Source organism: Dipodomys spectabilis, unplaced genomic scaffold, assembly GCF_019054845.1.
Source record: "Dipodomys spectabilis isolate Male_0828 unplaced genomic scaffold, ASM1905484v1 ptg000132l, whole genome shotgun sequence".
Lineage (NCBI taxonomy): Eukaryota > Metazoa > Chordata > Mammalia > Rodentia > Heteromyidae > Dipodomys > Dipodomys spectabilis.
In genome coordinates, this window is record NW_024870809.1 from 1120138 (window position 1) to 1264316 (window position 144179).

The 144179-nt window shown below is 37.9% G+C and overlaps 1 protein-coding gene across 5 annotated transcripts; it reads left to right on the forward strand.

The window, feature by feature from the left end:
• Window positions 1–5060: 5060 nt before the first annotated feature.
• On the forward strand, window positions 5061–87812 carry Amot (angiomotin). 5 transcript variants are annotated; one of them, XR_006148954.1, is made up of 16 exons: window positions 5061–5119; window positions 15452–15520; window positions 22192–22340; window positions 24136–25069; window positions 31035–31491; window positions 35112–35256; window positions 36358–36450; window positions 40665–40810; window positions 54565–54714; window positions 55940–56130; window positions 63428–63550; window positions 64295–64527; window positions 65621–66343; window positions 66819–67442; window positions 76869–76874; window positions 87802–87812. XR_006148954.1 is itself a non-coding variant. In XM_042690067.1 (15 exons), exons 5-15 carry the CDS (start codon window positions 24198–24200, stop codon window positions 66914–66916), a joined length of 3231 nt encoding a protein of 1076 aa, XP_042546001.1. In that variant the 5' UTR covers window positions 5712–6080; window positions 10053–10134; window positions 15452–15520; window positions 22192–22340; window positions 24136–24197; the 3' UTR covers window positions 66917–68331. The 5 variants fall into 5 exon arrangements, 4 of the variants coding, with proteins under 4 accessions (XP_042545999.1, XP_042546001.1, XP_042546000.1 ...); XM_042690067.1 differs by lacking the exons at window positions 5061–5119; window positions 76869–76874; window positions 87802–87812 and adding exons at window positions 5712–6080; window positions 10053–10134 and having other exon boundaries at window positions 66819–68331; XM_042690065.1 differs by lacking the exons at window positions 76869–76874; window positions 87802–87812 and having other exon boundaries at window positions 66819–68331.
• Window positions 87813–144179: the final 56367 nt, after the last annotated feature.

The following is a 144179-nucleotide window of genomic DNA, read 5'->3' on the forward strand; positions in this document are numbered from 1 at the left end:
GGGAAGGTGGCTCAGTGGTAGAGGTCTTGCCTTTCATGCCTGAGGCCCTGGGTTCAATTCCTCAGCACCACATAAGCAAAAAGAAAAAAGCCGGAAGTGGCGCTGTGGCTCAACTGGTAGAGAGCTAGCCTTGAGCTGAAGAGCTGAGGGACAGCGCCCAGGCCCAGAGTTCGGGCCCCACAACCGGACCCCCACCCCCCCAAAAAAATAAATAATTGGAAGAGTGGCAGAAGGGAGTGAAGAGATTTGAAAAGAACATTCAACTCAGTGCTTAGATTGAATATATGTACCTTTGTTTCTTTCTTATAGCTGTTCTTTTCTCATCTGCTGGCTTCTCATGTACAGGGCTGGTGTACTTAGGAATAAATAGGAATCTGTCTTCAGAAAGTGTCCCAGAGAAAGTATATCTTCAGCTTATTTTTGACCTATCTGCAGGGTGTTTGAGGTGGGGGAGAAGAGGAGAAAGTTATATGTGGAGACATAAATCCTTAAGATTTATTTTTCCCAGTGTATGTGCTTGCTTTTGTTCCTAAATGCATTTAAGTGATTTAGTTGTTCACAAGGCAATTAGAGGAAGATGTGCTCATTTCACACTCCCAGTTGACTATTCAGTGGGTGGGTGGGTGAATGTCATTCAGAGCAAAGCAGTACAGTTTCATAGTCTTTTCTTCAAGAGGAATCTACCAGGAATTTGAAGAATAGACTATAAGTTGCCCTCTTCTACCTGCTTCTCCTGTTCATAGGAAAATTTGGAGATGAAGGGCAGATTTCTTTTCTTTAAGACGTTTAGTAATTGCCAAAATTTAAAACTAGAAGATGTCACATTAAATGTATTTGATTTCTAGTTTCTCTTTTAAAAATAGAAGTTTTGCAACTGATAGTGTTACTGGATACCTAATATAGAATACCTAATATACTAGAATTATACAATAGCTCATATACTGGAATTATAGAATACCTCATGTATTGGATAAGCCAATATGCTCATGGTCAATACAAGATATTCCTAACTTACCTAAAAATCTAAATTATGTCATTTTTGTAAAAAAAGAAAAGGTGAATTTCAGTTTTTGCTAAAATACCAAGTTTTGTGTGGTGAGAGTAGCTATAATTTTTAATTTTAGCTTACATGTGTTTTGTTTTCACAATAAAGTTTTGTAATATTGAACAAAAAAAAAGAATAGAAGTTTTGGTTGCATGGGCCTGTGTTACCCTATGGTGATGATCAGGTTGTTCCTCTTCCCAGGGGTCTTGTCTTCAATTTATTGGTAGTTTTCATCAGTGGTATTGACTTTAATTACATTTACAATGTCGTGCAACCATCACTATTATGTTTACAAAGTTTTTCATCATCTCAAACAGAAATTGTTCTTAGCCAGGAGCCAGTTGTTCTTCCCTATAATCCTAGCTACTCAAGAGACTGTGATTTGAAGATAACACTTTGAAGTCAGGCCAGGCAGGAAAATCCATAAGACTCTTACCACCAAAAGGCCAGAAGTGGAGCTGTGATTCAAGTGGTAGATCATGAGCCTTCAGTAGAAAAACTAAGAAACAGTACCCAGGCCCTGAATTCAAATCCAATACTGGCACAAAAGGAAAAAAAGAAACTAACCCTATTAAAAACTATCTTCCATTCTCCTTCTCCCAACCTTAGATCTTATAAACTGTACTTTCTGTCTCTAAGAATGTCCCTCATAAGTGAAATCATATATTTGTCCTTTTGAGTCATGTTTTTTTACATGTAAAAAGCAGACATTTGTTTTTAAAAAGTAGACTTTTTAGAGAGAAGACATTGATTTTTATTATTTTATGATAAAGGATCAAACAAGACAGGTAGTCTAAGAGAATCTTGAGTTCTAAGCTGAAAATGATCCCTTTTTTCATATAGTTATATGGGGAATATTAACATGCAGTACTTAGGTATCCCACTGTCTTTACACAGGTGTTTTGCAGCTAGTGGTTAATTCTCCTGGTATCCCCCAGAGGGCTTTCCATATTTTATAGTCAGGACGTGAAGACATAGGGATGCTGTGGGGATTAGTTAAATGTGTGTGGCATATTTTGTTGTACAAACTCACGCTCTGGAACTAGTTTTCACTCCTTGCTCTTAACTTCCACAGCTTTTACTGTCAATACCATTCATTTAGCACTTAGAATATGCTTGTTAGTTGTCTTTTTATGTATATATCCTGGAAGGCAAGAGCCAAGTCTCTTACTTCTTTGTTGTTTCAGTCCTGTCCATAATAGCAGTTCAGTGATGTTTGTTGATGTTAGCCACCCCCTCCCACTCCTGCCCTTTTAACTAGTGTAGGCAACGCATAGCTTTAAATTGAAACTCAGTTAAACAAACTGAGAGGTTTTCAAGGTAAAAACACAGGAAGTCTAGCATGGCAGGAGAGAAGGAATGTCTAAGACACTTGAAAGACTAGGAAAAAAATTGGGGCACCCAAAAATCTATTGTTTGCTACAGACTAAGAAGTGATTCACACAGCCTGGTTCTGTATCAAAATTTGCATGTGCTAAAGCAGCATGCCTCTAGGCAGTGTTTGAGAAAGGGATGGTGAAAAAGTTGACTTTAGGGGTTTTCATAGTAGACTCCTATGGGAAAGGGATATAGGAAAGTCTTTTGCGAGAACCTAATTTAAAGCTAAGGGTAGGCATATTACTGACATAATTAAAAGCCCTTTGCTACCAGATTTTTGCTGGCATCTCCTGTAGTGACATATGATGAGAAATAGCCTAAATATCCTCTTAAGGAGAAAATGAGTAAAATAATTTTTGTTCATCTTTGCAATGAAATCCTGACTTAACATGAAAAAGAGGTAGCTATATGGAGCTGGAAGAACATTAAGATACACTTTAGAGTAAATCGAATGCATGTGCTGGTTATAAGGCACCAAAAGGCAAGTAGAATGGTGGGGAGAAGCTTGATTCTGTACTTTTAGTACAGTTCTAATGTTGCTTTACCATGTGCATATTTTACCAATTTCATTTTAACAGCATTATTGATTTTAACAACCCATCCCAATCTCAGTGATTCTCGAAACTATTACTACCATCTCTAGGTCTCCTCGTGTGTGTGTGTGTGTGTGTGTGTGTGTGTGTGTGTGTGTATGTGTGTTGAACGTGTGCCTCCCTGTCGTGGAACTTGGACTTAGGACCTGGGTGCTGTCCCTTAGTTTTTTTTTTCTATTTTTTTTTTTGCTCAAGGCTAACAGTCTACCACTTGAGCCACAACTTCACTTCTGGCTTCTTTTTAATTGTTAATTGGATTTTCCTTCCCAGGACTGGCTTTGAACCACACTGAGATCTCAACCTCCTAAGTAGGATTACAGGCATGAGCCACCAGTGCCTGGCTATCTCATTCCCGTGTCTCCAAATAACAAGCCTGGAATAATCTTGCTTCATAAATCAGATGTGTCCATGTCCTAAATATTGAAAAATTCAGGAAAAATTCACCTTCCTTATGAAAACTCACCCAGATACCATCACCTTATGAAAACTCACCCAGATAGCCTCATTTCATACATAAAGCAACTCATATTCCAAATCCAATTTCCAACGTTCTACTTCTGAATCAGCAGCACCTAGCTAGAGTATACTGTGCACTCCATAAGAAGCCATCCACCCACCATGCTTCCTGTATTATTCTGAGACTCTGCTCTCCATAGATGCTGTTTCATTTGGGCACCCTTCCTCTAGCATGCCTTGATTCCTCGGAAGGCTCCATGTTTGGTAGGCTTGAGATGGATTACTCTTCCACTGACTTGAATTCATGATAATAGCTCTGTTGACAAGGCCTTTACATTTAGTCTTGCTTCAAACTGTTTTCTAGGGAATACAGATCTGTAGAGAATGGTAGTTTCCATGGAAAATGTTCCTTCATATTTGTTTTCTCAAGTTCACTTTGGAAATATGCTGCATGATTTCCTCTTTCACTACCAGTACCACAATAGATTTAGATCGTGGCACAATTGCAGAGCCATATGAAAAAGAAAAACCTCACCCACCATGGTTAGAAAAGGAGTAATTTATTATTCTAAAATCCTGGACCCAATTTTATAACTCCCCCCCCCCCAAAAAAAAACTTGAGGCAAAGTGTTGACATTAAAAAAAGAAAGCCAGAAACCCTACACAATCTTGGATATAAATGTTTAAAACAGATGAGTGGAATATTTTGATTCTCAAACACATGAAACTATGCACTGTGTGTCACACACAAGTAGAACAGATAGATGTATGGACTGTTTTGTGGTTTACAGTTTACACGTTTCCTTTTATTTCCACACCAGTGTCATTAAGTTAATATGGCATGTCTTATAGCATTTATTTACAGATAGGAAAATTAGAGCTGAGAAGTCAAGCCACTTAAAAGTCGCACAGTTAGCTAATAAGTGCCAGGGCCCACAATGAATTCTTCCTTTGGTTCCAAATTCCATGTTATTTTGTTACCCCTACACTGCTTCCTTGTGCTTTCGTTTTTACAAATGTAAAATGGTAGATTTTTCTGTGTCCCAGGATGCTGTTCTACTCAAACTTCCGTGTTTTTAAGCAACATCAATTTTTTGGCAGACAGGAAATGTGGGCACTTCGTGCACTTTTCCCCTCCTGGTTTTACAAATTTAGAGGGAAAAGTTACCTATTCCCAAAGGGCTGGACAGTGTTACAAAAGTAAAGGTGTACCAGAGTCTCCGACACACTGTCTCACTCTTTTACGAGTCTAAGAAATCAAGCGTCTCATCTTTCTATTCCCAGCAGCAGCTTGGGGAGAACAGAGAGCTAGACAATAGTCTCTTGTTTAGTTTTATTAATTTTGAAGGCGGGTGGGACAAAAGAATCGTATTGGCGACCCAAGGGACCAATCGCAGGCGAACTCCAGGCTAGCACTGGCCAATTCCTAGTCGCAATTAAAAAAAAAAAAAAACCCAGAAAGAAAGAAAAGAAAATGTGGGTGGGGCTTATACTGCTGAGCTCGCTCCGCCCAGCCAAACACTTCCAACCCTCCAAGAAGGAGGAGCGTCTTGCATGAAGCTCCGCCCGCCTCCCACCCCCGTCCGCGAGGCCTGCCAGCAGGAGGTGGGCTAGAGCCCTGGGTTGACTGGAGGAGGGCAAAGAAGGGGTAAGAAAGGGGGGGGGGGGGGGCTGGGGCAGCAAAGGAAGAAAGGAGGGTGTCACGCAGAGCTGTGACCTGGGTGGGGGCCTGCTGGTAAAAGGAAGCAAGAGGGGAAGGAAAAAGGAGCACTGCTCCTTCCTGAATTATTTAAAGCAGGATTTGGTCGAAGCTGCTTTTCAGCATTTCTATTTGTTTTTCTTCCTCTCGCCGCAGGGCGGTTGGCTTCACAGGCTCTCCCACGCAACTTGGCTACGCAGTTGCTGTCGATTATTCTTGTAGTCTTTGCAAACCCTCTTCCTTTTTCCAGGCGAGTGCCTAGGTAAGACTCTGGGCTGCTATAATCAGGTCGTGTCTTACTAGTGGGAGGATAAGAGCTAGCGCCGTTCAATTGTTTGAAACTTCCCCGCCCCCGAGCCCCGCCTTTCTTCCGCGCCCGCCCCCCTCCCTTCCAGGGTCGGGGCAGGCTGCCGCCCTTCTTTCCCCGCCCTCTTCTCGCTCCACCTCCCTCCATAGTCCACCCCTTTTTCTGGGCGGTCCTAGCTGCTCACCGCAAGAAGAAAAGCCACTCATTCCTCCCCCTCCCCTACCTCTCATCCTTTGCTCTGGAGCTGCCTTCTTCGCAGTCACGCCCCTTCCTTCCTAGGAGCTTTCGGGCTGCTTACACTGGTAGATCCCTGAGTTAACTTCTCCTTCTCCGCTCTCTCTCTTTCGCCTTCTCTGAGGTCTTATCCCCCGCCCCACTACCACCACCTCTCGTCTGTCTCTCCTCTCACCACCCGCTCGCTGCTCCACCCTCTGGCCCCATTGTCAGCCTGTCCGCTGCCACCAAGGAGAACCCGGACAGAGCAGCGAGGAGGTAGCAGCCGGGAGCTGGGGCTCTCCCCACTGCCCATCCCTGGCCGCTGGCTCGGAACCACAGCCACTTGAGCGAGCACAGTCTGGCACCTTGTCTTCGTTGCCTTCAGGGGTAGGAGACGCGTGGTTACTTTTTGCGGGGAAGTGGGGCAGGGATCCGTGGTGCTGGTGCGAACTTGATCGTACACTTGGCGTGACTGAACTGGTCTAGATGCATGTGGGTTGGATGCCCGTGAGTTATACTTTCTTTGCAGCCGGCCGTGCGTTTTCCGGGATGTGCAGCGAATTAAATCTGTTAAAAGAGTATGCGCTGCTCTTCAGTCTCACTTGGAGAGACGCTAGACCAAACCACTACGGTGGTATTTTCTTACCTCCAGGGGTCCTTCTAGGTCTCTATATATTACTTGAACTAAAGACGAAAGGGAAGCCGGTGTCTACCTAGCCCCTAGGTATGGCTACTTATCTAACAGCTTTCTCTTAAGAATGCACGTACTGAGGTGGGAGCTCACTCTCTTTCACCCCGAGGCCGTGAATTCTTGAAGTTTTAAAGTCTGAGATTAGTCTACAATGCTACAACCCTTGTACGTACTTGTGTGGTGGTAGGGCTGCCTTATTTGCATTATAAAACCCGACGATGTGAGACCCTTTGGAAGATCACGCAGGTGTCTTGAGAGTTCAAGCACTTGTTGCTGCTTTTAACAGTAACACAGACTTCATGGATCTATGAAAATGAAGGAAAGAAAACTGGGATAGAAGCTGACAATCTTTACAGACTGTGAGTAGTCCTTGGTGAATTGCCATTAATAATAAACTAATAATTTGCAGGAAGATACTAAATTAACTAGGGGATGGAGGAGAGCGTGCACGGGAGAGGTTGCTCAAAGGAAAATTGTGAGAAAGCATTTTCAAATTCCCACATGTATTTTGGCAAGAATATTCTGACTTGAGGGGTTTAGTTCAGTCCTTGTCTTTTCCTTCCCATAAGGAGTGGACATTGGGAACAGTTTAAAACTTTTATGAATATAACCTCCCATTCAGAGAACCTAATTGCTCACCATAATCTTCAGTGATGAAGGGCTAAGGGTATTTAAGTCTCCTTGAGCTAGGCTTTGTGAGAAGTTCCTTCCCAGGCCAGCTTTTGTGAGGCCTCCTAAGTTAGACCTTTCAGTACCCTCATTTAGCAGCTAAGAATAGTCCAAAGTGCCATTTTGAACATGGGATACATTTCTACCCATCTCCCACATATCTTCAATTGGATAAATGCCTCAAGCTTGTTAGAATGATGGTGTTCAAAGATCTATTGCTGAGATTACTCTCCCCCTAACCCTTTACGTTTCTTAAGGAACAAATTATGTACTTATATTTTCAAATAATTTCTTTAGTTTATATTTAATAGGGAAAGAGAAAGCAGAAAGGTAGAAAAGGAACAATATATGGTGAAAAATTTAAAGGCTATCATGTTTTAGATCAGCTGGGAGTGAAAATATGGCCTGACCAAACTACATTTTAAAACTGGCCTGGGACATTTTAATAGCCAGGTGGTTGTAGAGTAGTCGCATCTATTTACAGATGATAACTCAGGTTCCAGCTATTCTGTATGGGTTTACCCGGGTGTCATTTACAGACACTTTCTGGCCCTACATCATACTTAATTTTAAGTTACTTCTTTCTTTGGAAACATTTATGTCTCTAAAATTCGATGTACTTTTCTTTTCTTTACACTCTAGATGTGAAGTAAACCCGTTACCATTCTTATATATAGAGTAACTTTTGTGTGGACATTGTGGATCTGTTTATGAAAACAGTAAGAGAAAGGGAATATAAAAAATGTATATTCAATACTGTTTGGAATTTGGACCTTAAAATCTAATTTTTTAATTTATGAAGTAGTTTTTATTAGCCTAAGGCATAGAGTATTTTGGAGAATTGTTTTTCCTGGAGATTTGTAAAGAATGAAGCATGCTTTTCAAGAATGTTTTAAGAATCTTCTAATAGCAAGGGAAGGTAGAGGGATGGATGCTGTGACTTTGAGGTCCCATCTAGTACCAGAATTCTAAGTGGGTACATCTGCTTCTGGGCCTCTCCTAAGAGCCCTCTCCCAGGGCCTGTGTCTCTTTTAAAAGGGTGTCTTTGTAATTAAGCAGCTTGTCTTCCCCATCCCCCTTTCTTCCTTTGATCCAGCTTTTAAGGCCTTGTTTTCCATTTGGAAACAGGAGTTTCTCACACTCTCCTGGTTCCTTCTTAACATTTATTTTCCTTTACCCCAGAAAATTTCCCCAAAGTCCTCAGGATGGTTAGAAATTTTGTTTTATTTAGGGTAACAGAGTGTGGGGGAGTATTACCCATGAAGACTATATTTCCACTTGGGAAATGCTTGTGGCCAGGTAGCCTCTTCCATGGAGACTGAACATTTGAAATGCATGAGAACGGTTTATTCTTTGAGACTGCCTTGGTAGAAATTGTCCTTTGCACCCATTAAGGCCAGCTTAAACCCCCTGAAAGGGGTGGAGAGAGGTGTGTGTGGTTGTGGCTGAGTCTTTTAGGATAGTAAATGGCTAAATGTTTCCAAATCTCCTATTACATCATCTCTTTCTCCTATAGATTCAGTGCATTTAAAGATTGGCTTGACAAGTTAATTAGCTGAGGACTAAACCAATTTGTTTAGAATTGTGATCTATTGATTTCCTGTCCCCAGGAATTTTTGTTGGTGTTTTACTATGATGTGTTGTCTTTAGTCTTACTTACTTTTCATTCATTGCTGCCTTTTGTGGACTTTGGTCCAAGTCAAAGGTTAGAGTCTGGTCCCAGAAACTAAGAGGACATTAAAGAAACTGACCATACTGCATGACTCTCCTCCATAGTGGGCTTTTGACTCTTTTTAACCCAGAGAAAGGAGGGAAGTTGCCAGCTCCACATACAACACACACAATCTAAACAAAAAAAAAAGTAAGAAAAAGAGAAAAGATAAAGAAAATAGGTTATTTGCTTTATAAAAGAATCTGCAACAGGTCTGTCTCAAAGAACTAGTTTTTCTAGTTCGAGCCTTTAATCTGACTTAATTAAAATTTTTTTGAACTGGGCTTTTTCAGGAACACATTTATTGAAAGAATTCTATTGCAAAAATAGAATGTATTGCCATGATTATTGCTTGAATTAAATGAGGCCATTATTTGGCTTTTAATGTTTTTTTGTTACATGGGATAGAGTTAATTGTCTTAATCAGTTCTGGCTTATAATAATACTGGCAATGTTTGCCTTGGCTCACAAGTACTTGTAGGAGGGAGCTGGTATTAGTTTTTAAGAGAATAAATGTAAGGACAGGAGTACCTACCTAAATTTAGGTAAAGTGTTTTATTTCTAGTTATTATAGTTGACTAACCCAAGGATCCAGAAAATTTTGTTTAGTAAATAATGACAACTGGTGCTATTTTAAATCTAAGAATCTATGATAAGTTTTCTGAGTGGGCCTGTTGGTGAAAGGAACCTGGGCTATAGGCCCAGCTCTAACTTGGTTTACCACACTTGGCAAAGTTCCTTCCTATATAAATTGTGCAGGTTGGGCAGGGTGATTTTGAGAGCCTGTTCTCAAAAGTTTATGCTTCTCTTTCTAAGCTTTGATATCTGGTACGAATATGAATGATTACTACTAGAATAAGGTACGTTGGTGGTTAGAAATACAAACATGTAGTTATCCTGTACAGAGCCTGTAAGGATATATGAATAGAAATGTGTTATGTTTTATATTTTAGTATCAAAATAAAAAAGCTAAGATTGTTGGAAACCCCGTAAAAAATTTCATTCATGTTTTCTAGTTTCTTTCATTAAAAAATGTGTGCATTTACCAGTATTGGGGATTGAACTCAGGGCTTTGCACACTTACTTGGCTTTTAAAATCAAGGCTAAGGCACTACTGCTTGAGCCACACCTACACTTTGACTTAAAAAATGTTTTTTAATCTTCAAAGCATTGTACAAGGGGGTTACAATTTAATGTGTCCATTTACACACTGTGCATGTGTCCATTTATGTACCATCAGAGTGACACCTTTGGCCTTTTGATGGTTAATTAGACTTTTCTGTTCCAGACATTACTGCCCCCATCTGCCCCTGGCTTGCTCAGACCTGGGACCCTCAGATCTCAGCCTCTTGAATAGCTGGGATTTACAGGTGTGTGAATGTTGGTTCCTGTAACAATGTGAATTTTACATAGTATATATGACATATATAAATATGCATATAAGAATTTTAAAACATGCTATATTTTAAATAACAACTCACCTAAGACATAACTTTGTAGACTAGTATGGAGGAATGAAGGCAGAACTTAATCAAGATTGTATGAAGGATCCCATAGATTTTGTTTCTTAAACACAAAGAGTATTAGATTTAAAGACTTTAAGTAATCCCTAAACACTTTGTTATTTATGTATCTTTACATGCAAAAAGAAAAAAATTCAAAAACTAGTTCTGTTTATTTTGTCTAAATTAGTGGAAATGATTTTTATGTAACTGTATCATGATATCCTATCAGGAACATATAAATTTGTATGGATTGTGAAATTTCTAGAATGAGAACAGAGAAGCAGGAAGGTAATAAATTTGTTTTAGAGTTTCATAAAGAATATGTATAAATCAGACTGCAAAAACTGTAAGATGACCAAGGTTTGGAGTCAATTAAATATAAAACATGTAAAAGTCCTAATGGTCCACACAAATAGGTTCTTCATTTGAGAGATTGAACAAGTTGTTAAGATAAAGTTCTATATACCTTCAGTTTTCCTTTGATAAAGATGTAGATGACATGTAATTTTCAATTTTGATGGATTCTTTTCTCAAAGCAGTGGATCTTTGTAGGAATGGTTTTTGTTTTGTTTTGGTCGGTCATGGTGCTTGAACTCGGGTTAGGTACTATCCCTGAGCATTTTTTACTCAAGGCTAGTACTCTACCACTTGAGCCACAACTCTAACTCTGGCTTTTTGGGTGGTTAATTGGAGATAAGAGTCTCTTACAGACTTGCTCAGGTCAGGCTGGCTTCAAACCCTCATCATCATATCTCAGCCTTCTGAGTAGCTAGTATTAAATATGTGAGCCACTGGTGGCCAGCTGTTAATATTTCTTATAGTATGTGCTCATGGTAAAAATGCAGGTGAATTTATTTGCTGATAGTAAGAGGCTATTCTTTTTATGAGAATGGTATGTATCAAGTATGTCTATTTAAGGTTAAGCAAGATTCATTTTTAGTAAGAAAACCAAAGTCATTTAGGTTAAGAAATTGATCATTTTAATGTATCAAAATTAAAAAATTCCATCTCAAAGATATTTTGAAAAATTTTATAGATAAAATACTTCAATTTATAGAAAAAATCCTATAATTCAATATATATTAAGATAATCCGAAGAAACATGGACAGGAAAGATTTTTTATATGTTATATATTATATATAAGTATTATATATAAGTATATATAGTATATATAATATATTATATATAAATAAACAGAAGAAAGAGGGCAACAAGGTTTTTTAATAATCATATAAAAAACTTACGGGCTGGGAAGGTGGCTCAGTGGTAGAGCGCTTGCCTTGCATAAATGAGGCCTTGGGTTCAATTCCTCAGTACCATATAAGCAAAAAAGAAAAAAGCCGGAAGTGGCGCTGTGGCTCAAGAGTGGTAGAGCACTAGCCTTGAGCTGAAGAACTGAGGGACAGTGCCCAGGCCCAGAGTTCAGGTCCCATGACCGGACCACAAAGCAAAAACAAAAACAAAAACTTGCTGGGTGGGTGCTGGTGGCTCATGCCTTTAATCCTAGCTACTCAGGAGGCTGAGATCTGAGGATTGCAGTTCAAAGCCAGCCTGGGCTGGAAAGTCCATGAGACTCTTTTTTTAAATATGTTTTTTATTGTAAAAATACTGTACAGAGGGGTTACAGTTACATGATTAAGGTAATGAGTACATTTCCTATTGAGCATTTTGTTACCTCCTCCTTTGTTTTTCCCTTCCCCTTCCTTCCCTCCCCACCTCCCAACTCCTCCCTCCCTGCCCCCAAAAGCTGTAAAGTTCATTTTCAACATAGTGTCTTGTACATCTCATTGTTACAATGGGTCAACCTGTATCCTTATTTAAGCATTTTGTTATTTCCCTTTCCCTCTCCAAATTATAAAAATGCATATACAAGATGCAGGGCACTGGAATCAAATACAGTGACAACAGGGGTTATAACGTGGGGGAGGAACATACAAGAGAAACAAAAAAAAACATCGCATAGTACATTATAAGTATGTTAAAAACAATAGCAAGAAAGAAAAAATCACTTGTGCCTCCAATTAACCACCAGAAAACTATAAGTGGCACTGTGGCTCAAGTGGCAGAGTGCTTGCCTTGAGCTGAAGAGCTGAGGGACAGTGCCCAGGCCCAGAGTTCAAGCCCTATGACTGACAAAAAAATCCAAAAAACCTTGCTGCCCATATATATAGATATATAAAGATAGATATATCTATATCTATATATAATGAGTTTACAGATGGGAAAATATAGGTGGCCATACCAATGTGCTTTCCCAAAGGCAATTCTTGCAAAAACAAAAACAAAAACCTACCATTTCAAAAACTTTACAAACTTTTTTTGACATTTGTAAAGTCACTTTCACTCTTGACTCAGCTCCATTAGATGGCATTAGACTGTGTGACTTGAAGCCAGGAGCTGGATTCCTTTGCCCAGCCCCTCTCTGACTTGCCATGTGACCAAGGGTAGCTGAATTAGCTGCTCTAAGCTTCAGTTACCCTTCTGGGAAGCAAGGATATTAATACTTTGCAGAGGTGTTTCGGCATGCTTCATATTGAACACATGCTTTGAGGTCATTGGATGAAAGGTGTTTGCATGATGGCAGATCAGGCTTATTATAGGGTCCTGAGCAGGTGTTCACTTTTAATGAGCTTTACTTGCTTATAACATACAATGCCCTATGGTGCCCATTGCCTTACTGACTATAATTAATATTGACCCTACATTTGCATTATTGACCCACTCAGCTTTTTGAAATAAAATAAACTTTTTTCATATTTTGTGATGAGTTATAACTGATAGAATTCTAGCGACTTCCAGGGTGATTAAAAGTAACTTTAAAAAGAAACCTCAGCTGTAATCAGTGAAGTTAATGCTACTGAGTCAAGCAAATTTCTATGTCCACATTTTAAGGGAGAAAGTTTTAAGTAGTATTTGCTTGTGACAAATACTGACAATAACTGAAACTTGGCCATTGTAATGTTTTTTGCACAGCTGGTTTCTATTAATGATGAGATATTTATGCTTGCTGCACAATTCATGGCTCATTTCCATGCATATGTCAGAACTTAAATACCCCCCAAGGCAACATTAAGATAACATTAAATATAAATGTGGCCTTGCTAGAAAGGGTGAACTGGGCCAGGGGTGGGGAGGGGAGGGGAGGGGAGAAGAGATCCTTTTATTTTTATTGACATTTCTTCAGATCAAATATCTGCCCCCCCCTTCATCATTGATGCTGATCTGGTTTTCCCTTATAATATCCCATAACAAACTTTACATTTTGATCCTTTTGATAGGGACAAATGATGGGCTCCTCCTTTATAATTCAGATGAAACTGATGTATGTGTTTTTTAAGAGCATATTTTCCTTGCACATGCTTCTCATTATCCAAGAGGCCTGGGCTCAATCAGTAAAGGAGCAGAGAAACCACATAATTGAAAGGAGAATGACGGTGGTGCATACTTGGAATATTTGTGGGAAGGGGATTGCTGACATCAGAAAATGTAGTGGCCTGAGTGTTAACAGTTTTGAAAAGAAATCAGTTTTCTGTGTTTCTCTTTACTGCGAATAATTTTTAAGGAATAAAAATATGAGCCAGGTTTGATATCCTTATATGAAGTTGCCCTGGAAACTTTGATGAAGATTGTTATAGAGTAGTTCAATTAAAACCATCTGCATTAAGAAGCTAATTAGTGTATCCCTTATTCATTTTGGTTGTTTTTTTAAAGGGCACGGGCTTGCGAAGAATTAGTGACATTTTTTTTCTATGTGATAGCAATTATGACCAAAATCACAAATGGGGAAAATTATTTTGAAGAAATCTAATTTCCTGTTTATATACATTTAAATTTTCTATTTCCTTTATATACAATAATCATATTTTCATTTACTTGCCAGTTTTCTTTTCTACATCATGAGCTATAAACTATAGTACACTGATTTGCATTTTCCTTGTGAATTGGAGAAATAGTGAATCATAATAAGCCATTTTATTAAGATAATATTTGACTTTCTTTTTATATTTTCCCATCGCTCTGAGGTGTGGCTATGGATGGATGGATTGAGGAGGTCTATCGTTTTTTTAAAGTAAATAATTTGGGAAGCTAAGAAAATATTGATGACTCCTTGACCTCCTTTGCCTCCAAGTGCATTTCTTTTTCTGCCCTAGGCTCCCAGTTAGGCTTAAGTTAAAGAAACGTCATGGGTTTTCTGACCTGGTGCCTTTTTTATGAACAGGCTAAACTCTTCTCCCTTGTTAGTCCGAAAGAGGAGATATGCTGGGAGTATTGCACAAGCTTCTAAGCATGTTTTTTATATTGTATTCCATCATTTTAGGAGGATGAAGACTCGCTTTTGATGTTTCAGAGATGTAGTAGAATAGATGTTCTGCCACAGCATATAAATGTGGGCCTGCAGAAATCCTCCTTTTTTCTGTAACTAATTATACGGATGGACAATCTGTATAATCCTATTCCTTGATGCTATCCCCTTGCATGCCTGAAGTTTCTGCAAGTGGGCAAGTTGGCGGGGTGATAGGATTTATGGCTTAGCCAACATCACCCTGGTCCTCTGTGGTAAGACAGGGTCTAGATTCAGTTATGTAATGGTAACTTAGTCAAATCAGGCTACCGTACTTGCAAATAGACCAGCAGCAGCAGGAGGGGATGTTTCTGCCTTGGAAGAATGACTCAGACTCTTTGGCATGAAGATATAAAATGCTGGCTTCTGTCCATGCACCTGCTGGATGCCACACCTGCAGTCAGCACCTGAGCTACTCTCAGACACAAAACTGGAGTGGAGGCAGAAAGGCTTACTTCAAAAGGGTTACGGGAGCTACAAATTGTTAGTGGAAGTCCCTGTAGCTTTCTGACCAGTGTTGGCTTGGAGAAATGACAGGTATTTTCTTTTAAGTTATACTGCGCCCACTTGCTCAAGGTACTGTTGCAGTGCTGAGAGAGGGTTTGGCTTTTTGGGCAAAGTCCTCTTGTGAACTGACTTCATAAAAATCAGAGAGATAATTTGTGGAGGGTTTTGTATTACAGTAAAACACAGGGTAGAAAGTCACAAGACCTGGGCTTTGATGCTGGTCCTACCGGAGAGCAATAAGTGAAAGTGAACAAATTAGTTAATGTTAGCTATCTGTTCCGGACTTGAACTTCTCTAGTTATAAAATGGAATTAACCGTATCTTTATTTCAGCACACAACTGCTGAGAGGGATAACAGAAGTGAAAGAGCTTTTGACTCCTTGGAAGGCTGAGAAATAAAGGTAATTATTATTATTATTATTATTTTATGTCTTCAATTTTTTTCTTTCTGCTGTTGCCCCTAGCAAAATCTCTGAGAAGTTATTCTCTCATTAGGCAGTTGTTAAGTACCTTGTATGTACCAGTAAGCATTTTAAGTGTTGGGACACACACAGTGAAAAAAGTCATACACCCAGCCCATAATCTCTATGATCATAGTCCAGCAATTTCCACTTGCATTTCAAATTTAACTCAATTTCTTCCTGACCCTTAGAATTGTAAATGAGAGAATTAGCTTCTTTTATTCTCTGCCTTGTGGATGAGTATCCATCTCTGGAGCAAGATCTATATTGAAGCTATATGGGGGATAAGCAATGCAATAAATGGAATTTCTTTCACCTGCACATTTCCAAAGTGCCTGGTCAATGAATGGTCAATTTTTTCGGTGGTTCTTCCTTAGTTTCATGCATGGTTGTGGTCCGTCTTTACTAATTGTATGTCTTTTGACCTCAGCTGGTACACATATGCTAATGAGCTCATTCTGTCTGTTACATTAGATTGGTCATTAAATTCCAGTTCTAAGCTCAGAGGTTTTTTGGGGGGATGAACAGTACTCATTGTTACCACAGATATCTGTTCATCATACATGTGTTTTCTCATTAAATTGCACCAACGAGGCTTGCCCAGGAGCTACTTGAAGGACTGGCCTGTTTTCTTTGTTGTTTTTTTCCTCCCTCAGGGCTTACCTAGCACAGTGTTTGGATACAGTTAGTGCTCACTAAATGTCTGTAGAAAATATGCTGTGATCAGTATAGTAATGAAGATATGTATAAAGCCTCGTTCCCTATTGAGTATAGTGGTTCATGCAGAAGCATTAGAGAAAAAACATCAAGGGGTATGTGGAAAACAGAACTGTACTTTTCTGAGAGCTCTTGAAATGAAATGAAGGAAAGAAATGCCCCTCATATTTGCTCTTACTAACCCAAGGGCAACTCTGGCCTGCAGCCTTCCCTGACTCAGGAGTAGATGCCTTTAATTGTCTAGTCTGCAAATAAATCTCTGTAATACATTTTAAGATAGGCAACACTTATTAATAAACAGGACTAACCTTAAAGTGTCACCTTAAATGAGACTTCAAATACAGGTAAGCATGCAGGCTTATTGCTCATGTGTATTTGGTTCTACACAGCAAAAATGCCCTTTAGGACATATTGAAGTTTGAGATCTGAAAACTAACAAATTTGGTTCTCAGAATGTAACAGCTTGGGTCACTAGAACTGAATGTCTTCACGCTGACTGTCAGATCTTTCCAAGGGCAAAAATGAAAGATGATATAAGCTATTACAGGCCATGAACCTGTTCTCACCCACCTGATGCCTTTACTAATTAGCTTCTTGGCCATGTAGCAATTTGGGGCAAGTGCATGCAAGCTAGATTCACAGGGGAGCCTACATTCCACTCTGCCATTTCGCAAGTCACTAGGATACTACACTGACTGCTTCTCTGGCTTCTCTCCATCCTCTGAGCCCTGCTCAGCCCTGGTGGAATATGGGAGCATGGGAACTTTTAACGACATGAGAGATAGATTTCTTGGAGCTTTGGCGTTAGTTTTATTTTTGGTAGCTTTCAAAAATATTCATATTGCTTGAACAATTACTTTTAGTTGTTGGATTCTATCACTATGAAACAATTCAAAATAGTGAAAAAGATAAATCATCAAATCACAAAGACATTTTAAAAATATTTGAAGACTATTTAGACTAGAACAAGGTTGGAAGCTGCTTTAATGCTTTAATAAAACAGGTAAGTAAAATTTGACACATTTCTTTTAGTGGGCTATTATAACCATTGCACTGTTTGTTATGGATTTTATGCCACAAAATGGAGAAGATGCTTATAATAAATATAATGCTTCATCCTAAATTATGTGTGCATTAGTATTTCATTGCTTGGTAAAAATCACATGGAGCTGGGTGCTGGTGGCTCACATCTGTAATCCTAACTACTCAGGAGATTGAGATCTGAGGATTGTGGTTCAAAACCAGCCCAGGCAGGAAAAGTCTATGAGAGTCTTATCTCCAATAAACCACCAGAAAATCAGAAGTGGTAGAGTGCTCGCCTTGAGCTGAAAAGCTGAGGGACAGCGCCCAGGCGCAGAGTTCAAGCCCCACGACTGACAATAATAATAATAATAATAATAATAAAAATCACATGGAAATAATTGAGGAGAATATTCTGTGATATTAACAATGCTTGAGTTGATGTGTTGGGATTATAAAAATTTATTTTCTTATAAATATTTACATGCTGTGCTTATTTTACTTATAAATGAGAATAAAAATGAGTAGTATGTCATAGGAGTCAGAAGGCTAGGTAAACAATTGTCAAACTCTTAAACTTTCCTCTTTTATGATCAATTTGATTTTATAAGTCCTTTATATTTTTTCTGATGCTATACATAATGGAATGTGATAGCATGCTCTAGTCTTCTTTGGAAATGTATGGTGTGCCAGAGGATGAAGTAGAGGGGTAACTCACATCCACTTCCAAGTGGATTACTTTTGTTACCTATTAATATGTTCAAGTTAATTCCTTCAGCACACAGTAAAAGTAAAACTGACACCAAAAAATGACCAAGCCTTTGAGTTACTATCTTTGATCTCTGACAGTGATGATCACTTATTCAGAAATGCCAAAGTCTTACTGTGGTTCTTGAAATAGAATTTGAGCTTAATGTAAGTAAAGGTAAAGTTAGGAGCAAAGTGTTTGGCAACTCTTTTAAATTTTCTCCTTAATCTAGTACAGACAGACTTAAGTAAAAGCAATTGCTAAGCTTGTGTGATGGTCAGAAAACTTAGAATAGGGCCCTGGAAATACTGACCAGTAGGACGTTCCTATTTATCCCAGACTGATTTGTACATCATGGCTTAAAGAAAATATTTTGGAAGGACCTCATGACATACTTCTATATATTTCTATCACCATCAGCAGTCTATTTCCAACATGTCTGGGAAGTTGGTGTTTGCAACAGGTTGATAGTTTCTTAAAACCAGGGTTTCTCAGGTACCAGTGGCTCATGCCTATAATCTAGCTGCTCAGGAGGCTGAGATTTGTGTATCATGGTTCCAAGCCAGCTTTGCCAAGAAAGTCTGTGAGACCCTTATCTCCAATTAATCACAGAAAAAGCCGGAAATGTTGCTGTGGCTCAAGTGGTAGATTGCTAGTTTTGAGCAAAAGTTGCTTAGGGACAGCCCAGGACCAGAGTTCAAGCCACAGGACTGGCAAAAAAAAAAAAGAATCCAGGACCAATTCACTTTAATAAATGTCTTCAATGTGGAAGCTTAATAGTGTTATATATCTTATTTAATGGAAAGGCCCTTGACTTAGAAGTTATAATACTTAAATTCTGGTCTTTTCTTTGACCTCTTTCAAGCTTTCATATCTCCATCTGAGTATGAACACCACCAAGGGTTCCTCAATAGTTTTTTTTCCCTCCTCTCAATTCTTTTGATGGTCAGAAAGTTGTCTTACAAATAAGTTTAAAAAAATTTTTTTTACTTCATGAAATTGCCTCTACATCTTAGAGAAAATACTATTTTGAAATAATAATTATAAGAATAGCTAAATTTTATTGACCCCTTACCATGGACTAAGCTATATACTTAGCACTTTACATGGAATATGTCCTCTTAATCTCTTTAAAAATCGTAAGAGACAGGTACAAGGCCAGTTAATAGGCCATAGATACAGGACTTGAGCATCTGGAAAGTGACTCCAGGCCTTTTAACCATGATACTTTTACAGCATCCCTATTATTCATAGAAAGTTTAGAGAAACATGTATAAGAATGTATTGTATGTCACCCAAAGGAAGTGAATGTGTATCCTGGGTTGCAAGTTTTCTGTAAATGGTACTGTCTAGGACACCTTAAGCCACAATATGGACAAACCTGAGTATGAGAATTCACTGGGCCCTCTCCACGTTTTTTTGGTGTTTGTAAGAAAAAGTATGCTTGAGAGAGAGAGGTGGGGGGAAGTGAGAGAGAGGTTATATACAAATACATGGGCATGATTGCAACGAAATCCTTTTTTGTGTGCAGGTTCTGAGGCTTCAACTCAGGGCCCAAGTTCTTTTGCTCAGGCTAGCTCTCTACCACTTAAGCTACAGCTTCACTTCTGACTTTTTTGGTAGTTACTTGGAAATGAGTCTCAGAATGCCCATTCTGGCTTTAAACCATGATCCTAAGATCTTAGCCTCCTGGGTAGTTAGGATTACAGGCATGAGCCACTGACACTTGGCTACAATAAAAAATGTTAAAGTAGCTGCATCTTATTTGCTGGGCATAAAATTGTATGCAACAAATTGTCTAAGATTCAATAGATCTAATTTAAAATTTTCTAAATGTTAAGGCAAAATAGGAGGAACATACATAAAGATCTAAAGCATATTACAAAATTTGTTTGAAGAGTGGAAATTTGATTTTTCCTGGCCATCTTGTAATGTTGACTTTTGGGGAACTTGACTTGGGACCCAGCTAGTTGCTCACTAATGTGTTTGGCTTAACCTCTTACGTATACTGGGATTGGCCAGTAATGGAGTAAGAATTTAGCTTGGCTTTGCTGTCATCTTGTCATAGAAGATCTGAATAGATAGATTCATATTTGTTCTTTTAAAGTAGAACTACAGATATCCATTCTGTTCTTATCAAACTTCCTAAAGGAAAGCATGTTTGGCCAGGAGCAACAGGGTTATTTTATTGATTGAAGATGATGTCAGATCCCTGGAAGTGGCATGATATTAAAGCTGTGAACAGATTAAAAGTTGCAGAATTCATTCTATTTTAGTTCTTGTGCATGACACAAATCTTTACCTTTCTCTAGTAAATAAATCGAGTAATGTTTTCCTTCTTATGTGACTCCTCACATGTACATTAACATAAAATCTTTTAAGAAAAATAACAACAAACTGGACAGTACTTTGCAAAGGTTTATCTTGGTCTGATTTATTTTCTCCTGTGAAATACAAATCAAAAATGGCCTGGAATGAGTATGGGAGAATCGTCTATTTAGATGACATAACGTGAATTGAGTTTTGAAAAGGATGTGAAGAACAGACAAAAATTAAGTATAGATAGTGAGACTTTGGGACAAGTTGAGTTTTCCCAGTCTGGTTGTCAGAGAAAAGACAGTCACAATTATCATGGAGAATCTAAGTAATTCTGGAAAAGTATTGTGCATTGGTTTCTCTCCAGGGCTCAAATTTATAAGCCTTGGGTATTTTCTGGTGTTTCAGTTAAAAAACAGACAAATGTTCTGTTCAGAAGTGGGCAGTAGGACAGTAGTTATTGACCATAGCTTTGTTTATAATTCAGCTTTGATTACAATTTGAAGTTATTCCTTTACTTTGAAATTAGAGGAGGGACCCCTAAAATAATCACCTTGCAGATCAGAGGCAATTTTGCTCTTGATCATGCTTATCAATTGGTCAAAATAAGTTGGAAAGACAAGATTTCTGGGCTTGTTAAAATATCTTCTCACATTATTTTTGGCAAGATTACAAGGAAATAATGTTAAATTGATCACTGTGTGGTTTTGTAGATTTATTTTAACTTGAAAAATGTGGGCAAGCTCCCCAAATATAAAAGTGCTCTTGTGCTTCCTTTGCATTGCCTTGATCCTCTGATGGAAACTCTGGTGTGGATGACATCCTTTCCTTTACATGGTATTTATGAGTCAAGGCTTGGCCATGACACGAATCATGTACATCTACCTAAAACACAAACTTCCACATTTTATAACAATTTAGTTGGACCTAGAGGACTTTTCAGTGGTTCAAAGTAGAAATTGTATATGAAGATTGTCTCAAATCTATATTCTGTGGGGCATTTACACCTAATCTTCATAAATAAAAATCTTGTAGATTCCTTTTGCTCAAACCCTGGGGCCAAGGAAGAGCTGAGAAAGCAAGTTAAACATCTTCTGTTTGGTGGTTGGATTGAGAAGGGCAGTCAACTTTCCTACTCCACCAAGAATGGATGGGCCATTAATCAGTTTAAGAGATTGTAAGCCCCATGAGGGCAGAAAGTGTATCTTGTGTGTCTCTATATTCCTCATGATGTCTAGAATGAGGCTGACAAATGTGTGGAATAGTCAATATGCAATAAATACTTAATGACCTGGCTGAAGTTTTGTTTTTCTTCTGCCCATTTGAGGCTGAGGCAGTCAAATTGGGAGTTTGGCAGTGCTTTCCCTTTGACCAAAAACCTACCTTATGATGACTGCTACCCTTTGTGGAATGTGAGTTGGTAAGCCTTATGAACTTGCCCCACAACCAACAACAATTTGTGGTTGTACCCTAAGGTAACAGTAGGTACAGTTTTTGTCATCACCCGGTATTCTTACAGAGATGGTTTTCCTGAGTCCTGAGGCTAGGACAGAAAGATCCTTTCCAGTGTCAGAGCTCAGCTTTTTCGTCACCTGGAATCTGACATGACCTCCTGAACACAGCTGCAGGAGAGTGAGGTTTCCTTCCAGCCCTAGTGGAGATGGACTCTGCCACTCACTTAAAAGCCAAGCATCACGATACAAGTCATTCATTCCATCGGAAGGAGTGGTTTGGTTAACTGCTGGCTGTTGGTGGCACCATAGAAACGACATTTTTATTTCTCCTTCCCTCCCCCTCCTGAACATTTCAGAGTGACCAGTGATTGGACTCTTGGCGGTGCTTACCCTGAACCTGAGTGTTAGGGGAGAGGGAATCTGCTGCTGCGGTTTCTGGAGCTGTTCATAAGCAAGAATTCCCTATCCTGATCAAGGCTTTAAGCCTAAAAGAAAGCAGAAATAGGTATGGATCATCAGTGTTTGTGTGTGCATGTGCATGTGTGTGTGTACAAACCTGTGTGTTTGCCCACCTGAGTGCCCTATGTGCGTACTGGATGGGGTGGGTTTGGCAGGGGAGGGGGTGGCATCCTCTTCCGGGTCTACAGCAACTCATTGTCTACATTTCTCTGCCTTGCAGCTGAAGGTTGGAAGGGGGTTTTGGCTAGAAGAAAAATAGTGTCATAGTCACCTCTTAAGTGCTAGGCATCAAGAGTTGCATGTTATGCTTGCTAGCCTATCACAAAGTCCCAATTTGGGAATTCAAGTACAGAAACATCAGGGAATCATTAGGGATGAAGGATAAGGGAAGGGAAAAAGGGACTACAGATCGAGTTGCTCAGTCTACTAGTTCTTGGCATACACTACTCAAAAGAATAGGGGTATTTTGGTATGCCTACCTAGCTTGTGTGAAGCCTTGGTTGCATCCTGAGTACTGCTAAATAAATAATAAGTAAATGAACAAATCTAAATAAATAAATAGCAAAACACTAGTTGAAGGTTGAGGGACCAAAATGCTCAATAAAACAATTGTAAACTGAAGAAGATGACCACCTCCATGTATTCTGGGTTATACTCTTGTACCACTAAGGAGATTGGTTTGTATTTCCAGAGAGTTTGGAGACTAATTAATATAGAACTAAGTATTTGTCAGAAGTGATTGAGGATTCTAGGGTTTTCATCTAGAAACCTAGGGCTGGTTAGGTTGACCTTCATTGACTTTCTATGATATCATATCCATTCTTACCAAATTACTTCAGCTTCTTAGAGTGAAAGTTTTCAGAATGTAATATTAGTATTGAATTTCAGTACTTTCCATGGCAGATTACAAAGAATTTTTGTTGCCAATGAATGTACTATGTATGTACTATATATCACTGATAGGAAAGGAAGTACATTATCGCCTACCATTCATTTTTTCAGAAAAGAAAATATTAGTCTAGGAAAGAGGAATTACTTGTTTAGGTTACTAGCACACCATAGTTTGATTAAACTTTGAAAGGATGACCTTTTTATTTTTCAAATTCTTAATGTCCTCAGAGGCACACTTCACTTGAAAGTGGTGTTTCTTTATGCCCCTCCTACCTTATAATAACAATAAAGTACTTTCATGGCTTTGATGACTTAAGAAATATTTGCAACTACTCTCTGACCCAAGCTATTCTTGTATTAAGCCATGGAGCATCCAAAATGGACTTTGAAAAAAAATCTTTCTTTTTAATACAAAAGATACATCTTATAATCTATGAAATCTGAGACAAGCATTTGCATCTATGCAGGGATCATTTCTATTTGGTGTAAACTAAGCTTTCCTCCATCACATGCTAAACTCCTTTACAAATACTGTTTATAGAGTAACTTTCCCCAATTGCCTCTTCTTCCCACATAGCCACAAGACTGGGATGTTTTAGTCTAAATTGTGCCTAGAAATGAACCTTATATATAAGGACCTTGGAAAATTAACCTATTCTGATCATCTTATTTGACCATTCCAGGTGTCCTCAGTCCTCCTAAGGAGGAAGTAAATCATGACTGGATATTTAACTCCTACTAAAAAGGAGAGGAAAAAGCTCTACAACCCCAAGTTTCTCACTGTATTGGTATTACAGGCAGTAATCCCGGCAATTGATTGATTATTTTTTCAAGTTCAATACTCTGTTTCTGCAGTAGAAAAATCCCTCCAAAACAGCTATATTTATCCCTTTAAGAGGATTGATTTATCCATCAACATGGGTGTTAAGCTTCCTGTTTCCCCTTCCCAGGTCAAGGGCAGCCCAAGTGCCCAGTTTCTCTCTCTCTTCACAAGGCACCACCTGCGATAGAGATGAGAAATTCTGATGAACAGCCAAGTGGAGGAACCACAGTATTGCAGCGTTTGCTACAAGAGCAACTGCGCTATGGCAATCCTAGTGAGAATCGCAATCTGCTTGCCATACACCAGCAAGCCACAGGGAACGCCCCTCATTTCTCCACTGGCAATGGGAACCCAAGCCCTCAGAATGATGTGTTGAGTCCCCAAGACCACCACCAACAGCTTGTGGCACACCCTGCTCGACAGGAACCCCAGGGCCAGGAAATCCAATCAGAAAATCTTATCATGGAGAAACAGCTGTCCTCTAGAATGCAGAATAATGAAGAACTCCCTACCTATGAAGAAGCCAAGGTGCAGTCTCAGTATTTTCGTGGCCAACAGCATGCCAGTGTTGGAGCTGCCTTCTATGTCACTGGGGTCACTAACCAGAAGATGAGGACCGAAGGACGCCCATCTGTTCAGCGGCTCAATCCTGGAAAGATGCATCAGGATGAAGGACTAAGAGACCTTAAGCAAGGGCATGTCCGCTCCCTGAGTGAACGCTTAATGCAGATGTCACTAGCCACCAGTGGAGTTAAAGCCCATCCTCCTGTTACCAGCACTCCCCTCTCCCCACCACAACCCAATGACCTCTACAAGAATCCTACAAGTGCCAGTGAATTCTACAAGTCCCAAGGGCTACCTCCCAACCAGCATAGCCTGAAGGGCATGGAACACCGTGGGCCCCCACCAGAGTATCCTTTCAAGGGCATGCCATCCCAGTCTGTAGTGTGCAAGCCCCAAGAGCCAGGGCACTTCTATAGTGAGCACCGCCTGAACCAGCCAGGGAGAACAGAGGGGCAACTGATGAGGTATCAGCACCCCCCTGAGTATGGGGCAGCCAGGTAAGATAGTTCTCTTTCTGTCATTTCCTGACTTCATCCCCAACCAGCTTCTGACGCTGTGTGTTGGGAATCTTAAGGGAAGGAATGAGCAGGTGTATGGTATAACAAACTCTGCAATGCATGGCTCCCACTCAGCTGAGCAAATTGCTTGTCACTCCTAATTTCTAGTGTCATCAGCTATAGTTAGCACTCTATTAAACATTCCCTTGACTTTATAGGTTGGACATGGCCTCGACTACCTAGAAGTGTAAAGGCAGTCTTGATTTTAGCAGCTACTGGCTCTTTTCTCCTAGGATATTGAAAGAAAGATGAATGTTTCTCATCTGAGTTATTAAACATTTTCTTGGGAAGCAGTAACAAATTTATCTTAGACTTTAGTTTGTAGCATCCCATTACTTCCAAGCATTCCCCTCCATACATATCTTATCACTTATTTTTACAAGCAAATCTGTTTCAATTAGTTGTGCTTTTTCAGATATTGTGATTCTTTTGTACATTAAATAGCCACATACTATGGAGGAATTATGTACATGGGCAGGTTCAGAATATGACTCACCTTGTCTTTCTTGAGGTTCTTATAGTCTAGACTGCTTTGTCTTTCTTCTGTAGAGTTTGGTCAATATAGTTTATATCATGGGGCAGAAGACTTAAACCATGGGCAGTGATGGCAGTTATGGTTGTTGTTTGTGCTCTCTGCAAGGGTAATGATTGTTAGTCATAATATTTGAAGGCCTAGGTGACCCATGGAATAGGTCTATGATGTCTTTGATGTTCATCTCCTCTCCTTACTCTTTTGGGATAGAAGGTCTTGGTTTGAAGTCACGGGATGGAGTAGGGTGGAAGTCAGAGAAGTCACCTGACATATCCTGATAATTCATTCTTCCTGATACAGATCCTGTTTTTTAACCAGAGGCAATTGACTTTGGGCTCCTCCTCTAACTTTGCTGATCTAGGATTTTTTTTCTTGCTTAACCATGTTGATCTTCTAACCCTTTAAAGGCAGCTTTCAAAGAGCCCAAGCCCTAAGTTGTGATAAGTGTGTTAGAACAGGAAATGACATAAGCAGAGAGGCCATTCATATTTAAACTAGAGCAAGAACTCCATTCCCATCTGCCCAAAGAAACTGAAGACACAGGGAGGGAGTGCTCTGTTGGACTGAAAACTTCAGAGGAAACTCATTCAAGCCAGAAAAATATCAAAGAATCTGGGGGATTTTGTTTTGCTTTTCAGATCAGTATGGAAGAGTCTGTGGGACTCCCTCTCATACTGGGATGGGCTTATGGTTTGTTGCCTTGTGGGAGGGGCATGTGTTGGCTGAGATGTGGAGCAGAAGCCAAAGCCTGGCTCAGCATATGGCCCGCCTTCCCAGGAAAGCTATTTTCAGAACTCATTCACCAGTATTGTTTGAGATCTGAAATGACTCCCACAGTGTTTGAAGCTAGATGGAAAAGCCCTTTGATCTGCCTAAATAAATAATGAGACAAAGAGCTTTTCTTTTTCTTCCCATACTGATTAAGTCACCAGAGAAATTTAGTTTACATATTTTTTTTCTAGGAAGGTATTATAATTATTCTTCTTTTATAGATTATTATTTAAATTATTTGGATTTTTAGATTATCATTCTCCTGTCCCCTGAAGTGACAGAAACTATGCTGACCTGTCCTTTTTTAAAAGGTGCTGAGAATCTAATCAAGGGCCTCAAGCATGCTAAGCAAGTACTCTACCAGTACACTAAATCCCCAGCTCTTGTTCAGTATTTTAACATACAAGTATGATCTAATAGTTCTTTTTTTATGGGACAGTAGCTGTGTGATTGGTATGCTTAGTGAATAATGAAACAGCCCAAATCCGTGTATAGTTGGCTTGAAATTTTGGTCTAAATCAAGCAACTGATGGTTGTAAGTTTTTTTGCATATACTGTATGAGGGAGTGGTACCTATTGACAGATTCCTGGCCAGAGGTAGTAGTTGAGCAGCTTTCCAGAAGTGTACTACTTTTAGGTGGTGACACAGTTTTCCTTTCTTTTCTTTAACAGATTAGCTATACAGCTTGGTTTGTGAATACCTTTGCAAGTAACTACTGCTAGCTGAAAAGAATTCAAAGGCTAACTTCTTAATCTACAAACTTTTTGAACTGATAATTTAAAATAAAACCTTGTTTGCCTTTAGGCATGCAATGCTGGAGGTTTGCTCTTAAAATGAACAAAATGTTATAAACAATCCTTTGATTACTTCATCTTCCCTATGTCCTCCTTCCTACTTAAAAAAATATCTTGAATGTGTGGAGCTCCAGATGAAAAACAAGGCCAAGCCATCTGAAGAATTTTTAACTTTTTGATTCTTTGTCTTTCTAAGTGGTAAGGCTTTTGTGGATTGTGGTTTATATATTTATCAACTGCTTTAAAAAATTAAGTCATTTCTGTTTATAAAGCAGCCACCTCTTTTCAGTTGTTGAAATCATGCCCAGATCTGAGGTTTCTTGAAATCCTTGTTGAGTGGAATCTCAGGGTGACCTAAGTTTGTGGTTCAGAGCAGAGCTGGTTGTGCAAGACGAACCATCCAGAATTTGCAGTCCTCTCCAGGATTCACAGATTCACCAACTCAGAGCCTGGAACAGGCACAGTTTTTTTCTTTTTTAGTGGTGAGAACTTGGCTTCGGGCTGTTAATGGTATTTGTTTTAATGAGAATGTGTCTGTGGGGGGGGGGCAGTGTTTCATACATGTGGACAGCTGTGTATGTGTGTGTATGTGTTTTCTCTGTGTGTTTGGGAGTGGAGGTGTGAAGGCTTCCAGGCAAAGAGGTGGTAGCAGGGTAGAAGGTGCTGTGTCAGCTGGGTTGAGTGGATTTGACTTTCTCTTTGTCTTTACCAGCTGTCTCTAGAAGAGTGTTTCCCCAACCCATCCCCCACACACTCTACTCCCTTGGCTTTAAGGACATTGATTTTTCCCAGTGATCTCTGTCTTGTATTAATGTCTATTCCCTTATTTTCTACAGAACACCAGTGCAGTGGCCCAGGTAGTCTTAGTAAGGAGCAGGTTGCAGGGTGGGGAAGTATATGAGGAAGCAGATCGGATCTTCCCTGATATCATATGATTCTGTGGTTCTTTTGTGGGGATCATTTCCAGCTGCTGTGTTATGGAAGGACCTGAAGAGTGTGCTGCTCAAGTGGCTACTACTTTTATTTTTACTGTCATTTCTCTTTCTGTTATTATTTTTAAATTCTCGAGTGTATTTTTACTTCCTCTGACATCCTCTAGAATTCTCTCCCTATTTCTTCAGCCCCCTTTTCTCAGAGGGGAATTCATTATACCATTAAGACTGTCCTGCTTTCCAACTGATAGTGGGTGGATGCTGAAGCCCAGATGGAATTCTTTGCTGGAGAGATTTTTCTTTTGTGACGGCCAAAGCCTTTGCTTGTTTGCAAACCTGCCAGTGATGAACTTCCTTGGGTTTTCCAACAGCACAGTGCATTGAGATATACTTCCTTTTCCAGCTTGGGGAACTGAGAAGGGCTGCATCTGCCTCATCTCTGATTATCTTCATACTGGGCTTATCTAATCCAGAACCACTCATCCAGGAAACCTTGTAGTCTCCTCCTTTCCTATGCTCCTAGGAGACTGTATACCGTCCAGGGCCTGGAAAGGTCTTTCAGCCTCCAGGCAGGAGGAAGACCAGTGGCCGACTCTAAGAAAAAGTCATGGTTTGCTCTATGGGATCCAGGGGAGCTGAGTAGAAGCCCAGTCCAGAACTGGGTCTTTAGTCTTTAAAAGTGAATACTTCCCGAGCATTTGCTTTTCAAATTCTGAGAATAAGGATGAAAGTTAATACACTAATTTTTCTTAAATTTTCAAAGTAGATCAAGCAACATGAAATTTAAGCCCTCAGTTTCTACTTAGGAGATGCAAAACCTCTAGCAAATCCCAGCACATTATGTTTGAACTCTAGGGATACCTATAAAATTATAATAGCTCTTACTTCAAGAGAACAGAGCACAGAGTCCATTTTAAATCTGAGAAAATTGAAGGCCCATAGAATTGAAAATGGGACCTATTCTTCAACTACATTTATAAACAGTCCCCAGGCTTTTAAGGGGACTGAGTGTTTTGAGCTCTTGGAAAGAAAGATTAGGCATGGCAGAAAGTTTCCAGTTATAATCATGTCAATTCTATGTCAATTCTTCTATACTCAAGTAGCCTTCATGTCTTCTCCAAAATTCAGCAATTATTTTAGTGACATATATATATGAAGTTGGGAGAATTCGGGTACAATGGAAGCAAACAGGGGCCAAGGAACAAAACTGAGGGTATGAGCAGGATCAATAATTTTGTGACCATCTAGGTTATAGAGTGCCCATAGCAAGTGTTTGGAATCATTTTGTAGCTGTAAAAAGCCCTTAATAGTCAGGAGCTCTTGTGGAGAAAAAAATGATCTACAATTGTATTTGGAGTACATGGGGAAGGGATGTGTTTTAGCATCTGGAATGCCATTTAAAAAGTTAATTGGTCCTGGTAATTTGTCCTAGTTCCACCATCAATTTTAAGCAAATTAGCATAAAGAATAACACATAAGTAAAATGCTAACAAGGTCAAACTATCACTGGTGAGAGTCAAAATTACTATTGCACTAAAAAATATGAAGAACCTAGTATTTTTAGTTTATGTGTATCCTCAGGAAATAGGCTCATGCAGATTAAGTAATTTGAACAAGGTTGAACAACTAGTGAACAGTAGAAAAAGTCTCTAAACTCTCCCCGTCAGGATCCAAATCCATGCTCTTAGCCATCTGTCCTCATTGGATTGAGAAGTGTCAACTGCAGGACAAGCATCCACAGGATATGGGAGCAAATGAGGTTAGCTGGGCATTGGCTGGAGGGGATGAACAAGCTTTTTGTCTTCAATAATCATAGATAGTTATTCGTGGTAGTGGTCATGGTAGAACTTTGTCAACGGTAGGTTGAAGATCTAAGATTCAGCATATAGAAATCACTGCATTGTATCTCAAAAGACTAGAGAATGGCAACTGGGAAAGCACTACTACTAATTCTATCTAATACTTAGAAGGTTGGTTACCTGTTCTAGGTCTTATTTTCCCCCTGTCCAATGATAGAATTTGAATAAATAAGTTTTAAAGGCTTTGTTAGTCCTTATATTTTACAATTTAGAACAAGAAGAATAGTATGCTTTTCCAAATTGTAATATTATTACTGCTAATGGGCTTCATAAAAAGATCAATAACCACAAAATATTTACTAAAAACAGTAAGTATTTGATGTCAGGTGTATATCTTTGAAGGCCCATAGAATGGAAACCTCTTCTTCAACTACATTTTTTATGAATGTATGATTTTTCACAGGTAGTTGTTGTTGGTTTGGTCGGTTGCAGGGCTTGAACTCTGGGCCTGGGCACTTCAGCTCAAGGTGAGCACTCTAACACTTGAACCATAGTGCCACTTCTGGTTTTCTGGTAGTTAACTGGACATAAGAGTCTCACGAACATTCCTGTTCAGACTGGAGTTGAACTGTGATCCTCGGATCTCAGCCACCTGAGTAGCTAGGATTACATTCGTGAGCCACAGGCACCCAGCTGTAGGGTGTTTTTTGATGGTTTGTTGAATTTGAATATTTATGTATGCTGGACAGCATATAAAATGTTATTTCTAACAGATTTATTTAAAACAATGAGGTGAAAATCACTTTGTTGAGGAATCTTTGAGAATGCCTAAGCAATGAGTATAGAGACATACATACATCTTTTAGATTTTTACCAAGTGATCTCAGGGATCATCTGGTTCTATGCGCCAAGAGATCACATGTCTGTTTGTCAAGCAGAGTCATAAAAAGTTGGGCTGGGAATGTCTAACTCTTGTCTATTCCTCATTTTTCAGGTGGCCTCGTGGTGCTTCCTCATGTAACATTCTTGGGCCTCAGGACAGAACTTAACCAAAGTTTGCCCTTTGTGTTTTTCAGGCCAACACAGGACATCTCGTTGTCATTGTCAGCCAGGAACTCTCAGCCTCACAGCCCTACTTCTTCTCTGACATCTGGGAGTTCCTTGCCCTTGCTGCAGTCTCCTCCATCTACTAGATTGTCTCCTGCCCAACACACCTTGGTCCCAAACCAAGGTGACCACTCAGCTCACCTACCTAGGTCACAGCAGCATTTTCTTTCTAGTCAGGCTCACCAGGGGGATCATTACCGTCTCTCCCAGCCAGGCCTGACTTCAGCACAGCAGCAGCAACAGCCAGGAGAAGCCTACTCAGCCATGCCTCGGGCTCAGCAGTCTGCTTCCTATCAGCCTATGCCAGCTGACCCTTTTGCCATTGTCTCACGAGCTCAGCAGATGGTTGAGATCCTCTCAGATGAAAACCGGAACTTAAGGCAGGAGTTGGAAGGATGCTATGAGAAGGTGGCAAGACTGCAGAAGGTGAGGCTCCCATTGTGGGACATTAAGGGCCTCCTTTAAATTTTATAAATTAGTAGAACTTAATATTCCTACATTACTTAGAGGGTTGGGGAGATTTTATATCTAATGGGGTCCAACTTTGAAACAATCCTCTGACTATAGGAAAATTATATTTTATAATTATATTAGAAGGAAAAATTACATAGCTTCTTCAGAACCCACTTCCCCAAACAAGATATAACTGATTGTTCTACAGTTTTCAAAAGCAGCAATGGTACTTCTTCATACTGGTGAATCTATGTCTTGGGAGAATTTGGCAGCATTTGAAACACTTATGTATTGATTCTGTTTTCCCCCATTTAAATATAAAACCATAGTTCATAATTTCTAGAAAAATTTCCCCAGTTGAAGTTGGTGCCTGGCCTGCCTTGTTTAGGAAAGGGTTCAGTGAACACTTCCTAGTGGGAGTTCTTGGTATGCTTTTTCAACACAGGACCTCCTCCCTCCTTTTGCTTTGGTTCTTCTCCATAGCTTCAATTTAACATCTGCTGTCTTTTTTTTCTACTGTGTGTGGGGGGTCAAGAAGGACTTAGCACCACAGCTGGGTGACAGGTGACGGCCCTAAGCTAAGGAAATAGAAAAAAGAGTGTGTGTCCCCAGTTCACATTCTTCCTGGCCCCTTCTTGTCTTCTGCAGCTGGGAATTTAACTCTTACATGCCCCAAGCTAGGAACTTTAGGTCTTCGCCTCTAGTGACTGTTGGTGAAAAGAGGCTTTGTCTTTGGCAGCTTTTTTTTTTTACAGCTTTGCCATTATGGAGTGGCATGATCTCCCTGCAATGTACACTGTTGAAGGAGGTAAGACTCTAAAGATGGAGGAGAGAAGGGCAATTGCCTTTGTATTAGTCAAGAGCACAGTCATTACAAGACACCAGAAGTGGCAATTTCATGGGCCTAAATGATGCTTTGAATTTGCCAGTACCACATCTGTGCCCTAAAGTAGAAAAAGGCTTGTAATCAGCAAAGTAGTTCTATGTGGCAAAACTGCATCTTCTCATTTTTTTCATATCTAGATGGAAGCTATGGGGGAGGGGTGCAAAAAGAGTGGTTTCTTTTTGTTCTTCTGAATTTAACTCTACCATTGTCCCATATTATATTTGCACAAGAAATTCTATCCACATGTACAAGAAATGTATGAGTGACTAGATTTATATAGTTAACATCCTTCTCTATAGTCTTAGTTCAAGGTTACCTTGGCCCCATCTTTGATGTAATTAATGATGGCTCTTTACCAAAGAATCTATTTGGTCATTTTAGGGACTAGAGTGGGAGACAAGGAAGAGGATAAGAATAGCTTTTCATCGTTTTTTGTTTGCTCGATGTGGAAAGTTGATACAAATAAGTACCATTGGCACTGTGTTTAAGTGTCAGGAGAAATGGGAATCTGGGCCAACTCTGAAGTGGAAGGCAAGTACAGGTAATGGCAAAGAGGAAAAAGAAAGTGGGAGCATAAGGTAGACACTAGATGGTTTTTGAAATATATTACAGTACCTGATGTTCATGATGGTAATAAGTAAACAATGTAAGTCTACCCTGCCCTGCAGTTTCCCAGGCCAAGCTAGTGGTTCTGTCACCCTACGAGTTTTTTTTCCTGGAACACCATATTGATTCATGTGTGGCTTGCCCTGCCCTTCTGAAAGGGATAGTATCTTCACAAAGATAGAGAGAAATGAGTACCAGGTCTTGGTGTAGTAGTCTGAGTACCTTGGTAAAGGAACTGTCTTCCAGATGTGGCATGTGTGAAGAAATAGGACACAAGGAAGTGGGAAGCCTTCATCATTATCTCAAGACTATGTAGAGCAATGAGCATCAAGCTTACTTTTTGAAATGAAAATATTTATTTTCTCCACCTAGCACTTGAATTTTATGCCAAAGCTTCATCAGGCACAGGCATGATAGATCTGGCTCTAAAGGTCATTCACCAATTTTCACCTTTGTGCTGCTATTATGGTGCCATATGCAAGGAGCAAAACACTTTCAAGTCTGCTTTTTTCAATGATAATAAGACTCATTTGTTTGAAGGCACTGGCAGGATTTTGGAGATGGGGACAGGCTGAACCTGAGTTGTTTGGTAACCTTACCTTTCTCTCCAATTTCTCACTGGGTACCTGGTATTTCTCCCCACAAAGCACCCTGAGCTTTGTATAAAGATGATAGTAGAAAACTGAGAAGAAATGTAGAATGGTTGCAGGAGTCAATCTTAATTTGAAAATTGCTTAATAGGCCAACGGTTTATTTGTCTTATACAAATTATATGCAAATAATCTTTGATTTTTATGTGTGCAGTGGAGCTCTACTGATTAGAGAGACTCTGGAGTCTAATTTCTTGTTTTCTAGCTGATTTTAACAGGACCTTTTATCTTAAATTTTATCTTTTATTTGACAAGATCTACAGGAGTGTCATAAAACACAAATCTAATCATGAATTTCAGCTAAAAAAGTTCACATGCCTCACATGAAAACCTTTTAATGATCTGACTCCATCTATCTTGATCGCCATATTTCTCTAGCTTCCCTCTGCCTACACCACAGTGTCCAGCAAAATGAGACTACTAGTCATTCTGGGAATGTATTTGCTCACTCAGAATAGAATATCCTTCCCCTCACCTCTGTCCATTGAAATCTGACCCAACATTGAGGATGACTCTAAATGCCACCTCTCCCTGAAATCATTTTACTTTCCTTCTCCAACCATGAATAACATTTATTCATTCTTGGTGATTTATAGCACTATTAGTTCTTTTTATGATTTTTATAAGCATACACTAATTGTAAAGGAAGGGTTTATTGTGTCATTTCCATACATTCGTACAACGTATCCAGATCAAACTCACCTTCCTCTATCACACTCCCTTATGCTACTTTTTGCAATGTCAACAGGTCTGGATAAACAATTTGGACCATCTTAAAGGTATATCTTGACCTCTGTTCTTTGATTTGAATATATTCAAAGCTCCTTAAGCTTGAGGATAATGTGACTATAATCATTCATATTTCTACATCCCAGTTAACCAGTTTTTAACTGGGTTCTTGATTAAATGTCCCTTAAATTGAATGAAATTATACTTCATGACACTAAAGTTTCGGGTTTTTAAGGGTTATCTCTGCCTCTAACTTGCTCTTGGGAAAGGCAATTTTACTTTCACTTCGTTGCCTAGGCAGATGTCAGGGTAACTTGAAATGAGCATGTGAAAACTCTTAGAATGCTCTGAAATTTTTGCATACAGTATACATTGTTATTAACATTTTCAAAGTTGATAAATTTGTTTTCAGAAATCATTTATAATCCTATTTGTGAAGTTTATACTATCTTATCACTTTCTTTGAAAGTGGAAACTATTTAAATAGGTAGAGCAGGATAGTTATAGCAATAGCCTTTTCTGAAGAAATCTCATGAAATAGTGAGTTAATTTGCTGAGCTTGTGGTTGAACTTGGAAAGTCATCTTTGAAATCTTTACTTCTGTCTGTGTTATGCTTGAGGCCTGGCCATTTGTAAGCCCTGGCAGAAAGTGTCACTGAGATTTTGCATGTTTCCAGACTATCTTCTCCATCATCATCACCATCTTTCTTTATTATGTTAAGGTGGAGACAGAAATCCAGCGTGTCTCGGAGGCATATGAGAACCTTGTGAAGTCTTCCTCTAAAAGAGAAGCTCTGGAGAAAGCCATGAGGAATAAGCTGGAAGGCGAGATTCGGAGAATGCATGACTTCAATAGGGATCTGAGAGGTAAGAGAACAAAGGGGCTTTACTTTGTAGTTCTTTTGTGTAGACTAGGCTGTCCTCAAACTCATGGTCTTCTTGCTCCAAATCCTGTGTTCTGAAGTTACCGACAGACCTCCATACCAAGCTTTTGGCTTTATGTTTCTGAGATAGTTACAAAGTAGTGATAGAAAGGGCTGAGGAAGGAGTCAGTCTATTTGGGTTTGTCCAACCCATTGGTAGGGTCAGAAAAATTATAAGACCTATACCAGGATGGTGTGTGTGTGTGTGGTGTGTGAATGAAATAATAGTTTGAAGATGGCTGATCTAAGTGACAGTTAGTCATGACTAGGGAAGTTTGAACCCATTTGTCCACTCCCATGATTTGGTTCAGCATTTCTTCCTTTATAGATCTATCAGGTGTGCCTTTTGCTTGTACAAGCTTTAAAATAGCAATGCTGTCTGTTATTTTTAGGCCTTATTTCTCCCTTTTTATGTTTGTCCTCACTTGATACTGAAGAATCTGGGAAATATTTCCGCTTTAAGCCATCATCAACACTGACCTTGGGAATATTTTCTATCTTAAATTTTAATTAGCTATAAAATCAAAGGGCTTGGTCTAGATGCTGCCATGATCCCTAACTTGATGATATGATTTTAAGAACTTCTTTTTTATATTAACATATTTTATTGTAAAGATACTGTACAGAGGGGTTACAGTTATATGAGTAAGGTAATGAGTGCATTTCCAATCAAGCACTGTTGCCCCCTACTTTATTTTTCCCCTACCATCCCTTCCTTCCTCACCTCCCCAACTCCTTAATAATAGTGATATTCTTTTCCTTGGTTAATGTGATGTATGTTTATATATAGTCAGGAGTGGACTATTTTGTTGAAACTTAAAGTTCTGTACTTAGGACTAACAATGTTAAGTAGTACTTCCTTGATCCCTGCCATATTCTATTATTGTTTTGAGATTCACATTTGTAAATCTAAGTTTGTGTCATTCACTTTCGTTTGACAAGAAGATACTGGCTTGTTTTGTGAAAGGTCAGTATTTAGAGGGCAAACATCATGTGCTTGGAAGTTTTTATTTGAGGCCCTGTTGATTGTCTCCAAATTCCACAGAACGTCTAGAGACTGCCAACAAGCAGCTTGCAGAGAAAGAGTATGAGGGATCAGAGGACACAAGAAAAACCATTTCTCAACTCTTTGCAAAAAGTAAGTCTAAAAGCTCCCATAACTGGTATGAATATCTGATGGCAATGAGGTATGTTAAAAGGTTACACAGTTCTCTAGCTTTTAAGGACAACCAGAACAGAATAAATGTCATTTAGATTTTTCCCATTATTCATGCATGAAATTGGAAGCTTCTGTTCTTTTCCTCATAGGTCAAGGGGCCAGCTTGTGGCAACATCTAGCTATATCAAATGGTTCTCTCTGTATTAAGTCCGAGAAACCCCTTAGAATTCTTGCTGTTATCATGGCTAGCTGAAGACAAGATATTAGTCCACATGGGTTCCCTCAGCAATGAAGGAATTTCCTTAGTTGGTTACATATGCTAGCTCTGGTAGACATGGGATGAATATACAAGCCTGTTGATTTGTGTTTGGAATCTCCAACCTGTAGCCAGGGCTGCCTTAGTTAAGTCCTTAGTTATATGATATCATTATGCATTGGCAGACTGCAAGAGTGGGGTGGGTAGTACACTTCTGTGTCCTGAATTAGTGATTCTGATTGTAGAGTTGCATGGTATGGAGCAGAGCAGAGCTGTGTCTTCCTCATTATAGTGTTTCCTTTGTCTGAAAATACATCTAGGACTGTAACAATGAATTAATTCTTTTCTTTATCGGTCCCTAATGGACTCCACCCAGCTAGACAATGCCCAATTCTTTCCAATTGCTGTAATAAAAGCAGCAATAAAAACTTCATAGTGTATTGAGTCCACAGGGAGAATGAGTTAGGGGAAACAGATGAACTGCTCTCATTTCTCCAATGCCTGAAGTTGATTTCCCTTGCCCCCAGCCTTCCTCACTGTGCCTCTTGCTGTGTAGTCTTGCTTGGAAGGGACTTGTCTTCCATTTTTGCTGGGCTGCCCAATGACCCTTTCAAGTCATTTCATGCAGTTTTCAGGTAGCTTTTACAAGTTTGTTTGATCTTCTGTTACAGTATTTGCCTCTCTGCCTGGGTTTCTGTATTGTGCTTTCATTCCAGAACTGATTTTTTTTCTTCCTCTTTGCACTAAGCCTTCTGCCTTTTTCGGTAGTCTTAGATTAGAGTAAAAAAATGTTGTTTTCTGTCTCATCAGTACCTTGGGTGAATTGTTGTAAAGTTGCATTTGTGGTGTGGCAGTTGCCCCAGAAGCAGAATGAGGGTAGCAGTTTCCCAGAACCAAGCAAAACATAGGGATTCTTGCCTTGAATCTGCTAGCTTTTACTCTTCTCTGTGTACAGAGGGTATTTCAGGTGGCCTAGGAGCTCTATCATGGGCTTTTAAAATGTGGTGATTTACTACATCAAACTATGTGAAGATGGTCTGTTAATAGTCATAGAACTAAGTGGTGAAGAGAGCATGACAAGGCCCTGCAAGGTCCCAAATCTGGCAGAAGGAAAGAAAAAACTGTTGAAAAGCTTTCTTGTAGAGTAAGCTTCTGCAATTCCAGAGAACACTAGCAACTCAACCCAGAATGCGGTTGAGTATAATAGAATGAGTTTTGTATAAACCACATTTAATTATGGACTCTACTCCTTAATTACCAATTGTGGGACCTTATGCAACTTAGTCATATGTGTGTTTTCTTATACACAAAATAAAGAAGAAAATTATAACTGCCTTGTGGTTGTTCTGAGGATTAACTTAGTACAATACTTGGTATATGGTAAGTATTCAACAAATGTTCAGTTCTTTCCAAGATACATCTGTTCAGATAGATGTACATGAAGTCAAGGTGAGAAGAAAAACAGAACTGCCTCATTGAAGGTTCTTCTACAACCTTAAGGTTTAAGGTCTTGAAGTAATGTGCTAAACCTCCAAACTTATATCCAAACTACTCATCTTCCCATTTGAGTTTTTAGTGTGAGGTTTTATGTAGTAAGAGGAAAAAAAACTAGAATGGCATGAGATATACATACACAATGGTCCTTTGTAGCTACAATGTGATATTTGATACATTAAAAATACAGAATTGCTACTCTTAAAGGTCTGGAGAGTCACCTTCTCATTCTAAAAATCAGTATAAAAACCTGTCACAGCTGGGCTCTGGTGGCTCATGCCTGTAATCCTAGCTGCTCAGGAGGCTGAGATCTGAGGATCATGGTTCTAAGCCAGCCTGGGTAAGAAAGTCCATGAGACTCTTTATCTCCAATTAACCACCAGTAAACTGGAAGTGGTGCTGTGGCTCAAGTGGTAGAGTGCTAGCCTTCAGCTGAAGAGCTGAGGGACACCATCCAGGCCCAGAGTTTAAGCCCCATGACCGACTCCCCCCCAAAAAAACCTGTCACATTTCAATGAAAGGCTTCTTATGAAGCTGTACATTGTCATTAATCATGGTGAAGATAATTATCCTTTATATAATAAGTTCCTTTAGTGTTTCATCATATTTTCTAATGTTTCTTTTATTTAAGCAAATTTATTATCTTATTTTGGTTCTTAAAATATTATGTGTTAAATAAGAGGATTTAGTGCCTGAGTTATAATTTTCGCCACTAAAAAATTCTGTTTTTTTAGAAATTTCTTAGAATTCCACATCTCTATGTATACTACTCACTCATCTGTTCTTACATGCTATTTTTACAATGAAAACTCTTAACATGCTAATTGTGATCATTTTGAATTGATCATCTAAGGTTCTGATACTTGCTTTGTCTATTCAGATTGTGTATTTTACATTGCCTTATTTTGTCATTAATGAGTTATAGGCATGATGTATAATAGGGTAAGCGGAACTGTGAATATAGGTATTTGAGTAATATCTGCTTTTTATGTTTGTTCAGAACATAGTTTACCTCTGCAGTATGGTCTGTGATCTAACAATGTGGGGCAGGAAGGGAGAAAGCCATGTACTATGATTAGGTCTCAATCTTTCAGAGGTCTTAGGCATCTGGATTGTGACTTTCACCGATATTTCTCAGTTTTTCCTCCCAGTGGGTAGTATAGGATGATCAGAAAGTGGTTAGATTTGAATTTTCTTTTTCCCACATGACAGGTTTGAACAGGCTGGAGTTGGGTATTACCCTTCCCCCAAACTAGTTAAGAGCTGAAAAAAATTCAAAAGTTTAGGTTCTGGTTAAATAGTTTCTCTTGGGGCATGTCTTGTCAAGAACAGAATGCTGTGGTATCTTTCTTAATGGTTACTTTATCCTCCCTCCCTCCTGCTGATAACAGGGCCATTTTTCTCTGATTATCACTGTGAGCTCCTGGAGGCTAAACTCAGCAAAGCACAAAGTTCTACCATCACTGGATGGACTTATCTCTCAGGCTTGCCCACACTGAGCCTCCAACAATTCATTAATTATAGTTCAGGTTCAAGCCTGTTGCTGGTTTCCCTAGTTTCTGTTCATGGGAATCTAATCACCTAAATTGTGATTCTCCCTGTCTACCTGTCTATTTCTCCAATTTTGAGTACAGAGGTTTGCCTTCTGAAATCACTTTGATGATGAATCTAAGTAGAGTTGTCTTTTTCAGTTCATCTTTTTGGTCATTGTTAGGATAGACATTTAAACCCTAAAGTCTTTCTTCCAGATCAGAAACCAGAGGTCCTATTATTCAGTATTAAAACCGAGGAAAGGTGGTACTTGGGATAATGTGGAAGTCAACAAAGTCAAAGCAGGGCAGGTATTAAAGTCAAAGTCCTTTTTAAACTTTTTAGAACAGATTCAGACTATAATATTTATTTAACCATCTTGGTATATCATCCCATACAAACATTGACACACTGTATATTCTCATAAAAGAAATACCACTTCAATCAAGTGCTTGATTTTTATCTGAACAGAACAGAGTTTTGCAATGAATTATTTTAGAACTCTTTAATTTTCTCTGCTTTGTTGGGTCTTTTCTCTTTCTCCAATATATTTATAGAATGAGGAAAAATCGGGAACTTTTTATTGGTTTTGATTGCTCTTTTTCCAGTGCAAAGACATTTTGAATAAATAAAGTTGAAGAAAGGAGCTTAGTTCTCTATTTAAGCATTTTATTTTTTCCCTTCTCCTCCCCAAAGTAGAGAAGTGTATATACAAGATGCAGGGCACCAACACCAAATACAGTGAAAACAGGGGTTATACTGTGGAGGAGGAACATACAAAGAAAAAAAATCCTCTTCTGATTTGTTTGTATATAGAACAGTAGGCTATCAAATAATATGTTCATCAGTTTTGCTCAGTTAAGGCTTTGAGCCAGTTCCAAGATGACAGTATTGACATTACATGTTCTGACAGATAAAGAAAGCCTGCGGGAGAAGGAGAAGCTGGAGGTGGAACTGGCCACTGCCCGTTCTACAAATGAGGACCAAAGACGGCACATTGAAATCCGAGACCAGGCACTGAGTAATGCCCAGGCCAAGGTGGTGAAGCTGGAAGAAGAGGTATGGTTTTTTTTCAGATAGCCTAAGGGTCAATGAGCTAGGTAATGAAGAGGACTGTGATTCCCATGTTGGTGAATTTGCAGATTATATGCTCTTTCAAGTAGGAAAGTACCATCTTTTACTCCAGTTATAGTTGTGCTGATGTGAGTGAACTCCCGATTTCAATTTTTCCTCTCTGAAAGTTCCTTTATTTTGCTCTAGAATAGAAAATCTCCACAATCAGGACAATTTCCATTTGCTCATTTGTATAATCTAAGTACTCTCAAATTCTTCCTAGAACGTAGCCCTGCCTTAAGTCTGTGACAGGTAAGTAGGTAGGTAGGTAGGAACAGACAGGCAGATAAACAGAATGTCTATCATTTAAAGCTTTATTTTGGAAGAATTAGAAAATGAGTCCAGATATTTTAAAGTGCTGCAAGTATCTTGTAATTAGAATGGTGCTTGTCTCCCATGCTCAGTGGGAAGTTAGTCTCATAATAGGTCAAATATGCATCTTTATGGCCACACCTTTTCCTTTTGGATTTGGCAGATTCATTTGGGAATAAAAGCACTCTTGGGAAGTCTGGAACAAGATATTACCCAATTCACAGTTACAACAAGAGAATACAATGGCCAAGATCATTGCTGTGGCTCAAAGACTAGTTTTTAGAACATAATTATGTGGTGGGGGAGAACTTGTCGAGTATTAGTGTATCAGAACGGAGCCTTCCCTTGACAAATACAAGAGCCCTCAAACTATTAAGCTTACAATTAAATATGAATCTGATTAGTCTCCATGTAGTTGTTACTCAATTGCAACACTAAACTGTATTCATGTGAAATAGAGGGAACTTTATTGCTGGGTGTGATTAATTAATCTTGCATGTCAGTTGTCATCATAATGAAGTACAACCAACTCTTAGAAGTTTTGAACATCTGGGAATGGGTGTACTCTAGCAAATGTTGATGCTAAAGTGTAACTTGGTTAAAACAGTCACACCATACTAAATTCTACTTTAAAATTTGAGTTATTTTAAGGGAAACGAGCCTCTATTTTAGCAAGTCAAAAGTTTTATGAACCTGAGACCAAATACAAGTGTTAATCCCAAATGGCTATTGTATGTAAGGTATCTTTCCTGCTCTTATTAGTTTTCTGATTCCTGTCCCCAAGTAAAAATAGTCCTATTTTTCAGATCTCCTGACTTACGAGTTCCCTCTGCTTTCCTTTTAAGTGCTGAAAAGCTTATTGGAGTTGGGTTATGGGCTCATAATTTACCAGGAGGAGTGCCATGTAACCCATGATATCCTTTAGCCTGATTTGCATAAATGTTAACTTCAGGTTGTTTAACCTAAAGTATTAATATCAGGCAATGTCTTGCATCTTCACTTTACTATCTCAGAAATAAGTAGGTTGCTTCATTGAAAAAGGAAGCCTTGTATCTGTATGATGTCTTTAGATACCTTATACATTAAAGTCTTATTCTTTGCAAGAAAATTATACCTACATTAAAAGTGTGTGTGTGTGTGTGTGTGTGTGTGTGTGTGTGTGTGTGTGTGTGTGTGTGTGTGTGTTTAGAGCTAAGGGACTAAGAGATCTGTTGGTAATTACATGGCCACTGTTGGGTAGAGCCAGGAATAAAACTGGTATCTCATGACTCTTTTTTTCTTGGGCCCTGCTGCCTGTCTGCAGGTCTGAATCATCCTTTGGTTCAATTCCCAAGAAGCAAATGTGGGCCCCTGTTCAAATTTAGAAACCTCTGTATCTTTTTACATTATTCTTTATTGGCAGATAATAGTTTCACATTTTTACAGGGTGCAGTGTGATGTTGTGATATATTTTATATATTATGTATTGATCAACTTAGTATACTTAGGTTAGCCATCATCTGAAAGATTTAGCATTTCCTTGTGATGAGAACATTCAGCATCAACTCTTCTATTTTAAATTATGTAATATAGTGTTAACAATTTCTTCTCTGGTTTGGATGTGACCTAGTACCCAGTATATCTCTATACTCTGTATCCTGGCCTTTGGGAGTTTGAGTTTCTACCTTTACTATTGCTGTCTTAAGCTGGATGTTCTCTGCAATCACAATGCCCTAAGCTATAGGCAGAAATGTTTCATCAGGTGCACAGAAAACTTTTCTTCTGACATCAACTCTTTCAGGTTCTTTGCAGATGCTTTCTTGGTCCCTACTTAGCTGATGTACATGGAGGTATCTTGTTTAGGGTGGGATGGTTCATAACTAGACCTATTTTCTTGGTGAGTCACTGTGATCCATGTCTCAACACCCATCAACAGTTTATTAGAAACTAACTAGTAACAAAGTCTGCAGCCTTCTTGTCATGTGTGTCTGAGGATACATTATAGGAGATAATTGGTTATTAACCATGGAAATAAAATACATGTAAGAAGAAGAGATTCATCTGTAGCTCTTAGTGAACATTACTTGTTAAAAGTTACCTGATGTTTCAGTCCTCTGATGCTTTACTGAGCATTCATTGAAGAGATTTTTAGTTGTTTCTCAGGGCTTTCCCAGAAAACATGTAGCTTTACTATTTTAACAAGTTCTAAATAATTGAATGGATTCCAGTGAATTGTGTCTATTGGCTAGATATCCCACATGAGCCTTTCAATTATTGTTGTTTTTCATTTACTTCAAACTTTCACATGGAATCAGACAATTCTGAGTTGCTATTGCTAAAAGAGGTAGAAACATTGCTTAGGAGAGCAAGATAAAATCTTCTCTATACAGCAGAGTGTCACAAGACTCATAATGTCTTCCATTCTGAACCCAAATCAGTTCTCACATAAAGGTTATGGCATTGTATCTCAGAAAAAATAAACCAATTCTTTTTCTTTTCAGAAAACTTTTTTCCTACTATCAGAGCTGGATTGACTTGTTCACGGGTAGTATTTATCCTATCTCTCCTATCCTGTTCAAAGGAAAACTTTCTGTTCTTGAGCTTTGTTTGACTCATCCCCATTACATCCCAATCATTTGGGGGTAAAAATGTCTAAGTATAAAACATTAGGTATTGATAGCGCTCAAACAGATATGGTAAGCATTGTTCAGTGGTTTCTTCATAATATTTATGAACACTTCCAATCCAAGAAAAGTGTTCATAAGTAGACAAGTTGTCTTGAGAGGGAGATGGCTGAAGGAAGTCTAGACTTGAAGACAGAGGGATATGCTGCATAATCTCCTCTTGTCATGTGTATACATTACAGTGGCTACAGCTCAGAAATATGTTCATGGCCTTTCCTTTTACCTCAGGAGTAATGTTCTTCCAGGGCAAACATCATTAGTATACTTAGTAAATCCTAATTAGAGGACATTTCAGCTTTCTAAGTTCAGGATCAGTCAGGTAATATTCTCTTAGTCAAGGAAAGATTATAGTACTTTAATGTTACAAGAGCTTGGGCATTCATGTATATTGTCTTCCTTCAGATGCATACCATGAAATTCATCTCATCTTTTGCTCTCATTAACTATCTTGTCTGAGGTTCTCTGCAATCACTGTGCCCTAAGCTCTAGGCAGAAATGTTTAATCAGGTGCACAGAAAACTTTTCTCCTGAAATAAACCCTTTCAGATTCTTTGCAGATGCTTTCTTGGTCCCTTCTTAGCTGATATATGTGGAGGTATCTTGTTTGGGGTGGGATGGTTGATAACTAGACCTATTTTCTTGGTGAGTCACTGTGATCCATGCCTCGACACCCATCAACAACCTGTGCAACAGGCAGCCAGATGAGGTAAATGGTGCCGCTCTGTCCTCCTTGTTCTTGTTTTGCAGGACACGTAGGTCCTGTTGAAGTGGAGGCTCATTAAGCTCCAAGTCAAAAGAATTATGCCCTACAGCAACCATGGTATTCTCTCATTCAGAACTTCCTGACCCCCTACCAATTTAACCTCACTGGAGAGTTTCCACTGATGCCTGGCATATTCTCTCACAAGGCTGAGGGCAGCACAGACTTCTGACTGGCTGCAGTCTCATGAGAATCCAGCATTGAAGCCATCACTTGGGTAATTCTTTCAAGAATGGTGGGAAAATGGGCTTGGCAAGATCAAAGAGGGAAGATGCTGCGGGTGGGCTGCTAGTGAGTTGAGTGCACTGGAAGCAACAGACCAGGAAGAAAGAGTACTGGCAGAAAGGTCTAGTGAGCCTTGTTTTTTGGTTTTAGGATAGAATGGGACATATTTAGATTCAGGAAGAAGGGTCATAAGTGTTAAGTGTTAAACTTTACTGAATTGCAGTGGCAATGGTAGTGAGGGTGATGATTTAGACATAGCATAGGTAACTCTTCTTGAAGTACTTAATGTATTTTCCAAAGCTCTGTGGCTAATACATTGAATTCTCTAATTTTGTTCTGTTTTACTTCATTTCTACTATTCTGATGTTTTTCTGTCTTTCCAGTTCCTTTGGTCATTTGTTTATTTGAGCTTTCCTTCCTTCCTTGCCTCTTTCCTTCCTTCCTTCCAAGCACAAATTTATACCAAATACCATAATCATTCTTCTGATTCTCAGTATTAGAGGAAGATGTCTTAGACATAAACCTTTATGTCTAATAGTCCAAAATAGTCTTCAAATAACAATGAGGACTTTAGTGGTAAAGATACAACTTAAGCAGTGGTTATTAGAATGGATTATAGATCTGGATGGAGGTCAGAGTATGAAGGATGTGCATGTTTAGAGGATTGATAGGATATAAATAAAGTTTATATTCACTGGGTGAATATATACTTCCAGGGCGTTCCACTGATGAAATGTTCATATTGTTGCAGGGTATTTCATCAAAAGATGATTTTTCTCATATTTATAGCTACATGTTTTCTTTATAGTAGTTGTTGCTTTATCTAATGTGTTAAAAATAGAATGAGTGGGAGGAAAGTGATGGTAGGGGAAAACAAAGGAGGAGGCAACAATGCTTGATAAGAAATGTACTCATTACCTTGCTCATGTGATTGTAACCCCTCTGTTCAGTATTTTCACAATAAAAACTTATGTAAAATAATAATAATAGTAATGAAGTATTAGTGATAACCAAAAAAAAAAAAAGAACAAGTAACCTCTCCAAGCTCAGTTCTTTCCATCTTTCTATGTTTCTGGCTTTTAAAATCCCCAAGTTGGAGACTTTGATTTCTCTTTAATCATCTTCATAAATTGACTTCCAGTCCTGAGGTAGGTAGCAAGTTCTCAGAGGTAGTTTTTTACTGTTCAGTTCTTATAATATCCACGAGTGGACCAAAGCCTCTTGGCAATGGACAGAGACAGCCTGCTAATACCAGGGTAGTGTTACCAACTTGCTTCAGCATGAACCCTTACTTGGAGCCAGGGGCATTTAGGTAAGGTTAAATCAAGTCAAACTAGAAATCACCATGTAGTTAGTTGTATGAGAGAGAAGAGCAAAGAAAGTATACTATAGTTGTGACATTTATAAAATAGCATTCACAGTTGGGAGTAATAGAAGGGAACAGAAAAATAAGACATAATGAGGGCAGTGGACTTAGTTCTTCATTATTGGCATCATTCATGTTGAGAAAAGTATTTTTATATTTGGTGTATATGTGGCTAGTGTGCTTGCTCTTCCCTCTATGAATCCTTTGGAGTTTTTAACCTTTTAAAATATTTACAGATACACTGTTTTATCCCCTAGAAATCCTGCAAGTGTTATCTTTTCACAGATTAGGGCATTTAAATGAAGATGGATTAGGTTATACAGTTAGTGATAAGTCTAAAAAAACACAAGATATGTAACCCTATACTTTTTCTACTAGTGAATAAATGGGAAAGTTAATAAGTCACTTCCTTGCAAATGTTTGAGATAAATAGTTATCTAGAAGTAATTTGTGAGTTTGAAAGACACTCACAGTTGTTGGATTGAAGGAAAAGATGCCATCACGTGGTATTCACTTGCAGGGATCAGATTTTCCTGAGTCAGAAGGGGAATAAGGGATCTGCCAAATGCTTGGGAATGGGTTCAAATTATTGCAGAAGGGTAATGGGAAAGTGTGATTGATTGGAATAAAGAGAATTTATCTTATTCATGAATCAGGTGCTTTCCTTTAGTTCTTTCTCTCAATTTTGATCCCTTTTTAGAAAATTTACCTAGAATATGAATGATTTGAAACTGTTATCTTGAGTTTACCAAGTGAAATAAATACATTCATGAGGGTATTTTATATTTGTAGCATTTTAGCTATAGTACACCATTTTTATTTTTGTTATTGCATGTAACAGTTGTTATTTAGTATTATAAGGTCATCAAGGACATAGTGTCCAGTGAACTAGGACTAGACTATAAGAGCATTACTAAGGAAAATAAAGTCTGTCCATTAAATGACTTAAGGGATACTGGCCTCAAATGAAGTAGGGGCTTTGGTTTGCTCCACACTATATTACTCCTGCTCTCAGTTGTAGAATAAGGTTTGGCACATAATGAATATTCTGAAAATATATGGTGAATGGATTCACGAATCCATTCATACATAAAATATCACAAAGTGATTGTAGTGTCTACATGGTGAGAAACAGCAGAAGAATCAGCAGTCAGGATGAGGTAAGACCATTCAAGGACAAGCTATTGGAGCGTTTAGTGATTTATTTGAGGAAGTATAAATAAAGTATCAGAATAATACAAACTTTGATCATTCTCGTAGTAGACATCATGGAGTTTTAAGGCAGTAGCAACATAGGACACTGGAAAAGGTATTTTTAAGAGCCATGCCTAATCTGAACAAGGTGACAATGTGAGACTAAACTGAGTGCTAAACTCACACATTCAGTGGTTTGAGGTCTGAAAGACAGCAGCAGTGGTCTCTAAAGAAGGGGTGAGAAGGTATAAATGAGCCTTACATCTAGTTGATGCTCTAATGGAATGGATTGCTGGCAGTAAACAATACAGTGCCAAGATGTGTTCTTACAAAAAGTCTGTAGCAGCTGTCCATAGATGGAAAAATTGTGTATGCACAAGTGCGACTGCAATATGTACATAGAAAAGAACAACATCTTAAAAATCATTTAGGGTATTATTATGACAATTTATGGTAAAAATAACTTAATTACCTTGGTTATGAAAAGATAAGAGAATGAGACATGAGAGATGGTAGTTAGAGATGGTGGACAGAAGAAAGACTGAAGAACAATAATTCCATGATCTTCAGTCTGGAAAAATGGGAGTAAGTGATGCTTCTGACTAGACTATCAAAAAGATGACATGTGGCAGAAAGATGAAACCATATCAAATATGAAAATGAGGAATCTTGTAGTACTCTAAAAGTTTGTGTCTAAAGACACTGTAACAGCATCAAAATATGAATGTAAGTAGTTGTTAAAATTGTGGCATGAGGGAAATATGCAGTACTGCTTAAATGTTGAGCATGGTTTCTCAACCTTAACATAATAGATATATTGGACTAGATAAATCTTTGGTGATAGTAGGTAAGGGCTGTCCTGTATATTTATAGGATGTCTACTAACTCTCAGCTGTACAATCAGAATGTCTGTACACAGTGCTAAATATCCCCTGAGGAAAGGAAACCTCAGTTGAAAACTGTTAGTAAGAAGTATGTATAAAGGAACTTATCGTAGACTGGACCTTTAGGATACAATAGGGTTGGGTCAGGGAAGAAGGTAGAAAATGCATTTAAAAATCAAGACAAATAGCAAGAATGGTTTAAGAAACACAAATTGAAAGAACATAAACTTGAGGAATGCAAAGGCAGGGAATATTTGACAAGCTTTTAAAATTTGGCATTTTTGTATCTTTTTTTCTTTTTGTTGGTTATGGGGCTTGAACTTAGGGCTTGAGTACTGTCCCTGAGATTTTTCGCTCAAGGCTAGCACTCTACTACTTGAGCCACAGCACCACTCCTAAAATTTGGCATTTTTTTAAGAATAGTTAAATAGAATTATTTCCTCCATTCACTGAATAGCTAGGGGGAATTTGGTTGAAAGGTTTGATTTACTTGGCTTCTTCTAAGGGATCATGAGGACTTGTCTTGATTAGAAACTCAGAGTGAATAATCCATGCTTCAGAAAACTCATTTTCCACATGAAGACTTGAGACACTACTGTGGCTTTGGAAACTTTTCAAATGAACCTTCCCTTTGTTGAATACTAAAGACATGGAACCTTCCCTTCATTGAGTACTAAAGACATGGAAAAATAAATAATTTATGACCCTGTGGAGAACATACATATGTGTTTTAGCTAATCTATTTATCTACATACTTATCTACACATAGAATTCATATGTGTATATATATGTATATACATAAAAACTAAACAAGTCTGCTTATACATACTTATAGGACTCGATTTTGCTTAGCTCTCTTGGATAGTGGTCAATGTTGAAACTAAAATAGGGACTTCCAAAAATCACAAAATGTTTAGAAGTTCAAAGACCTTTAGAGGTCATCTAAAAATCATCTGTTTACCCTAGAGGGTTTTTTTTAACTTCTTAAAACCTCCTGACACAAGGCATTCCTGTGAGACAGAATATTATGTCCAAAGGCAATGAGGGATGAAATATCAAAGGTTACTTAGAAACTTTTAAGTTATTTAATCATAATAATGTATAAATAATGAAAAAAGATAGTTAGCTAGGTATGGAGCATATACCTGTTACCACAGCATGGAGAGTCCGAGGAAAGATGATTGAAAATTGAGGTGAGCCTGGGTTATACACTAAGAGTTAGTCTCAAAACAACAATAAAGAGATGAATAAGGTAAGGTGGTAGCCCATGGGTGGGGGTGGGGTGGGGGAAGAGATCCATGCTTTAGAAAAACAACACAAGAATGAATAATATGAATATACAGAGCTGTAGCAATCATGTTTTCAAAGCTTTGTACAGAAGTATGATACATAGTGGTAGAGTTATTCAACCCATCTAACATAATGGCCCCTTAACTTTCTTCATGAAACAATAAGACATTGAAACTCAGTTTCAAGACCTCCAGGGGTTGAATTTTTTTTCTGTAAAGGATCAGATAGATATTTCTGATTCATTATTTCATGGGCCACATAGTTTCTTTTGCAACTGCTATGTCTCCACTCTGACATTTTGTCTGGTAAACATCCATTAACATGATAGAAATCAATGAGCTTGGCTACATCTGGTCTGCTTCAGGCCATATTTGTTTGCTGATTCCTGAAAACCTTTGGTTTTTTTAACAGATGGAGACTGAAGCTAACAACAGGGAAACAAGTAACCATTAATAGCAGATCTTGAATTGGAACCCAGGTTTTTTTGTTGCTACCTTACTTCTTTACCTTTCATTGAGATGTTTGATATGTATGTGTGAGCGAGACAGGAAAGGGAAAAGGAAAGATGGGAGAGGAAATATTGACAGAAGGAAAAAGGGAGAAAAAGAGGGTAGGAAAATGTTTCTCCACAAGCCTTTAAAACCTTTGAGGACAGGTAGAGTAGAAGAATCCCCTAACATGTTATTTTTGAGAGAATATGGTGTCTTTCTAGCTACTCAACTTCTGATTTTTTGCCTATATTGTATCACCAGTGAATCTCTTTGTTGTACAATGCTATTAGAGCTCCATTGCATGAACTATTTGAGGCCTAGATTTTCCTCAGGCCTAGTGTTTTCTCTAGTTAAAAGGATTAGAACTTTGTCTGACTAGTTGTTCATTTTTTTCTCAAAAGGGGAAAAAGACCTCTGAGTAATTTTTGTATCACACTTATTACTAAGGACAGTATGTGTTATCTCATTTGATCTTAAAATCGGTATATCATATATCACATTATCATCGTATCCTTGTTAATGATGAATGAGTAAGTTCAACCTTTGGGGAGAAGTAGGCTCAGAGAGATCTAAGTAGCTTCTTTCAAGCTGCATAGCTAGTGAAGGAGAAAGGATTTGGACTTGTGCGTTCAGAGTCTAGAACTCAGGACCTTAACCAATTTAATATATAGTCCTTTTTTCACACAAGAAAGAGCCACTGACATTTCTAATACCACTGCTAAGTTGGGGACTTGGGTGCTATAAGAACTGACTTCTGTAAGTGCTTGGGGTAAGTAATTTGGAGACTTGGGTGTGGCAAGTACTGATAGTACTCAAGAAAATGAGCACTATAGATAAATTTATAGAAGAGAGGCAAAGAAGAAAAGGGAATTTATCACAATAAAGGTAGACATGAAGCTTATAAAATACAGGATAGTAGTGGAGTTACACCATCTAGATATTTGTCCTTTTCTATATATAGATGAGTGTGGAATTTAGAAAATGGCTGACATTGTTGATGACATCTATAAAGTATTCAAGAATTGTTTTCTATTCTAACATATCCAGGGATTAAGCATTTACAAAGAGATCATTTTGAATATATGATTGGTGTGTGTGTGTGTGTGTGTGTGTGTGTGTGTGTGTATGTGTGTGTATGTGTGTATCTGTGTCCTGAATCTTGAACGCAATGAGGGCCTAGGCTTTGTCCCTGAGCATTTTTGCTGAAGGCTAGCACTCTAACATTTGAGCCACAGCTTCACTTCTGGCTCAAGAGTCTCAGGGCCTTTCCTACATGGGCTATCAAACACAAACCTCAGATCTCAGCATCTTGAATGGCTGATTACAAGTGTGAGCACTGGTGCCCAGCTGATCTGTACTTCTTTTTAAAGGGGTAGGAGATTGATGCTAGCAGCAATGATCTTAGTACCTTGTAGAAAAATTATCTCAGTAGGAAAGTCTAATTTTTGTTTCTTCATAGTCTCCTTTGTGGAATTTTTCTTACTTGCACGTCTATCCCCAGCCAACTCAGAGACTTCCTTGGGCCTTTATTCTTTTTCTCTTGAAGAAGGTAGACTTGGTGACTCTTTCGCTGGAAGATTTTTTGCTAAGATATTTACATTTCCTTTTGTATAGACAAATATACATAGTCATGGACTGTTCATTTTTCAATTTCCTTAGCTTACATTGCAGTATTTCACCATCAAGGCAAGAACTGCATACTATCTAAGTTTAATTGCCTGTAGGTATTACTGCTGTAAGTTTTCATAATTATAATTAACATTCACTGCATTAACATTTCACTGTTCCCTTAGGGTTTCCAGAGCAATTCACAAATACATTTGACTTTAAAAAGCTTACAAGGATTATAGAACCCCAAAGGTGAAGGATAGAGAGTATTTCCTGCTCTTCAATAATTCAAAACTTAGTAAATAGAAGAAAGTTTTGGTTACCTTAGCCATTGTATTACAAATAGTTATGTGCCCTAAGAAAGAAAAGTTTAAACTTGAGAGAAAGAGGTAGGGCGATAGTTTTTGTATGTTTCATTTCCTTAGAAAATATTTAAAGGGTAAAAACACTTAGGATTAGAACTCCTCTTCACTGGTTTACATGGTTAAATTGAATAAGGCCTAGAATTAAAGGAAAAGCTTAAGAAAAGTATCCAAAAATATTTTGTTTGTGTTTCCCAATCACATAGGTTAAACATTGTGTTTTCCCATCACAAAAGGTCTGGTTGGGAAATACAAAATAGATTTCCTTCCACCAGAAGAAAGTTCAACAATTCCAATTGAGTGGAATAGACAGTTTTTAGACAAGCATTATCTCCCTAGCAATGCATGCCAGTGCTACTTACCTGGAAATTCTAGAGTAGTGATTGGACTATGTGAAGGAATTACCTGGTTTCTGCAGTGGGAGAGTTAGATTGGCCATGTTGGCTTAGCCTCAACTAAAATGCTGTCAGCAATGATGACATTGCAATTGACTCTGCATAGGTAACTCAAGAACTTAAGAGATTTTAGACTTCCATGAAAACAGCAATGACAGTTTGTGCCCTTATTGGAAGAATTTTTGCTTTATAAGGAGACCACTGCTTGATTTATTATGTCAAGGGTGCCACAAAAGTACAATGAGAGACGGAATCTTTCCTTTTGCTAGCAAACTGGGAAGACTGTCCTTTCTCCTATTTTCTTGGCCGTCCAGAATATCTTCTTGAAGATTCATTCTCTTAGGACCTCATTTCTTCATTGCTAGAGAGGCATGAGTTAGCTTCAATTAGAAGGATATACCAGTAGAATCAATAGTCTCCATTGCCTCTGCTTTTTTTTTTAATGTTTTTTATTGTAAAAATACTGTATAGAGGGGTTACAGTTACGTGAACAAGGTAATGAGTACATTTCCTATCAAGCATTGTTGCCTCCTCCTTTGTTTTTCCCCTACCATCCCTTTCCTCCCACCTCCACAACTACACTCCCCACCCCCCCACCCCTGCCTAAATTGTAAAGTTCGTTTTTCAACCTAGTGTCTTGTACATCTCATTGTTACAATGGGTCAATCTGTATCCCTACTTAAACATTTTGTTTTTTCCCCTCCCCTCCCCAAATTAGAATGACATCAAATACAGTGAAAACTGTATTTGGGGTTATAAGTGGAGGAGGAACATACAAAGCAACAAAAAGATCACATAGTACATTATAAATACGTTAGAAACAATAGCAAGAAAGAAAAAACCACTTATGGCCCTATTTTACTTTGGGATATGGCATATACACCTGCAAAGAGGATGAATTAGTTTTTACTCACATGGCTTTAAATGTGATCAATTCTTCTGAGTCCTTACAGATCTTTCAATTTACCAAAGCACAATTTGAGAAACTACAGTCATCACTGTGGGCTTGTGAAATAGAAGTCACCAATAATATATGGCCTTTTTCTAAAGGACAAGTAGAACAGTACTGGCTAACAAGAAAACTAAAGATACTGTGTGCTGATGGCTCACGTCTATAATCCTGACAACTCAAAGGCTGAGATTTGAGGATCACATTTTGAAACCAACCCCCGAAGCCAAATCAAGAAGCTCTTATCTTCAATTAACCATGAAAAAGCCAGAAGTGGCTCAAGTGTTAGAATACCAGCCTTGAGTGAACAAGCCAAGCAAGCAGTGTGAGGCCCTGAGTTCTAGTTCCAGTACTGGCACAAAACTAAAAGAAAATTAAAGACATTTGATGCATGGCAGATTCATTAAAAAAAAACTTTCCAGGAGAGTGATAGGTTACATTGGGTAATTACCAGGAACAGACTTCAAAAAGACAATTCTGTCCTCCTTGTACCTTCAGTGCCTACTCTTTTCCCCACATATAAAGACAGTACATAAAAGGAGATATACCTGGGGTTGGGAAGGTGGCTCAGTGGTAGAGTGCTTGCCTTGCATGCACTGGGTTCGATTCCTCAGCACAACATAAGAAAAAAGAAAAAAGCCGGAAGTGGCGTAGTTGCTCAAGTGGTAGAGCTCTAGTCTTGAGCTGAAGAGCTGAGGGACAGCGCCTAGGCCCAGAGTTCAGGCCCCATGACTGGACCAAAAAAAAAAAAAAAAAGGAGATATACCAAGTTAAACTTTCTCCCCTGAGAACCTCCTCTGCCTCCTCTTTTTTTCTCTTTCCTATTGTAAGGAATAAAATATGACATACTCTGCTCGAGAATATTTTTGTTTAGACTGGAGAAGAAGAGAAATGAGAACATCTGTACATGAAAAATTTACCCTTTATGACACTATATTGAGGAAAATAGACGGGGAAGGGGAGCACATAGAAGTGGGGGTAGGAGGAAGTAACTCAAAAGGTCCTCAATCTCTATCCCTCATCATAGTGTTTATATAAGAAACAAAAGGCAACTTGTGGCTCATCACATCTTACTGTTCATTCTTTTCGGATTTGGACTCGGAGACAGGAAGAGATCTAAACATCAGGCTGGATTTGGGGGTCAAATAGCTGACTGTTGTCTTTCCTTCCATCTTGCAAAAATCCCAACCTGAACTTCTAGCTGAAAAAGAAGCAAGTGTACGTAGACAAGGTGGAGAAAATGCAACAGGCCCTCGTGCAGCTCCAGGCAGCATGTGAGAAACGGGAGCAGCTGGAGCACCGACTCCGGACACGACTGGAGAGGGAATTGGAAGCCCTTCGGATTCAGCAGGTATGGAGAATGTAAGGGAAGTAAGAAAAGAGAAAGAGGCAGAGGAAAGGAAGGAGGAAGGAAGTTAACAAAGAATGGAGGTAAAGTTATTATTCCCAGTTACTTATTTAGCATTTAGTATGAACACAAAAAAGCTAATGCTTCTCTTTACAATTTTTGTCCTCCCTGATCTTTCTCTGAATTATTTCTCCATTGTAAATGTGAAGTCCACTTCCTTGTTTAGCTCATCACAGAAATGCCCTTAATATTGAAGATCTTACACCTATTTTTAGATAAAGTTTTTTATTGTGAAAATACTGTACAGAGGTGTGGTTACAGTTATATAACCAAGGTAGTGAGTACATTTCTTATCCCGCATTGTTGTCTCCTCCTTTGTTTTTCCCCTACCATCCTTTCCCTCCCGTCTTACACCTTTTATTTTTCCACATGAACCCAAACAGAAACTCTATAAGAAGTGAAGCTGCTATACAAATGGACTCTTAGTATTATAGTATTGGGAATCATACTTAGAAATCTTCTAGCCTTGGGTTTATAGGAGATGAAATCAAAGAAGGTTTCATGATACACTAAAGATCACAGAAATTAGGGAAAGCCAGGAACCAAATCATAGATTTCTAAATTCCATTTCTCTTATATCCCATGCTTGCAGGTAAGGGTGGCATATTGTACACCATTGAATCACTTTCCAAACAGTATGATAGTTTGATATGGTAGGGTATTTTTTTTTTACCTGTACTGGGTCTTGAACCTGCACAGGGCCTGAGGACTGTCCCTGAGCTTCTTTTGCCCAAGGCTAACACTCTACCACTTGAGCCATTGTGCCACTTCCAGCTTTTTCTATTTATGAAGTACTGAGGAATCAAATCCAGGGCTTCATGCAGGCTAGGCAAGCACTGTACCATTAAGCTACATTCCCAGCCTGGTAGGGTTTTTTTCTGACTAAGAAGTCTTGTATCTTGAGGAGAATATCTGAATTCCCTTCTTCTTCCAGAATCAATATCCAAATTATGGTTTAAGGATGTAGCTCAGTGGTAGAGCACTTGCCAGCATGCTTGAAACACTAGTCCCATCCTCAGCACTACAAAAACAGATAAACCAAACCAAACCCACCCACTCCCCCCAAAAAATCCAATGTAAAGTAATTTGAACAGTAATTCCTTCAAATGAGACCCTGACTATGATTACATTCTCATTAATGGAGGGGTCTCGGTATATCCTTCAATAGCGCCAAGGCAGCTCTCAGCCCACCAATGTTTCTGAATACAATGCTGCTGCGCTGATGGAGCTCCTTCGGGAAAAGGAGGAGAGGATTCTAGCCCTGGAAGCTGATATGACTAAGTGGGAACAGAAGTATTTGGAGGAGAACGTGATGAGACATTTTGCTCTAGATGCTGCTGCAACTGTGGCTGCTCAGAGGTAAGCAGATGGCAGAAGGACCACTACTTGAATAGTGGGAGTGAGGATACCAGATGGGTAACTGATTCCTTGGTTTCCAAGAGCTTGGTTTTCTTGAATATTCAATTGCTATTATTTTCCACACCTCCTTCCCTAGAGTCTTAGGTCCTTTCAACCCTATGTGCACATTGTTTAAGCCCAAAACTGGAGTGAAAAGCCTCCCTGGAAAATTGCCACTCAGAAAGCAAATGTCACTTGAGTGCCTGCTGCCATTTGATAGCTCTGGCTCATTCTGGGCATGTCAAAAGCTGTGCTGAACATGAATCCATTGCTGCCCTTTGAGAAGGTCTATATTTGAAGGGTGCATTCTCTGTGTAAGCAGTTCCATTCCATCTGGTATGAAAGAGAAAGTGGCAGGAACAATTTTGTTTGGGGTTTCTTATTTGTTCTTTACATATTACAAAAATGAATGGTTAGTCTTTGGAGGAAACAATTGCTTGTGCATAGTTTGTCTTACTGCTGCTCATAACTATCAGTTGAGAGAAAAAGAAGGATAGAGAGGAAGAGGGAAAGAGAGAGGAAGGGAAGGGAGGAAATCTCTCAAGTCAGTTGATGATGTTGAGTTGTTAACTATAATGGATAGAGACTTGGTCTGGTATTGGGTATGAAGGAAGATTATGGATTATTTCACCCAGATAGGTTTCTCTCCAGAAGGTTCCTAAAACATCTATGTTGTTTCTAACATTCTCCCACATATAGTAAATGAGTAGAGCCTAGAATCATTTTCTATATTTTGTGGTTTAGGGTATGGATATGTGGACAGGGTGATGGTACATTTACTTTGGAGTCCTTGTAGTAAATTAACTAGAGGGATATAACTGCTTAAGAGCAGGATTGATTCTTTCTAAACTTGCTCCTGTTTGTTCAGGAAAGGATCTTTCACCTCTAATATGATCATCCTGACTCCTGATAGCCTTTACACCTTTAATACACTGAAGTTGCCTATGATTTGATTTTGATATCTTCCTTGTCTAAAGCTTCTTCCAATTTATTTCCTGAGAAAGGCCTGCTAAGTGCATACCAGTGTGGTAGTAAAGTGCACAGAAACCCAACCTATGCCAGAAGATGGTCATAAGATTCAGAGGCAGATTTGAAGTGTCATGTTGCCTCCAAATTTCCATGGAAGCACCTGTGCCCAGCACTTGTTCAGAAGTTATTCTGAACAATAGTGAAAACTACTTGTTTTAATGAGAACGAGGGAGACACAGGCTAATTGTTTTCATTGGGAAAGATTAGAATGATAGAATTCCTAAGGCTGAAAAGTTTAGAAAACAGAAGTTCTTGGTGCTGACCTTCAACATAGATTCCAAGGCAAAAAGTAGGAAAGCAAGGAAAGGGCTTTGTATACCATCCTGCATTCCTTTTTTTTCAAGCCATTAGCTATCCGAAGACTACCTATTTTAATTAATTTCCTTTAAATTCTGTTACAAAGTTTCATGTAATTGCTGTTTTTAGTAAAATATTCATTCTTATGATTTAATATGATTAAAACACAGTCTGTTCCCACTCATAGGAACATCTTCTACCACTAGTAAATATTTAGATCTAGACTGTGCCTTTTTCCTATACCACTAATTCAACTCCCAGGACAGATCAAGAAATAGGTTATGTATTCAATTCCTATGAAATGAGAGTTAGACCAAGTGATTCCTCTAGGCACTTCTATAGGATGGTACTGTATTTCCAATGATCATATCCTGCATACATGGCATGAAGATTGATTTCCTTTTCTTCTTTTCTTCACAAGATTAGATATTGGGGAGGTAACATTAAAAAATTCACTTCAGATGGAGGCATAGAATTCCATTGTGTATATATACCACAGTTTCTTGATCCCTTCATCTACTGAGGGGCATCTGGGTTGGTTCCATATCTTAGCTATGGTAAATAATGCTGCAATAAACATAGTCGTGCTGGTAGCTTTAGTATGGTATTGTTTGTGATCATTTGGGTAAATGCCCAAAAGTGGGATTGCTGGGTCATACGGGAGCTCTATGTGGAGTCTTTTGAGGAACCTCCATACTGCTTTCCAAAGTGGTTGAACAATTTTACATTCCCACCAACAATGCAGTAAGGTTCCCTTCTGTCCACATACCCTCCAGCATCTGTTGTTATTAGAGTTCTTGCTTCTAGCCATTCTAACTGGGGTGAGGTGGTATCTCAACGTTGTTTTGATTTGTGTTGCTTTTATGGCTAGAGAGGTTGAGCATTTCTTCATGTGTCTATTGGCCATCCTTCTTTCCTCAGAACTTGTGAGCTCTTCTGCCTTATTCATTTGTTAACCTCTTATTCTTCTTAACTTTAAGTGCAAGTATTAACCAAGTCTGTGTTTTTTATTTTGAAAATAATTTTGAAGTTCCTAGAATTATTGACTACCAAAGGAAATACTCAAAATTTATTTGGGGAAGGAAGGAAAAAATAAAGGTTAAAGAAAAAAGTGAAAGAAATAGATGATAATTTCTGAATGTATAACTTAGAGTCCTAAATTTAGGGCCACATTTTAATGTCCCACTAGGTTTATATGTGTTGTTTTAGTGTCTTAATTTGTGTACAATACATGAGGTATACAATAGATAGCTCACAGGTTTCATAGTTGGGGAATATTACTTGATACACAAAAATGGAGTTTATAGATTTATTTCAATTAAAGTGTTAATTCTATATTAGGAATTGCCAACTGTTAATGTACAGTTTGATGAATGAATTGAATGCAACAGTGTATTACAACCATATTCAAGATAGAGCACAAATTCTAAAGTTTCCTTGTAACCCTTAAATTTGATCTCTTCTTTTCCAGGCAATGACTGTTATTTTTTGTATCATAAACTTTAATTTTGTTTCCTAGAATGTCAATATTAAAAGAGCCATATTGTATTTGCTCTTTTTGTTTGACTTCTTATGCTCATCATAATTATTTTGAGGTCCATCCAAGTTGATGCATGTATTAATAGTTCATACTGCTTTGTGACTGAATCCTGTGCCATGGAATGGATGTAGCACATTTTTATCCATTCACTTGATGATGGATATTTGGATTGTTTCCAGTTTGGGCCATTGTGAATAACAATATGCACATTTATATGAGAAGACATACAAGATGACATATCAGGTGGACTTTATAACCCTTTCAGTACTTAGATTTTCCAAACTGCATCTTAGTGATGGATTAATTCCACACAAGAACAGAGGAAGAAAAATTAGACATGGCTTTAAACTTTACAGCAATAGGTATTTAGTTCATTTGGAAAGTGTCATTATTGCCTTTCATTCTGACATGCACCTAAGTATTAGATACACTAACTCTTTAATATTGGTCAGTTGTATGCATGGAATCTTTGCCTTATAAAAAAAGCTAACAAGGTGGGGGAGGAGAGTAAACTCTGTTTGACTTCCTTAAATTTAGTATTTGAGATAAGCATGGTGGTATCTACCTATGACCCCAGCACTCAGGAAGAGGAAATAGGAGGTTCCTAAGTTGAAGGCTAATCTGGGCTACACAGCAAAATCCTTTCTCAAAATATGAGACAAAATAAAATAAAATCACTATTTGAATCTGGGTTCTAATAGCTGATAAGACTGAGATCCTAAGGATTACAGTTTTGAAGCCATTCTAGGCAGAAAAGTCTATAAGACTCCATATTCAAAAAAAAACAAGAAAAAGGAAAGAAAAAGTTGGGCTGGAGTTGTGGCTCAAGTGGGATAATGTCAGCCAAGCAAGCAAGCAAGCCAAGAAAGAAGGCAATAACGAAGAGGAGAGCAGGCAGAAGTTCTTCACAAATAATCATGCATGGCTATCTGTTCCTTTCATGTTGTCTCTGTTTTCTTCTCATTCTACAATGTCTATTTACCTTTTTCTCTACTGTGGTTTCTCTGTAAATAATAGAAATTAGCATCTCTATGATGAAAGAATATCCAACTACTACTTGGATATTATTGTTATGTGGCTGTTCTCATGAAACTTTGACTCCAGTGTCCTTAAAATAAAAGATGATGAGAGTGCTCCTTTGTTTGCAATGACAACAAATGATATGCCATCATTTGAATCAGAAATAACAAAGTTTATTCTTTCTTCTCCATAACACCCACATTGAAATAGCCTTCAACTTCTAACTATTCTACTTCCTACTGTCTGTTTTAATTTCCCTTGCCATTTAACCACTTCATGTTTTCATTATCTCTTACTGAGATTATTGCAATCATCCAACTACTCTGCTTGATTCCAGTCTCTTTCCCATCATCTCTGCATCACATTCTAGTGAGAGATAATGCTGTCTTCCTAAAGCTTGTGGCAAGTTTCTCATTCCCTTTGTAAAACTTTAGTAATTTTCAGTGTCTGTTGGAATAAAGTCCAAACTCGTTCTTGTAGTGGTTAATTATTTACTCTTTGTGTTCCTTGCAAATTTTCTGAAGCCAGGACTTAATCGTTCTCTTTTTCCCATCTTCAGCTTCCTAATTACTCTAAACACAGTGCTCCACTTATAGTAAAATTTATATATTAAGTTCATGAGAGGATGCTGCTCCTATTAAATAGGGATACAGGTTGACCCATTGTAACAATTATATGTACAAGACATTATGTTGAAAACGAACTTTACAACTTGTGGCAGGGAGGGGGGGAGGTGTTAGGAAGGAGGGGAGGGAAAGGATGGTAGAGGAAAAACAAAGGAGGAGGTAACAATGCTCCATAGGAAATGTACCCATTACCTTACTCATGTAACTGTAACCCCTATATACACTATTTTTGCAATAAAAAACGTATTTTTAAAAAAGAAAGTTATGGGTGACATTTTTGAGAGGAATTTAAACACTATGATAGTTAATCAAAGAAAGGAAGAAGAGGGGAGATGCTGACAAAACTTGTTTACTTAAGAATTTGAGTTAGGGAATCAAATTCAGGGATATGTACTTCCAGATTTGCAAGCTGAGTTGTCAGAATGTAGCCAGCATTTCTCTCTTGCTTTTCTCAGGGACAGTGTCAGAGTATTGGAAATTGTTCCTTCGAACACTGCATGCTTGCTTTTTCCTAAATTCTTGGTTTCATAGCTTAAGATTGATGTTCAGTGTAGTCCTGGTGGCCCTGTAGGAATTCACCAAGTGTCCCACATTTTAAGGCTTCATTCCTGAGGAGTTCACAGCGTCCATATCAATTAGCTGGCAAAGTCCTGTGTACCCAGAGAGGTCTTTTATGCAGTGAAAGTGGATTTTTGCCAGCCACAGTTCCCCCAGTGAGAAACCATATGTTCAAATCCCATATCCGTGGATACCGTGTACTTTTCAAGAGGCCTGACTCTAAGCCTTCATCTATCATTTCATATTGGCCTGGTGTAGAACAAGGAGGCTGCCAGGATTATACTAAATGCTGGGATTTTTCAACCTATAGACTTCCTCCATTTGATACATACAACTCTTTATTTTATTTTATTTTATTTTGGTATAGGGCTTGAACTTGGGGCCTGGGCACTGTCCCTGAGCTCTTTTTGCTCAAGGGTAGCACTCTACCATTTGGAGCCACAGGTGCCCTTCTGGTTTTCTGGTTTTTAACTGAAGATAAGAGTCCCACACACTTTCCTGCCCAGCCTGGATTTGAACTGCTATCCTCAAATCTCAGCCTCCTGAGTAGCTAGGATTACAGGCATGAGCCACCATGTCTAGCTAGTTCTTTCTGTTTAAATAACTTCATTGAATGCTTTTACAGTGCCTAATGATGTATGATTTACATGCATAATTTTACTTTTATCTTCAATAAGATGAAATCTTCATCTTTATGGTTTCCATTTCATATGAGGTAAGTCAGGCTTTGAGCAATTAATTGATTAATTTATTTGTTTTAATATATATTTTTATTGTAAAGATAATATACAGAGGGGTTTGAGTTACATGAGTAAGATAATGAGTATATTTCCTGTCAAGCATTGTTACCCCCTCCTTTGTTTTTCCCCTACCATCCCTTCCCTCCTCACCTCCCCAACTTCTCCCTCCCTACCCCAGCTGTAAAGTTCATTTGCAACATAGTGTCTTGTACATCTCATTGAGTAACTGATTTATTTTGAAGTCAGAAAGGTTATTAGTGGCAGAGTACTTGGAGAGATGAGCTAAGTGTTCAAAATAGTCAAATACATAGTCCTAAGCATTATGCAGTGATGTTTATCTCAACGTATCCACTTGAACCACAAACAAGTGAATGAAACTAGAGGAAGCATAGATCTTAAAATATAAAATATTTCAAATTTATCAAATGATGACATCTCTAGTTATTTCAGCACTCCAACAAGTTCAAAGTTGAAACTACTTATTAGATTTGCGTATAAGCCATAAGCAATGGTTTTGTAGAGGCTCGCCCCCACCTTCCTCAACATTAATGTACACTTTCCATGTAGTCATTCCCTTTCCACTTCACCCCCATCTTCATGGGTCAAAGTGACAAGTCAGGAGAACATAGCTAGCTGCCAGTAGAAAATGTACCTGGAGTTCCTTTACACTTTCTCATTCTGGTAGAAAGGGCAGTGAAACAGGGCCAATTCAATATTCTTCAGCCTCTCTGACTAATATAATTCAATCACTGTTCTCTTTAATCTTAGCTCTCTCTGTCTCTCACTCCTCTTTTCATCTGTCTCTTCCCACATTTTCCTTGTTAATTCGTCTTGACCTAGTGACAGAATACACTTTGAAATGCAACATGATGATCCTTTATGCAGTTGAAATTCTGTCAAGAGGACAATCACTTATAGGATAAACTAAATGATTTGGTACTAGAGTGTTACAAATGTAGATTAGATACAGAAGTGAGTGGCACTAAGACAAAATATCTCTTTGTCAGCTCCAATGCTCTACCAGATCTTAACTGTTGATATGTTTTCTAACCCTCACAGTAAACTGTGTAAACATCCTCTGATTCCCTTCGATACCTACTTTTTCTCTTGTAGGACTATCAGAAGACAAAGTAAAATATATTCATATTTTTGTTACTTGGTACAATTTTAAAGCCAAAAGTTTTAGGAAGGATGCCTGTCTCGTCCTGAAAACAATTATGGGACATTTCATATAATGCCAGAGACTTTGGCAGCCATGCCCCTAACACCAACTTCTTTTTCCTAGTTTTTGAGACTTTTACCAATAAATCATCCAGAAACCAGTCATTCCTAATAAGAATGATTTCATCTTAAGGTTTTCCAACAAACCCTCCTTTGGCTTAAGACAGAAGTAGCATTTATCGATTTTTCTACATTCCCATCATCATCACACTTATTTTTCTCATCAGGGATACAACAGTCATCAGCCACTCTCCTAACACCAGCTATGACACAGCTCTAGAAGCTCGTATCCAGAAGGAGGAAGAAGAAATCTTGATGGCCAACAAGCGTTGCCTGGATATGGAGGGCAGGTAAAATGTTGATCTGGACTTGTCTAGATCTAAGAAGTTGGAATAAAGGCCAGTTGGGTCAGCAGGGAAGGAAAAACATCTGAAAAAAATCATGTAGCCTCCCTCCTCCCACTTACACCCCTGTCATCCCTGCCATCCTTGTCATCCCATTAGGGTATGAGATGAGATGACTGTTACTTTGTTCACTCCCACTAATTGTTGGATTCCTCATAGGATTGTTGTACTCTGGATTTTCTAATTTCTTTTCATCCATTTGCCATAGCTGAATTTATATTTTCACTCTGGGGTATTCCTTCTAGAACTACACCTCAATTCTATGACATAACAGACTTCTTGGGAAAACAACTTCTATTCAAACAGGGAGGTAGAGCTTAGGATCATTTACTTATTACCTGAAGATTATTCATAGACTTCATTTTCTCAATTGTTTTCATTTACTCAGTTTCTTCATGGCAGCACCCACTATGTTGATTCTCTCATACATACTTTGTTTTGTCAATACTTCGACATTCCAAGGTGTAAGAAACAGTTCCTAGATTCATTCTGATACTCAATTTGGTATGCAGAAATATGTACTTTTTATTTTAAAACTGTAGCATACCAACCCCTGTTTGCCAATGCAGAACTAACAAGACTTAAGTTTGTCAAAGAAAATGGGAATTGAAGTCCATGTAGGCAGCAAGACCAGTAATCAGAGGTAGTAATGGCTTTTCTTTGTATCTTTTCTTTGTCTTTGACTCCTAGGATTAAGACTCTCCATGCCCAGATTATTGAGAAAGATGCCATGATCAAAGTGCTCCAGCAGCGCTCCCGGAAGGAACAGAGTAAGACAGAGCAGCTATCATCCATGCGGCCAGCAAAGTCCCTGATGTCCATTTCAAATGCTGGATCAGGCTTGCTTTCCCACTCATCCACCTTGACTGGTACCCCCATAATGGAGGAGAAGCGAGATGACAAGAATTGGAAGGGGAGCCTAGGTAATAATAGTGAATAAGAAAGAAGATAGTGACATGGTTAAAGATAGCCCTGACCAAGTGCCTCACACACCAAAGTAAAGGGGCAACAGATCAGGTTCTAGGAAAAGAGGTGTGCCCAACTAGGTTTTTTTTTTCCCTCCTATGGGGCTCCTACATATCCAAGAGGAACTCCACACATGGCAGTCTCATGGAGAGAACATTGGGGAATAAAATGTTCTTTTTGAATGACATTTAATTTCATCTAAAAATTCCTCAGACTTAGCCTTTGCCATGTGGGAAGTTTGATTTATCCAAAGCCAATGTGGCCATCAACTCATAAAAAAACCTCTGACATTCAACATTTCTATATTCTTTCCTCAATTACAATAAGAAGGCCCAGAGTTCTCATTAAGCTAAATGGAGCTGGGTGGCAAATTTTGGTTACCAGAGTGTTTTGAAGAGAGAACAGAATGTACCTTTTCAATCCACTCCTGTTTATTCCTTCTTGTCTAATCAAAACACCAGAGTACTGTAAATACCAAGGAGCACATTTTTAGAGCCTGGGGGTCAAATACACACATATATTAGTATGTATATATTAGCTCTTTTTGTTGTTTTTCATGCCTTCTTGTTGTTTTTCATGGCCTCTGACACTTGCTGTGTTCTTTTACTAACAAGTAACAGTCTTGGAACTCTGGTCATGCTCAGAACCTTAGGCCATATGATTATTAACACCTTCATGTGGCTTTCTGCAGGACTGTTTCAGCATTATGGTAACAAGTGGTAGGGGTTATAACTGGAATGTAGTAGAATTGCTCAATTACCAGTGGGAAAAAAAATAAATCAGAACCAATAACCAGGGCACTTAAAAGTTTACTATATTGTGCAGGGAGTTTACTATCAGTGACCAAAGGGGATCTCTCAAACTACAAAGCAACTTTTAGCCATGTAGGAAATGCTTGATTCCAAAGGTTTGTTAGAGGCAAAAATAATGGAACTTACTTACTTAGATCCATTCATGTTTCTCCTCAAATACAAGGGAGAACTGCTAAACAAATGCTTGGACAGAAATTACTTAACTGTTCTCTGATTTCTTTCCCTGCTTCATTTGTAGGTATTCTCCTGGGTGGAGACTACCGTGCTGAGTCCATCCCATCCACACCCTCACCGGTGCCCCCCTCCACTCCTCTGCTGTCAGCTCACTCCAAGACTGGCAGCCGAGACTGCAGCACCCAAACCGAACGTGGAACGGAACCGAACAAAACTGCAACTGTCGCTCCCATCTCTGTTCCTGCTCCAGTTGCCGTTGTTGCCACTGCTGCCACCATCACTGCCACTGCTACCACCAACACTGCCACTGCTGCCACCAACACCACCATCATGGTAGCTGCTGCTCCAGTTGCTGTTGCTGCTTCTGCTCCAGCTGCTGCTGCTGCTGCTGCTGCTGCTGCTATTGCCCCATCTGCAGCAACTGCTCCTGTTCTTGCTGCTGTTTCTCCAGCTGCTGCTACTCAGCTTCCAGTTGCTGTATCTGCTGTTGCTCCTGTTCCTGCTCCTGCTCCTGCTTCTGCTTCTGCTGCTTTTGCTGCTGTTCAGGTTGCTCCAGCTGCTCCGGCTCCGGTTCCAGCTCCAGTTCCGGTTCCAGCACCAGCAGTGGCTCAGGCTTCTGCTCCGGGTCAGACTCAGGCACCAACTCCAGCTCCGGCTATGGCTGCTAATCCAGCTCCAGCTCCAGCTCCAGCTCTGGCTCAGGTTGAGGCTCCTGCAAGTCCAGCCACCAGTTCTGGATCACATCGTCTGTCTACATCAAATTTGACCTACAGTCCAGACAAGACAGGTAATGCTAATTTTCTGTAGCAGGTAGCTTTCCCCCCACCCCCTCATATACAGATATATTTGTTGGTGCCTGACGCTTATAGCTTGATGACTTAGATTGAGATATTCATGTTCCAGGTGGGATTCAGTAAAAGAGAGAAGAAAGTCTATAAATGACTTTTCTTCTTCATGGAGATGGGAATGGGCCAGGAGTGAAACCCATTATTCTCCCAGTAAAGTAAATGAGGTGGGTGGAAGGGAAGTCATACTTTGTCATAAGATTCATGTCAGCTCTCCAATCATGTCTTTTGAAAATAGGGTTTGCATTGTGTCCCTAAATGTTTTCTTGTTTGTTTTTCGTTAACTGGATTTTTTGTCTTTTCTTTTTTGGTACTGGGGATCAAACCCAGGACATTGCACTTGCTAGGCAAGCACTTTGCCACTGAGCTACATCCCAGCCCTCCCTGAACGTTTTCTAATGCTTTATTTCCATTCAGATGGCCTGGTTTTCCACTCCAGTACTCTGGAAAGGAAAGCTCCCATTCAGATCCTGGGACAAGAGCCTGATGCAGAGATGGTGGAGTATCTCATCTAAATCAAGAGCTGCAGTTTATCAGCAAAAATGCTTTTAATCATTTTCCCTTTTGGTTGTTCATATTCTGAGGGTGGAGATAAGGGTTGGGGGAGGGGATTTTTTAAAGGGTCATCTTTTTGGAACAATTTAAGGTTTGCCATGTGAATTCCAACCAAATATATTCTGGTATACTTAAGGAGTACTTCTAAAAGGCAGATTAATCAATCAGAATGTGCTCTAAGGTTTATTGTTGGAATGTGTATGAGTACTAGGACTATTCACAGGTAGATGATACACGTGGATGTTTGGGATGTACTTAAATTTGTTTAAACTTTCCATATTCCAGATCTTGTTTTTTATTGAAGAGCACAGTATGTGTGGAAGACAGTATGTAACATGTAGTTCAGAAGTGAGAAGCCAGAGAATTTGAGTTTTGCTGCTTTGTCTGGTGACTAGACAACAGCCACAGAAAGCTCATGCCTCTAGCTCATGAAAGGGAATTTTCTTATGAGATATACAAGCTGGAGAAAAGGTAGGGAGTATTGGGGTACTGGTGCTAATCTTTCCTCCCAGTTGCCAGCTACCTTGCCCTAGCAGATAGTTTATCTTCATTTCAATGGTGCTTTGGAAATGGATTCTTTTTTTCCCTCCTGGAGGTTCAGACATTCATACACACACACACACACACACACACACACACACACACACACACACACACACACACACACTCTGGAGTAATTTATGCATTTGGATAATTAATATATTGCTATATTGCTTTCAGATGCTAGAGAAAGTAAATGAACTGGTTGATGCACAACTTCTCTCACAAGGAGTTAGACACAAGAGGACTTGATACAGCATTGTGTGAGAAGTTGCATGAAGACTTTTGTGGTTTGGGTGTAGCCATGAGCATAGCTTGCTTACTTTTTATAAGATCTGTTTAGTATGTGTTTCCTCCATAACTCAGATTCATTGGCTAGGTCACCACCAGTCTCCAATAGCCAGTCATTTACAGAATGAGGAAGCATTTTGGGGATGACAGTTTGAATTCTTTGCATATCTGGTGACTACTTTCTAATAACTAGGTTTGTTTCTCCAGACTCTTAATGTATGTCTTTGAAGGCATATGTATTTGTTACCTCCAAGGGAATAGCATCAGAAGTCATAAGTACCAGACTGCATTCAGGGGTAGGTTGATTGTAACCATCCCGTTAACTACCTCTTCTCACCACCAGTGACTCTATCTTGGACTCCTTTTGGGAAGTGGTGAGAAATGTGTATGTAGGCAGGAAACAAAAGAAGGCTACAGCAGTAACTGTTGCAATAATGCTGCCTCCAAGGACACAGAGGAATGCCAGTTTTCGCAGGTCCCTGCCCTTCTTGAGGTGACAAATCTGAAGAGAGTGTCATTAACATCAGGGGTTTAGGGAGGGCGAAGGGAGTGGGAGGGTGTTAGGTAAGGGAGGGGGGTTTAGAGGTTTGAGGATATGTTAGTTAGAAACCAGATTAATAGAAGAGTAGCTGGATAATATTATATCATGAGCCATAGTGGCAGGGAAGAACTTTAGCAATATATAGCCCTGCTCTCTAACTTTAGTGTTGAGGAATCTGAGATTTGGACAAGTTCAGTGACTTGTAATATCACACAGCACATCTGTCTACTCTGCCAATTACCATGCCTAATTTGAGAAACACTTATATACAAAATTGAAAACTATTTTTAAGAAAATCTGTATTATTGGTGCAGGTTATAAATGTAAAATGTCTCCAGTTTGAGTAGATTATCCAGGATTCTGAAATGTTATCTTGCTTCTCATGCAGTGCCTTGTATAAGGTTTTGCCTTTTTTGATTTTCATTTCTATATTGAGTCACATGAAATAAAAAATCAGCTCCACTTTTCTTGCTATGAGAATGGCTGTCATTTTACAGGGTTCTTCTGTGAATGTAGGAATACGTTTATCCGTATTCCTTTGTGGTTCTTGGCTATTTTCTAAAGTAATTATTTTGTATGGGTGGGAAGAGACACAAGATTGAAGGCAATGTAATTTTCAGCCAGTCTTCTCACATTTTCAATAATGAAGTGATCATCCCACATATCAGTCTTCAGTTATAAAGTAAATTCCAAGTAGAAATTAAATGTCCAGTTGTGTTAGTACTCATTCATACTACCCTTTAGTGATAAGGGGGAGAAAAGCCATCATATTGCAAACATTAAGAGAGTTATTTTCTGTCCAAGTAAATAACAAAAATAAAAATAAACCTTCGATATCATTTCATGGCGATAACATTTTGACAGAATTTTTGCTGGCTCTGGGAGTCATAATTATAATTGCATTCTGTAAGGTGATAAATGTCGTACATTCCACACTGTGTGGCAGCCATCTCTTTGATTCATGTGTTTTGGGGAAAAGGAGAAAGTTCTGTTCTTGCCTAAGTACTGTTTTGAACTTTCCAGAGTTTCTCTTCCAACTTACACCAGAGGCAGTCCAGATCCACATTGTTTTCAGACCCAAGTAATTTGCTTCAATATCATTGTACAGCTAAGAGATGGAAAAAGACCATGTTAATGTATCTTGTTTATGGGGAATATAAATTAAATGTTTTCAGAAAGGTATTATCTTAAAAATCAGGCTTATGGGGAAAATTTCAAGTTAGCCACATTTTTGTACTTGTGTGAATGTAACATTTGGGATAATCTTTTTGGACTTCCACCTATCTATGCATTTTACTGGCTCCTCGTGATAGGAAGGTGACCTTATTGTCTTAACTTGTACTGCCTGGTAGTCTATGGGGACCTTCTGATTCAGTTGTACCCCAATGTTCCATGTACAAGAAAACTTCATTAGAATAAACATTACTTGGTATAAAACTCCTATTACCAATGTTTGAAAATTAAAAGTAGATGGAACTTTCTTTTAAAATCATGTATCTTGATTGTTGTCTTAATGAAGGATTTAATCTCAATGCTGCTTTTGATCTTCAAGATGATGGGACAACAGGAACCTGAAATGTCTGCCATCATTTGCTGTGGGAAACATACCAAGAGACCTATTATGTTCTGTTTATGTTGTTACATTGTTGGGTAGAATGATTAGCAAATGAACAAAATAATTTGTAAATTGATTACAAATTGAACAAACTGATTTGCAAACTGCTTTTCATGAAGAGCCCAAGTAATGTGGCAGCTCTACGTGCATACATGTGCACTAACTTTGGTATATTATAGTCTCATCTGTTAATCATAAAATCTGGTTATCTCATGCTCATTCATATATGAACATATTTAAAATGTGTGCCTTCTTACTGGAAATGCTCTGTTTTTAAAGAAAGACCATTGCCAGCAATTTCAGCCTGCCATGTTCCTTGAAAATACATCTTCCAAGTTCCATCCATCATCAGTAGAACAAGTGTCAGAGTTTGTTTATTTTCTCCTGGTAGCAACGATAGGCTACACGGAACTAGCAAAACTCCTTCTGACCTCCCTTGTGATTAACAGCATGCGTTTGTAAAATGGATAGCTGGGGTTGGCAGATGGCTAGACAATTGCCTTTGGTTTAAATTGTATGTTGACCCATAATGATTATGATCTTACTCTGTAATCAACAGATCTAGTTTCAATAAAGTTTCAGCAGATTTAAATCCACTGTGTGCCTATCCTCTCACTGATAATAAAGTTAGCTATTTTAAAATGCAGTATTGTGTGGAAAATGCTTTGCTGTTTACCCAACATATGCTTAGTTTTTACTCTATCAGTGACTACTTTCAAATCAGTATACAGTGAAAGCACCTTTCAATGGCAGTGTGTAATGGAATTTGCATTTGTTTGAAGTATGCAATGTAACTATAGATTGTAAAGTATTAAGACAACACCATAGGCCACATAAGCTAATAGGTTTCTTTGTATACTCAGGCAGCATATATTAAGAACTTTGCATCCTATATCTCTTGGTTCAGCGAGGTAAAATAAATGATGGTCACCCAAAGCAGAGCAGTCATTCACCCAATGCTTAGCATTTTGGAAAGCCCTTTGATATCACTTTTGAACCCTTGTTTCTATGCCAATCCATCAGTTTTACTTGGAAGAGCTTATTATAAGCAAAGCAAAACCACAAACAAGTTGGCTCTCCACTAAAAATGTTAATACTGCCTTTACACTGCCCTTGCTGGATCTCTTGCTTACCAGTGAGTTTCAAACCTAACTGGGAATGAAAGGATCCCCAAGGACATTCAAATGACACTTTTTTTTTTTAACAGTGAAATTGACTAGATGGGCCTTGCAAAAGGGATGGAGCAGGAGTAGAGTTCATTCAATTATGATTATTTTTCAGGTAGACTTGATTGACTCTATATTATGAATTATGTGAAAACTACTGATGACCACCCATCCCTCTTTTTGCTTAAAAAAAAAAAGCTGAGCTGGGAAGGTGGCTCAGTGGTAGAGTGCTTGCTTTGCATGCATGAGGCCCTGGGTTCGATTCCTCATCACCGAATAAGCAAAAAGAAAAAAACCCGGAAGTTGCGCTATAGCTCAAGTGGTAGAGCGCTAGCCTTGAGCTGAAGAGCTGAGGGGCAATACCCAGGCCCAGAGTTCAGGCCTCATGATTGGAACCCCCCCCCCCCCAAAAAAAAACAACCCAGAAAGCTGGTACTGAGACAACTACACCTAATTACAAAACATTGTAAACCATTCTTGTCAGGAATATCTTGTGCCAGAATTTTATTTATTACAAAGGTGGTGCACAGAGGGGTTACAGTTATATAACTCAGGTAAATAATACATTTTTTGAATAATGTCATCCTTTCCCTCACTCTCCCAGTTTTTCCCCCTTCCCAGAAGTTGCATAGTTCATTTTCAACATAATATCTAGTGAGTACCACTGCTGCATTTGTTCACCCTTTATCCCTCAATTTCTGTACCCTACCTTGCTTTCCCAAAGACATGTAAACAAGAGAACAAAAAGCAGCAACAAAGGAAAAAAACTCTTGGTTCCATTTTCTGGAGTTCATTTTGATAAATATTATTTTATATGATCTTGTGCCAGAATTTTAACAAGCAGTTACTCATGAGATGAGAAAGCAAGGATTCTTTCAAAATGAGGGATAATCACATTGTAAAGCATTTCAACATATCAAGTATGATAACTTGGACCTGGTATCTTTGTAGTACTTCAGTTGTCACCCTTCTGTGCCATCCACTATGCATTACATAGTGGCAGAAATATTTTCTGCTACTCAATTCCACTGCCATCATACTCTACAGGGAAATTCTCACTCCTCAAAAACTGACCAAACCAAGGACATCTATTGCCTGATTATCAATGGATTTAGGCCTGTTTGAGTGACTGGGTATATACTTACTAGATGTTGTCATTCTGCAAGCAAAAAAAGCCCTAAAACTTAAGTCCATGATTCTAGTTTCAGAGGTAAAAACTACACGCATATACTATATTTGAAATGTCAAGTATGCTATGACAGAAATTTGAACAATATACAGAGCATAGCGTAGAGGAGGGGATGATTATTGAAAGGCTACATGGGGATCATGGAAAAACTAGAGTTTTGAGTGATATTTAAGTGTTAACCCAGTCACTTGTGGGCTGGGGTGAACATTCCAGGTATCAAGGTAGAACATAAAAAGATGATTTCATTTTGTCAAACCTGCACCCACTGAAGACCTTTTCAAAGACCTAAGAATCCAGTAAACTGCTCTGAATATTAATAACCTAGTGGAAACTTCCAAATTCAATCAAGTGTAGCCTATACTAGTGTAGAAGTCAATGGAACACAGAATGCTAGCTCTGCCTGTCACTAAATGTGTTCACCTGTGGAGAAGGTCCTTAATAGAATCAGAGAGGTCTATCAGTAAAATAGGAATAAATACCATCATTGCCGGCATCATAGAAGAAAACTAAAAGATTTTAAACACATTTTACTAATAAAATTCAAACATGCAAAACCAGAATAGCCAGGTACATCCATGGACACATTATTTGGCCTCAATAATTATCAATTCAGGACCACTTTTGTTGCATTTATTGCTCCAGTACCTACCTTGTATTATTTTGAATACTATCACAGGTATAACCATTTCCCTGTAAATATTTCAGTATGCCTAAAGATGGAAGTTTTCATTAATGAACAATATGTACTATCCTACATCTGGAAGCAAAATATGTAATCACTCTGAACCAAAGATGAGAAAGTGCCACTTAGAACCCTTCATTTGGTTCTATAATTTCTACCATAAGCCAAAACCTGTGGTGTTCACACAGAGATTCATTCTATGATTCAAGTACAAAAATGCATGATACTTTCTTTAAAGAATCTTCAATGTAGGTTCCAAGTAATTATTCTTCCACACAAAAAAGTCTAGTTCGACATTCCTTTCATCCATCTTTCCTTATTTAATATCATCTACTGATTTGTTTACTAGCCCAAGCTCAGGCGTGATTTTGGACCTTGAGACATAGTTATCTTTCCATCTTTAAACTATGCAATTGGCATCCTGGCCTGTCAGTTCCTTGGCCTCTCTAAATCCAAAATACATGTGATCAAATAAATAAATCTAGTGTGAGTATTAGCTGTTTGACACAATGATCAGCTGTTTTATTTTCATTCACCCTTGAAGTAACTGCCTATTCTTCTCACTCAATCTGACTCTTTAAGTTGTTGAATTTACTGTTATGACAAAACTGGACATATTGTTGTTTGATTTTGTTGTTGGTTTACATGGTTTATAATCCTTGAGACAACCACAACCACATTTGTGATTTTGGCCAGTTCATTTAGCTTCAGTGGCAGTTCTGTAATATGAGGTCACTGGATTATGATCTCTAATATCCATCCTGGCTCTTATACTCCATGATTCCATGAGACTAAATACTGCTTCTGAGGTCATACATTGTTTTTCCTGTGTCCAAAATCGGCTATGAGGGACAGATAAAACATTCTGAAATTTGAATATACTGAAAATTTTCTACAGGCTTGCAGATCTACTCATCAAGCCAATTCCTTCTTACTCTGTACACATTGATACTGTATTCTCCTTTTGTCTACACTGACTCCTGCTCCTACTCTACATAGCAGTTTTCAAAGAATATATATATTTCAAAGAATAAATATCTCACAAAAATCTCAGAGTTCAAAACAGAGGGAAGATATAGTTAACATCTCTCTTTTTTATTGTGAAAATACTGTACAGAGGGGTTACAATTACATGGGCAAGATAATGAGTACATTTCTTATCAAGCATTGTTGCCTCCTCCTTTTTTTCCTCTTCCCATCCCATCCTCGCCCTGCCCTCCCACCCAACCCTCCCCCCCCCCAAAGTTGTAAAGTTTGTTTTCAACATAACGACTTGCTTGTATGTCTCATTGTTACGGGCGCTCTCTATTTTCAAATGAGTCCTGGGGCTGTAACTCGGGGCCTGAGTATTGTCCCTGAGCTTCTTTGGCTCAAGGCTAGCACTCTACCACTTGAGCCACAGCACCAGTTCCAGCTTTTTCTGTTTATGTGGTACCGAGGAATCAAATCAAGGGCTTTGTGCCTGCTAGGCAAGCACTGGGAATGTGGCTTAGTGGCCACATTCCCAGTGTTAACATATCTTTTCAACCATGGGTTTATGTTAATATGCATTTCTAGAGTTGTAGGAGACAATGGACACAAACAAGGGATAATAAGTAGAGAAGTACTCAAGGTAAGTGCTACATTGCAATGCATGGCCAAGAGAAGCCTAGTAGTTACTGAGCCACCATGATATCCATGAGACTAACAATAGACAGGAAAACAGGAAAAGGAAATAACTCTTGTGACTTGACAAATGTTAGAAACTAATGTGTGACATATATAACTTACACATTCTCCCCAACAAGCAGGTATAAGGTCTAAAAGTTTTTTTAAAAAGAAAAGGGATTATAGCTTTCACTATTCTTTACTTTCTCCTACAAGGGCAGATCCACATTTTGTGACCAAAATGTTGATATTGAAACACATGTTTTAATGCAGCTCCACATACAGATGTTCTCCATGGTTATAGAACTGATTCAGATATGTGCTCAGAAACCATAAACATTTGGATAAATTATACTTTATGCAATTCCCATTCAGTAAAAAAGGGCAAGGCATGACTGTACACATTATACTACTGAAGATATTCCTAACAAGAGAACTGTGATTAGACATTAATGACACTTGTATAATTTACATATCATTTTGTATATCAGCATAATTAAAAATATTTAAATAAGTTTTTATTGTAAAAATATTGTACAGAGGGGTTACAGTTATATGAGTAAGGTAATGAGTACATTTCCTATCAAGCATTCTTGCCTCCTTTGTTTTTCCCCTACCATCCCTTCCTTCCCCACATCCCCAATTACTCCCTCCCCATCCCCAAGTTGTAAAGTTTGTTTTCAATATAGTGTCTTGTACATCTCATTGTTACAACAATGGGTCAACCTGTATCCGTATTTAAGCATTTTGTTATTTCCTTTGCCCTCCACAAATTAGAAAAATGCATATACAAGATGCAGGTCACCAGAATCAAATACAGTGAAAATGGGTTATACTGTCGGGGAGGAATGTACCAAAGAAACAAAAAAAATCACATAGTACATTATAAATAAGTTAACAATAGCAAGAAAGAAAAAAACCAGTTGTGTCCCTATCTTGAGGTTCATTTTGCTTAATAGCTTTAGTATGGTCTTGTTTGTGATCATTTGGGTAAATGCCCAAAGGTGGGGTTGCTGAGTCATAGGAGAGATCTATGTGGAGTTTTTTGAGGAAACTCCATACTACTTTCTAAAGTGGTTGAACAAGTTTACACTCCCACCAACAATGAAAACTGGTGTTAGACTGAAAGCTGAGAACTGCATATGAATTTGGTAAAATTAATGGTAAAAACTATCCTAACCCATTTAGCCAAATATGTTAAACTCATCTTTTTTTTTGCAGATGTTAAAGGAATAATTATGTACATCTATTCCTGCAGACCTCTTCAGAGTGTCAGAATGCACCCAGTGCAACTAATATCCCACATGGAATGTACCAGTACATTTCATCCATCTCACCTTTCAAATTCACCCAGCATCAGGCACTGGTAATGCACAGTTGTAATCCCAGCTACTCAGGTGTTGGAGTTTTGAGGATCACTATTTGAAGTAAGTCTGGATAGATAAATTTGGGAGACTTATCAGCAATTAACCAGCACAAAGCTAGAACTGAAGGCATAGCTCAAGTGCCAGCAATGAGTGAATAAGCAAAACAAAAACAAGAGGGCCTGAGTTCAAGCCTCAGTACCAGCACATGTGCGCGTGTGCACATGCACACACACACACACACACACACACACACACACTCACACACATACACACACAGGCAAAGGCACAGGCACACACATACACATATAGGCACAAACAAAATACGTTTGTAAATATGGGACTATTTGAGGTGATTAGAATAGGTAGGAACAAATAATGTTTGGGGGTGAAAAATACCGAAATACATTGAATCTGTGGATGGAGATAGCAATAAGGGTTAATGGGGTGGGAAAAGTGAGAGTAAGCAAAGGATTCAATCTGATTAAGTAGTGTACATACATGTGTGAAATACCAATCTAAGGCAACTTTTAACAATTAACACACACAAGAAGGTAAAACAAGTCCTGTGTAGGGCATAGGTACTAATGGAGATGAGAAAAGAAAAGAGAGTGAAGAATGGTGAATATGGTAAAAATATGTAATGTACACGTGAAAATGGCAAAACAATATTAGTTTGGGAAGTAGGGGAAGGTGATGAGGGAGAGTAATGACAGTGGCCAGTGAATCTGATCAAGATAAATTATGTATTTATATATGGGCATGTCTAAATGAAACAATACAAATGTGAGGGGAAATCTGGTGATAACAATGCCTTTACCAAAACCTTTCAGTGCCAGAAATGATATATTGATTTGCATTTCTTTTATGGCCAGAGAGAGAAGTTAAGCATTTATTCATGTGTCTACTGGCCATTCTTATTTCTTCTTCAGAGAAGTCTCTCTTTAAGTCTTTAGTCCACTTATTAATGGGGTGGTTGTTTCTTTGAGGATTTGTTTTTAGGTGACTTAGTTTTTTGAGTTCTAAGTATATTTTAGACATGAGGCCCTTGTCTGTTGCATAGCTAGTGAAGATCTTCTCCCAGTCTGTGGGCTTTCTACTGGTCTTTCTAGCTATGTCCTTTGCCATGCAGAAGCTCTGGAGTTTCATGCAATCCTATTTGTCCAATGTTTCTTTGATTTGTTGAGTTTCTGGGTCTCTGTTCCAAGGAGCCCTAAAATTTCTCCTCTTCCTTCCTGTAATGTTTTCAAGGTGTCTGCTTTGACTCTGAGGTCTTTGATCCATTTGGAGTTGATTCTGGTGCAGGGTGATATAAAAGGATCTAGTTTTACTTTTCTACAGGTGTTTAACCAATTTACTGAAGAGGCTGTCTTTCTTCCATTCTATTTTTTTTTAGCTCCCTTATCGAAGATTAGATGGTTATAGGTCTGTAGGTTCATTTCTGGGTTTTCAAGTCTATTCCATTGGTCCTGAGGTCTGTTCTTGTGCCAGTACCAAGCTGTTTTGACTACTATGGCTTTGTAGTAGAGTTTGAAATTTGGTATTGGTATTCCTCCAGCACTGTTCTTTCTGTTAAGGATCGTTTTTGCTATTCGGGGTCTTTTATTGTTCCATATGAATTTTTGGATTGCCTCTTCTATTTCCTTGAAGAATGAGGTTGGAATATTGATAGGTATCACATTGAATTTGTAGATAGCCTTGGGAAGTATTGCCATTTTCATGATGTTGATCTTTCCAATCCAGGAGCATGGGAGTTTTTGCCACTTTCTAAGTTCTGTTTTGATTTCCTTTTTCAAGTTTTTGAAGTTTTCATCATAGAGGTCCTTCACTTCTTTTGTTAATTCCTAGGTATTTTATATTTTGTGGGGCTATTACAAATGGAGTTGCTTTCCTAATTTCAGTCACACTTTTCTCATTGTTGGCATACAGAACTAGAATGCTTTTTTTTAAAAAGTATCTTTTGCTTTAGCCTTTATGTGGAAAATAACTTTTGGAATGACCAATCAATCTACTGTGGCTTTTTGTTGCTGTTTTCTTCAATCTTTTCCCATCTGTAAGTGCCCAGTATCCATATTACTGAGTAGAGTTCTTTGAGCTATTTCATTTCTGATGGTTGTTTAATTTGTGTGTTATTCTTTGCCCAAATTCTGTTCTATTTTGTAACTGGGAGAAAGTGAGGGAAGGGGTTACGTTTTCCAAAAAGAAAGGCACTCATTGCCTGACTTACTGTGTAACTGTAACCCTTCTGTAAATTACTTTATAATAAAAATAAAAATAAATCTATGAAATTTTAGAAAATCAGAATGGCCCATTTTCTGTCACTATAGCCTCCTACCAATTACTAAGCCAGGATAATCCAGATCATCCAAAGATGAATAATAAAATCTAAACTGGTGTTGTGTTGATAAAAGTATGCTATTTTTCTACATTTCTATGATCATCGAATAGTTGTACAAGTGGGTTTCATTTTAACATGTCCATAAACGCATACAGTATAACTAGACTCCTTCATCACTGATCCTCAATCCCTTCCCATTCCAATATCAACAAGCTTCAGTGTTTCATTTTCACATAGTACATAAAGTATTTTATCACATTTATTCTCCTTCAATCTCTCTATTCACCTTTCCACCCCCATTATTACCCACATACCCAGACAGGATCTGATTTACAATCCTGTCACTCATTTGTTTAAGTACATGTGTGGGTTTTTTTGTTGTTTGTTTGTTTTTACCATAGGGCAGGACTCTTCCTGATATGTGTTTCTCTCTGTTAATTAGGCCTTTCTTTTCAGTCTTTTTTTTTTTTTTTGTCAGTTGTGGGGCTTGAACTCTGGGTCTGGTCATTGTCCCTGAGCTCTTCTGCACAAATCAAGCTTTCTACCACTTGAACCACAGAGCCACTTACAAATTTCTGGTGGTTAATTGGAGATAAAAGTCTCACAAACGTTCCTGTAGAGGTTGGTTTTGGACCATGATCCTCAGATCTCAGCCTCCTGAGTAACTAGGATTACAGGTGTTAACCACCAGTGGTTGGCTTCTTTTAAGTCTTTCTACACTGTCTTCCCATATGATCCTTCTATGAATGGCATTGGACAATCCAGTTTTCTCCACTTGTTTACTTGCATTTCTCAAGAGTAACTACAGAACATACTGACAATTCATCCTCAGGTAAAGAGGGAGCTGGCTAGACCATCTCAGAAAACTTATTCCATTTTTCCACTAAAAATAAGCTGTCCTTCAACACTGTAACCCATTGAATCATGAGATACAGTGTATAGGACTTACTGGAATCCTTCACCTGTGGTGCAAGAAGGGGTAAGCAAGACTCCATCAGTCCCAAGGAGCTTTCTTAGCCATGGAGGTCGGATTTGTACATTCTAGGCTTTTGTTATCTTTTATTGATTATTTGTAAAAATATTCACTTTGCTTCATGAAACTTGTTGTATGTGTGCATTTCTTTCTCAGACCTTGGACTCAAGACTCAGACCAGTTCACAGCAAAGCTGTTTTACACATCCTGATATAGATTGAATTATATATCTTAAATTTACAGGCTGATGCCCTCACTTCTAAATGGATTGTATATGAAGACAAAGTTTTAGGTGATAATTAAGAGAAACCTCACTACATATTCTCTGAGTAAAAAATCATGTGAGGACATTGAATTGGGGCTGTCTCTGCCTGCCAAACTTTAACCTTGAACTTCCCAATGTTTAAAATAGCAAATAAGCATCAGTCTATGGTAAATATTTTGAAACACGGGAGTAATGGTTAGAACTCAAAAGGAACATAAATCCACTCCTGATTTGAGGCTCCTAAACGTGAGGATGAATTGTGGGTGGTATGTGAACAAATAGTGTCTGTATGCCCAGACAAGGATTGCCGAAATTCGGTGCTGGGTAGGTGGACTCAACAACCAACAACTGTCTAATAGCAGGGAGTCATTTGTATTTAAAACTAAAACCACATTTCTGAGCAGATTTCTGAATCTTTCTGCTATAAAGCAGCTACATTGAACCATGAGAAGCTGAGCTGTTTCTATTTTTAGCTCTCAAGTTCTGTGGAGGCCTCCTGTAGCAGATGGGATTATTTCTGAATCTTTTTCTGGTATATTTTTCCTCCTGCTTCTTCAGAACCAGAAGTAAAATTTTAAAAAACCTGAAGTCAATTTAAAAATAAAAATATCTTTATTTGCTTTGTTTTTAAAGCATTACAATTGCTGCTTCCGAATCTGTGCTACATTGAACAGATTTATTTCTAGGCATCCAAAGGAACAGGGGCTCCTTCAGAGTATATTGCCTTACAAAGCCAATACATGAGGACAGAATGAAAAACCACAGACTTGGGGCTCTTACCTGCATGTACCAAATTGCCTTCCACCATCTATTCACCAACCTGCCTAGGAAAACATTTGGTTTCCAGATGCTCTGTGTGACAAAACTCTTGTTCATTCTCATGGTCTGTGTGATGTGAACTAGAGATGTCTCTAGGATGTAGTCAGAACTACTTTCTGTAGCTACTATTTTCAAGTAAGATACAGTTAGGACAAGAGTACAGGTGGATGGCATAGGTTAGGAAGGATTCAGTGACATCTACTGGCCAGCATATCTTTAAGGCACTGCTTTGGAGTAAACAGTATCTAAATATATAGATTCCTTGGCTTCCATTCCCAGAGAATATGATTGGGTCTACCAGGTAGGAAATCAGGGTCTCTACATACTTAATAAACTTCCTGCATTATTTGATGTACAGTTAGGATTAAAACCTTTGATTGTTTTTGAGTATTCCCATAATTGAGAGGTAGACATCATTGTACAATAGTGCACCTCATCTTTTCTTAGCTAGATAAACCCCAGGTCTGCTGAATAACATGTTTTGAGAAAAGCCAGCTATGTCAGGCTGATACATGATATGTAAGGAAAATATAAATGACTTGTTACACTTGCTCTCAGATGAACTATGAGGTAGCACACTGAACGAAATGAAATGAATTATGCCTTTTGCCTATTAACATTTAAGTGGTATTTATTAAATATTTAGTATGTCTTCACAAGGGTCAGGAGGGCATTCTTTATTTTACAGTTTGGTCAGAGAAATTGGACCCATTAGCCAATGTTACACCAGCCACAGTACTTTACCCTAACGTTTCATTCTTATTTATTTATTCATTCATTTTTAATTCCTCCATCCATGTATCCATACATCCATTAAGAGGAAGATCCAATTCAAAGAACATTATTAATGACTTTGCCATATTCCTTTTCTTTTAATATCCCAAATCCCTACCATTATAGAATTGTTGCTTCTTATTATAACAACCAAAAACAGTAGTATTTATGAAAGGCTTAATATGATCAAGGTACTATACCATACACTTAACATATATTGGTTATATCAATCCTTAAAACTATTTCCATTTTTCATTTGTTATCTTCTTAATAAAAATGAAATTTGACATACAAAAAGATGGAAAATGGAACAAGTAGGCATGTGTCACTCACCCAGCTTGAGAAATAAAGCATTTAAAATATTGTTGAAGTTTCATGGGGAGACTTACAGAGTCCATTTTCCACTTAATTATTCCCAGGGTAACCATTCTTTTGAATTTTGTGTTCATCATTTGTACATATGTTCTTTTACTTGCACTACATATGTACAATGCACTAAATAATGTGTGTATGCAAAATACAAGATGCAGAATGGTTTATGTTTTTAAACATTGTGTGAATTATTTTCCATGTTGTCCTCTGCTACTTGTTTTGTATTTTTAAACTTTTATCATTTTTAAGTAGTTGTACAAAGGGATTTCAATTCAACATATCAATTTATGAGTACAATGCATCTTAATTAGCATTACCCTTTTCATCATTCTCCCCAATTTCTCCCAACCTACTTCTTGCTTCATTTTAATGGAATGGGATTATTCTGTGTTCATTCATTTAACCATGACATATTATTCCACGGTGGTATGAAAATATTATTTCTATTTCAATGTTTGAATCAAGCCAAGAGCTTGGTATATACCCTTTCTCAGCCGTAACATTTTTTTTTTCAAAATCAGTTTTTCTATTGATGACCTTTAATTTGTTTCCAATTTTCAAATAATCCCCAAATGGTGATGTTCTTCCAAGTAACCTTGTAAATATATGTGAAACGATTTCCATTTTAGAAAAAAGAAACTGAAAATTAGAGAGGCCCATTCATCTGTTGAAAGTCACACAGCTTTGATTTCATTTGTTAAATGTTAACTTCTTTGTATATCTACTTAAAAATAATAAAAAATATAGTTAAAAACAAAACATTCCATTTGAAGAGCCAATGCTCTTAATTGCAAGTTCTGTTTGCTACCTTTAGACAATGTTATTTGTCACTTCTTTGTTGTTGTTGTTGTTGTTGTTGTTTGGTTTGTTTGTTTTAAGTCCAGGTTGCCCTGGTATTTACCAAGTAGAGAACTTTTGGGAGAACACTAGCAACCAATAGATGAGTGTGTGCTAGAGGAGACATTGACTAGCTTTTCTGAAAAGAGATAGATATGAATATATCAGCATTTTCAGTTCATAAATACTGAAATCTAACAAGGTGTTAAGTCGAAAAACGAACTTTACAACTTTGGGGGGGTGGGGGGAATAGGGAGTGGGGGGTGGAGAAGCAAGAAGGACGAGGGTGGGAGGGCAGGGATGGGAAGGGGAAATAAAGAAGGAGGAAACAATGCTTGATAAGCAATGTACTCATTACCTTGCTATGTAATTGTAACCCCTCTGTACGGCATTTTCACAATAAAAAAAAAGAAAAAAAATACTGAAATCTACCACTGTAGTGCTAAAACATTCATGACAAATTCACAATCAAATGGGTTCATCCAAACTTTATTCACAAACTAATATTTTAATTTTATGTAACTTTCATAATCATTTTGCTTGATTAAAAATTCTTAATAAGTTTTTAACAAATTTTTTAACTCATAAGCTATGTATAAATAGTCCATTGAGTAGATTTGGCCCATGCACCATATTTGCTGTTTCTAGCATAAAGATTTCATATGCTTAACATGGTAAGTAGCATATAGCTCAGAAGCTACATGTCCTCAGTTAATGCATCTGATTTTGTGTGAGAACTGAAGAAAAAAAGAACTGAAGAAATGGAAATATGGGAAGTCAGGGTTGACCTCTGGACATCATTTTGAATAGACAGGATGAGCATGGTAAATTGTTTGAATTTATAAATGGCATCCATTTTTTAATGCCCCAAACGAAAGGGTAGCTTATCTAGGGGGATTGGAAAATAAAGATTAAGGGATATGGGATTATGAAAAAAAATCTAAAATTGAGATGATGATGTCACAACTCTTAATATAACACAACTAACAATTATTGAATTATATATTCTAATTTTAAAAATTTCTGATTATTTACCAGTACTGGAGTTTGATCTCAGAGGCTTCCCATTTGCAGGCATTCTACACTTCAGTCATGCCCCTAGCTGTTTTGCTCCAGTTATGTTTCAGATAGGGTTTCATTTTCCTATTTATACTTCCCATGTACCTGGGTTGACAGTCTTATATGACCACAATCAAATTATTTTAGTGGTTCAGAAAAGGTTTTGCATACTACCCCCTCCCAGGCTTACCTCAATCTGTAACTAAATAGCTAGGATTATAGGCGTGACACTATAATTTATTTTTAAATTTTATTTTAAACACATGGTCTTGTTACACACCAGTCTGGCCTTAAACAAAAGATCTTCCTGTCAGCCTTCCAAGTACTAAAATTGCAGACATAATCTACCACACTCAGCCTTGAATTGTACACTTTAAATAGGTAAACTAAATGAAATATGAACTATATCAAAAACTTGTTTAAAGCTAGGCACTGGTGGCTCTTACCTGATAGCCTATTACATAGAAGGTTGAGATCTGAGGATCATGGTTCAAAGCCAGCCCAGGTAGGAAAGTCTGTGACACTGTTATCTCCATTTAGCCACCACAAAACCAGAAGTGGCATTATGGTTTAAAATGATAGAGTGCTAGCCTTGAGCAAAGAGCTCAGGGACAGATCCCAGGCCCCAAGTTCAAGTCCTGTGATCCATAAAAAATAAAACTTGTTACCAAGAAATAAACAGCAGAAATAACTCATGGGAAGACGTAAGCAAGTACTAAAAAATATCTTCTTACTTCTATATGGAGATGGTAATCAGAATCTTCCTTGCAGCTAACTTTTCTTAAAAATGTAAAACAGTTTTGTCCAGATTATGAAAATAACATGTTTCTGTAGACATGTAATATACAACATCTAGAGAAATGTCTAAAAAGATAAAATATTTATTACTCTTCCAAAGTCAATTGCTGTTGATTTTCTAGATGTTTTATTTCTGTGTCCTTAAAACACCTCTTTATGATTGAAAATTATATAAATGATTTTTAATTTGCTTATTTTCTATTTGTTCTGAAATTTTCTATATTTCTCTCTCTACTGAAACTTTTGCAAATGTATTTTTGCAAATTATGAGCACATAATAACTATCTATCTGTCTATCTATCTATCTATCTATCTATCTATCTATCTATCTATCTATCTATAATTTCCCATTGTTCCATTTCATGTGTCAACTGCATAAGTTTGAACATTTCAATAAATTGGAAAATTTTGAGATTATAGATTATGTATCAACTGGTATTCTTATTTTTACATTTCTGTATTTCATATGGTTTCTTTTGAAAATAAACCTAGAAGTAGAACTACACAGCGGCATATTTTAAATCTCTTACTAAATATTTTTGTCTTCCTTTTGGTATCTTAATGAAGGTCTTCGTGAAGTTGTTCATTATTTTCATTTGTAAAATTACCTTTACTATTTCATTGTCTTAATTATTTTATTCAACTTAGCAAACATGTACTAGCACCTGCTATATGTCAAAGCTCTAAAATGGATATAAAAAATTTACAGGTCCAAGCTGATCTTTGGTGCTTGTAATCTATCCCAAAAGAAAAGATCCAAATACACAAAACTTAATAATTCTATTGGTAAAAATTTCTAATAAAGATATGCATATAGAATCCCACCAAGACACATGGAGAAGGGTATGATTACTGCAATTTTGTTACAGGAAAAAAAAACAGGACAAAAGAAAGTTAAGGAGGGAGAGGAAAAGTAGCAACATACATACATGAACAGAAAATAAAAACATAAGAAAACTCAGAAATTACTAAAATGACAAGTAATGGGGGATTTATTAAGTTCATATTGGTAAACTCATATACTGGAATATTTGAAATACCATTGAAAAGAATAAGTGAGATCTATATAAAGTGATATGAAATGTCTCTACTGTATATTATTCATGGGAAAGAGAAGCAAGTAAAGAACAATATGTATAGTACCTTCCCTTAATTGTATCAGTGTGTTCATATGTGCATGTGTGTATCTAAGAGATGACACAGAAAGAATATAAAACAATATCATATCTGCATCTCTGCATTTTCTTAACCCTAAAGTCTCTGAAAAATGGAATTTTTACTAATTTGGGGGAAAGCTTACATTAACTGACATGCAGCTATTTGTGATCTTTATTTATCTCACATAGTGTGAGTAATCACTTTGCTCTCAAGTTTTAATGTGCTTGGTTAATACTGCTTGTGTGTATAATTTATGTCTTTGTTATCCCCAAATCTCAGTGGAGGAGTAGCATTCTAAATGTCACAGGCACTATATCACCATGTTAAAATTCTGAAAATGCTGAATTCCAACATACTTCTGGCTTCTTGGGATTAGATTGAAGGGATTTTGACTGTGTTTTGTACAAGGGATTTTGAAGGGATTTTGTATGTGTATATGGATCTGTTTATTTTTAATATACATAATACTACGTGAAATATTTTATGCTGATTCCAGAAAAAGTTTGTGTATTTGACATGGTGTTTACACTCAGGACTTGGGTGCTGTCTTTGGGCATTTTTGATCAAAACTAGTGCTCTACCATGTGAGCCACAGCCCCACTTCTGGATTTTTTTCTTTCTTTTTGGTGTTTAACCAGAGATTATAGTCTTGGGGATTTTCCTGTCTTGACTGGCTTTGGAACTGCCTTGAGTCAGTCCTCAGCCTTCTGAGTAGCTAGGATTACAGGTGTGAGCCATCATTGCACAGAAGAGAGGCTTTTGACTTATACTTTATAGTTTTCTGTAGTTTGATTTTCTAACAACATATATATTCCATTTATTCAGTTAGGATTTTTTTTTGTCAGTCATTGGGCTTGAACTCTGGGCCAGGGCGCTCTCCCTCAGCTCTTCAGCGCAAGACCAGGGCTCTACTACTTGAGCCACAGCACCATTTCTGGTTTTCTAGTGGTTAATTGGAGATAAGAGTCTTATGGAGTTTCCTGCTGGGACTGGCTTTGAGCCTTGAGCCTCAGATCTCAGCCTCCTGAGTAGCTAGGATTATGGGCATGAGCCACCGGCACCCGGCTTCAGTTAGTATTATAAATTGACAAATAAAAATACATATTTTATAATATACAATATGATATTTTGAAGTATGTATCCATTTAGAATGGCTAAATTGAAAAAATAAATATTTATTAATTCACCCTTTTGTGATAAGAATATTTAAAATATACTCTTAGCAATTCTCAAATCTACATTGTTATTAATTATACTCACAATGTTGCATGATAAATCTCTTGAATGTATTGCAGCTCTCTAACTGAATTTATGTACCCTTTCACCAAGATTCCCAAATCCCCACTCCGCCATGTATTACTTTTATATTAAAAAATTCATCAGAGTTAAGAATGAAAAAATGACTGATTTTGTTTTCTTCTTTGTATGCCTCCATATTCAATATCAATAGAAATATAATTAAAGATTTAAGACAAAGTAAATTTAAGACAATGAAAACAAATGTAGCTACAATGAGAGAGCATCCTATGATGAGTATGAAAAGCCACACACACTCAAAAACAGAGTATCTGTAGCCTAAGAGAGGTCCAAGCAGCCTTTATGTGGCTAAAGGAAACTGGACTAAATTTACCTTTCAGATTTAATTGGTAGAGATGATAAGTAGTTCATAAAGGCAAAGAAGTAAGAGAGACTCTAATCTGGAAAATTAGGTGATGGATTTGGGGGGGGTGAATCCCCCTTCTTAGGAGGTATAAAGGACAGGAGAGTGAAAGGTGCTTCTATTTCTTACATCTGACCCTGACTATTCTCTCATGGAATACAACTACCAAGAAAGTGGAAAGTATGAGTTTACTGCTTGTATTTCATCTATTCCCAACCCATTTAAAAACAATCACAAAGTTATGATACTTAATGCATTTTTCTTTATGGTGGTATGAAAAAAACACACACTGCATAGAAGATCTACTTCAAATTTTAAACTATGAATGTTAATCTTTTCCTGGGCTATTGAAAATGCTACAATACTCTTGTAGGGTGCTGGGCAGCAGGAATGAGCTGTTATTCCTAGTCAGCCACATGACCAGGAAATACACTACAGAATTGTTGCTAAGCTTTGTTACTTTGAACTTGCAATTTATCAGGCTATGATATCATACAACTCTAAAGTTTATTGGCATCCAGGAAAGGTGAACCAAAATATAAAAATATTTGTAATGGGGGAGGGCCACTAGAGAAACATAGTGTTGGCTTGTGTAGATTCTAGCATGGATAAAATGGCAACATCTGAGCATACATTTCAGACTCAGGGGAGGTGATAGATTTCTCATTTCCTGGCCTGGCCTCTCATTCCTGTCAAACGTGATATATTATTCCAAGAGAATGAGCTTCCATGTGTCAAGTGTGTGTCTGTGAATCAGGGGTAATGGAGGCTTAGACATAGTCTCATCTTCCTGTTTACAATGCCTTCAACTTTGAAAGGGGAAATTAGAAATGGTGGAAGGAGAAAGGGAAGGAAAGGGACAGGAAAGAAGGAAGGAAGGAAGGAAGGGAGGGAGGAAGGAAGGAAGAAAGGAAGGAAGGAAAAGAAGGAAAGGAAAGGAGGGAAGGAAGAGGCTTTTCTTGATATTTTGCTTGTAATATAAAACACTATGCTACCATTAACTGTTCCTGACTTGAAAATATTTGTTCTGGTGACAGAAATCTGGTTTTTAGAAAGCTAACATTTCTTACTCCTTTCTCCTGATTCCGTATGGTACCAGAGGATACCATCAATTATTTGCCATAGCTGAGAGCTTTACAACCATTTATAGAAAACATAAATGCTATTATCCTTAAAGGGTTCTGTCCTCTTGGGGTGAAATCCAACAGACACCAATGAAGCATGGAATTCACAGTGGTCCCTCTTCTGACACAACCTATGAATTTCTCCATATCTTGTACATGTTCACAAATCAAGACATAAAATAGTAGCCTAGCTCAGAGGGGGATATTGTCACATGTAGCCATTCAGCTATTTGAGGGAGCAAAAGATTACCACTTGTGGGTCCCAGTTAACTGAGTAGTATCATTCTAGTACCAAGACTCACTTTTTTACTCTGCCAGTCAGGAGAGATGATGTGTATTTCTGTCTTTCTCCATCATATGGCTTCTGAAGCAGTTATGTCCATCCAACTAATTCATTTTCATCTTCTTTCTATGGCTTCCTCTGTTTGGAACCTTTCCTCCTCTTATGTGATTCAAAAATAAGATCAGAGTTCTACCTTCTCCACAATTACATCCTTGTCTTAAACATTAAAATTACATTTTGTTGAAAACTCACTTAAGTTTGATGTTGTCTGGTTATTTATTGAATCTGTGCTTTGATGAGGAAAATGATAAAAGCATAAAATAAAATAACACATGAAAAGTCTTGGGGCAATATCTGAAAACATATTAAATGTTCAATAAATTGTATCTATTTTTACCATCATGGTGAGACATTGCATAGCCTCAATTAGAAGCAGCACACATTACTCTGTTTAGGATCAAAAGCAAAGCATCTATTTGTGTGTTGTATACATGAAATGATGTACTGCCTTCAGAGTATGCAAATAATAATAATATCCATTATATCCTACCATGAGCCAGACATTGCTCTATGAACTTTATTTGTTACTAAGTTATTGAGGCCTTATACCACTAAAGTTCAGGGCTACTGGTATTATCTGCATTCTATATACAGGGAAAGAGAACAGGAAAAGCTGGGTAACTGGCCACAAGCCATACAATTAGCTAGCAAGTAGTGTCAGAGTCACTTCTTTTTTTTTTTTTTTTTGGGTCTGGTCGTGGGGCCTGAACTCTGGGCCTGGGCACTGTCCCTCAGCTCTTCATCTCAAGGCTAGCGCTCTACCACTTGAGCGACAGTGCCACTTCCGGCTTTTTTCTGTTTGCTTATGTGGTGCTGAGGAATCGAACCCAGGGCCTCATGCACGCAAGGCAAGCGCTCTACCACTGAGCCACCTTCCCAGCCCCAGTGTCAGAGTCACTTCTAAACATAGACAGTGTGACTCCAGAGCTTGGTCTCTTAACAACTATGGTATTCTTACAAATTGAAAGATGAAACCCTGGGCAAGGCTTTGTGGAACAAGGAGGCCATTTAGAAAAGATATGGGAAGTCCGTTGCTGGTGGCTCACAACTGTAACCCTAGCTACTCAGGAGTGTGAGATCTACGGATCACAGTTTGAAGCCAGCCCAGGCAGGAAAGTCCTTGAGACTGTTATCACCAAAAAAAATCACTCTGAAAAGGCCAGAAATGGTGATGTAACTCAAATGGTAGACTGGTAGGTTGAGTACAAGAGGCTCAGGTACAGTGCCCAGACGCTTAGTTCAAGCCCCACGACCAGCAAAACAAACAACAGAAAAACACAACAAAACACACAAAAAACAAAAATCCATAAAAAAGGGATGAAAAGGCTGGGAAGGTGGCTTACTGGTAGAGTGCTTGCCTTGCATGCCTGAGGACCTGGGTTTGATTCCTCAGCACCACATAAGCAGAAAAAGCCAGAAGTGGCTCTGTGGCTCAAGTGGTAGAGTGCTAGCCTTGAACTGAAGAGATGAGGGACAGTGCAAAGTCCAGGGTTCAGGCCCCATGACCGACCAAAAACAAAGAGGGGAGGGATGAGGTTTAACTAAGGGTCTAAAATCAGAAAATAACACAGACTTTGGGGTGGCTCACCTTTGTGGAGCAAAAGCACAACCTGCTGTGAATTGGGTGGGCTGTTCAGCTCAAGGCTCTGTCTCAGAGCACTTTCAGTCTCACATGGGAAGCCTAGCCTGAGTTTGTGACTGATATAATGAAGAAAAGTGACTGGAGATAAAGTCAAGGAGGAATGACATTCCAAGGTTGGGGTACCAGAAGAGCCCTAAGAAACCCTGAAATGGTGGCAGGGAAGGTGAAAGAGAGAAGTAGGCCAGCTGTTCCCTTGCCATTGAGGAATATAAACATTTTCAGAAATGCATCCCCATAAATTAAGGCTCAAAGTCTTATCTCTAACTTCTTTGTGTGTCTTTTTTTTTTTGTCACAATCATGTTGTTTATCTGAAAAGAATTTCAAGTGTTACACAAAATTGAGAAGAAACATAAATACTTGGTTTCAGTGAAATAGTGTTCCTCTGAGCCAGGCCGGGTGAGGGCTTTCAGCCAAAAGGAGCTGCTGCAGCTCTCAAACCTGAAGCTACAAGGCCCAGGGCCACAAAGCCTGCCCTATCTCAAAGTTCATAATCTGTGGGGAGCTTTATTCATTGGATTTTTGCTTCATGCTATTCTCAAATCTCCAGTGAATTCACAAATATTTGAGAGCTGAAGAAACATGGGAAGAATTGCTTCACCCAGGGCTGGTTCTGTGAGCAAGGAACCTTACCTGGGTTTAAAGCACCTGGGATACTAGTCAGAATTGTATCCCTGAAATGCCAGTATCCCCCACACCAGTCATTTTACAATTGGCACATAATGTCTGAATCATTTTATTTTTTGCTATTGGGTTTTGAGCTCAGGGCTTTGTGCATGGCTGGAGCTGATTAATTTGGAGATGAAATCTCATGAACTTTCCTCCCTCCCTCCCTCCCTCCTTCCCTCCCTCCCTCCCTCCCTCCCTCCCTCCCTCCCTCCCTTCCTTCCTTCCTTCCTTCCTTCCTTCCTTCCTTCCTTCCTTCCTTCCTTCCTTCCTTCCTTATTCTTTCTTTTTGTCAGTCGTGGGGCTTGAACTCTGGGCCTGAGTGCTGTCCCTCAACTCTTCATCTCAAGGCCAGCACTCTATCACTTGAGCCACAGCGCCACTTCCGGTTTTCTGGTGGTTAATTGGAGATAATAAACTCTAGGACTTTCCTGCCCTGGCTGGCTTTGAGCTGTGATCATCAGATTTCAGCCTCCTGAGTAGCTAGGATTACAGGCATGAGACACTGGTAGCCAGACTTTTCTTTCTTTTTATTTTTGAAAGAATAGCATATCAAAGACAAATATTTTGTTTTTGTTTTTTGTTTTTGTTTTCAGTAAACTTTGAGACTTAACAGGGGCTTGTACTCACATTTTCTTTCTGCTCCTCTAGATGGACAAAGCTGTGTTTAGATCAAGGCTGGCATGTTCTAGGCAATGGGATTCAATATTTCTGGTGGCTGAGGAATCCTGGAAGGTCAGGGGACATTTAGCCTAGAGAAGAGCAAAATTCATAGCAGAACAAAATCATTGTTACCAATCTGAAGAGTTCAAAAGTAGATTGAATTGGCACCAGGAATTCAGAGAGAATGAGACTGGCTTCTGTTCAGGCTAACAAGTAACCTCCTGGAGAAACAGCATTGGAAGTGACTGAGAGCACACTATACAGAGACAACCACATCCAGGTAAAATAGCAATTCATCTTGGAGTGCTGTTTGCATCTTCTATAAAGCGTGTTGATATGGCTTCCCCATGGGACTGATATTGAGGGTAATGAGAGTGGATTTGAGAGGCTCAGCATCATCCCAGACAGAGTAAGTACTGGGTAAATGTTGATTGCAACTTATTAGGAGTTTTGGGTTATGATGTCAATATTTACTAAAATGTCAAGGTTCAATGTCACTCAAAGGCCTGTATTGGCTTGGTTACTAATCTATGTCATTAATGGGAAGTGGTGGAACCTTTAGGTTTGGAGCATGCAGGGAGGAAGTTAAATCATTGGGGCATGCCTTGTAGAGAGTATTGGGATCCTTGACTCTTCTCTCATGAATTTTTCTGTCCAGGCTGTCCTTTTTACTATTTATTTTTTATTGTAAAAACATTGTACAGAGGGGTTACAGTTACATGAGTAGGGTAATGTGTACATTTCATAGCGAGCACTGGTACCTTCTAGTTTACTTTCCTCCTACCATCACTTCCTTTTCCAACTCCCCAACTCCTCCTGCCCCCCTACATCAACATTGTAAAGTTCATTTTTAATATAGTGTCCTGTACATCTCATCATCACAATAGGTCACCCTGCATCCCCATTTAAGAGTTCTGCAATAACCCTTCCTCTCCCCAAATTACAAAAATATATATCCAAGGTGCAGAGCACCAGCATCAAATACAGTGAAAACAGAGGTTATACTTTGGGGGAAGAACATACAATAGAAACAACAGAATCACATAGTGTATTGTAAGTACATTAAAAACACTATCAAGAAAGAAAAAAAAAAACCTCTTGTGTCTCTATTTTGGGGTATATATGGTCATATGTACATAAACTTTGACCTACACTGCTTGTCCTAGACATGTACTAGTCACTCCAAACAAGGGGAAACTATGGGACCTAAGTTTCTTTGGGCCTGGCTTACTATATTTAATATGATTTTTTCCAAGTCTTTCCATTTCCTAACAAAAGAGGCAATGTCATTTTTTCTAACAGAGGCATAGAATTCCATTCTTGATCCATTCATCTACTGAGGGGCATCTAGTTGATTCCATATCTTAGTTATGGTAAACGATGCTGCGATAAACATGGCTGTGCTGGTAGCTTTGGTATGACCTTGTTTGTGATCCTTTGGGTAAATGCCCCAAAGTGGGATTTCTGGGTCATAAGGGAGCTCTATGTGGAGTATTTTGATGAACCTCTTCTTTCCAGAGTGGTTGAACAAGTTTACACCCCCACCAACAATGCAGTAGGGTTCCCTTTTGGCCACATCCCCTCCAACACCTGTTGTTACTAGATTTCTTGATTATAGCTATACTAGCTGGGGTGAGGTGGTATCTCCGTGTTGTTTTGATTTGCATTTCTGTTATGGCTAGAGAGGTTGAGCATTTCTTCATGTGTCTATTGGCTATTTTTATTTCCTCTTCAGAGAAGTCTCTCTTTAAGTGTTTAGTCCATTTTTTGTAGTATTTTTTATTATTGTGAAAATACCATACATGAGTTACAATTACATGGGCCAGATAAAGAGTACATTTCTTATCAAGCATTCTTGCCTCCTCTTTGTTTCCCCTTCCCATCCCTTCCCATACTCCCCCCACCTCCCCCCACTCGATCCTCCCCCCCCCAAGTTGTAAAGTTCATTTTGCGACCTAACGACTTGTACATCTCATTGTTGCAATGGTTCCACCTGTATCCCTAGTTAAACGATTTGTTTTTGCCCTTCCCCTCCACAAATTATACAAACATCAATACAGTGAAAGCAGGGGTTATACCATGGGGGAGGGACATACAAAGCAACATAGAAATCATCTTATAAATATCTTAGAAACAATTGCATGAAAGAAAAAAAACATTTGAATAGCCATCTAATCTTCGATAAGGGAGCTAAAAACACAGAATGGAAGAAAGACAGCCTCTTCAGTAAATGGTGCTGGCAAAATTGGTTAACTACTTGCAGAAAACTAAAGCTAGATCCTTATATATGACCCTACACCAGAATCAACTCCAAATGGATCAAAGACCTCAGAGTCAAAGCATACACTCTGAAAACATTACAGGATGGAATAAGAGAAACCCTAGGTTTCCTTGGCACAGGCTGAAATTTTCTTAATAGAGACCCAGAAACACAACAAATCAAAGAAAGGTTGGACAAATGGGATTGCATGAAATTGCAGAGCTTCTGCATGGCAAAGGACATAGCAAGATCAATAGAAAGCCCAAGGATTGGGAGAAGATCTTCACTAGCCATACAATGGACAAGGGTCTCATATCTAAAATATACCTGGAACTCAAAAAATTATATCCCCCATTGCCCATTTGTTAATCGGGCAATTGTTTCTTTGAGGATTTGTTGTTGGGGGGATATAGTTTTTTTTTTTAGTTCTAAGTATATTTTAGATATGAGTACTTGTCCGTTGTATGGCTAGTGAAGATCTTCTTCCAGTCTGTGGGCTTTCTGTTGATTTTGCTAGCTGTGTCCTTTGCCTTGCAGAAGCTCTGAAGTTTCATGCAATCCCATTTGTCCAACCTTTCTATGATTTTTTGTGTTTCTGGGTCTCTATTAAGAAAATTTCAGCCTGTGCCAAGAAGCCCTAGAGCTTCTCCTATTCCTTCCTGTAATGTTTTCAGAGTGTCTGCTTTTACTTCGAAGTCTTTGATCCATTTGGAGTTGATTCTGGTGCAGGTTGATATATATGGATGCGCAGCTGAAATTAGGAAAGCACCCCTTTTTGTAATAGCCCCACAAAAAATAAAGTACTTAGGGGTTAACAAAATAAGTGAAGGGCTTGAATGATGAAAACTTTAAAAACCTGAAAAGAAATTAAAGAACTAAATCCCTCATGCTCCTGGATTGGGAGCATTAACATCGTTAAAATGGCAATATTGTGGAGCTGGGAAGGTGGCTCAGTGGTAGAGTGCTTGCCTTGCATGCCTGAGGCCCTGGGTTCAATTCCTCAGCACCACATAAGCAAAAAGCCGGAAGTGGCGCTTTGGCTCAAGTGGTAGAGCACTAGCCTTGAGCTGAAGAGCTGAGGGACAGTGCCCAGGCCCAGAGTTCAGGCCCCATGACTGGACCCCCCAAAAAATGGCAATATTGCCAAAGGTTATCTAAAAATTCAATGCAATGCCTATCAACATTTCAACCTCATTCTTCAATGAAATAGAAGAATGAGTCCAAAAATTCATATGGAACAATAAAAGACCCTGAATAGCAAAAACAATCCTTAGTAGAAAGAACAGCACTAGAAGAATATCAATTCCAAACTTTAAACTCTACTACAAAACCATAGTAATCAAAACCACTTGGTACTGGCATAAGAAGACACCTGAGGACCAATGGAATAGGACTGAAGACCCAGAAATGAACCTAGAGACGTATAGCCACCTAATATTTACCAAGGGAGCTAAAGAAATAGAAAGGAAGAAACACAGACTTTTCAGCAAATGGTGCTGGCAAGATTGGTTAAACATTTGTAGAAAACTAAATCCATGTTGTCTTTGAAATGCAGTACTTTTTTATTGTGAAAACACTGTACAGAGGGGTTACAATTACATGAGCAAGATAATGAGTACATTTCTTATCAAGCATTGTCGCCTCCTCCTTTGTGTTCCCTTCCCATTCCTTCCCATCCTCTCTCTGCCCCCCAACCAATACACCTCCCCCGCACCAAACTTGTAAAGTTTGTTTTTCCACTTAACGACTTGTACATCTCATTGTTGCAATGGATCCACCTGTATCCCTATTTAAACGATTTGTTTTTTCCCTTCCCCTCCACAAATTATACCAACCGCAAATACAGTGAAAGCAGGGGTTATACCATGGGGGAGGGACATACAAAACAAAAAGAAATAATCTTATAATTGTGTTAGAAACAACCACCTGAAAGAAAAAAGAATTGAATACATATCTTAGGGTTCATTTCCCTAAAATCAACTTATCTGACCTTTTTTGCTTGACTCAGACATATACTAGTTATTGCAAATAAGGGAAACCATGGGACCTATGTTTCTTTGGGCCTGGCTTACTTCACTTAATATAATTTTTTCCAAGTCTTTCCATTTCCTAACAAATGGGACAATGTCATTCTTTCTGATGGAGGCATAGAATTCCATTGTGTATTTATACCACATCTTGATCCATTCATCTACTGAGGGGCATCTGGGTTGGTTCCATATCTTAGCTATGGTAAATAATGCTGCAATAAACATAGTTGTGCTGGTAGCTTTAGTGTGGCCTTGTTTGTGATCATTTGGGTAAATGCCCAAAAGTGGGATTGCTGGGTCATAGGCAGCTCTATGTGGAGTCTTTTGAGGAACTTCCATACTGCTTTCCAAAGTGGTTGAACAAGTTTACATTCCCACCAACAATGCAGTAAGGTTCCCTTCTGTCCACATTCCCTCCAGGATCTGTTGTTATTAGAGTTCTTTTTTTTTTTTTTTTGGATTTTTTTGTTGTGAAAATACTGTACAGAGGGGTTACAATTACACGGGCAAGATAGTGAGTACTTTTCTTGTCAAGCATTGTAGCCTCCTCCTTTGTTTCCCCTTCCCATCCCATCCTCCCCTCACCCCCCCCACCCAACCCTACTCCCCCCCCCACCAAAGTTGTAAAGTTCATTTTCGACATAAGGACTTGTACTTCTCATTGTTGCAATGGGTCCACCTGTATCCCTATTTAAACGATTTGTTTTTTCCCTTCCCTTCCACAAATTATAACAACATCACATACACTGAAAACAGGGGTTATACTGTGGGGGCAGGACATACAAGCAACAAAGAAATAATCTTATAAATGTGTTAGAAACAATCATATGAAAGAAAATAACATTTGAATACATATCTTAGGATTAATTTCCCTAACATCAACTTAAGTGACCTTTTCTGCTTGACTCTAACATATACTAGTTATTGCAAATAAGGGAAACCATGAGACCTATGTTTCTTTGGGCCTGACTTACTTCACTTAATATAATTTTTTCCAAGTCTTTCCATTTCCTAACGAATGGGGCAATGTCATTCTTTCTGATGGAGGCATAGAATTCCATTGTGTATATATACCACATTTTCTTGATCCATTCATTTACTGAGGGACATCTGGGTTGGTTCCATATCTTAGCTATGGTAAATAAGGCTGCAATAAACATAGTTGTGCTGGTGGCTTTAATGTGGTCATGTTTGTGAACATTTAGGTAAATGCCCAAAAGTGGGATTACTGGGTCATAGGGGAGCTCTATGTGGAGTCTTTTGAGGAATCTCCATACTGCTTTTCAAAGTGGTTGAACAAGTTTACACTTCCACCAACAATGCAGTAAGTTTCCCTTCTGTCCACATCCCCAAGAGCATCTGTTGTTACTAGAGATCTTGATTATAGCCATTCTAACTCGGTTTAGGTGATATCTCAATGTTGTTTTGATTTGACTTTCTTTTATGGCTATGGAGGTTGAGCATTTCTTCATGTGTCTATTGGCCATCCTTCTTCCCTCTTCAGAGAAGTTTCTCTTTAAATCTTTAGCCCACTTATTTATTGGGCAGTTGTTTCTTTGAAGATTTGTTGTAGGGTAATTTAATTTTTTTTAGTTCCAGGTATATTTTAGATATGAGACCCTTGTCTGTTGTAAGGCTAGTGAAGATCTTATCCCAATCCGTGGACTTTCTATTAATCTTGCTAGCTTTGTCGTTTGCCATACAGAAGCTCTGCAATTTCATGCAATCACATTTGACCAACCTTTCTTTGATTTGTTGTGTTTCTGGGTCTCTATTAAGAAAATTTAGGCCTGTGCCAAGGAGTTCTAGGGTTTGTTCTATTCCATCCTATATTGTTTTCAGGGTGTGTGCTTTGACTCCGAGGTCTTTGATCCATTTGGAGTTGATTCTGGTGTAGGGTCTATATAAGGATCTAGCTTTAGTTTTCTGCAAGTAGTTAACCAATTTTCCCAGCATCATTTACTGAAGAGGGTGTCTTTCTTCCGTTCTATTTTTTTTAGCTCCTTTTTTGAAAAGTAGATGGCTATAGGTCTGTAGGTTTATTTCTGTGTTTTCAATTCTCTTCCATTGGTCCTGAGGTCTGTTCTTGTGCCAGTACCAAGCTATTTTGATTACTATGGCTTTGTAGTAGAGTTTGAAATTTGGTATTGATATTCCTCCAGCATTGTTCTTTCTGTTGAGAATCGTTTTTGCTATTTGGGGTCTTTTATTGTTCCATGTGAATTTTCAGATTGCCTCTTCTATTTCCTTGAAGAATGAGGATGGAATATTGATAGGTATCGGAAATGCAGTACTTTTAAGACTCAGCCTTCTGAATGACCAGGATTACAGATGAGAGTCACAGATGCCCTGTGGTCTTTGAATCTTGAAGTCCTCCACGTTCATTTTTAATAATGGATATCTAATAACTGGAAGCACACAAAGAATAACTGAAGCAATGTCTCTGATCCATCCAGCTAAACTTGTGAATACTTAAGATAGGCAGTATATTTCATACTGATTTGAGGTTTATGGGGTACACTCTATGAATTTTCTGAAATTGAATACAAATTTACATGTGAATCTACACCCCTACTATTAAGCTTTGCACAGTTCTTATCAAGCAACATGGTAGTGTGTTGTCTCAAAATCTGAGATCCATAATGGAGCAGTAAAAGACATGGGCTTGAGTAAAGTCTTCGCTTTGATTTCTAGCTGTATCACTTATGAACTAGGTGGGTTTGGATGGTATACTTAACCTACTTGAGCAGGTGCTATTAAATTGAGAAAGTAATACCAAACTGGAGTTGGAGAATATTCAATGAATCAAGGTTTGTACAATGTAGGAAATAGTTCCTGGCACAAAATTGATGTTCACTATAAACTAAGTCATTCAATAAACATTTATTGAGTACCTACTCTATATTTTTCACTGTTCTATGTCTCAAAGAAGGAAAAATACTTTCTTTTGTGATGGTGTTAACCTTACACTATTTTATGGATATTACTGAGCAGGCATTATTCATTCACTCAACCATTCATTCAACAAGTTTCTGTAAAGCACCTGTTAGGCAGTGAGGTTATGATCGAAAACAAAACAGATGGTGCCCCTAATTTCTTTCTTGGCACTTTCATGACAAAGACAGATCAAAGGCACTTTAAAAGTAAAATAAATAAACAACCAAAATTGTGATAAAGGGCCCTGAAGAACACAAACAATGGAGACTTTAAAAGTGGAATAATAGGTGTGTGACAGAACATTAATAGTGGTAGGGAGAGTGTGGGATGTGAAACTAGTACCCTCAGACATGGCCATTTTTAAGCTGAGGTCTGAAAGATTGAAAAGAGGATGGATAACATGTTGATTTTCTATTGTTGTCATCACAGTTTACTAAACACTTAGTGCAAAAAATCTGATTTATTATCTCAAACTTTCCATGGGGCAGCAGTCCAAACCCAGTGTGCCTGAGGTAGGTTCATTGTTTATGGGATCCTAGGGCCAAAATCAAGGTGTAGGCTAGACTACATTCCTTTCTGGAGTCTCTGGAGAAGAATCTACTTGAATGTGCATTTCTTTTTTACATTTTCCACATGGCCTCTTCTAGCTTCAGCCAGCAAAAATGTCTGGAGACCTTAAAATCAGTTTATTAGTAACCTTAATTACATTTGCACAAACTCTTTGGCCATGTGATACAACATGACCACAGGTGTGACACCGGAAGTTGAAGGATGGGGTGGTACAAGATCCTGTCTAACATATATAAAAAGGATCATGCAGGCAGAGGGAGCAGGGTGATTCACATGTGCACCAGGGAGGATATACAAATTGGCATATTTGAGGTACTGAGAAGCCAATGTCACTAACATTGTGAGCAAAGGATGACAATGGGACAAGATGAAGTTGGTGAGATGGACATGGGTCAGTTCATGCAGAGTTTGTGAGCCATCGTTGAGTGTAAAAGCAATGGGAAGCCATTAAAAAAGGTTAAAACATAAATAATTTGGTCTGATTCTCATATTTGAATGATCATTTGTGCTGCTGTGTTCACAAAGAGCTGCAAGGCAATAAAAACGAAAGGGAGAAAATTTTCATGTAGAATAATGATGATGATTCCAATCCTTAATTCTAAAGCTTCTGAACTTGTGTCAGTGACATAGCACAGGAAGTCACAGAGCTCTCTATGCAATCTCATGGTATACTCTTTATGTTAAATAAAATATCTATAAACATAATTCTTTGCTAAAGAAGATTCAAATGTTTTATTCTAGTATGAGCACATGAGAATCAAAGGTTTTAGCAAAATTTGTAGAAGCACCTGTATCCATTTACTTAATACTTCCCCTTGAAAATTTGAGGAAAAAACTTTCATTATTTTACTATTATATTTACTAAATTTCACTATATATTTAATACTTTTTTGGTCTGATAGAAACACTTAAAACCATTGTTGAAAGGAGATCATCTATTAGAGTATAGATGCTGATAACAGCTATATGCTGATCAGGACCATTTCTGTGCTTCAGTCTCTCCTGGCCCTCTTTGCTGGGATATTCAGCTAGCTGATTGAAACACATTATAATACTGGGAAGATATTCAAAGTCCAAAGTCTACACAGATGAGAAAAGTCCAGGTTCACAGTATAGCTTAACTCATCAGTGGGAGACAATACCTTTTGGGCTGCATTCCCGGGTGAACTCTTTGGTCTCAGATTAAAACTTCTCTGAATTCACCTGGCACAGTCAAAGCTCCTATAGTTTCCTCTTACAGAACTCTTTGAGCATAGATCCCTAATTCCCTATCTTCTAGTCCTCTAAACACCAGCAGTTTCTCACAAATTCTCCTTCTCTTCTGTTTTCTAGTTTTTAACAATTCTCTATCTATGTGTCTTGCAGGCACTTAGACTTCTATTGCCTACTTTTTCATGCTGTCTCTCCATTTACACACCTCTCATTGAATTTATCAATGCCCTATTTTTTTCCTAAATAACCCATGTGTTTCCTTTCATCATTTCTAGGTCCTCTCTTTGTAGCATTGCACATCTGGGGCTCTGATGGCACTTATCCATTTCTGCTCCTCTCATCTACTTTGTTCAGTTTGTCCATGCTGAGCATATATTTGCATGTCTAAAAGTCCCATTAACATTATGATTATGCCTTTCCTATTCATCTTAAAGTTTTCTCAACATCACATACATTGAAAACGTTTCTATAGGAGACAGGATGCAGGTGTCAGAATTGTGAGAGAGCCCTTAAAGGTGGCACTGTTGGAGTCTTGAGAGCCTGGGCTAAAGTAGCTAAGAGTGGACTGAAGAGGCACTGGAATGTTCACTCGGGGATTTGTGGGAGACGCTAGTATCTGAGAAACAAAAGAAACATTGTCATCTTCTATTGGGTAAATCTACTCAGCTTAAAGTGGAGCAAGGCCTGTCTACTGCCACATCTTTTTATCTATTTGGAGCATTGGGAGGGGGGATTCTTTGGTGATGTTCAAGGAGGAGGGGTGTGGAGAGAGACAACCAGAGAGCATCAGAGAGCGTGAGAGCTAAAGTAGCACTAAGGCAAGAGTGAGAATGATAAAAGAATAATCTTTTCAGTGTATTGAGGATGCATTTGAAAAAGGGTAGAGGTTACAGATCATTATTTTTTGAGCAATTTATTTTAATGACACAGGATATTTCTGAAAAATATTGTTCCATGGCCAGCTTCATATTTTACCAAATTGTTATTATGATGTCAAATATTTATTAAGTTCTGTTACCATGTAATTTAATCCATATAGTGATATTAAGAGATGAAGGGTATTATTATGTTTACATTTCTGAAGAAATAAATGAGGAATGAAGAAGGAAAGTAATGTCACATGACTAGAAAATGACAGAATCAGGATTTAAGGCCAGATGTACCAAGTTGACTGGTTTGCTTGTGATTCTTATGTCCATAAAATTTGCATGCATATTGACCAGTCAGTGGTCCACTACAGGCTAGAAAGCCCTTCTCTCCAACGCACCTGTGTTCTGAATCCCTCTCTCCTTTGCTCCTACCACTATGACTTTCAACATTTTTGAGAAATTCAAAACTTATAGACTGGGAAAGATCTGCTAATGGAATATAATTAGTTTACATCAGGTAAAGACCTTTTGGTGTCTGTATTAATCCACACACTGATAGCTAAAGAATGACTAAAGCTATCTTCCTATGAACAAAATATATACTTTTTCCACAGAGGAAATTAAAAATTTGTGTACTCCTTCCAGGTGTCCTCTAAGATTAAGCATCTATTGGATGTATGAAATTCCAAATTATTACCCAAATTTCCTTCACCTCTTTGTCCTGCTTTGCTCCCTTCTTTCTCATCTCCAGTTTCTGCCTTTTTTCTTCTTGCATCTATTTTTCTCTCCCATTTCTCTCACTCCTTTTTCATAGTTACTTGTTCAGCCATTGCTATTAAAAACACAGCTGCATTTTTACTTTCAGAGGGATTTCCTGATGATCACATTCTCCTCTAGGGATGAGTTCTGATCACTGTAATTCCTCTGCAGCCACTGATACATGCAAGACTCATGAAGGAATGGAGGTCCACTCCTGTTCAGTGTGGACAAAGCTGAAATTTACTTTTTGTTGACAAACAATGTGAAATGACAAATAAAAATAATACAGTCAATCTCAAAATGCTTCCTTCAATTTCTCTGGATGTTTATTCTTGTTTTTATATTATTAGGCATGGACAACATTTGGCATGCAGAACCAACTCTTGACTTTTATATTCTCTCCCTCTTTCTTGTTCTTCTTCTTTCAAATGTGAGGATAACTATGCAAATATGATTTAATCCATTTAATGGCAGGCAAGTGACTTGCTCATGATCATGCTTTTAGAAAGAGGCAAAGCTAGGTGTCAAACCTATGCATTCCAACCCTTGGCTACAGAGACTATTGCACCATACTGTACATGCTCTGTCCCCTAGGGACTCTGGAGTTTAGGAAGCCACAATTCAAAGTGACTAATCAATGACATTCAAGTGGCAGGAAATATAACTTAGAGTCATAAAAAAGATTATTTCACTATAGACAATGCTATACATGCAAATGTCCTCATTTCAAGAGGATCTATTTGGACTTAAATTTAAAGATCCCTTTTAATGATACCAGTTTGGTGTAAGTGTAAGAAAGTATAAAAGTATCCCTTATTCATTCCCCTGCCTTTTAGAAGTATTTCATTGTTTTTTATGCTACTACTGGATCTTGAACTCTTGATTTCTTACTCTCACTCAGCTTTCTTACTTATAGCTAGCACTCTATCTCTTGAATTATCCCTCAAGTCATAGTACTTCCTTTTTGGTGACATTTTTTTATTCTGTTCATTTTTCATATTTAAAATAAATCATATTGCAAGTAATTTTCTCCAAAAAACTACATTTTATGCTTTTCATTATGCTTTCCCAGAAGATGTTTCAAATAGTAAACAACCTGATTATATGCCAGAACTCTTAAGTTCATTAGGGCTATAATTTTAAAATAGGAGTTGTGTTCATTAGCTGTTCAAATGTAATATGATATTTTTATTTGTTTTATTGGCATACGTTAATTGTTCAAAATAATAGTTTTTGTTGTGACACTTATGTACATGCATAGAATTTACTGAGATCATATTCATTGCTTATTCTTGTCTCTTGCTCCCCTTCTCACCTCCAGCTTGTAAAATAGTTCCCTTTTTACTTTTGTTGTGTGTTGTGCTGGCTGTGGGGCTTGAACTCAGGGCCTGCATCTGTCCCAGAACTCATTTTCTCAAGGCTACTGCTCTATCACTTTGAGCCACAGCTCCACTTCCAGTTTTTGAGTGGTTAATTGGAGATAAGAATCTCATGGAAACTCCTCTGTACAGTATTTTCACAATAAAAAAAGAATCTCATGGATACTCTGTCTGGGCTGTCCTAGAACCTCTATCCTCAGATCTCAGCCTCCTGGGTAGTTAGGATTATAGGCATGAGCCACCAGCCTCTGGCTTCCCTTTATATTTTTGTCTTTGATAACAATCTAGGGACAAGAAGGAGAATAACAAAATTGTGAAACAAGGACAAGGGATGACCCAATGCAACAATGATACAAGACACTATGTTGGAAATGAACTTTACAACTGCAGGGTGGGAAGGTATGGGAGAGGGAAGGGATAGTGGTGAGAAAAACGAAGTAGTGGGTAACAATGTTTGACAATAAACATACTCATTACCTTACGTATGTAACTGTAACCCCTCTGTACAGCACCTTTACGATAAAATAAAAAAAATCTAGATGCTATATATGAGAAAAAATCAAAGTTTTCATTCTGAGTCTGGCTTGTTTCATTAAGTATAATGATTTCTAGTTTCATCCATCTTCCTACAAATGACATAATTTTGTTCTTTCTTAGGGCTGAATAAGACTCCATTGTGTGCATATAACATATTTTTTTTAGGTATTTGTAGATGGGCACCTAGGTATATTTCAATTCTTGGCAATTGTGAAGATAGCTAGCGGAAGTATTCTTGATCAACTCAAGACTTTTTAAATTCAGATAATTTACTCATTCTAAAACTTTCTTCTAAAACTTTCATTCTAAAACATCTTCATGCATCTTAATGTTTTTCTTTTTTTGAAAAGTTTGTTTAAGCAGTACTAGAACATATCAAGTAAATATTCATAGAAAGGAGACTTGAAAATGGGAAATCTGTGTTAAGACAGTAAGTAAACCAGCTGGAATCACTGATTCTCAATTTTGAATAGAAGTATTATCTTGAAACATCAAAATGTCAGACATCAAGGAAATGTTTGATGTGTGACTTTTCTCACGCCTGACATTACTGAGTCTAAAATAACCATTAGGGAAGAGTTGCTTACATCAGCTATAAATTTAAAATTTGGGTCATGAAATTAAATTGCCCCATCCATTAGTTCCTTGTTAACAAGCAGATGTGCAGAGGGTCCCTGACTTAAAATCTTCCCACTTAGCACTTTCAACTTGATAATGGGAAGGAAGTATGTATTTCTTAGAAATTACACTTCAAATTAAAATTTTTGATCTTTCCCTATAGCAGCCATAAGGAATACAATGCTCTTTTAAGGTGGTATACAATACCTACCAGCCAAATATCATGAGAAGAAATAAAGTAATATACTCTGGTACACTGTGTTGCTAAGCTATGTTGCTATGTTTCTAAGCTAAGGATTTAAATTTAGGTGTATTAAATTCACTTTTAAAAATTGGTATCATCTTTACAAATGGATATATATTACATATATATATAGTAATCACAATCATGCCCTCTATTATTCTCTCTCTTCCCTTTCCCAAACCAATCTCACCAAGTTTCCTTATTTCATTGAATACTTTCAATATATATTATTGTTATTGTAGGGGTGATATATACAGAGGGTTTACAGTTACATTAGTCATGTAATCAGTACATTTATTTTGAACCATGTCACCCCTTCCCTTGCTCTCTCACTTTTCCCTCCCATCCCCACATATATTATTTTTTAAATAAGTTTTTTATTTTGAAAATACTGTAAAGAGAGGTTGCAATCATATGAGCAAGGTAATGAGTACATTTCTTATCAAGCATTGTTACCTCCTCCTGTTTTTCCCCTACCATCCCTTCCCTCCCATCTCCAGGACTACATTTCTCCCCTCACAACCCCCGCCCCCCACCCCCGTGCCTAAATTGTTTTTTTGCGGGGGGGGGGGGGGGGGTCCGGTCCTGAGGCCTGAACTCTGAGCCTGGGCACTGTCCCTCAGCTCTTCAGCTCAAGGCTAGCGCTCTTACCACTTGAGCCACAGCACTACTTCCGGCTTTTTTCTTTTTGCTTATGTGGTGCTGAGGAATCGAACCCAGGGCCTCTGGCTTGCAAGGCAAGCACTCTACCACTGAGCCACCTTCCCAGCCCCCCCCCCCCACCCCCCCCCCGTGCCTAAATTGTAAAGTTCATTTTTCATTAGCGTCTTGTACATCTTATTGTTGCAATGGATCCACCTGTATCCCTATTTAAACCATTTGTTTTTTTCCCCTTCCCCTCCCCAAATTATACCAACATCAAATACAGTGAAAACAGGGGTTATACCGTGAGGGAGAGACATACAAAGCAACAAAAAAATTGTCTGGTACCTTATAAGTACGTTAGAAACAATAACAAGGAAGAAAAAAAACTTGTGTCTTTATCTTGGGGTTCATTTCGCTTAACATCATCTTATCTACCTTTTCTGCTTGTCTCAGATATATACTAGCTATTGCAAATAATAGTTCATTTTCCACATAGTGTCTAGTGAGTAACACTGCTGTATTTGTTCACCTTTTGTCACACCTTTTCTGTGTTCCCCCTACACTCCTAAAGACAACTAACAAACAGGACAAAAGAAAAAGACAACAAAACAAAAAAAAACAGCAATAACATAAAAAAATCTTCTGTTTCCATTTCTTGGAATTTATTTTAAAAATATTGTTTTACATGATCATATGCCCATAGCTATTGAGCATTTGTAATATGCTCCTATGAATATCCTCCTTTGTTCACATTGTTTGAATGTCTAGAGTCCTGTATAATTTACATTGAATGCATCTTTAATTATAATTTCAACTTCCAATGGGTTTATTGAGCTATGTCTACAGTAAATCAAGGAGCATTTGTCCTCTAATCCTTATCTCTTGAATCCTGACAAGCAAATCCTATTCAAATTGAACACTTGCTCCAGATAAATTATGGAAACCATTTAATTAATAATTCCATAAATGAACCATGAAGTTAATCTAATAATACTACCAAAATATTACTTTATATAAAGTCAGTCAGAGGGGTTCAAGTAACTCTCACTACTGCGTATTTACCTTCTAACCAGTCTGTAATCGATTTCTCCTACCTACAAAATGGAACAACAACAGTATGTAATCAAAGTTTTGTGGGAAGTAAATGAGAAAATACAGGTAAAACACAGCAAAGCTTGTAGAAACAGTGCTGTTGTTAACTTTTCAGTGTTACTACTCGTTCTGAGGCAGAGGCTGACACTGAGAAGGAAAAGATATTTTTTCAGGACCACTAGGTATCATGTATATCTGCTGAACACGATAGTGTTGGCTCTGTCATTAAGAACTTGAGCTCCCAGCTGCCTGAGCATGTTTATAGGACTACATTAAAAACATATGTACTATGTTCTCCAAGTCCACTTTCTCCCTCCCTTTCTTTTCCTTCTCATTCTTTTTCTCTTTTTCTCTCTCTTTTTCCTTCCCTCCCTCCCTCCTGTTTTTTCCCTCCCTCCTTACTTTCTTCTCTCCTTTTCTTCTTTCTTTAGGAGAAATGAAACTAGATGTTATAAGGCCAGAAAAAGTATCCAGGAAAAATGGGTGAGCAGTTAATTTTGAAAATATTATTGGCACATTTTTCTGGTTTTGTCTCTTCTTCCTCCAACCCCTTTGCAATTCTATTACTTTAATATACACTTAAAATGGTCAAGACAATAAGGAGAGTGGGGGTGGGGGAGGTCTCCTTTAGGCTTTCAGGTCAGACCTGGGATAGATTTTGTGTCCTTGGAAAGTGGCTTCCTTTTTCTGCTGGTCTTGGAAAGATCTCTCTTGAGCTTCACACAGTCTCAGGTTCTTTCCTTCAGAATATCTGTCTCTGTTAAGGACAAGAAACAGGCCAGCAACCCTCTCCATCCTGGCCCCTTCTTTCCCTCCCCCAGACACCCACTTCCTTTGTAGCAGTTGCAGCTGCTGGGTCAAGTTGGAAGCTGAACCCCCTTTCTCACAACCCTTTCCCCCAGGTAAAAATAAATAAAATGTCAGTGAGCTGATTGCTTTTTGGATTGCACCTCACCACTTTCTTCCTGTTTTGAGCTTTCTGATTTCTTAGTGAAACTACAAACCTTGCCTTGACTCCCGGATGGTTATTATTTCTTTCTTTCTGGTTTCTTTCCCAGTTCTCCCTACCCCCATTCTTTCCTTCCTTAGCTTGATTTTCCTATCTTTCTAATTGAGACTTCTCATCAACTAAGGCTTTTCATCTTCTTCCAAATTAGTAAGAGTCTGGAAAGAATGGTGGAAAGAAGTTTTCTATAATTGAAGCTAAGAAACAACAACTCATAATTTATCTTTTTTATTGTGAAAATACCATACAGAGGGGTTATAATTACATGAGCAAGGTAATGAGTATTCATAATTTATCTTTTATCCAAGACTAACTATGTGACCTTGAGCCATTCTCACTGGTAGTGCAATTTGGCTTGGGATGACAAATTAATAAAATTACCTGAAATAAGTTTACGAAAAGCACACTTACTTTACAAACACACCTTCAAGGCAAATCGCTTAATCTTGATCATTTTTGCCAATTGTTTTAACAGAAATGAAGAATTTAAATTCAATTAGCAAAGGATGTGTGTGGCTTATCTCTTAATTTTATTCAAAACCTGAAGACTCAACCATTTCTGAATTGAAGAGATTTTAATATCAGAAAAATCCCCAAAGCAAAACTTGAATTTTTATATTCCAAACACTACTTTGAATCTCTGTGAATAATGTGTAGGCACACCCTATAGGTTTGCTAGTGCATCCTGTATCTTCACAAATTTGCCAAATCTCACTAACATTCATTGATTATTGATCATATCGTCTTTCTTTCTATTCTATGTAAATAGGCCTATGACTTTTTCCTTATCATTATTCCCCAAAAAATTCAGTAGAAACTATTTACATAACATTTACATTATTTTACATATTATAAGCAATCTAGAGATGATTTAAACTCTACAAGAATGTTGCATTGTGTTAAATGCAAATATTGTGCCATTTTACTTAGACATTTGAGCATGTCTACTTTTCATTATATGTGGAGAATCTGAGAAAAAAACACCCAGTAAATATTGAGAAATGACTAATATTGAAATTTTGGAGTTACTGCTACCATTGACTTTATACTCCACCCCATCCCTGTCAACTGCAAAACAATACCGACATTTAACTACTTGAAGATGGACTAGGCTTTTTTAAAATTTGGTTGGTATATGTAGGTTTCAAATTGTGTCCTGGACTTATCAATCAGAATAGTGACCTGTGAGGTGCATTTCTAGTTCTGTTTATAATCATCATAAAACTATACTCAAAATAGTGAATGATTGAAATTCTTATGCAATCTTTTTTGTTCACCTGAAATTCATTCAGATTTTCCAGATGGATCTGGAATACATTAAGCCCATCCAGGTAATGAGAAGGGACAAAGCATCAGTTGATTACAAGCTTAGAAATGTAAAGTGTGTTGTTTTAGTGCTAGGTCATTGATGACAGGAAGCATTTGAGAGAGGAGAGATAAATCGATAGCTGTCTTGGTAGAGTTGAGAGCTGGAAAATCTGAACCCCCACCTCTTGCTAGAAACAAGAGAAAGAGACTATAAATTTAACTTATCGATGAGAAGTAATCCATGTTCTAGACAGTCTCACATTTTGTAGGGATGAGAAAAATGTACACAAAGGTAGAGTGGTTAAAGGTATGGCTTTATTACTGGGACATAGAGATTCAAACAGATCTTCCAGTAACAAACTATGTGACCTGATTCCTCACTCAGTGTGAAAAGGGCATTTTAGCTTCTGACTCATCATGCCCTTAGTAAGAATATGGAGGCTATAGTTGAACCTGTTGCATCAAATCAATAAAATATATTCATTAAAACAAAATGCCTAGCACATATTGAAAGATCAATAGATTGTAGTTACAACTTAGTGCTATGTACTAGACTGGTTGCTATATTCTCATACTTTGTGCCCTTTATTTCTATAAACTACCTTTTGAAGTAGAAACTGTCATTGTCTGTTTGACAAGGGATGAAACTGAGGTTAGGAGAAGTATATGACAGAATTGAGTGTACAAAGTGCTATAACAGTTGCCATCAAAGTACAAAGTATCTAACAGGACCTATGAAAATGGGTAGACTGTAAAGGGTAACTCAAAGTTCAACAAGAGAAGCATAGAGTATGCAATGGTTAGGATATATACATATATACATATATATATATATAAAAATATAATGGTTGAACATATCAGCCAGGTAGGTTTTAGCAAAATCTAGGCTTGAAGTGTGACTAAATTGGGGTCTATAATAATAATGAGTCTACACAAACATCATGGCTGTGGGAACAGAAAAATGAATTAAGCTGGGCGCCAGTGGCTCACACCTGTAATCCTAGCTAATCAGGAGGCTGAGATCTGAGGATCACAGTTCAAAGCCAGCCCGGGCAAAAAAGTCCATGAGACTCTGATCTCCAAAAAACCACTAGAAAACTGGAAGTGGCACTGTGGCTCAAGCAGTAGAATGCTCGCCATAACCTGAAGAGCACAGGGACAGTGCCCAGGCCCAGAGTTCAAGCCCCATGACTGACAAAAAAAAAAAAAAGAAAAGAAAAGAACAGAAAAATGAATTTAAAATTTTTAATTGGAGTGTTCAAAAGTATTTTTATTCCTTCATTAGATATCAATTAGACATCATATTCCTAAATGAAAGCTATGCTAGTGTCTACTCTTCCCCAAGGAGCTCACAATATATTGAACTACAGACTCCAAATCAATTGTAAATCAATAGTTTCAATACAATATAGTATACTCAACCACACACACACACACACACACACTGGGGGCATGGCTAAAGAAGTGCAAAGAATGTTTTTGTTCTAAGGATGAGGAATCAGGAAAGGCTATCCATAAAAGGAACTCCTGGATCTAAGTGTTGAAGGATGAAGCAGAAATCGTCAGGCAAATCAAGCTCTGGTGGCTTCACACCTGTAATACTAGCTACTAAAGAGGCTGAGATATGAGGATCATGATTCAAAGACAGCCCAAGCAGGAAGCCCAGAGAGACTGTTATCTCCAATTAACCACAAAAAAGTCAAAAGTGGAGCTGTAGCTCAAGTTGTACAATGATAAGCCTTGAACAAAATAGCTCAGGTGCAGTGCCAACTCTCAGAGTTCAAATCCTAGGGCTGGGAAAAATAAAAGAAAAAAAATTGCCAGGCAAAGAAAGGATTGCAGTAAGGTTCTTGTTCTCGTAATATGAGTCATGTGAACAAAGACAGAGATATGCAGCAGCATAGAATGTGAGATATTCTACAAGTATTTCAGTATTGGCTGAGCAGAAAGTTCCATAGCAACAGTAAGGAGTAAGAGAATGGTCAAAGGTGGATGCATAATAGCATTTACTAGGCCATGTGGACATTGGGATTATGAGGATTGAGATTAGAAGAGACAAAGCTAGAGGCTATGAAACCTGGTAGGAGACCTTTGTAGCATTTTATCAGGGATAATGAGTGCCTAGACTAAGACAAATTAGGGGAGAGAGATGAGGGGGTATGATTGGAGAATATTAGTGATGGAATTTTGTACTTGGTGATGGATTTAATATGACAGTTGAAGTAAAAGGAATTAAGGAAGGCTTCCAGGTTTGAAGTCTTAGAGATGAGTGAATTTTGGTTGCATCAACTATGATACAGGATGGAAAATAGATTTTGGGAGAAAATAATGAATTTCATTTTGGATATCTTCAGTTTAACATGGTTTGGGGCATTCAAGTGATACTATGGGGCTATTTTTTATATGTGAGTCTAGAGTTCCAGAGAGATGCTGAGGAAAAATTAGATTTGTGAAGCATCAGCATCTAGATGACAGTAAAAATTATGAGAGGATGACATAACCTAAAGAGAAGGTATCTAAATGAGAATAAAAAGACAAAACATAAAAATTCAGTGGACAATAAGCATTCATGGAAAAAATAGAGGAGAGGTCCAGGAAATTTTGGTATGTATTGCATACTGTGTCATTTAGGAACAGTAAGACTAAACAAGAAACCTGAATATAGCAGCTCCTGTCTTTCTTTTGGGAACATTGTGAAACTATTCTGAGCCTTACATGAATATCCCTTATTTGAATCATTTCTGTAAGAATTCTAAACCAGAGGTGTTTTAGATTTGGGACATTTTTGTATTTTGTAATATTTACACACATACACATACAATGAGAAGAGGGAGTGGGATTCAATCTAAACATTAAGTTCATTCATATTACACATTAGCTTATGGGTGTAGAATTATTTACTTATGAGATTATGCCAGTACTGAAAAAACTTTCAGATTTTTGAACATTTTGAACCTAAGAATATTAGATCAGAGATGTCGAATATCTATTAACACATTTTAGATTTTAGGATTGTATATTTCTTCATTTCTAATACACTGATTCTTTTTTTTTTTTTTTAAATTTTATTTTATTTTATTTGAGAACATACTGTACAGAAGGGTTACAATTACATGGGCAGGATAATGCATACATTTCTTACCAAGCATTGCAGCCTCCTCCTTTGTTTACCCTTCACCTCCCTTCCCAGCCTCCCCCCTCCCTCCCAACCAATCATACCCCCCCTTCCCCCCCCACCAACATTGTAAAGCTGGTTTTGACATGACATTTTGTACTTCTCATTGTTGCAACAGGTCCACCTGAATCCTTAAACGACTTGTTTGTCCCCATCTCCTCCACATGTTATACTGACATCAAATATAGTGAAAGCGGGGGTTACACTGTTGGGGAGGGACATACAAAGCAACAAAGAAATAATCTTATAAATGCGTTAGAAACACATGCATGAAAGAAACAAAAACATTAAAATACATATTTGAGGTTTTGTTTTCCTAACATCACATTATCTGACTTTTTCCGCTTGACTCATACCTATACTAGATATTGCAAATAAGGGAAACCATGGGACCTATGTTTCTTTGGGCCTGGCTTACTTCACTTAATATAATTTTTTCCAAGCCTTTCCATTTCCTAACAAATGGGGAAATGTCATTCTTTCTGATGGAGGCATAGAATTCCATTGTGTATATATACCACATCTTCTTGATCCATTCATCTACTGAGGGGCATCTGGGTTGGTTCCATGTCTTAGCTATGGTAAATAATGCTGCAATAAACATAGTTGTGCTGGTAGCTTTAGTGTGGCCTTGTTTGTGATCATTTGGGTAAATGCCCAAAAGTGGGATTGCTGGGTCGTTGGGGAGCTCTATGTGGAGTCTTTTGAGGAACCTCCATACTGCTTTCCAAAGTGGTTGAACAAGTTTACATTCCCACCAACAATGAAGTAAGGTTCCTTTCTGTCCACATCCCCTCCAGCATCTGTTGTTGTTAGAGTTCTTGATTTTTGCTGTTCTAACTGGAGTGAGGTGATGTCTCAATGTTGTTTTGATTTGCATTTCTTTTATGGCTAGGGATGTTGAACATTTCTTCATGTGTCTATTGGCCATCCTTCTTTCTTCTTCAGAGAAGCTTCTCTTTAAGTCTTTCGCCCACTTACTTATTGGGCAGTTGTTTCTTTGAGGATTTGTTGTTGGGTGGTTTAATTTTTTGAGTTCCAAGTATATTTTAGATATGAGACCCTTGTCCGTTGTATGGCTAGTAAAGATCTTCTCCCAATCCGTGGGCTTTCTATTGATCTTGCTAGCTATGTCATTTGCCCTGCAGAAGCTCTGCAACCTTATACAATCCCATTTATCCAGCCTTTCTTTGATTTGTTGTGTTTCCGGGTCTCTATTCAGAAAATTTCGGCCTGAGCCAAGGAGACCCAGGGTTTCTCCTATTCCATCCTGTAATGTTTTCAGAGTGTCTGCTTTGAGTTCAAGGTCTTTGATCCATTTGGAGTTGATTCTGGTGCAGGGTGATATATAAGGATCTAGCTTTAGTTTTCTACATGTAGTTAACCAGTTTTGCCAGCACCATTTACTGAAGAGGCTGTCTGTCTTCCATTCTATTGTTTTAGCTCCCTTATCGAAGATTAGATGGCTATAGGTCTGTAGGTTCATTTCTGGGTTTTCAATTCTATTCCATTGGTCCTGAGGTCTGTTCTTATGCCAATACCAAGCTGTTTTGATTACTATGGCTTTATAGTAGAGTTTGAAATTTGGTATTGATATTCCTCCAGCAGTGTTCCTTCCGTTGAGGAGCGTTTTTGCTATTCGGGGTCTTTTATTGTTCCATATGAATTTTTGGATTGCCTCTTCTATTTCCTTGAAGAATGAGGGTGGAATTTGGATAGGTATTGCGTTGAATTTGTAGATAGCCTTGGGAAGTATTGCCATTTTCACGATGTTAATCTTTCCAATCCAGGAGCATGGGAGGTTTTGCCATTTTTTAAGTTCTGTGTTGATTTCCTTTTTCAAGATTTTAAAGTTTTCATCATAGAGGTCCTTCACTTCTTTGGTTAAGATAATTCCTAGGTATTTTATTTTTTGTGGGGCTATTACAAATGGAGTTGCTTTCCTAATTTCAGCCACACTTTTCTCATTGTTGGCATACAGAAAAGCCATTGATTTTTGGGGGTTAATTTTATAACCTGCTACTTTGCCAAAGTTTTGAATCAGCTTGAGTAATTTGGGAGTGGAGTCTATGGGATTCTTTAAATACAAGATCATGTCATCTGCAAAGAGGGAGAGTTTTATTTCTTCTTTCCCTATTTGGATTGATTCTTTTGTGAATATTGGTACAAATTGTTTTGTGAAGCAGAAAAGGTCAAAAGTGGGGCTGAGAAGGTGGCTCAGCGGAACAGCACTTGCCCTACATGCATGAAACCTGGGTTCGATTTCTCAGCACCACATAAGCAAAAAGAAAAAAGCCGGAAGTGGTGCTGTGGCTCAAGTGGTAGAGCACTAGCCTTGAGCTGAAGAGCTGAGTGACAGCACCCTAGACTAAGATCAGGCCCCACGACTGGAACCAAAAAAAAAAAAGAAAGAAAGAAAAGGTCAAAAGTTATGTACATATGACTATATAAGATGATGCCAAGCAGAATGAACCACAAGATAGGGACAAAAGAGGTTTTTGCTTTGTTGCTGTTGTTTTTAATGTACTATATGATTTTTTTGTTTGTTTTGTTTGTTCTTCCCCCCTGGTATAACCCCTATTGTCAATGTATTTGATTCCAGTACCCTCATCTTGTATATACTTGTTTTTTTCTAATTTGGGGAGGGAAAAGGAAATAACAAAATGCTGAAACAAGGATATAGGTTGACCCATTGTAACAATGTACAAGACATTATGTTGAAAACAAATTTTACAAATGGGGTTGGGAAGGAAGAGTTGAGGCAGTATGGAGGGAAGGGATAGTAGGGGAAAAACAAAGGAAGGGATAACATTGCTCGATAGGAAATGTACTCATTACCTTACTCATGTACCTATAACCCCTCTGTACAATATCTTTACAATAAAAAATTAAAAAGTTGTTTTGTTATATTATTCATAATAAAGTTCGTTTCCTTAACTGAAGGCTTCTTTATATCTATATGTCTATATTCATTTCTATCTCTCTCTCTCTCTCTCTCTCTCTCTATCTACCTATCTATCTATGTACAAAATTCTTCCATTAGCCTAAAATGTTTTTGAAGTGTTTACCTCATTTGACTCAGTGTCTTAGTCAGCTTGGACTGCTATATTAAATACGGTGGACTCGGTGGCTTACATAACAAAGATTTTTTTCCTAAAAGTTATGGAAGCTAGGAAGTTTTAGACTAAAGTGTTGGCCACTTCATTTTGATGAGGGCTCTATTTCTGATGGAAGACTGGAGCCTATTCACTATGTCTTCATATGGTGGAGAGATCATCCATCTCATATTTTACCATATAAGAACACTAATGTCATCATGAGGATTGCACCCTCATCTAAACCTAATGGTTTCTTCAAAGATCCCACCTCCAGATGCCCTTCCCCCCTCCAAATGCCCTCTCATTTTGGATTAGGGCTTCAGCATACAAATTTAAGGGGTACATAAACTTTCAGCCTATAGCATCCAGGAAGAGTTTTTTGTTTTTTTGTTTTTTTGTCAGCCATAGGAAGTCGTCAATTCAAGTGACATGTGAAAAATAATTGTTAGCACCTACCTATATGTATTTTTTTAATTTGAAAGTTTTATTATTTGACCAATGACTCAACTAATGCCTCTTCCTCACTTTACAGCATCACGATGTTTGAAGACAAAATTGAAGGTAAACCTACTTTCTAAAATTACTATGTCACAGAGTATGTAATGATCTATAAATTATAATGATACAATGTTTTGTTACATATGCACATCTTAGCCTGTAGTTATAGAAACATACAAGGAAGTTAGATCTTAAAATGATTGCTCCATTGTCTTGACTTATAGGCTTTAGTGTTAATTTTTGGCAATAAAAGGCAAATTGGAGAAAAAAATGCTGCTACATCCCAGGGACTGATTTCCCTTTAGATTATTACAGCATGTTAAAAATTGATCACAGTTGATATACAGCAGCTTGCCCATGTCTCTGCAACATTCCTCAAATGCAAAAATCCCTGGTGATGGACGACTGTGGGTAAAAACATACGTGCATCAGATTTCTTCTTTGATAGCTTCCAGACCCCATTTCAGTGGGTTTGGCTCTCAAGGCAAACTCTATTTGACAGCCCAGGAGTAGCACTCAGTCATTTCCCTTACATTTGGCCTTTATTCAGCTGGCAGGTCTGCTTAAATCCTCTCCCTCCTAAGGGAGAGGGGAAGTTTGAGAACTCTCTGGGGAGTGCTGAATTGTGATCTGTGCATAGATTTTATAGGGCAGAACAAAACCACTCTGCTTTCTCTCAATTTTATTGTAATAAATCTCGGAAGCTCTCTTGTTGGATTGACTAGGAGGAAGAGAAAAAAGAAAGGAGAGGGGAAAAGAGATAGAAAGGGAGGGAGGAAGGAAGAGAGAGATATCACAGCATAAAATATTGGGGGTGGCAGAGAAATGGAGGATGTTGATACTGACATGTACTGCTTTTTACTCCAATAACTAGTGGTACCAGTCCAATCTGTAGGTGAAACATCATTTTTTCAGGAGTGTAGGATAGAATTCTTTGTATCCTACATATTTTTTATTTTTAAAAATATATCAGTATCCAAATAAAAAAGTTCAACTCAATTTACCAATAATTTATTCCTCACTGCCTCCCAGTATAAAACTGCAGCTGTTTACCATGCCACAGTTTTGCTTACTTCCAAGGCAAAACTTAATTGCTTAGCTCAGGTGGTCTTGTTATCTGCATTCTCTTGCCAGCTCATATGTTAGAGCATCTAACCATCAGTATGCATGAGGATCAAGTTCCTGCTGCTCTTGCTACTCTGGTGATCTTGTCTTTAGCGAGTGAGAGGAGGGAAAATTGTTTTTACTCTCTTTGGTAAACTCAGAAACGAAGAAAGCTATAAAAAGGTAAATAAAGGAAAAATTAGGAAAAAACAAAGGGGATGAAAATTTAAAAAGTAAAAGAAAAAAGAGAAAAATCTCTGAAATAAATGTCACCATGCTCCATACTTCATTTATGTGGCTTTATTTGTCTCATCACTAGGAAATTCATTAAAAATATGATCTTTCTTTAAGCCACAAGTTTTCTACTCCTTACTGTGGTGTCAAGGAAAATATATAGTATGATATAAACAAAATAGTCTTTGGAATTATGTCAGCCTAGTGTCTCGTTTCAATGCCGAACACAATGTCTGACTCACAATGCTAATTAGACTCATTTTCTTAAGAAATTCAATAGAAGTCCTCTATAGTGATGACAATGTTCCTGGACTATATATATTATTTTATCATGATGTGGCACTAGTAATATCATACTGGATAGTCACTCTTTGCTAGTGTGCTTGGCATTAAGGAAAATATATGAACACAAATTCTTGCATGCATGCACACTATGTGCTTGATAAAAAAAGAATCTAAACATAATGAAGAAAAATCTAAACTTAATAAAAGATACATAATAAAAGACCTCTACTCTGCATCAACCCTTACTTCTATTTTTAAATATAACCATGGGACCAATAATAACTGTTCCTTGATTGATAGGTTCTTTGTCAATGGTGTCAAACTTGCTGAAGATTGCTTCTGGTTCATGAAAGTTGCTTGCTATGATTTGGACATGGTTTGGGTCTCCCTCAAAGGTCCATGTGATTGGAAACTTGGCTCTCAAATGAGTGTTTTTGGGAGGCTGTGTAACTTTTAAGAGGAAAGAGTCTGATATAAGCTCTTTAGGTCATTGGGGGGAGGAGGATAAAGTAGTTTGCTTATAGTATCTTGGTAGTTCTCAAAGTAGGCTGTAACAAAAGAGGCAAGCCTGAGCCTTCCTATTTCCTCTACTTCTTTTTTTGGGATGTGACCAGTTGTTACTGAAGATCCTGACATAATATGGTGCTACCATCTGCTTCCCTCACTAGAGGCTGAGCCAATAGGGTCACCCAATCTTGAATGTTTTATTATTTGTTTATTATTTTTAAGTAGTTATATTGAGATGTTTCCATTGATCTTAAATGTTGAACCAACCTCTAAGCTTATTAACCCCCTTATAAAATTTCTCTTTAGTATGTCAGATATTGTTATCATAATGAAAATCTGACATACAGTGCTGAAGTAGAGAGTGACTCTTGAAATCTCAGAGGTATAGTAGTGCTTAAAAACAAGCAAAATAAGAGGTGAGGGAAGATCACCTGCTGTATAGTCTTGGCTATCTCATTGTGTAACTTTGAGATGATGGACTAGAAGGACACTGTTCTCTCTCTCTCTCTTTTTTCTCTGTCACTCTGTCTGTCTGTCTGTCTGTCTGTCTGTCTCTCTCTCTCTCAAACTTCCTTTCACACAGCCACTTAGAGGAAAGACTGGAAAGCTAGGCCATGGGTCTTCAGCTTACTATTACATTAGTCTTTCCCTAATTCCCAGATTTTCCACTAGGGAACAAACCAAGGGAACAAGCCAGGGGAAGATGTCTGCTTCTTGTACCTTCCATTGCTAGTTTACTCCTTGTGTCTGGACTGTGAGAATTACAGATCTCACGGGTCCTTCAAAATGAAAAAAAAAAATCCTCTCCTTTCAGTGGAGACAGGATAGCTTGGGGATATTGGACAGTTTTAAAATTTTGGAGTGAATCTGAATCATCCAAATGGAGTGTTAAACATGTCAGGTTTTCTAGATAGCAACTGATCATCAATATATTCTCTCCCTTAGCAGAAGGTCTATACTGCTTAATGAAATCTCTCGTTCCACATGTTGATTTTTCTTTCTGCATCAGACCTATAATAGACAAAAACATCCTATTGTTTATTTGTTATAATTTTTCTGTTCATTATAAAATAGATAGATATTTAGTGATAGAAAAGAATCCCATAGAAGAATATTAGGAAGATATATAGATCCACAGAGGCTGTTTTTAAGAACTTTTCGCCAGCTGTCAAGGAAATAACCATTCTGGACACAAGAGGGAGCTTTTACCTAAAACGAAGTTTAACGAAGGTAGTTTAATGTGGGCTATACCATCTTTTTTTTTTTCTTTCTTTTTTGAAAAAAAAGTGTCTTACTATCCTTAAATAGTTGTACAAAAGAGCTGCCATTCACCAAAGCAGTTTATGAATACAGTGCATCTTGATCAATGTCACCCCTTTTAACATTCCAACCCATCCCTTTCCCTAATTTTAGTTTACATATTGAACTTTTTGACTTTTTTTTTATTTGTACAATGCATCTTGATCTATGTCATCACTTCAACATCTTCATTCCCTTTTGACCCACCCTATCTCTTATATTTCTCAATTCTTTGGTATATGTAATGAATTCTTGCCTGCATTCTCTCCATTACCGCCTTCCTTCTTCTATTCCTCTCTCCTTGGCCCCACTCTCCCCTCTTCCAAGTTTCCATTTCCTGGTAGTTACTTTGTTGAGCTATAACTTTTAATTAAAATGGTCAACTTTGTTCACAGTGAAACCATATTAGTTAATTGATGATGGTATTGTGTAATAGTAGAGGTGATATGCTCCCCAATCATCAGAAACTCTGCATAGTGGTTATATGGTGGACTTTCTTTTAAGATTTCCCTTTCTTAGGCTTAAAGAGAAGCTTCTCTGAAGAAGAAAGAAGGATGGCCAATAGACACATGAAGAAATGTTCAACATCCCTAGCCATAAAAGAAATGCAAATCAAAACAACATTGAGATATCACCTCACTCCAGTTAGAACAGCAAAAATCAAGAACTCTAACAACAACAGATGCTGGAGGGGATGTGGACAGAAAGGAACCTTACTTCATTGTTGGTGGGAATGTAAACTTGTTCAACCACTTTGGAAAGCAGTATGGAGGTTCCTCAAAAGACTCCACATAGAGCTCCCCAATGACCCAGCAATCCCACTTTTGGGCATTTACCCAAATGATCACAAACAAGGCCACACTAAAGCTACCAGCACAACTATGTTTATTGCAGCATTATTTACCATAGCTAAGACATGGAACCAACCCAGATGCCCCTCAGTAGATGAATGGATCAAGAAGATGTGGCATATATACACAATGGAATTCTATGCCTCCATCAGAAAGAATGACATTTCCCCATTTGTTAGGAAATGGAAAGGCTTGGAAAAAATTATATTAAGTGAAGTAAGCCAGGCCCAAAGAAACATAGGTCCCATGGTTTCCCTTATTTGCAATATCTAGTATAGGTATGAGTCAAGCGGAAAAAGTCAGATAATGTGATGTTAGGAAAACGAAACCTCAAATATGTATTTTAATGTTTTTGTTTCTTTCATGCATGTATTTCTAACGCATTTATAAGATTATTTCTTTGTTGCTTTGTATGTCCCTCCCCCACAGTGTAACCCCCGCTTTCACTATATTTGATGTCAGTATAACATGTGGAGGAGATGGGGACAAACAAGTCGTTTAAGGATTCAGGTGGACCTGTTGCAACAATGAGAAGTACAAAATGTCATGTCAAAACCAGCTTTACAATGTCGGTGGGGGGGGGGGGTGGGGGGGTATGATTGGGTGGGAGGGAGGGGGGAGGCTGGGAAGGGAGGTGAAGGGTAAACAAAGGAGGAGGCTGCAATGCTTGGTAAGAAATGTATGCATTATCCTGCCCATGTAATTGTAACCCCTCTGTACAGTATGTTCTCAAATAAAATAAAATAAAATTTAAAAAAAAAAAAAAAAAGAGTACATTTCTTATCAAAAAAAAAAAAAAAAAAAAGATTTCCCTTTCTTGTCTCCTAAGATACTGCAGACCATTTATTTTCCTTTGTTCCCTTCTTAATTGATGCTTACCTGTAGCACTCAGAGCTGTTGTCTCTTATTCAACTATATGTAACTTTCTTCCTTTCTTTCTCTCCCCTTCCTTCTTTTCTTTCTATCACCTCTCTCCCTCCCTCCCTCCCTCCCTCCCTCTCTCTCTCTGTCCCTCCCTCCCTCCCTCCCTCCCTTCCTTCCTTCCTTCCTTCCTTCCTTCCTTCCTTCCTTCCTTCCTTCCTTCCTTCCTTCCTTCCTTCCTTCCTTCCTTCCTTCCTTCCTTCCTTGTTAATATGCTGGCACTGGGATTTAACTCAGGGCCAGGGTACTTTGCTTTGCTATTTTACTATAAGCTAGTGTTTTATCAATTGTGCCACAGCTCCACTTTTGGCTGTTTGCTGGTTAAATCAAGAGTCTCGTGGACTTTCCTATCTAAGCTGACTTTAAACTGCAGTACTAAAATCTCAACCTCCTGAATAAGTAGGATTACAGGCTTAAGCCAACAGTTCCCAATTACATGAAACATTTTTGCTAGCTTGATCCATTTTAACTACCAGTATATTTTGATGAACAAATTGGCATTCAGATCTCTCAAGGTCAAGTTATTACAGCCCCAACTTTACATATTTATTTGCCCGCTAGAAGACTATTCTAAGGAAGGTCTGCTGACTTAAACTAATGGGTAGTAAATTGAAGGACTACATACAGATTGGTTAGGGAATCTCAGAGTTTTCAGACTCACAAAAATTATCTTGGATGATCATGTATATTATTATACTGAAATATAAGAGAAAAGAAAACTAAACAAAGCAAAATAGAACATTTAAAAAACCTTCTAAACTCTCAAAAACAAAGTATCACTCAGTCTGAGTTGTTCAGTCAAGCAGCCACGAGCCACAAGTAACTTTTGATTATCTGAAATGTAACTGGGTTGAACTGAGATATAGAATATACTAAACTAAGATTCTCAATAAATTTTACATTGACTAGAGAAAAGCTCCTGGTTCACTCAATAACCTGCTATAATTATTCGATAATTAATACTATTTTCTCCTTTATAATACTATTTAACATTACATTATTATTTTTTGTGAGGGATTGTTTTATTTTTTATCATTCCATTTTTCATGATATATAAAATTCTATATATCAGCATATATTAATAATACAAAGTGACATATTTCATTGACATTTTTCTACATGTAAATATACTTTAAACATATTCATCCCTTGTATCAATTCTATTGTTTTTTTATTTTTTTATTTTGAAAATACTGTACAGAGAGGTTGCAATTGCATGAGCAAGATAATGAGTACATTTCTTATCAAGCATTGTAGTCTCCTCCTTTGTTTCCCCTTCCCAACCCATCCTCCCCTTGCCCCCCACCCAACCCTCCTCCCACCACCAAAGTTGTAAAGTTTGTTTTTGACAAAATGACTTGTATGTCTCATTGTTGCAATGGGTCCACCTGTATCCCTATTTAAACATTGTGTTTTCTCCATTCCCCTCCCCAAATTACACCAATATAAAATACAGTGAAAACAGGGATATACCATGGGGGAGGGACATACGAAGCAACAAAAATATCACATGGTACCTTATAAATACATTAGAAACAATAGCAAGGAAGGAAAAAAAAAAACACTTGTGTCCCTATCTTGGGGTTAACATCATCTTGTCTGAGCTTTTCCGCTTGTCCCAGACATATACTAGTTATTGCAAATAAGGGAAACCATGAGACCTATGTTTCTTTGGGCCTGGCTTACTTCACTTAATATAATTTTTTCCAAGTCTTTCCATTTCCTAACAAATGGGGCAATGTCATTCCTTACTGCATTGTTGGTGGGACTGTAAACTTGGTAAACCACTTTGGAAAGTAGTATGGAGGTTCCTCAAAAGGCTCCACATAGAGCTCCCCCATTACCCAGCAATCCCACTTTTTGGCATTTACCCAAACGATCACAAATAAGACCACACTAAAGCTACCAGCATGACTATGTTTATTGCAGCCTGATATACCATAGCTAAGATATGGAACCAACCAAGATGCCCCTCAGTAGATGAATGGATCAAGAAAATGTGGTATATATACACAATGGAATTCTATTCCTCCATCACTTCTATTGTTACCCCCTTGCTTTTTACAATTCTAGTAGTCCCCTTCCACACTTATGACCTCTCATTGCTAAATTCTGATCTTTGATTTATTTTGAGTTCATTTCACTACCAGGTGAGAGATAGGCATCTAGTTTGTCCTTTTATTAAATAAGTTTTTATTGTGAAAATAATGTACAGAGAGGTTACAGTTACATGTGCAAGGTAATGAGAACATTTCTTACCCAACATTGTTGCCTCCTCCTTTGTTTTTCCCCTACCATCCCATCCCTCCACCTCCTCAACTACACCCCCCCCCCCTGGCTCCACAACCCTCCCTTCCCTCCCCCCACCTAAATTGTAAAGTTCATTTTGGGCATAGCATCTTATACATCTCATTGTTGCAATGGGTCAATCTGTATTCTGTATCCCTATTTAAACATTGTGTTTTCTCCATTCCCCTCCCCAAATTACACCAATATAAAATACAGTGAAAACAGGGGATATACCATGGGGGAGGGACATACCAAGAAACAAAAATATCACATGGTACCATATAAATACATTAGAAACAATAGCAAGGAGGGAGAAAAAACACTTGTGTCCCTATCTTGGGGTTAACATCATCTTGTCTGAGCTTTTCTGCTTGTCCCAGACATATACTAGTTATTGCAAATAAGGAAAACCATGGGACCTATGTATCTTTGGGCCTGGCTTACTTCACTTAATATAATTTTTTCCAAGTCTTTCCATTTCCTAACAAATGGGTCAAAGTCATTCTTTCTGATGGAGGCATAGAATTCCATTGTGTATATATACCACATTTTCTTGATCCATTCATCTACTGAGGGGCATCTGGGTTGGTTCCATATCTTAGCTATGGTAAATAATGTTGCAATAAACATAGTTGTGCTGGTAGCTTTAGTGTAGTCTTGTTTGTGATCATTTGGGATAATGCCCAAAAGTGGGATTGCTGGTTCATAGGGGAGCTCTATGTGGAATCATTTGAGGAACCTTTATACTACATTCCAAAGTGGTTGAACAAGTTTACACTCCTATCAACAATGCAGTAAGGTTCCCTTCTGTCCACATCCCCAACAGCATCTGTTGTTATTAGAGTTCTTGATTATAGCCATTCTAACAGAGGTGAGGTGGTATCTCAATGTTGTTTTGATTTGCATTTCTTTTATGGCTATGGAGGTTGAGCATTTCTTCATGTGTCTATTGGCCATTTTTCTTTCCTCTTCAGAGAAGTTTCTCTTTAAGTCTTTCGCCCACTTATTTATTGGGCAGTTGTTTCTTTGAGGATTTGTTGTTGGGGGGTTTAATTTTTTGAGTTCCAAGTATATTTTAGATATGAGGTCCTTGTCTGTTGTATGGCTAGTGAAGATCTTCTCCCAATCCGTAGGCTTTCTATTGATCTTTCTAGCTATGTCATTTGCCATGGAGAAGCTCTGCAATTTCATGCAATCCCATTTGTCCAACCTTTCTTTGATTTGTTGTATTTCTGGGTCTCAATTAAGAAAATTTTGGCCTGTGCCAAGGAGATCTAAGGTTTCTCCTATTCCATCCTGTAAAGTTTTTAGAGTGTCTCCTTTTACTCCGAGGTCTTTGATCCATTTGAAGTTGATTCTGGTGCAGGGTGATATATAAGGATCAAGCTTTAGTTTTCTACAGGTGATTAACCAATTTTGCCAGCATCATTTACTGAAGAGGCTGTCTTTCTTCCATTCTATTTTTTTAGCTACCTTATAAAAGATTAGGTAGTTATATGTCTGTTGGTTCATTTTTGGGTTTTCAATTCTATTTCATTGATACTCTTGTCTCTTCTTGTGCCAGTACCAAGCTGTTTTGATTACTATGGCTTTATGGTAGAGTTTGAAATTTGGTACTGATATTCCACCAGCATTGTTCTTTCTGTGAAGGATCATTTTTGCGATTCAGGGTCTTTTATTGTTACATATGAACTTTTGGATTTCCTCTTCTATTTCCTTGAAGAATGAGGTTGAAATATTGATAGGAATCACATTGAATTTGTAGATAGCCTTGAGATGTATTGCCATTTTCACGATGTTGCTTCCAATCCAGGAGCCTGGGAGGTTTTTCTGCTTTCTAAGTTCTGTTTTGATTTCTTTTTTCAGGTTTTTAAAGTTTTCATCATAGAGGTCCTTCACTTTTTGGTTAAGTTAATTCCTAGGTATTTTATTTTTTGAGGGGCTATTACAAATAGAGTTGCTTTACTGATTTCAGCCGTGTCTTCTCATTGTTGGCATACAGAAAAGCCATTGATTTTTGAGTGCTAATTTTATACCCTGCTACTTTGCCAAAATTTCAAATCAGCTCTAGTAATTTGGAATGGAGTCCATGGGATTCTTTAGATATATGATCATGTCATCTGCAAAGAAGGAGAGTTTTACTTCATCTTTTCCTATTTGGATCCCATTTATGTTTGCATCTTGTCTTATTGCTGTAGCTAAGCATTCTGATACTAAATTGAAGAGAAGTGGAGAGAGTGGACATCCTTGTCTCATTCTCGAGTTTAGAGGAAATGGTTTTAGTTTTCCACCATTGAGTAGAATGCTGGCTGTAGATTTGTCATATACAGCTTTTATTGTATTGAGGAATATTCCATGAACATTCCAGAGCCTTCATCATAAAGGGGTGTTGGATCTTGTCAAATGTTTTTTCTGCATCTATTGAGATAACCATGTGGTTCTTATCCTTGCTCTTGTTGATGTGATAAGTTATATTAATTGGTTTGTGTACATTGAACCAGCTTTGCATCCCTGAAATGAGTCCTGTTTGATCGTGGTGTATGATTTTTTGGATGAATTGTTGAAGTTGATTGGCCAAAATTTTGTTGAGAAGTTTTGCATCAATGTTCATCAAAGAAATGGGTCTATAGTTCTCTTTCTTTGATGAGTCCCTGCCTGGTTTTGGAATGATGGTTGTGATGGCTTCATAGAAGGAGTTCGGTAGTGAACTTTCTCTTTCAATTTCATCCAAGATTTGGAGGAGTATTGGTGTGAGCTCTGCTTTAAGGCCTTGTAGAATTCCTCTGTAAATCCATCCTGTCCTGGGCATTTCTTAGCTGGGAGGTATCTTATTGCTGTTTCTATTTCAATGCTTAATATGAGTCTGTTAAGTTGGCTTAACTAATCTTGGATTAGTTTCAGCATGTTGATATTTGCTAGGAAACTGTCCATTTCCTCCAGGTTCTCAAATTATTAGCATAAAGTTTTGAGAAGTATTCTCTTATAATGTTCTGAGTCTTGGTTGTTCCTGAAGTGATGTTTCCATTCTCATCTCTGAGTTTGTTTATTTGGGTGTGTTCTCTTCTTTTTCTAATAAGATTTGCTAAGGGTCTGTCAATTTTGTTAATGTTTTCGAAGAAGCAACTCTTTGTATTCTTGATTCTTTCTATGGTTTTTTTTTGGACACTAATTCGTTTAAGTCTGATCTAATTTTAATTTTTTGTTTCCGTTTATAAGATTGGGGATTACCTTGCTGTTCTTTTTCAAGGTGGTTCAGGTGTCTCATTGAATTGTTTGTTTCAGATCTCTCCAATTTGTTGATGTAAACTTGCCTCAGAGTACTGCCTTTGCTGTGTCCCAGGGGAGCTGGTAATTTGTGTACTCATTTTTGTTGAATATCATGAACATTTGAATTTCCTTTCTAATCTCTTCCATGACCCACTGGTGATTCAACAGTGTGGTGCTTAGTCTCCATGTGTTACAGGACTTTCTTTGGTGGCTTTTGGTGTTGAGTTCTAATTTTATTCCCTGTGGCGTGAGAGAATGCAGGGCATAACTTCAGTGTTTCTGAATTTGGAAAAATTTGCTTTGTGACCTAAAATGCGATCTATTTTGGAAAAATGTTCAGTGTGCTGAGAAAAACATGTATTCTGATGCTGCTGGGTGAAATATTCAGTAGATGTCTGTTAAATTTAGTCAATCTATGCTGTTGTTTAGATCTGAGGTTTCTCTGTTGAATTTTGCCGGGTTCTCTCTAGTGGGGATAGTGGTTTGTTAAAGTCCTCAACAAATAATGTCTTTCTATCTATGTGAGATTTGAGGAAAAGTATTGTTTCTAGGATAAATTTGGGTGCTCTGTTGTTTGGTGAATAGATATTTAGAATTGTAATATTCTCCTGAAGGAGAGATCCCTTAATTACTATGTAGTGACCTTCTTTATCTCTTCTCATTAATTTTAAATTTAAGTCTATTTTATCTGATATTAGTATTGCAACTTCTGCCTGTTTATGGGGCGCATTTGTTTGGTAGATTTTATCCCAGCTTTTCACTTCCAGAATGTGTTTGTTTTTATGGGCAAGGGGTGACTCCTACAGGCAGCAGATAGAAGGATCTTGCTTTTTAATTCACCTAGAGAGTCATTGTCGCTTAATTGGAGAGTTCTGTCCATTAATGTGGAGATTTAGGACTGAGAGGTGTTTGGGAGTTCCTACCATGTTATTCACCTTCTTGGAGGCTGCAACAACTGGGTTCTTCCTATAGTTCTTGGATTCTCAGTTTGGGTGCACTTTCTTGGCCTTTATTGTGGTCTTGTTGGTTTTCTACGTATAGGACATCTTTTAGTATCTTTTGTAGGGCTGGTTTGGTAGAGATATATTGTTTCAGTTTTTCTTTGCTATGGAAAGTTTTTATTTGACCTTTGGTTATGAAGGAGAGTTTAGCTGGGTACAGTATTCTTGGTTGATAGTTGTCTTTAGGGCATGGCATACATCATTCAGGTTCTTCTTGATTTAATTGTCTCTGTTGAGAAATCTGAGGTGATTCTAATTGGTTTCCCTATATAGGTGATTGATCTTTTCTTCTTGACAGCTTTAAGGATCTTTTCCTTGGTCTGAATTGATCCTGTGCACATTATAATGTGATGGTGGGATGTCCTGTTCTGGTCTGGTCTATTTGGAGTTCTAAAAGCTTCTTGTATCTGAATAGGCCTATCTTTTTGCATGTTTGGGAAGTTCTCTGCTAGGATCCTGTTAAACAAATTTCCTAGACCATTAACTTCTGTCTCTAGGTGTTCCTCTACACCCATTATCCTCAGATTAGGCCTTCTGATGGTGTCTATCATATTTCTTGGAGTTGTCTCGGATAGTCGTATGTTCTTTCTCTATAATATCTAGGCTGTCTTCAATCCCCAAGATTTGATCTTCTGCATGGTCTAACCTACTGTAAAGTCTTTCTACTTTGTTTTTTATTTCTTTTCCTTCTAATTGGTCGGCTTTGATGGCTTCCAATTCTTTGTTGGACCTTTGTTTTAGATCTCGTATGAACTTCTTTACTTCCTTAATTTGGTGTTCAGTGTTTATTCTCAAATCACTTAGTTGATTGGTTATGGTTTCCTCGGACTCCCGTTCCTTCTGTCGGGCTCCATTCAGTATTCCGTTTGTGGACTTCCTGAATTCTTTCAGCTGTCTGTTTATGGATTCCATGAATGCCTCTATTGATCTTTGTCTATTCTCATTCTGCTCTCACAATTCCTGTATTACTCTTTGATTAGCTTCCTCACGTTCATGCAATTCCTGTGTTTCTCTTTGACTGTTTTCAGCTTGCTCATGCAATTCCTATATTATTCTTTGAGTAGCTTCCTCACACTCACTACATTCTTTTATTAATCTTTGGTATGCCTCCTCTCACTACCTATCATGGTCATACTGATTCCTTTGCATGTTTTCAATCTTTTCTTTCTCCATGTTTACCAGTAGTGTTTGTAGAGCTTTTTGGGAACTCTCCTCTAGATTATTCATTAACTGTTCTGTCACCTGATTATCATGAGTGGGAGTTGAGATACCCAGACTTGCAATTTTCTAGTGTTTCTCTGTTTTTTTCTGCCCATTTGATATGAAAATAACACCAATTTTGTGATAGAACATTATTTTAAGGCAAGCATCAACCAAAGTCCTGTAGTTGCATAGTCAAAATGGATGCAAATAAAATCTAATTCAACAGATACAATCTATTCAGTATCAAACAACTATGGATTAATGGGCTAAGAACATCAAAGAAGGATTCAACAAACCAGAAATTATTAGGTTTATGGAGAATTGTGGGGAAAAATAGGATTAGAGGGATGTGGAGATGTAAAAGGAGAGTGAATGTAACCAAGACCTAATCTCAGAGAGGAAAATGAATTGGACAGAATGATGGGAGAGAGATTAAAAAAACAATAAAAAATGGAAAAACAAAAATTAAATTTAAAAAATGAAACACTTAAAATTATGTAAGTTTAAAGAAATGATTTTGAGAGAAGGGGAGAGATAAAAAGGAAACATGAAAAAATGCAAAATAAAAATTCTCAACATTGGAATACTTGAAAATTATATAGATATAAAGAGATAATACTACTATTCAAGAAGTTAAGCCTAAGCAATTGTGAATTGAGTAATAAATTTCTGGATTAAATATGTACACAATGAGGGATAAGGTCTAATAGTCGACGATGGGTATATATCTGGAGATGAACAGAACAGCAATTAATTCACACAAAAAAGAAAGAAAGAGAGAAAAAAAGAAAAGAAGAAAAAAACGGACCAAAAGTTCAAAAGAGATTTTTTAAAAAGCATACACACATATCCACCTAAAATACAAATTATCAGAGAAAAAAAACAGAAAACAAGTTTTTAAAATAAAAATTTTAAAAAAGTAGAAAAAAGTGTTCTTTTATTTTTTTGGAGGTTGGGGAAGATCTTGTATCTGTAACCAGTCTCTTGGTGGAGTCTCTGGTCTGCTTGTGGTGTTTGGTTTTCATGTGGTTTGATTGGTTTTCTAAGACAGACTGTTTGAGCAGGCAGAAAAATGCAATACCCAGGATTTTGTGATCCTCCTCCCAGGTTAGTTCAGTGGGAGGGAGATCTGCTTTGAGTATCACAAAAGAGGGAGATAGCTGTTTCCGCTTGGAGTTGAGGTGATGAGGGTAGGTTCTGGGTAGATTTGAAGCCTATCAGCAATCAGTAGCTTTTTCCTGCCGGACTTGCTCTGGAGACACTCACAGAGCCAAGCCTGGAGCCATTCTCAGGATTTATGTTTACTGAGTTTCAATTGTTTGTCTAGGCTGCAGGGGAGGAGCAGCCTCTGGCTCTGCTTACCTAGTGAAGAAAGTCACTCCTCTGGGGGTGGAGCTTCTCTGCCTGAGCTGGGCGACTTTCCCTGGGGTGGAGCTGAGCCTGGCAGGTCAGCTCAAGTTCCTGTGACCTGCTAAATGACTCTTTGTTTTCTTCCAAGGTCTTAGTTGGAGCTAGCTGCTCAGCTGGGCCTTTGTCAGTATCAAAGATGGAGATCTCCAGTGGTAGAGGAGGGGCAGCCTTCTCACTGCTGCTGCATGAGAAGGAGTGAGGATGTCAGGGTTCTACTCACACCACTCTTGGTTCCTGGGCCATCCCTAGTCTGTGATACACAAGATGAAGATTTCTGCTTCTTGTCAGTTCTTGCTGGTGGTGAGTAGAATCCACTTGCATGCCAACTCTGGCGCCTTTGTCCTGGATTCTCTCTGTTGGTATGGCGGCCATGGCTGCTTCTTCCGCCGCCACTGCTGCTACCACCGCAGCCATAGCTACTGGCAAGTGCTCACATCTGTCTCCTTGCTTGGATTTTCCCTCTCTGGCCAAACTCTCTGTACTGTGAGGGCACACTTGGTGTGATTCTCTAACCTAAGCCTGTTCACTGGAACACTAAAACTGCTTTCTATGAGTGCTGGTTTAGCCTCTAACTTCTCCACCATCTTCCTCTGGTCTTCCTCTAGTTTGTCTTGTATATGTGAGTATCCTACTTAACCAAGTACTACTTGTTAAAGAGGCTACTGTTAGCATTTCCTCCATCTCTGGTCCTCAGCCCCTCCCACTACACTTCCAAGAGCAGATTGTATCTGCTCCCAGCTGCATTAGAATGCTGCTCTCTACAAAACCTGAATTCCACCGTGCCTCTTGCCTGTTTCTCTGGAATAGGTGAGCACTCCCTCTTTCCACTCAGACCTACCTGTGCAAGCAGAGTACTTCCTAACTCTATCCTGAAGTTACAAGTGTGTCCTGCATAGGGACAGGTACCATTTTGCTTCCACTCCCGTGAGGGAGATAACCTTGTCACCCCCTCTTATAAACCTCCTTTTTCTGTGATAGTGGTGTCTGCGTGGTCTTCTGGGATGGCTACTTTCAGCTACCATTTCTGCAACACATAGTTTGGGTCTTCTAATCAACATTCAAATGACTATGGCTGTATGGGATTATTTCAAGAACTTTGACACTATTCTATTGGACTATGTGCCTGTTTTGTACTATGCACCATGCAGTATTTGTTATTGAGAAGTCATCCTATAATTTGAGGTCAGCAATGATTTTCACGATCTCCAGGTCTAAAAATTTCCCTATGACTGAGACTACTGCTATACCCTTTATATAGAATTAGACTCCCTTATTTTTGTCTTTCTAGAGAAAGACAGAATACATTTCCTTCTGTTTCCTTACATGTCCAAGGCCAGAAAATGATCATGAAAATAATATCTTGGATTGGAACAGTGTTTATACATTATAAACTATGTTTACATGCAATATTTCCAATTTTCAAACATTTTCTGTGAAGGACGTACACTATTTGTTATACAAATTTTGTAGATGGTGGTGATGATGATAAAAAGAGCTCACATATTATTGGGTATGTTAATCATTGTTCTCAGAATTTTGGGGGGCAATATTAACATTTGAACTCAGGGCCTCAAACATATTAGGCAAGCACTATATCATTTGAGTCAGTCCCAGAGCCTTTTGATAGTATTTTGTTTTTGAGATAATCTTACTATTTTTACCCGTGCTAGCTTTTTACCACACTCCTCCAAACTCCATCTCCTGAATAGTTGTGATTATGGGCATGGGCTACTATACCAGCTTGTTTTTAGAATTCTACAAGTTCTGCCTTATTAACTTACCCTATGTGAGTATTTTAAAGCTCCAAAACATTAGTAATTTCTGATTGAATTAGGATTAAATCCAAATGGGCTGACTACAATTTCTGATTTATCTTTTTGCAATAAGACTGTTTTACTTTTTTTGTATACCATCAAAAGAGAATAAAAAATAACATTTATTTAGCTTTTGAAAACTGCAAGGTATTATTTACCTTTTTAACTTTTCTTTCCTTTCTGAATGAACTACATTTCTGGTCAGATACCTGGGTGCAGTTCACACCATCTCTTAAGAGCTAATCTTATACCACTCTCCTCAATTCCATGTTCAGAGAACCAGTTTGGTGAGTGTGGGGGTGAAATATTTACACAATTGTAAAATGTAAATCCTAAAAATCAAGAGCTGTTGTCTCCTTAGAGAGTCAGTTGTTGAATACTTGCCAGCACATATTTGATTCTACATGGAAGAGAAAAATCCTTGAAACTCATTCAGAATCCTATTAACTAATATAAACACTTCCACTTAAGTAAAATAGTAGAGATGGAGAGAGGAGTTTTTTCTTTCTTTGAGATTAAAAAAATATATTTCCAGACATGCCTAGATATGAAGAAAGCTGGTAGAGCTAAGGATTATATTTTGCTCCAGATTATTATTAATGTCTCTTGTTAGGATCCTAGGAATTATGAAGGTATAGTTCTGAAACTTTGTTGCACTGGCAAAGATTTTAAGATAACTTGCATTGGATATTATGGTGGCTTAAAAATGGCAATACCTGGATTTTTCTTTTCCTGGTTCACTGTTCTTGTCAGCACTCATTGTATGCATATAAGACATCATTTAGAAATGTTTATAATATTTCTAAATTGATAGTCAATTGATGTGCATGAACATATGTGTACAACTTATAAATAATATTACTCTGAGAATTTTTCTTGGTGTTTGTACTATTTAGTTAGCAGACTCCCTGCACACTCTGCTATCATACAAAGAAGCAAATCTTTGTGTTCTACAACATTTTGAATCTAGAATGATTTCTGTCATCCTCTTGAGGAAAAGGCTAACAGAAGTTCTGATCTTCTAGTGCATATATGTCCAACATTGATTACATAGGTGCATAATAAAGTCTAGTCCACTGAGCTATGTACATTTTGGTGAACTGAACTTTACATTCCTTAAAACATCTAGCATAGATATGTTTATGGACACTAAAAACTCTAGATTCTCTAAAATAGCCTCAACACAGAATTCTAACAGAATGTTAACAAAGATAGCAACACTGCTCACACTGGGAATATGTGATCATATTTTCTTTTGAAAAAGAGATAAAACAAGACATCATTATTTTCATGTCTCATTAGGCTATCATGTTAGGAAGCTATTTTTTTTTGCCAGTTTTGGGGCTTGAACTCAGGGCCTGGGCACTGTCTCTCTGCTTCTTTTGTTCAAGGGTAGCACTCTACCACTTGAGTCACAATGCCGCTCTGGCTTTTTCTGTTTATGTGGTACTGAGGAATCAAATCCAGGGTTTCATGCATGCTGTGAAAACATAGCATGCTATGCTAAGCCACATTCTCAGTTCCTTAAGAAGCTATTATATTGTGTTGAAGAGTTCTTTAGCTGGACTGAGAGGTATGTGAATAAACAAAACAAAAAAAATCCTAACTACATCTTGAAATTCAGGTTGTACTCACTCTCAAGAGACTGCATGTCCAATCTTATGTGTGTCCTGGGAGAAATGCTATCAACTGGACAGTACATAGAAAACCCATAGACTTTAACCTGTGATGCCATTGCTATGGTCACTACATGACATTGTCTAGGTTCAGGCCTCTGAGAGGCTGAAAAATTTTGTTTTTAGGGAAAAAAAGGCCTCATGACCACTCATGCTCAGGTCTGAGGGATATTTTGAAAAAAACATTGAGTGATTGCTTCAAGAAAAGTTGAGCAGAATTTGTTTTCCTTCTGAATTTCTTCAAGAGTAGGCATACCCAAATAAATGTCAGAAAAAAAGTCAATGGTGTTAAGTAGGCTCAAAACTGTTTGGTTGAAGCATAACTGAACTCAGCTCCTTTCTCTGGGTATTCCTTTCAGTTTATATATATGATAAAATGTATGGTACCATATATATGATAAAATATACAATAAAAGGCAGAGCTGGTCAAAGGTTGTCTCTGTATGGAGAATGTTGTAGTTTGGATGTGTCTCCTCCAAAATTCAGATATTGAAAACTGATGGTGAATGTGTAGAGCATTTAAAAGATGACTAGGGCATAATGGTTCCTCCCCAAATGAATGGAGTTAAGGATCACCAGAAAGAAGTTTTATTCAGCATTCACGATTTCTTATCCTTTTGCCCTGAGTCATGTGAAAATGCACTGTTTCTTCCCTTTAAAAGTAGCGATAAAAATACCATATTAGAAGCAGAGAACAAGTATCACCAGATAACCAGACCTGCAACTGCTTTGATCTGTAACTTTCCAGTCCCTAGAAGCATGAGAAAATTAATTTGTTTTCATAAAATAAATTAACATGTATTGGGTAAAGTTTAAATAGCAACACAAATGGACTAAGAGGGGGACAGGCTATATCATGCATGCTACTCATCTCAAAGTATTAAATATATGCTGGACTATTTGCTTTCATTACACGGATTTTCTTTTCTACAACAAAGCTGATGCTACATTATGGGGCAACTTCTTTGCAATTTATAGATGTCAACTCAAAATTAATTCTTATGGGAGAATGACAAGGGAAAATGGAGTGCTAACAGCGAACAATGAGGATCAAGAGTAGGAAAAGAGTAGGCTTGATATTAAGACTAGGCAAAGAAATGGATAAAAACCAAAAGGTTAAGCTCTGGGTAAATGGCAAAATTAATTCAAATTTAATGATATTTGATACTAGAAGAGAGAACTGTGTGGTCTAGCTAGTATAATCAATTGCTTATCCAAAAGAAGGAAGGATTAAAAAGGCATTGCCAAAATTACACCCAGTAAATTTGGTTCTCTGCTAGTTGTCTGTTCTGTGTTAGTAAAGGCTTATTTGAAAGAGAAGGGGTAATCACTGAAATCAACTCCAGTGATGGTGGATTTTAAACAAATTAGTTGAAGGTCTAATTCATATAACTTTTTTCTGAAGAAGGTGGGGGAGCCACTTCTAAAATTACATGAAGTAGTGTTTATTTCTAGCCTCATTATTTGTATTATCTAATCCTTAGAAGTAAATGTTTATCTGAAAGAAAAGAGGGTAAATGTCAACATCAAAATTAATTCTACTGATATATGACCCTGGATATGTTATTTGTGGGGGCTGTTCAACATAAATAACTATTTGTTTGAAGGAAGAAAAAAATTCTCATCGTCAAATAGTTACTGCAATGTTTGTTTCCATGGTGGTCATTTGAGTTATGAGATTTATATAAGTAAATGTTTATATTTACAAAGAATTGGATGAGAGCTATCACTAAATATATGGTCAAATAAGCTACAGTTTTCATTGTAAGTTTTTGGAAAAGACTAGGTGGATATGGCTGGCATTGGTTTTGGTCCTGAAGTTCAATTTCAGTAAAGAAAACAGGTAGCATGAGGAAAATACTAGGGCAGAGTAGATAGTGGTAGCTGATATAAATGCCAGAAGTCAGGTCATAGAGTGTGCAAGGAACTCTAAAATAATGACAACAATCAATCATCCCGGGTCACAGAGGAAAAGAAAATGGACAGCCAAAGTGGACAAGAAATTGCAACTATAGTGAGGAGCAGATAATAATCCTGTCAGTGCATTGGAAATTTCAAGTAAAATAAAGAGTAAATATTCTCTTTTGATGGAAAGAAAAATGGGCCATTTGCATCTAGGGAGTCTAGACTTCTGGTCTAGAAGTCAACTGAAGAAGCAGAGTAGCAACATAAGAGAAGAAGGCAGTATCCATGTGACAGAAATAATTTATCTGCTCTTGAAGTGGTTGGAGTGGATATGCATAGTGGCCAAGTAACCATGATCTGCAGAGTTAGCAACACAGGGGCAAATGTCTTGATAGCTAGGCAGTTGTACTTGAGAGACAAGTGCCAGGGAACTGTGAAACTCCATCCCTGCTACAACTATAAGAAATGCCTTAGGCATGTTTTTTGGGACATCAGTAATTTTGATTAATTATTAGTACGAAAAATCTACCCAGAATTACTTTGCCTACTAAAAATGTTTAATTTTGTATTTGCTCTTCTAGAAATTGTAATGCTAATTATATTTTCAGCATAAAATATTATTTCCAGAAGTACTTCATTAAGATCAAGGTAACAATGTTGCCCTAAAATTTATTTATTTTTAAATGGGATTCTAATATAGAGTATTTTGTGTGTGCTAGTCCTGGGGTTTGAACTCAGGGTCTAGGCCTTGTCCTTAATCTTTTTCACTCAAGGCTATTCTGAGTTTTGGTTCAAGTATACCTTGAGCCAAAGCTCTACATCTGGCATTTTGGTAACTAATGGAAGATACGAGTCTCAGGGACTTTCCTGTCTGGGCTGGCTTTGAATCATGATCCTTTGATCTTAAACTTCTAAGTAGCTAGGATTACAGTTGTGATCCACTGGTGCCCAATGGGTATTTTTCTAATACACACTGGTTAGTTGATCATTTCATTTTATAGCAAGTCAAAGTTTTTTTCAGTTCTGTAAAGAACAGTATCTTGTTGTATCGCCATGACTATGCTAGGAAAATATTAATCTCAGTTAGCAAGTCCTTGACTCGATAGCTAGCTAAAACTAATGTTTAAAAATATTTCTTACAGAAATAACCTTGTTTGTCTTAGGGCAGTGTTTAAATGCTACTTAACTGCTGTGAGGAGCATTTATGGTTTACTTCTAAATATATAGAAAGATGGTGTTATTCAAAACCAATTCATTAAAGACTTGGAGGTACTGACCTTGAAATAAAGGTTGTTATCACTTTGAACTTCTGTGGGGAACAATACTCTAAATGATTTTATTAAGTTGATAGATATGGCTAGCCCAAATCTCACTTCAATGTGAACTCACCTTCATTATTCCTATGGATTGAACTTTAAAGCACAGCTATTTGACAAATTTAAGTGTTATTGAGATTATGAAATTTCCAAAGTGTCCATTTGGTAGACTTTGCTCTTGCATAGTCACTGATAGTAAGGTTGGGAACAAACTAGCCAGATATTAGAATTTTTAGGTAGGACTTTTGATGGATTTGGACTCTGATAGTGCATGTTGTTAACTGACTTTATTTGGTCAAATATCTATGCATACCGTTTTAAAAATAGTTTTTTTGTTTATTTTGCAAAAATCCCAAGAAAACTCTATATTGCAGAAATAGTAGCAGTGCAAGAATTCTGTTGAGTAAGAGCAATATTGTGTGCTTTCTCTTTATACTCTCTCCCTTCCTCCCCCTGTAAATCTCCCCTCTCTGTCTTCTGTAGGATTGTGAATATTGCATGAATATTCTCTTTTGTGTTCCCTCAGTAACTAGACCATTCTAGACTTGCTCATCTAAATCCAGGCTGTCAATTTGTGAATATTTTGGCTGGATATTCATATATCATTACTATAAAGTGAATACATAACTGATGTGAAACAATGTAATAGCATTTTATAAACTACTCTTTTATTGTAAAATCTAAGAGAATGGAGAGACTAAAACAAAGCCAAAACTCATATAGACATTGATGGACTAAAAAATAGAAATTTACTATCTATTCTTCCTAACAAAAACTTTTTCCCTCCCTTCACAAGGAATTATAATCCTGGCTATATGGAAATTAGTTTCTTTATAATTTTATCACTTTAATGTACATCCTTAAGCAATAGTTTAATTATGCTTCACCTCTCTTTAAATATGTTTATATCTGGAGACTCCTACATTGTTTCCCTTGCAATTTATGTGCTAAAGAATGTGCTTTTGTTCAAAACCTTCCCATATTATCAGTTTTGTTTGTTGGTATTGCCAATTGTCATCTAATATGTTACTCTATCCGGTACTTGCTTGTAAATTGGCACTTAATTCTACGAGCTAGATCAGATTTATGTTGATATTTTTTCTTTTAGCTTCATAAGTGATGGTGTATTCTATTTGGAGGTGCATAATGCTCCATTACCTCTTTTGTGTTGTTACCGGTCATTAGTGGTCAGTGCCATCTCTAGGTTGACAATATTTCTGCATATGTTTTAGTTGTTGGAAGGTCATCCCCTAAGTTAAAGGAAAACTTGTGGAAACAACATTTCCTGAGTTTTCACAAATAGATGAGTTTTTCTTGTTATCTGAAAATTCTTGAGAATTTTCAAATATTGTCTAGAGACCTAGCTATAGGGTTTTCCTTATTTTTCCAACTAAACTTCTTGCCTTTATTAAGTGTACTCCCACTCAGTAATCTGAGTAATTAAAACTCCTTCAAGTGAGGAGTCTTGTCCAGTATGAAGGCACTGGGAAAAGTAGAACCATCTAATTCTTGTCTATAAGTCCATTCAAACGTCCACTGTCTTGCTGCTACTGTCCCTTTTGGTGACTTAGAGGATACCACAGAAAACTACTATTCATACCCTGCTGGTGATATCATAGTCTCTCTATTGTTTCCATTCCACCTTTGAGGAATTGTAAAAAGATTTTCCTCCTTTGTTTTTCCTTTGTGTATGATCCCAGGACAAAATTCAGACTGTCAACAAATTTTCAACCTTCCCATACCTCATTATCTGTGCAAATTAATTTAATTCAATATATTTCTTCCATGTTGCTCATGTAGGATGGGTGTGAATTGAAGCTCACTGGAGAAGTTTAAATATCTGTTAGAAAGCCCTGGAGTGGGTGTTTAGGATCTACTTGATGCTCTGTGTGTGTGTGTGTGTGTGTGTGTGTGTGTGTGTATGTGTGTGTGTGTGTGTGAAGAGAGAGGTAGTTCACTCTTACTATATTCATTCTTAAATTTTAACTAACATTGTGACCAAAGATGCACAATTTAACAGCCTGTTAGTGTTTACATGAAATGACAATCTTTCTCTTAATTATAACAAAAAGTATATGTACTGGCCTAACTGTTGTCTAATGGTCTGGGAACATTCCTCTGTCAAAAGTGGAAAGGTCCTTCCAATGTAGAATACTGAAATGAGGAAGACAATGTGATTTTTATGTAGAACTCTGTGAACATATCTTCACAGATAGTGTTGGAGATATAACAACAGATGTTAATTGAGGGAGTATTTGAGTTTCTGTATAATAAGCCAATAATACGTTCTTAAGTTTTTCTCACTGATAGAATAATCAATGCAAATAAATTAGTTGTTAGGTCAGAAATCTAGAGAAGAAAGTAAAAGCTCTAGGAGCCCAGAGATAAAAAATATCTTGATATCTTAATAGAACATGTAAAGAAGGAAAAGAGAAGAACATAGTGAAGAATGTAGTGAACTATGAAAGAAAAGAGACTGCCTTCTTAGTAGCTTGTTATGATTGTGGGCTACACTGCAAACACACACACACTATACACACACACACACAAACACAATGTATACTACATATATACATATATCTCTACCTCTATCTATCCATTGATATATATATATATATATATATATATCAGCTATCTACCTTCTTATTTTGGAGTTGAAGTCCCAGACTTTTCTGCCTAGGCTGATTTTGAATGGTGATCCAAATCTCAGCCTCCTGACTAGCTAGATTTATAGGTATGAGCCATCTGTGCCTAGTGCCAATACTTTTCATTTCTGTGTCTTATGAAAGCTGTGCCACAGAACTTCCTAAAGAAACATTGTATAGTGTTGAATGTATGTGAGAGAATATTAAAAATTTCTTGATACTATGTTTGTCTATGTGTGTGTGTGGTTTATGCATGTGTTTCACTTGAGGCTAAACTGAGAGTAAGATCCAAATAAGAGGCAGAGGTAGGATAATTAAGTCTAATAGCTAACTTCAGTTTTAGCTCATTCTAGGGCTAGTGAGTAATTGTGAATTGAGTAGAGAATTTTGAGACACTGAGGAGGAAATACCCAGATTGATGTGATCACCCATCAGGGATTTATCTTAGCTGAACACAAAACTTATGGAGCTTTGAACTCAATAGAAGAAAAAAAAACACATAATTCTATATGGGAAGACCAATGGAAGTATCTCTTTGAGGGAAGAATGTTTGAGAACTATCGTATAATCATTTAGAAGCAGGACACTTAATGGAAAAATTCATGGTTTTAAGTGGCTTAAGGAAGGAGACCTGGCAATCTCATCAGGAACACAGATTCCTGAGCCAGTAGGTAAGGTATAAGAAGTAGGTAGGGTATAAGAACAAAACTCAGTATAGGTTTTAGTGGATCAACAACTCAAATGGAACTACGTGTTGAAGGCTGGGATCTGAGGACTGTGTTTTGAAGCCATCCTGGTCAGGAAAGTCTGTAAGACTCTTATCTCCATTTAGCCACCAAAAGGCCATAAATGGAGCTGTGGCTCAAGTGGTACAGTATCAGCCTTGAGCAGAGAAAAAGCCAGGCCCTAAGCTCAAGCCCCAGGTCTGAAACACACACACACACACACACACACACACACACACACACACACACACACACACACACACACACACACACAGAATCACTCACAGAAACAGAAATAGGAATAATAGTTTTTTGGAAATCAAGGTCTGTGCTTGCAGGATTTATTTGCTTGAACCAATTTCAAAGGAAAAGCAGATTCTGATTATAAAATTGGAGAAATACACATGAGTTTTTCCTAGCTAATGATAAGAAATTAAAAGACAAATTATTTCCTCTCACCCAGAAAGGAGAACCAAATAAAACTTCAATTCAAGGAAAACAAGAGACTGTCACATCCTGAACTGTTAATCATTGAATCTTTCACTTGACAATATTAATTTCTAGAGGTTAAGCTGATTTTCAGTTTTTGTTTATAGAGTGTAAACGTTAGAGTAGGATGCTAGCAAAAGGCAAGCCCAAAAGGCAGAAGGCTACTTCAAAGGAGTCTCTTTGGCTAGACCTAGGGGACAGTAGAGCCATGTTCACTATGAGTGACTGCAGCACACTTAACAGTAACACATTTTACATTCCAAAACAGCTACATGAGAGAATTCTGGGTGCATTTTCTGTAGGAAACAATGAAAATTTAATGTTGTGGATATTCTAATTATTGATTTTAAAATTTTCAAATGCATATATAAATCAAAGTATCACATTGTGCCCTGTATATATGACAATTGTTTGTATATGTATATAAGGAAAACTAATTTAAAATTTTCTCCAAAGCTTTAGAAATTTGTGTCATTTTGAAGGATGATGATATAAAACCCACCAGGTTCGGTTGTTGTAGAGTACCAAGGCATTATATTTATGGCTCAAGCATTTTAGGACATAGCATGAGAATCAACACCACTGTGTTCCAAGAAAGTTGGAAGGACATGAGTCTCTGATGGGCTATCATTCCTCTTCATAGTTCCCACACTAGATTCTGTCAGGTAAGTTTGGCCTGATTTGTGTCAATAAAATCAAGAATGTCTATTTATATGGCATCCACAATTTTTTAACCAGAGGAGAAAAAGACAGCCAATGGCGAGCTTTTGTGTCTGGAAGGTGTGATATTTCATATAGGAAAAAAGAGATCTGTGTGTATATAACACTCCTGTGATTATTTGTATTCCCTCCCCCTGCCCCAAGGCCATTCTCCAGTGAATACCAATTTGAACTTCTACAATTTAACTAAATTCTAACACTATCTAGCTGAAGACTATCAGATCCCACAGGATGCTGAGTCTAGACTCACAACAATGACTTTCCCCCAATTAAGGTGCAACCAGCACCTAAATTTACTTCTGACCGATGGGCTCTAAACTAGAATTCCCATGACTCTGTCTTTGCTTTAGATTAATTTCCTACAATAACTTACAAAACTCAGGGAAAGTTCACTTATATCTATCTATTTATGCAGTGGATATCACAAAGGATATATATATATATATGTATATATATATATATATATATATATATATATATATATATGAACAACTAAGGGGAAGACATACATAGAGCAAAGTATATGTACTAGTGTGAGGATGGGGAGCTTCCATGTTCTACAAGAACCTCCATGGCTTCAGCAACTAAGAAGCTCTTGAAATCCTGTCTTTTTGGATTATCATGGTGGCTTCATTACATAAACATGACTCACTATTGCCACTGGCGTTTGGTAACAAACTCAAGATTTATCTTTGCTCAATCCTATGACCAGTTTCTATAATGGAATTATCTAGAGGTCCCTAGCCATCAGTATTGCTATTGGCATGTCAAAATATACTTCTGAAGAATTCTAATTGTTTTAGGAACTATACATCAAGAACTAAGAATAGAGACTATATATATATATATATTATACACCTAATATATAATTTGTAATATATATCAGCACATTCACTCCTTTTTTTCTCTTCAGTGTGAAAGGGTCATGGGTCTATTTGTTTTTTTTCTATTCTTGTGTAATGAATCAGTTATCCTAACAGACAACACCCTTGTCCAGGCCTAGAGTTCAAGCCCCTCGACTGCCCCCCTCCCAAAAAAGACAGCCCTCTTCCATATCATATCAGCAAATTGGAACCTTGTCATCTCCCCATTAAAGGCATAGGGGTTTTCATCCCAATTAGATTCATCTCAGCCTGTGTTTGAGGCAAGGAATATGACCTTCTATACTCTGATGGGGGAGAGGAGCTGTGTGTGTGTGTGTGTGTGTGTGTGTGTGTGTGTGTGTGTGTGTGTGTGTGTGTGTGAGTGTGTATGTGTGTGTGTGTATTGGGCTGGTGGACAAATGATACAAGATAGTGCAAATGTCAGTGAACTTTTGTGTACTTGAAACTGACTTTGGCCTCCAAAGTTCACTCTTTGCAATCTAGCCCTCAGGCATCACTCTTCTCAGCATCTTATCTGACAACCTGTGGCTTGGGACACACACATAGCTTACTATTCAGTGCTCACCTGTTAAGCCACATTTCAGCCTAGTGGGGAGAACTGGCTAAAAACAGAATGTTGGCCACAGGGTAGCAATGTGCCACTATTTAAAGATAAGATAACAGGTAGAAATTGGTGAAAGAGAAACTTTTAGGACAAGAAATATTTCTGTTCATCTTGACCAAACCACATGACTGAGTTCCTGCTGTTTAGAAGAGAATAGACCTTGAAATATGTAATAGCTAAGAGCATCTCTGTGGGATAATAGCTGATGGCCACGACTCCATTATGCAATGCCAAGACACTTGGTGTAAGACTTTATGGCTTAATTGGAGAATGGAATGAAGCCTGAGCAATCTGTTAGGAATACTTACTCTTGTGTGGCTGCAAACAAGCAGTCAGCAAGGTCACTCAATCAAAAATCAAAATTCAGACAACTTCCTGAGAAGGTAGGTTCTTTGGTTAGAGTCCATCAGCTAGACTTGATATTAGGGAATTAAGGGGGTACAGAATATTCAGATTAAAACATTCAATGTCTGGAATATACAAAATAAATACCAGGTGCTAGTAGCTTATGCTTGTAATCCTAGCTACTCAAGAGGCTGAGATCTGGAAGATTACATTTCAAAGCTAATCGGGACAGAAAAGTTCACTAGACTCTATCTAAAAGTCTTTTTGATTTCACCTATAAAGTAATCAGCAAAGAACAGGGAAAGAGAGTGCCAGATGAACAAGCAAGCTTTACTTTCAAACCCCAGCCTGGCAAAGAAAAAAATGCAATATAAGACACAACTACAAAAAAGAATATACAGACATTTGTGAGGTCTCTATATCTCAATATTCTAGATAAATGCATAGTACTGCTCTCTCTATTCTCTATTTCAAAAATAACCAATGCATCTCCCTGTTAAAAATGCAAAGAATGAATGGAAAAGGTGGTCTACAATATTGAATTCTCCCAACTATTCACAATTTGAACTGCAAAGGCCAAAACTGCCTTGAAGAAATTTGCTTACCCTAAACCAATAGGTAAAGTGCACTGGTACTTGCATTTGAAGAGAAGGTAGAAATGTGTGAAAAAGTCTTTTAAAGTTATAGAACTTACCAAGTTTCATTTTGCTCAATTATAGTAAATATTTTGGATGAAATAATAATTACCTTTCAATAAAAGAATAAGTTGTATTTTGTCAAAACTAAAAAAATGGCAACCAAAACTATTCATTATAGGACATTTATGAAGGCTATCACTGTTACAATGTTATGGTTTCTCATCGTGAGGTCTGAGGAAGAGTACTGACACCTGTGTCTGTGGGGGATGAAGAGGGGTATGGAAGAGATAAGTTAAGAAACTGTAAAAAAAAAAATAGACACACAGGTTT

Coding starts and splice junctions, on each gene's coding strand:
- Amot (XM_042690065.1), top strand. CDS start 24,198: ATGAGAAATTCTGATGAACAGCCAAGTGGAGGAACCACAGTATTGCAG. Junction 31,492..35,111: donor AGGTGGCAAGACTGCAGAAG/GTGAGGCTCCCA, acceptor TATTATGTTAAG/GTGGAGACAGAAATCCAGCG. Junction 56,131..63,427: donor GCAACTGTGGCTGCTCAGAG/GTAAGCAGATGG, acceptor TTTTCTCATCAG/GGATACAACAGTCATCAGCC.